The sequence below is a fragment of the Pituophis catenifer genome, unplaced genomic scaffold, assembly GCF_029215685.1.
Source record: "Pituophis catenifer annectens isolate HBS135680 unplaced genomic scaffold, rPitCat1.0.hap2 SCAF_3, whole genome shotgun sequence".
NCBI classification, from domain to species: domain Eukaryota; kingdom Metazoa; phylum Chordata; class Lepidosauria; order Squamata; family Colubridae; genus Pituophis; species Pituophis catenifer.
Window position 1 is genome coordinate 27,679,889 of NW_027256883.1, and position 144,179 is coordinate 27,824,067.

A 144,179-nucleotide genomic window follows, 5' to 3' on the forward strand; every position below is an offset into this window, starting at 1 on the left:
TTAATAATACAGTGTGTAAACCTTCTCACAGCCAGTCTCGCCATAGAACAAAGTAGGCTAAATAGAACAGGTTAAACAGCCTGACTGACATACCACCTAAAAGTAGTTTAAGAGTAAAACAACACCTAACTTGCTTATGGCTTGAGCTAGAGTCTTTTTGTGCTGTCCCACTCCCCCCCTTTTTTTTTTTGCCACATTGGTAAAAACCAGTGGCACTGATTTCCTGCCATTTAGAGGCAGGAAACACTTAAGCATCCTTGACATTGAACTGATTTAGAATGAATCACTTGAAATTTTGCATTCTCTTCCACAGTTAGAATAACCACACTTTGGAAGTGCTGAAACACACATACAGTTTGAAGGATTGAAGAAGAAGGCCTGTAAATACACATTTTGGAAGTTTGTATGGGGTTATTTTCCTCATCCCTTTTCTTCTATTTAGTTATCTATTATTCTTCCTGTTGTTTTCTGTATTTAATTTTATCTATGTCTGCCTGCCTCCCTGCCTCCCTGCCTGCCTACCTACCTACCTAACCTACCTACCTACCTATTATCATCTATCATCTATCATCTATCATCTATCTATCTATCTATCTATCTATCTATCTATCTATCTATCTATCTATCTATCATCTATCTATCTGACCACCTCTTCACCTCTCCATCTCTCCACCTATCTACCTATCTACTTATCATAGTCTAGATTGACTACAGGAAATTGTATAGCTCAATGTCACACACATGAACTGGCCAGATAGACCAAACAAGGGGGTGGCTGAGGAAAGCAAAGGTGTGGATCATGGATGCAATCCTCCTGGTTCGGACCAGATCGCTTGATCCGGTAGCGATGGCAGCGGGTGGTTCAGAGAACTGGTAGGAAAAATCCCTGCCCCCCCCCATGCCGCGTGATCATCAGGCTTTTTTTTTACTTTCAAAAGCATTTTTTTCTACAACCTCTTGTAGAATAGGTTGTAAAAAAATGCTTTTAAAAGTAGAAAAAAGGTTCTGACGATCGCGTGGCTCAGCTGTGATCATCAGAGCCTTTTTTTACCTTTTAAAAGCATTTTTTAAAAGAAGCGGCAAGTGGGCAAGCGGGCAACTGGGTGGGCATGGGTGGGGGAGGGGCAGGGATTTTTGCTACCGGTTCTCCAAACCACCCGCCGCCATCTCTACCGGATTGGCCAATCCGGTCTGAACCGGGAGCATTTCACCCCTGCCGAGCACTCAGGAGGTTTCAATTCCCAACTCCCCAAAACCTCACTCGCTGTTATGACTGCAGAAAAAGAAAGCAGGTGCAGTCCTAATGGGGAATGCATTTTGTTATAGAAAAGGGTGAAAGGTGCTTGAGAAGTCGAAGAAATAAAATGAGCCTCAGATATCGTAAACAAGCCTGTCTGCCTGTCTCCTGCATATAATCCTGTTTCAAAATCAGAAAGAAAATGTGTGGAAGTATGTCAGGGTTGAACTGATTAGCCAGACTGATCAGCCACCCAATGCCTCGATTACTGGCAACTCTCTCTGACCCCCTGACCCCTCCTTGGGTTGCAGGGTCCTGGCATTCAGCCCCAAAATCCAGTTTAATGGCACCACTGAGGACTCTCCCCAAGGCAGCAAGGCAAGTCAGAAGAGATCTTTCATAGGCAGCAAGCACTGGTAAAAAAAAACCAATCCACTTCTTTTTTGCCTTCTCCTCTGCATGACGTCACATTAGCCAGAGTTCAATCATCTTCATTTGGGTCACCCTTCAGAGGCTTCTCATCACGTCCTCTGCAACAGAAGCTGTCCTTTACGGGAGTAAAGATCTTCCTCAAAGTAGCCAGTGAAGTGGCTTTCAAGGTGATTTCATTATCCACAAGAGAACAACTGAGCAAAGCCACAACACATTAGCAGAAAAAGAACTTAATTGTCAAGTTTTCTTGACTTGGGCGCACTGATGGAACTCTAGAGAATTGAAGAAATCGGATCTAGGACAATTCGCCACTGTGGAGGTGGTGGCAATGAATTGTCCTATTCTGGAAGAAATCTACCGGAGATTCAACAGCCCATGTTTCCCAGAAGCACAAAAGCAGGAATAGGGATGTTATGTTTGCGGGTGGGTGGGAGGGTGGGGGGAATCCATTTCAAAGGCTACATCAGCAGATTCAGTCCAAAGTTATCTGGAATTTAGGTAATTATTTTATTGCTTCTCAGGTTCACCTCCACTGCCAAACCATTATTTCCCTAACAGCTTTTAGACGAGGGAAGAGAGAAATTATTTCGCTTGTGGTCAAGGGGAATCTGCTGATCCCAGCACATTTTGAAGGTGGTGAAACATACTAGACACCCAAAAATTAGTATGAACCTACCGCATTTCCCTCCTTGGGACTATTTGTGTTGGTGACATCTGTAGCTTTTTCGGCACATGGGCGGGGGGGGGGGGGGGGGGGGGGAGGAAAACAAACATTCAAACCAGAACACACAGTTAATACAGAACTGTTTCAAGCAGATCTCACTGCTTTCCTTCCACTAGTAGTATGTCACTTGAAGAAATTCCTGTTATAAAACAGATCCTGATTCCCCAAATTTCTGTCTGTACCCCCAAGCATAAGAATTCACTTATGCTCAGCTTATGGGGTTGAGAGGCAAGGGAACAAATATTACATGTGTCACAATGCAAACTCTACCTCTTATGCACTTGTGTGTGATGAAAGGATAGAACTTCTTTCATGATGTGAGGGGACACATTCTGTCATGGTGGCTTCATCAAGGCTACAGCAGATGTTCACAGCACTAAGACTTTTGCATTATATCCACCAAAATGTAGGAACTGTTCTAATTCATACCCCATTCTTGTGCCTTGCTAGGTAAGCATGGGATGATGGAAGAAAACTGAATCTAAGTGAGAGATGCTGTCAGAGTGCGCCCAGTGTGACTATTTTGAGATAACCCAGGAGCAAAATACAGTAAACAGAGGTTTGTCTTTCAAATAGCGGTTTATCTACCAGGAATATATACATACACATACTAGGCAAAGTCAGGCAATCAATATATCAACTATAGCACAGAAGCATACATGGAGAGACTCCCTCACAGGGCCTCTCTTATATATACAGTCTCTTAAAGTCGTATCAGCACAAAAACCTTGCTGACTCATTCCCTGCCTTATATCATTGTAACAGCTGGTCAGCTCTTAAAGTATTTCTCTGACAGATTTGTATTGATATAGAGATTTGTCTGAAGCCCACATTCAAATCTCAGTTTGTTGTTATTCAATCTTGTCTGTTTCACATGGCTGTTGTGGAGGTGGTACAACATTGTGAACAGGAGTGGTGCGTGTGGGCAAATGTGTAGGAATGTGTTGGAAAAAAGGTAAGCTAAAATAAATGAAGGAGTTAATAACAGGATATGCAAGAAACACAATGTGTGAACATTATTCAGGTTGGCTAACATTATTTTAGTAGTGTAAAATAGGTTTCCAACCAACAAAAATGGGCTTCACAAAACAATTAGCACATTCATATAGAAGCAAGACCAACGGGTTCAGGTTTCTACTTCATAAATGTGGAAGGGTTGCATCTCTATTCAGAATAGTTAGGTGTGCATAGGATTACAACTCACAGCCAAGCTGAACATTGTACACCTCCACAGATATTTGCTGATCCAAAGCACTATGCCACTCAAATCCAGAGTGATTCGGAACAATGAGTGTACATGAATTATTGCCCTCATATCCTATTTTGTGATGAACATTTTGTGGTTCAACTTACTGTGAGAACGTAAAGCATAATATTTTAGGATCTTGTGTGCACTCAAGCAACTTATGAAGTCACAATGTGGTTTCTTTGCTTAGACATGGCAGGCTATGTAAACATAATAGTGGTATTTTGTTGTGGTCGTCAGTATTTTGCACATTCTGTAAACGCATCTGCTGTTTTTACTCTTTAATCCGGCAGAGGTAGACGTGCCTTCCCAGGCAAATTTTCACTTAGCTTCTTTTAGCTTCATTACTTCCTACAAAGTCCCTGCCTCTCCTTATTTTTCTACAACTTGATTTTTACTTAGGCAGAGCTGCCAAGGAGGGTACAGTTTCTTTTCAAACCAGCTGGGCATAATGCCACATTGAGTCCTAAAGCATCAGCTATCCCTGGGACAGATAATTGGAAGGCGACTGCATGCTTACATTTTTGGACAATGTTTTGTTTGAACGAGTGATTAAAATCTACTGTCAATTATTGCATTGGTGTTCTGGGATTTGAAACCATAGTTTACCATTTATGTAGACGTCTGTGTAATTCGCTTGTGTCCACAAAGGAGACTTAATTCCTCCTTTTCAAATTGTTTGTTGGCATCTCTTGTGATATCATAGATCCTCCCACCACTTGCACTCACATTCTTGATGTCAAATAGAAACCATCCTGCAGCAGAACAAAATTTGTTAACTTACATTGTCAACAATAGCATTAAGAAAGGAATGAGGACTATATGTGATGTTCTCCATTCTAAATCGGGTTAAGTAAGGACCGTGGATTGGGCTGCAAAAATCTGAACCACTCATAATGGAAACTGTAGAAATAGTGGATCACTTGGTTAGCTGCTGCAAGATCACACAGACTGTGTTCAAACAATGGTATGACAAAGTAACAACAATGGTGCATTGGAAGATCTGCAAGAAAATACCTTTTGCCTGCAAGCAAGAAGTGGTGGGACCACAAAATAGCCAATAGAAAATGAAAAAGCTAAAATGCTCCGGACCTTTAGAATTCAAAGAGACAAGCATCTGCCATATAACCATCCAGACTTAAGAATTGTTTTTTTTTGAAAAAAATTTTTTAAAATAACAGAAGAAATTCCAGTTCAATCTCTTTTGTTTGGCTCCCCCCGCCCCAGTGTTTTTCCTCTATCAAATGTCTTCAGGCAGGCTGCCCAACTGCCAGTAAAGACTGAGCTTCTCATAAAGGGACTGAACCTACCTAGAAGTTCATTTTATTTCACACCACACGGCAAATTAGCTTTCTTGCTAATTAAGGTTCAGTTTTATATGTGCTAATTGCCCTAGGTGCGCTTTAAACTGCACTTTAAATCTTTGATTAAATGAAGGTAATATTCATAAATCATGCCATGGAAGATTCCCCTCTCCCCCCAAAATAGTGCTTTGACTTTCATTATGTATATCAATATATAAGAAAAAATGTGAATGTAAAAAGAAACAGCTTTAAGGCAAAGGATGTTGTGGCCAACTAACGAATTCTTGTTACTTAAAGCAAGCTTCTCTAACTGGAATCCTCCAGTTATGTCAGAAGAGCAATCCACCAACATTTCAATTTAACATGGTCAAAATGCCAGTTGTCAACTCCATCATCTCTTGAAACTGCCAAGGTTAGGATCATCTGGTAAGGTCAATTTGATGTCTCCAATTAAGCCTACAAAAATATATACCAAATCATAGGCAAGCCAATATCTTCTACCATTCTCTTTTTCTCAATGTCAAATAATGATTTACAGTAAGATTTAGTAGAATGTTTAATTTTTAAGCATTTGTCTATTGCTATTATTTGATAGGGGCCATTATAAATACACCAAGAAAGCAGTTTGGAACAAACCACTGCCTAAGTTCTATTGCATTTATGTGGTTCCCTGGAAATCATGGCATTTCAATAAAAAAAAAATCCCTTTTTATGTTGCAGAAGGACTACACTAAGAAACAAACACATTTGGTTTTTCAAAGCATGTACATTTAAAATCAGACTCATCCAAGGATGTGGGTTCATCTTTTTAAGCCTCATCATGCTCATTTTGCCTTAAAAGGCAACTTCATGTCAGGTAATTATATCTAATAGTCCTCAGCTAGCTCCTGCTACTCAATCTGTTTCAGATAGCACCACAAAATAAACTCTTATTAGGCTTTGGCAAGTTTGGCTCTAGCAGTGGTTGAGTGCCATCTAGAGAAGGAAAGATGAACTAAGTCATGCTAGAGAACAAGAGAAAGACAGCACTTGAGAATACAATGCTAGGAAAACAGAACTGAGCTATAATATAGAGCTACAACAATGAAACTGGTTGAATTTCTCAAATGTTAAAAAGTCAGTGGTGAACTATGTATCAAAACTTTGGAATTTGTTTATCAGGAATTATGGTTCTATCCAGGGTGAAGCCAGATGAAGGAAACATGCTGAGGAATTGGAATGTGGTACTGTTCCAAGCTGTCAAGGAATGGTTGTCAAAAATGGGTGATCTATCTCTTTTGGAAAAGGTAGTATGTTCTACAAATCAAAACAATGCAGCAATATGATACTGTGGCAGACGTGTTGATATTACACAATCATATTTTATTGCACTATAGTCATTTATAAACCAATAATGACCAATAGTCTGAAATGGCATTCTTTCAGAAATATTTCCTTACCAGATTCCTCAATACCTTCAAAAATGACAAAAATTCTAATGTACTGACTTTACTGGAAAAACTGAGATATAGTACCCATTTTGAAAATAGCCCATGTTGGAGAGCAGTCAAACATCCACGCAACATGTTTCATGACATTTTATATTATGTCATAAACTGTTTTATGATCATTTTTCTGTCATAAAATACTGTGTTTTATAAAATTTAAATTCCAGTGTCATGGGTCCCCAATTTTGGATCCATTGTGTAAGTTAGCTCATTTGAGGCAGTTTGGTTCAAACATTATTGCCTTATGATGCACCACTTCGCTCAGTTAATGGTTACAGAAATAAGTGTTTTAGTATTATATAGATAAGGTATGAGGTAATTTTTTTTTCTTTTTTAGTTTGTATTTTTAGCTTGTTTGGGGATTCTCTTTTCTAATTTTTAAAATTAGCTTTAGATTGTGTGTAAAACAAATTAAGTGGAAGAAAAGACAACTAATTGAATTTCACTTACTTTAAAAATAAACCTTTTTCAGAGGTGCAAATCATGTTAGACTGGAATTTATAGGAGATTGTTTTTGTAATGAACTATTTACCTTAATGAGCAGAAAATCAGTTTTAGATAGTAATTTGGGCATGGAAATTGATATTCTAGTTTATAAAACACGATGGGTTATTCAAGTATCATTCACACCGATAAGAAGCATAGACTACAGACCAGGGACAATGGCAATTTTCACAGCATCGTAACTTATTCCATGCTAATATCTTTGATCTAAAATGAAATGTTAATAAAAGAAACCAGAAAAGTAATCCCAGGCAGTCCAAAGTTTATTTCTCATAGGTGAGAAACAAAAGTATAATGGAAACCAAACTGCATGTATGGTATTGATTGTATATAATCTTTTTATGTGGTATTGCCTTCAACTTGGGTTGAATGTTGGCAGCAGCAAGGTTTGCTCATTCCTAGTCTATGTCCTTCTTAGCCTTCATTCTCTTTGTAGAAATCTCTTTGCACCAGACCTTTCTCCCCCCTCCCCAAAAAGCAATCCAATGTTCCCCCTCCAAAATGACAGGTAGAGCAGTATAGCAATGTCCACAGGAATAACACTTTTTTAAAACAAATAATTCCACATTTAAAAAGTCATTCAAAAACAATCACAACGAACTGGATCGTATACTAATCTAAAATCTTTTAAAATGGAATGAGGCAACAAGGAAGTCAGAAGGCAAGTCTAGAAATCTACAAATGGGAGCAATTCTGTGTCTTCCAGAATTCTCAGTATAAACATAATAGCAGTGCATCTCTTCAATTCAGCAGCAGTGAAGAAAACACTTGGATCTGACAGATCTGATTCAGAATACACAGCTTCCTTTATTTCTAGCAGCCTAAGTCTAATTGCCATGGAAAGTAAACCAGAAGTACATCATCCTTGCAGGCAAATGATGCTTTGAGGCAACATATTTCATTAAAGCTAACCAATACAGAAAAGGCCATGAACGAAGACTTTTTTTGGATTTCTGAAAAGTGGAACAAAACTAACATGAAAGTGTCAGATCACAGATGTCTTTCCTGTCCCTGAAAAAGAGTTAATTAAGGAGTGTTTATCTAGTCAGCTTAGTCATGCATCTTTTAACATGCCATATTTATATATTTTAAAAATATTTAGGCCAGAATCCAAGCCGCACGCTGAAGCATAACAAGAATGTGGAGATGCAATCACTGCTAGTGGTCTTCCAAAAGCATATCCCCAGATCCAACATTGCAGGAATTACCAAGAGATTGAAAAACATATCCCCATACATGGACCACTCCATCTCAGTGTTGGAGAATATTAACACAAACTCTAGTTTTGTAAGGTAGATATGGATGCCCATCCGGTGTACAATAAAGATACCCACATATGTCATCTATCAGAGGTGTGTCTGTATATTAAACTCTATTGTAAACCTAATGCCTAACTCTAGCAAGGTGAATAGGAATCGTGTTATTGAGTTTAGCAGAGCCATAATCCTGCATGTTCCAGTACCTGTAAAACAAGAAAGGCTCTTTGAAAAAGTGAAAATTATTAACCTCAAAATATTTTTTTGAAAAAGTTTCTAAGGACAGTAAAATTGACCAGCTTTGGGTCTTGAATATAAAGAGAGGAAACCAACTGGTCTGTCTTTCTGCAACTGACAAACAATAAAGAAATTGTGAGGGAACCGATGTTTGAGAATTATGTAAATATGTGTATGGAATGATCAGTTCACAATTTGCAAAATATGAATGAGAAACCAGCTTCAGTTGGATCCCCCTGCCCTGCCCCAACATGCACAAATTTAGCAGAGTTGCAGTAAATAGGTTAAAGCAGTTTTTAATGCAAGAGTCACACATTTATGAGGGGGGGGGAGGGAAGGCAGCTTTCCATAGCTTAGCAGCTGCAGTGTGACTTATTCAAAAAAGCAGATCTTATGTAGCACGTAAGGTGGTACGGATTGTGGTGGCCTTTTTCTATGTACAGTCCTTTGATTTGCATGCTGAAGCCTTTACAACAGATCAGACCTTGGGTGCATAGCCTGTGGCACTCTCAAAGCTAGCAATACCTCCCAGACAATGGCAAAGGTATGGGTTCTTGTTTAATTGATTACCTTGGACAAGACTCTTGCCATAATCTGCCCCACAGCCCACATGGGACACACAAAGGAAGCCAAGGCAAAGAAAATACAGAATTATTTCACTTCTGACATCTTAACATTTAATGCTTCATTTCTTTTTCAGGGAATGTCTAAGAATTGACATTAAAAGTTTATTCTATTATTATTTCCTAAGAAACAAAAAGGGGGGTGGGGGGGGTGGGGGGAATCCAGGAAGACTCTGTGTGAGTTTGTATATAGTGTTCCTTGTTTTCTTCTTTCTTTTTTTTTAAATAGCAATGCTGAATGGTGCTTTCCTGGAACAAGCACTTTATCAGGCCAAGGAGATTGTTGTAAAAGCATCAGCATGTATTTGGCTTTAAATCTATGGTCAAGTTTTACTATTATTGGTCAGGAGGCCAACATGATATACTTCAAAGAAGGAACAGTCTTATGTAAAATACTGTAGCCGCCAGAAAACGAAGGGCTATATGCTTACATAAATACCTGTTCCTATGTTAATAAGTACTGTATGGACACAATCCATACATAATAAGATTGTGAATTCAAGGCATTCAACAGAATTAAATATTATTTTAAAAACACTACAAAAATTTGGAATACGCTTTATAATACTCAGCAGTCTCAGACTCAAAAATGGAAGTGCTACTTGCTTAAAACTGAATATAGCACAGAAGGGCTTAGTTACCAAAAAAGCAAAGGCAGTATAGCAATCAAAAAGTTATGCTGAAGAACGCAAAAATGCAAAACAAAGGTAAAAACACACAGCCACGGGCATATAAACCAACTGGCTGACAGTTAACTTTGGATCATATTTCTCAACTAAACCAAAATCTTCATAAGGCCTTCTCACCCTACCACGGGGCTCCTCCAGAGCAAGCAACTGCTTTGCCTTTAAAACCTTTTCAACTGTCTTGAGTGTCGAATGCAGAGAGTCAAGCCAATTAATGGCAAGGGACAGGCAGCTAATGATTTGCAATACACAGATGAATTCCCTCTTAACAAAGTCCAAGGCCTCCGATGACTGAAGAGTTTGTTCCCTTCAATCTCCTCCTCGTATCTTGTTGACCTTCAAGTAGGGAATTCAGATCCAGACCCAGACTTTCTTCTTTGCTCTCAGGCACAATTCTGGGAGAAATCTAAAACTGACAGTCTCTCTTGCTCTCTTTCTCTGTCTCTTTCTTTATCTCTTGCCAACCCCATTCGTTACTTTTGTTTTTGAATGACGATTTCTCCTCCTGGATGAATGGCTGTCATTGTTGCTTGTGTGTTTGGGTGGACTGTCTTCCATTCCTAACAAGCAATCAGGCACATACAGAAAAGCACATAAGAGATAATCATTTAATTTACTGTTTGGTTTGGTTTTTCAGTCAAGGGAAATTCTGGATTATGAATGCATATTGAAAATTTAGTTGAAACCAACATGCCATCTAGTGGTTAAGCTGCCTTCTAACTAATTTTACAAGTCATTAAGTGAGCTGATTATTGTGGAATACTCATGCGGCTACCTTTTAAGCAACACCATGAAAGATCTGCTGAACCTTGAAAGGCCAAGCTCCTCCTGGACAGATGTACTTAGTGTAATTTTATATATTACCAAATTTTATATAATTTTAAATATCATGGTAATCCACATACATTTTAATTATATCACGTTTTTGTAATGTGTATGCAATAGTATATAACCTAGATATATTTTTCTCCTTTTAGACTTAACTCACAGTTCTAGACAGGTTTTTTTTATAGATGTATTTTAAATATCATGTTAGGAATATATCAGTCCCATCACATATACAGGAGAGCATCTTTGGAAAGACACCACTGGCATCCTTCAACTATCTAGAAAGGCTGAAACAAAAGGTGAATTCTGGTGCTCCCTTCCCTGCTCCTGTTAATGTAGGTATGGAAAATGCTTGAATGCTATGATGTTGAGAAACTACTTTAATCATTCAAAGAAAATTCTTTTTTCTCAGAGTTTTTCACACTGTTTTGGTGCAAAAACCTATTGCTGAACACGGATCCTTCTGCCTGTTGAACATGGGGCTACAGCAACTATTTAAATTATTAAGTATATTTCTAGCACCTTCGTTTATTATTGCATAAAAGGTTTGGGAGTCACAATAACTCCAAAGGCCATGGAATAAGGTTTCTATACAGATGATAGATCTGACTGACCAGGAGCCACAAATGTTTACATAATAATACATTAGCCTTTAAAATTCCTCAAAATCTTCTGGAACTGACCTGATCAGGATAGTCCTCTAGAATTTCTCAATAGATAAAATAATGCATAGTTAGATACAGCTCTTGTTAAATCCCTTTAATTCTTGAGATAATTACAATAGACCCTAAGAAGAATATAGAAATCATCAGGCAGCAAAGGGTATGAAAGCAGATAGTGTGAATTCACAAGTGATTCATGAAAGCTTGAACTAAATGGAATTTTGGTGTTATTGATATGACAAACAAATATACCAGAGCAAGTGACAGTACCTCTAGTGATTTTAGGGTTATGCCAGGAAACATCCGGGATGTACAAACTATCTTCACTTTCTGACAATGTCTGTTGAGATAAATATAATAAGATATGTTTGATAATACTTGTAGCAAAGATACACTATAAGTTTAATAATTGAGATAACTAAGTTAGTATTTGGAATTCACTTTATTTCTTCTTCAAATATATAAATTTAATCAATGTGAGAAAGGAACCCTTACTCTCATCTGTAACTGTATGCAGATGACGAGGTTGAGCCTGAGGGAGGAGTCAAGTATGTTATATGTCACAAGTCCCTGCACGCTCACAAGAGATCTAAATCCAGCCCAACTTGAATGTCTTAATTCCTGCTCATTTCCCTTGACTTCCCCTGAGTTAGTAGCTCAGCTTCATGTAGAGAGCTTAAGCTTGCAATAAATCTTTATACTCATTTGAACTGCCTAAATCTCCTCTTGACCACAATCCTGTTTGACATCCTTTTGCCCTTCTGTTCAAACACAGATCACTGATCATTTCCTCTCTAACTGTACTCTGCAAGAAAAAGTACATGGAATGCAGAAAAAGAAAACCAAGAGCAGATTTAGACCTAAGAATTCTGCCTCAATCACAGAAGAGAGCTCAGAAATGGTGAATTTGCATGTTTGCACATCAACCAAATAACCATTTTCCTCCATTCTTGTAGTGCTTGGAACCATAAGCCTTCAGGAAGTTAAAAGCAGAGAATGAGAGCAATAGCCCTCTGACTATTGCTCCTCTGTTGCATATTGTCGCTGAACATTTTTATTTAATGTATGTATAATCTAGTCTCCCTTCCCCAAAATAGTAATAAAAATAAATTAAATTTAGTATCAAATTATGTCTCTATATGAAAGTTCACCTAAATGTCGACAAGTTATGGCTAACATATTTTAACATGTTTACCCAGAGGGCAACAGTCTATAATGCAAGAAATCTCTTAAGCCAAGTTTAGCATTTCCATAGACATTACCTTTTCTCGTCCGTAATGGTCTCCATACCACACCATCCCATACAAACACAGAAAAGTAGTAACCGCCTATAACAGAAGAAAAAGAAGATGGCCTTGAGTTGTTCTTTTAATACTTATTTTTAAAGGAAATTTATGCCCAACCTCTGATCGTATGACATGGCTTGCTAAAAGAGACAATGATGGTATTAAAAATGGAGGTCCTTTTCTACAGCAGTCGGATAAACTGCTAATATTGCAACAGTTTTTTAAACTAATGTGCACTTTTCCTTGTCTGACCTTGCTTTTGCTAGGTAATAAGGCTTCTTATGTATGTGTAGAACTATGTTTGAATCTAAAGTCATTTAAAACACTGAAACAAATACAGGACACTGTACTGCAACCCTTTATACTGACTTCAATATTGTCAGATGTTTTATGAGCACTGATTTTTGTTCTCTGTGCCGTGCAAATATATTTGGACAGCTAGCTTTCTAAATAAGTTAGGTCAAAATCAAGACTGCCTGTTAGAACAGATTCAAGAGAGTAACACAGACTAGAGCTTTGAAGACTGGTTACAAATCTACTTTTTCAGGACAAAGCACTCATTAACAGAGGAGTATCTGGTTTCACAATGCTGGCAATTCTGTGCTTTGAATGCTCAACTGCTAAAATGAAGAATGCGACTGAGAGACTTCACAAGGGCAACAATATGACAGAAGCTTTCTATACAACTGCACCACTATGCAGATATTCAAGAAGGAAAGCTGCAGATTGTAAGGTCTGTACTGGAAACCAGAAGGAAAGATCTTATTTCCAGTGAAAGAAATCTCATTCTGATCTCCTGCTGGCTTTTGGTGCCAAATTTTGGAATGATGCTGTGAATGCTCTCATAAAATGGCTATCAGGATGGACTTAGTTTACCATGAGGAAACAATCTTTACAAAGCACAGATTTATCAGACTTCAATAGTACCAATTTATTTTACTCCTGCTTATGTTATTACCTGAAAAAAATATGAATAGGGCTATGATTACATTTTATAAATTGTGTTGATCATGACTTCGATCCAAATAATTGATTACCCCTTTCATTGTAAATGTTTGCATTTTGGCCTATAGACTGTTGTATTTTTAATTTTTATTCTTATTTATTGTTTTTTAAATAATAAGCCACTCAGAATCTGCTTTGTGGTAGGATGTAAACATATAAATAAATATTGAAGAAATAAAGAAAATCTTTGTATACATAAATTTCAAGAGCAAATATAAGCAGGTTTTTGCATTCTGGTTGTTTTGAATTCCCACAATTCCTATCCTGCCTGGAGCTGAACAAAGTTGAAGTATAAAATATCTGCAGGATTTATTGTCTTTCATCCTGTCGCATGGGTCTTTCCCTGTTATGTGAGAGAATGAATATCTGGTGACAGAATGTGCCATTGTAGGTGTTGGTCTATATTAAACATTACAATCTTATTATGAATTTGTCAGCATGTATTTAGTAAAAAAAATCTAGTTATTTTGCTATTTAGCCATCTTAATTAACGAAGGCAACTGAAAAAGGTGCTATTGAGACAAAAAAGTGTTTCAGTGGAACAACACACCTATCTAAAATAGGTTATTGCTATCCTAGCAAAATTTGATATAACATTTACCTATAGCAAGGGAATAAAAATAGCATTTTTCCTGGTTATAACAACTAAGGAGTTAAAAACAACTTGTCTTAAATAGGCATGTGATTTCTGGGAGGTATTATCCCAGTAACTCTGCAAGATGCCAAGTTAAGAAATTGGGTTAAAATATAAATGTGTGCAACCTAAATGAAAAAAGATGCACTTACCACACAAAGAAACCAAAATACAACATACAATATTTGTGTTTTGGAGAAGAGATCTTGACCAAATTTGATGCACACAATAGCCTCAAGGAAACCAATAACTCTAGAGGGATGACAAAAAAAAAAAAAAAATCAAAATATATTGAATTTCTGTTTGAGACTCTATTTACCCTAACAATCTCAACTTATTTTTGGCGTATTTTGAGGAACATTTCTCATCACTGTCATGTTATGAATTAGAAAGCAAGATTCAGGGATCAGCCAAAAAAATACATCACACAACTAATTGGATCACAGTGTTTTATACTGAGCTGGCACTGCTTTTTTTCTTTCCTTTTCCTTCCTCAGTATACTTTCTCATAAGTTTATGTTGGCCTCTTTCAGTGTTTTAATAATGTAATATTTTCTCGCTCTGTAATGAAGCTAAATTATCTATACTGACCAGAATATTCATACCCATTTTTAAAACCTCTCTTCTTGATTTTCAACAGATGCCAATATAAAGAATCTGCTTTTCTTCTTCTGATGAAGTCTGCCAGGACAATAAAATCAAAGGCAATAAAAACAAAAACAACCAGTCTTGAGTTCTGTAGGCCATTTGTCCAGGAATTCCAATGCCTAGCGCAGTCTTCTTGTTGTTGGCAAAGATCCCATCCAGTATGGGTTTCTGTAAATTATATCTCACCATACTGTTTATGGGAGAGACACTCTTTACCTGACTCCTCTGATGTGACCTGTCCAGTATGGTTGAGCCTCTGGCATAACTCTCATCTACTTTACAGCAAATAACCACGTGAAGATAGTATCTCACTGGGAGATTACTGTTGTTATTATTATTGATTGTTTTATCATATACTACGAGCTGCCAAGAGCCTGCTAACTAGACTGCCTCACCTGTCAAAACATTAATTTGGTCTAGCACCTCTCCATTCTACATCATTTTAAAATCATTGATACTATCTAACAAAGATTCACTCCAGAAAGCAAGAATATTCTTTGACGGTGAGTCTTTTTTTCTATCTTTTTTTGTCAGAAGAATGAGTAATAGCTATTCTGAATATACTGACACGAGGCCCTGAGGGTAGATCAGAACAAAGCAAGTGATGACAGAAAAATGTTCCCAATTACCTCACGCCAGCTGAAGAAATCAGCATGTTTCTACCATATCTAAGCTTTTCCAAAAGGCCAGAGCATGCTGATTTAAACCCTGCTATTTCTGTAACTTCATAATATGAAAATCTTTTGAAAGGGTAACGTATTTTAGATGGGTATTGTTTCCTTTCCTCTCTTGTATTTGCATGCAAGAAAGAGTATAATGGTTTCAAACAATAGTCTGAAATAGGTCTAGATATCACACAATTCAGCCCAAGATTTCACATCTTTCTCCAACAAATGAGAGGACAGTTGGAGCGTCCAACAAGCAGCAGAAACCTATCCAGGTTGCTGGGCTGCCCTCTTCTTTAGCAACTGAAGTGGTTCCAAAAAAGAGAACCAAATCACATACTCTTGAAGGATATTTGGGAAAGGAATTCTTCCTCAAAGCTCAAAGGGTGGGTTTTTATATTTTTGCTGAAATCAGAACTCTGTTACAGTCCTCCTTACAAATGAGTACAGTACATAAAAGTTAACAGCAGAAAAACTACAAGTGTGAGAACTACAAACAGAAGTTTGACAAGGGGGTTGGATCATCCTCTCCTTCTTGCAGCCACTTACAGACATGGAAAACCGTATCTGGAGAGTCAAATGACTCCTCAGCATGGTATCCAATGGGGAATAGTAGCATGGAAAAAGGAAATTGCTCAAGCTATATACGTATGCAAAAACACAAAGTGAGTGTTATCCTATCACCACAGGCCTTAGAATTCTTTTTTATGCCATTGTAGGTCATACGGACACTACAAAATACATACACAAGAAGTAAAGTGAAGTATAGTGTCGTAAAATATCTTATTCACAAGAAACTTTCCAACCATATGATTTGAGGGGAATTGTTTCCTCTTCTTAATTAAATAGATTCACAGATCGTGAATTATTTTTAATTATGGTATATTAAATAAACTACCATTAGTAGTTTATAAACTATGTTTTCCAAACTGGAATGACCAAGCTTATACAATACGCTAGGCCAAAATTATCTGGTGGCTTAAAACAATGCATGAACCCAGCCAGAAAGTCAGATAATCAGAATTTCAAGAATTCTATATTCAACAACTTACCCAAATACCCAGCACTGAGTTCCTACTCTTTTGCACTGTGTGTCTGTGAGATAAGCGTAGTACTGCCTGTAACAAAACAACAACAACAACAAAATAATGTTTTAGAGAAATAGACAATGGCATATTAACTGAAAATTATTTAACTGGTTGCCTGTAAATCCGTTTTACAGGTAAAATTACGACTATTTTTTCAATGACTGTTTGAAATTACAGCCATGCTGAACAAATGGCACTTATGCCTAGTCCTAAAGGTATGGCTTTTGCCGTGCCCCTGTGGTCACATGATCAAAATTTCGGGGCTTGGTGGTTCCCTGCAGGGACGCTTCAACTCTTCCACACATCTCCTCCCATCTCTGCCCTTTTGCCCTGTACTGCAGCCAGCCACAACAGTACTAAGTCCCTGCCGCTCTGCACTCCACAGGCCCTGCTATGCCCAACTGCCCTTAGCCATCTTTCTATCTCTGCTGATGAGAAGCATCCAGCTTGATCCTATGTGAGGCCATTGCTGGCCAGGCCAGGCCGTTTTCCTTCCTCCAACAACAACTTGTGTTGTTCTCCAAACAGCATACCCCACTATCTCACTTCAGAGAGTCTTTGGAATATATCTGAAGTCTTCTGAAGCATCACAAGAATGGGATGTGCTATGTGGAATGCTAGGCCGCATTTATTTATAGGATAAAATCAAAAACTTAAAAATAAAGAACTATTAATGTTAGCTGCCAAATTAATAACTGTACAACGCTGAAAATGTCTAGATAACATAACGATTGATTTGTGCATTAATAAGACCTCTTCAACTGCTACATTAGGAAAAGGTTTTAGAATGGGAATTTTAAATTCAGCCAAAATTGAATTATTTTAATATGGTTTTTAAATTTGTCTTGTATATTGTTTTATTATGGCTGTTCACCACCCTGAGTCCTTCGGGAGAAGGGTGGTATAAAAATATAATAAAATAAAAATAAATAAATAAATAAATAAAAGAATTTCAGACAAATTAATGAGACATTAGAGGCAAGAACCACAATTATATCAATCTTGGATGGTTTTTATGATTTATCTCAATAGCAGTAGACTATAATCTGGTATATGCCATACATACGGCAAATTTTCAATTGTATAATACCTGTCTCTTTATTTACATTGGAGTAGATCTCTTTGGCATTCTAGATATGTATGCTAAACCATCATTAATGGTTTTTTTTCTGTAGCAGGCTTCCATCTCTACATATGAAGGAACTAGGTAAAGATTTACAATGATGAACGTAAAACAGCCAAAAATTACCTCACAGTTGGCGCTGTAATAATTCCAATGAAGAGAATTCTACACCAGCTTAAAGGGTGACTTGCTTGAAAAACAAATATATGTTTCAAGAAAAAGGTGTTCAACTCAGTCAACTAACAAGAAAGGCAGAGAGAAAAATCAATATATTCATCTGGACAAACAAGACAAAAATAGAGCCATAGAACAAGTTTGACTTGTTCCAGAACAATAATATATACTTAGATAATAAATGCATAGCTATTTAGTTATATAGTGACTTGGTTAGCTAATATATGGTATAAATGAAATCAACATATACAGCACTTAAGTAGCAGCGAATGAAGAATTTGCATTTTATTTCTCTCCATTAGAAGAATGAGATTTTAAATCGTCCCATTTTACTGATAAAAGAAAACACTTTTACTAAGGAATTGTGAAATTATAGATGTTCTGAAACAATACAAAAATTGGCTGATATGGGAGGGGGATGTGCCCGAGACTGGAAGCCCCATCCAGGTGGGATGCAGGCAGCGCACGAAACCATGCCCCCTCCGGTACATGGAAAAATTAAGATTAAGAATATAAATCTTCAATTTTTGCATAATAAAAGTAGGAATAAATACACATTTGTGGAAAAAATAATAAACATTCAATCATTTTAGGAAAATGCTAAGTAGTTGCATGTATTATGTAAGTATAGTATTTAAGTACAGGTAGCATTGCTTCCTGTATGAATAATTTGTGTACTTAGCTGACCAAGTCAGCAAATTATCTCACAAGGATCTCATAATCTTATTATTTCTTTTGTAAATACATTTCCCTTTGTATTTATCTGAAGAGAATTCTCAGGATTAAATCATTCCTTATATGCACATCTATGGCACTCCTGCTTTTTAAGAAATATATGTATATCTAACAATTCCCTGGAATTCAGGCCAGCAAATGGTATTATTTCATTTGGTTATGCATTAACAAAACAAATATAATCTGCTCCCCCGCAAAACATCAGCTAAAATGCCCTAAGCCTTCATTTGTATTTTACCTGCCATATGATCATGAAAAGGTATATCCCAGCTACACGTTGAAAGGAGGACTTGGGATCAAACCAGCGAACGTAGGTCCAGCTTGCTGGAGTGAACTGTAAAACAGCTCTCTTGATTTTACCTGTGGTGGTGTGAATGTCCCTAAAAGCAGATAAGGAGGAGATCAATGTTGTATTTTTGCTTAACAATCATAATTCAAAATGGTGTTATATATTATATATATTATGATATTGTTATAGATTTAGGTCGTTTAATCCATTAAGCAAGCAAGCAGTTTTCTCAATAGAAATTTGCAATAAAATACTCATTCGCACAAAGGATTTCCTCCCTAAATATATCAAAGCCCAAAGAAAAATTCCCTACGTTACTCAAACACACACTTTTACTAAACAATACCACTTTTTAAAAATTGCTTTAGAAGAAAAGGATTTGAAAATTCTAGGCCTTCCCACACAGTTTTTATCATTTGACAGATGCTCTTAGAATTAAGAATTAGAATTAAGGATAAGTGAATAGAAAAGTCAGTGATTATATCAATGTGAATGTTAGCATTTGCAGAAATTTCTATTTGCTTTTTATGTACACAAACAGTTTCCAAGTACATTTCAAGAGCCATATGTGAGGTTCCATTTCTATTCTACAACAGCAACTTTCATTCTAGACTCTTTCAATTTTATAGGACTTTCCAGTCCTGCATTCATATTCCTGATCCTGAAGATCTGACATCCTCTGGAACAGCAACAGTGTGGCTGAAGGAAGTGAAATTTCCCCTAAATTACCAGGATAAGAAACTTGAAAATATTCCTTTTTAATGTCTTTCACTATACCTGGGGCACAAAAATAACTAAGGATATCCACTATTATTTTTGTACTTGTCACAATGGCATTCAGGGAAATTTCTCCCTCTTATTTCTAGCAGGACACAATCAATAATAAAACTTCAAACACTAATTTGAAAATCATCTTTCTGCATTCTAGCAACTACAACATGAAATCAATTTTACTTCAAACTCTATGGATTTACTGTTACATGGATAAATGATTGTATAGTTACATAGTTGAGAAGTACTTCAAGAAAGACAGATCTGTTCTTCTAATTCTATTGCCAGGATAAAATACAAGGATTGTAACCAGAAAGGAAAATAGATAAAACAAAGGATCATATAAAGGGAAACCATTTTTTTTTTCAGGCACAGCTCTCAGAAGATAAGTCATTTTTTTAAAAATGCTCTTACACCAAATTCAACATAGAAACAAACAGGAAACATGGGAAACCATTTCCTAATTTCACCCTTCAACGGTATACTTAACAATAAGCAATATGAAACAATTCATTTTCATGCTCCAAGTCCGATCCCACAGACTTAATCATACAGTAGAAAGGACTTCCTTGAGTCCACTTATTGTTTGCTATTACCACCTCCTGCAATAATTTTTAATTTCTCAATGTAGCCTATATTTCTAAGATCTTCTGGTTGTCTCCCATCCAAGTTATATTCAGGTTTCATGTCTATTTATCTTTTACCAGGACCAGCCTCAATCAGCTAAATCAGGGGTGTCAAACTCGCGCCATCACGTGACGTATTGGGACTTTTTTCCACTTTGTTAAATTGGGCGGGGCCAGCATGTGACGCATCTGGCCCGTGGGCCATAAGTTTGACACCCCTGAGCTAACTTCTAATAAATTAAAAACTAATAACAAAGGTTTTTTTTTCCAAAATTTCTTAAGATTACTCATGCAAATGAATCTGTAGGTAAGTCCATATCTCAACATCCACTGATAGATATAAGTGGAAAATCATTCCAAATTACAATTCCTAGCGCAAGTATATGTAGTATTTTCAATAATAGAAAGAACATAAACATGAGTTTGAACACATCTATTTAATGGCCTATAATTAAATTATCCCTATAATTGGCAACTTTCACTATACAGGTAGTCCTTGACTTACAACAGTTCGTTCAGTGACTGTTCGAAGTTACAATAGCATTGAAAAAAGTGACTTATGGCTGTTTTTCACACTTATGACCACTTCAGCATTCCCGTGGTCATGTGATCAAAATTCAGACATTTGGCAACTGGCTCATATTTATGACAGTTGTAGTGTCCTGGGGTCATGTGAACACTTTTTGCGACCTTGTGACAAGCAAAACCAATGGAGGAGCCAGAGTCACTTAACAATTATGTTGCTAATTTAACAACTGCAGTGATTCACTTAACAACTGTGGGAAGAAAAGTCGTAAAATGGGGTAAACCCACATAAGAAATGTTTGCTTAGCAACAGAAATTTTGGACTCCATTGTGGTCATAAGTCAAAGACTACCTGTATTCCTATGAAACTCTGCAATATAATATCTCATTAAAACAATGTGTATTAGCTAGTACTTGAGACCTACTTGAAGCTTGCCCAGTGATAAGTCCTCATCTCCAACCAACGGCAAACCACCATGCCCAACCAGATGCCACCTCCATTACATAATAGGATGTCCAAAATAACTTGATCCCACCAGCATTCAGCAAAATTCGGCAGCAGATGCATGAAGAACAGCTACAGAATACAACAGAAATTTTGATAAATTCATTCTTATTCCTTTTAACATAAAAAAACCCAGATTTTGAAAATATGGGAAAGATTTTAATACAATAAATGAATGTGACTAAAGGCCAGCCTATAATTTCAGAAATAAAGGAAATTTATTATATTTGAATTTTAAAGACCCACTGCGTTCAAAAAAGAAGACAACTATAATATATTGAGTTTTATACATACACACAAATGTATGTATGTAGGTATACCAGGAGTGAAATGCTACCGGTTCGGGTCAGTTTACCCGAACCGGTAGTAAAAAATGCTACTGGTTCGCTGAAACCAGTAGTAGTAAAAAATGTAAAAAAAAAATGTAAAAAAAAAGACATCACATGTCGCTCAGCTGATCGTCGGAACTTTTTTAAAAAACCTTTTTTAGCATTTTTTTACTACCGGTTCGGGCGAATAGGTAGTAAAAAAATGCTTTAAAAAAGTAAAAAGAAAAGGCTCCAATGATAGCTGTGCCACATGATCATCGGAGACTTTTTTTAACTTTTTAAAAGTTTTTTTTACTACCCGAGCCAGTAGTAAAAAATGCTTTTAAAAAGTTTTTTAAAAGGTTCCCACGATCACGTGCCACAGCTGATCACACACACCTCCAGCGCTGTTCTACTTACCTTCCCAAGCCTCTTTTTGGTGTGCACTGCGCATATGCAGCTCGTGTTTGGTGCGTACTGTGCATTTAAGCGCACAGCGTGCGTTTGGTGTGTGGCGCGCATGCGCGGCCTGAAAACCGGTACTAAACTGGTTCAGATTTCACCACTTATGTATACACACACACGTTTAGTCTTGCCATAAATTATCATATGGTAATGATAGTTTATTTATTTAATGCCCGAAAGACAAACGTATTGTATTTTCAACAGTGTTCTATCCTTTTATCCATGGTATACCAGTAATTCACTGATTACCGTGGAAAAGGTTTGAAGGCTAGCTTCTGTATAAACTTGGATTTAATTCAATTAATTTAATATGCAGATGGATAACACAGAATATACTACCGTAGTAGTTAATATTGCACTCCTGTTATAAGTCTCAATATGCTCTAGAAAATAAGATTTTAACAAGTATTCAGAAGAAAAGATTGGGCACTTGGGAAGGATGTGTCAGAAATTCTTATAATTTAAAGAGCCACAGATTTTTTGAGACCTCTGTTGGATAAAATCACTTGGAGCTAGACTGTTGAGTTCAGGAATGAACCTGCTGAGTTGGCTTTAATGTGATCTATTGGACTACACTAAGGCACTTTATGCGGGACGCGGTGGCTCAGTGGCTAAGACGCTGAGCTTGTCGATCGAAAGGTCGGCAGTTCAGCGGTTTGAATCCCTAGTGCCGCGTAATGAGGTGAGCTCCTGTTACTTGTCCCAGCTTCTGCCAACCTAGCAGTTCGAAAGCATGTAAAAAATGCAAGTAGAAAAATAGCGACCACCTTTGGTGGGAAGGTAACAGCATTCCGTGTGCCTTTGGCATTTAGTCATGCCGGCCATATGACTACGGAGACGTCATTGGACAGCGCTGGCTCTTCGGCTTTGAAACAGAGATGAGCACTGCCCCTAGAGTTGGGAACAACTAGCACATATGTGTGAGGAGAACCTTTACCTTTACCTAAGTAACTTTAGCACAGGGCTGTCCTTGAAGAATACTCAGATCTGCAGCTGTGCCAATTCTACAGAAAAGAATTATTTATTTGCCACATAAACTAGCCATAGGAACTTCACATTTACGTCACATATATGAGTAGGTATCATATATGAATTTCTTTCCTTTATAAATGAAAAGGTGGACACATTTTGCCACATCAGACTCAGGCTGCCAAATATCTGTTCCTCCTAAGAGACAGGATAGATAATAGAGATTTCACTCCAAAGAAACCCCTTTTATCCCAAAGGTGTTTTTTCATATCCCTTTTATTTCTGCAACTGGTCTAGTTGCAATGCAGCTCACAGGATTCTTTGGCACATCCAATCATCAAGTCATGGCAGGTGCCCTGTGCATTCATCTTTTTTTCACTGCCTATTACCCAACCTACCTCTGTCAGCTCCCAGGTGATGCTAATAGTCCAACACAGTCCATAGCTGCGAATCAACAAAGCCTTCATTGCCCAGCCCCAGAAATGTCCAAAAGCAAATATGTCAAAATGACTTAGGATTCGTTCCCAGGTAATAACATGGCAATTCACAGCATATTCCTGTTGATGATTACAGAGAAAGGATGTAGAGAAGAGAGACAAATAAGGCAACAGACACCAACATTTATTTTAGAATAATTTTAGATGCAATAGAATACACTATTAAAATACATTCTTTTCTGTAGCTCAGCCTTGTTCAGAAACTCAACTATGTAGTAGGATAACATCACGAACAATTAGACAAAATTGACGAAGATGCCTCTTTATACAATATTAACTGACACATTTGCTCATAAAATAGAAACATGGCTTTAAAAGAAAAAGTGTGAGGATTAATCTAAATAATTCTGGCTATGACTAACAAAATTCACACCAAGATAAACTAGAGTCTTGACCAAAAATAATTATTCTTATTCTTAGATAAGATTAGGTTGCAAGTCAACCCTGCCAAGGCTGGGAGATTTTCCATCTTTGGTCCTGGATGGATAATTCTGCCCTGTTCAGACTCAGTACACAATCTGAGGGTCCTCCTAGACTCACAGCTCCTGCTCACAGCTCTTTTGGGTGGGTGGGGGCTTTGCACAACTGTATCACATGCACCAGTTGTACCTATTCATGGCCTGCAAGGCCTTGCTTATGATCACTCTTGCCTAAGTCATCTCCTGATTGGACTATTACAATGCACCCCATATGGAGCTGCTCTTAAGGATCATCCAGAAGCTTCAGCTGGTCCTGAAGGCATCGGCACAGGTAGTAATGGGCACAGTTCTCTATATTCATGTGACACTGATACTCCATGAGCTGCACTGGCTCCCAAAAGGCTTCAGAGTGAAATTCAAGGTGTGATCACCTTTTCAGTCCTATATGGCAGAGCTGTCAAGCTCCTGGCCCGTGGGCTGGATGCACTACGTGCTGGCCACGCCCATGCCTGGTTTAGCGAAGGGGGGGAAGTCCCAATACGTCACGTGACACCGCTGTGATGACGTTTGATACCCCTGCTATATGGCATAGGACCAAATTACCAGCAGGATCACCTGCACCCAAGAACATCTGCCCAGCCTTATGCTCCCATAGGGAGGGCATGTTTCTCATGTGAGCATTGCTATTTAATAAGACCTAGGAAATGGGCTGTCTTAGTGGCTGCCCTTCTGCTCTGAAATTATATTTCTTCCTTGAGATATGATAGGCCCCAGCGATGTTCACCTTTAGAGAAGCTGTTAAGATCTGACTTTTTCCCAGGTGTTTGGTCAAATTCAGTGGAGTTCCCTGTTATATGGTTTGGATTTTTTTTTCTGTTTGTTAATAGTACACCATTTAGAGTAACATTGTTTTATGTTGGGCAGCCCTACAAATAAAATAAAATAAAAAACCCACCAAACCGGCTACAAATAAATGTCTTTTTTCCTGCTTTCAGGTCGGCAGTCTTTAAACAGAGAAAGGCACTAAAGCTGCCGGTATCAGAAATCTGGCATCCAGTGGAATACTGCTACTAAGGCTTAGCAAAGATATATAACAGATGCCTTCCAAATGTACTGCTTGAAGCACTAAGATGCTTGGTTCTCTTGAAGAGTGGGCATAGCTGCTTCAAAGGCCATCTCAAACATACACTGCATGTATAGTGCACAACTATACATGCAAGGAACACTGGCCACAGTGGAACTATGAGAGATGCAACACTTAAACACTTGCAGAAGTAGATTCATAAGGATGCTTCACTCAGCCCCTGTAGACTTAGTTGTTACTTTTATTAGACGCAACATGCTTTCAAGTCTACAATCCATCCATCAAAAAAATGCCAACCACATTTTGATTTTGAAAGCAGAGGATATATTTGACTTAGCTCACTGAATATGCTCCTAAGATATTATTCTTTGTCGTTCCTCTAATTTTAGTTATTCCTTCTATATCCCTTTACATGAAAACAATACCACTAAATGTCTAAACCAGGGGCGTCAAACTCAAGGCCCGGATTCGGCCTGTGGGGTGCTTAGATCTAGCCCTTAGAGCCAGCCTGGAAACAGCAAAGGATCGGCCTGTGGTGCCTCTGCCAGTGTAAATAGAGCTCAGGGGGCCATGCACGGCACCCGGGCTCCATTTTCATTGACAGAGGGCTGCAGGAGGCCGTCGTGGCTGAAAACGGAGTGCGGGGAGGCCATGCGCGGCCCCCTGGGTTCCGTTTTCGCTGGCAGAGGGCTATCAAAAGGAAGGAAGGAGATTATGAGAGTGAGGGACGGTCTCAGGAAAGCCCTGTTTTAGCATTTGGCCACCACAGGTGCCCCCAACACGAGTCCTGTGTCACGCCCACCCTGGCCACAGCCACCCCCAGCCCTCCGAGGTCAAACACAACCTTGATGCAGTCCTCAATGAAATTGAGTTTGACACCTCTGGTCTAGAGCCTCTAGACCTTCCACTACATTTTTGTTTTTTTTTAATCAAATGATCAAAAGTCAACGTGATATATGTTGTGAGGATTCTGAATTATTTCCTAATTCTTCCAAAAGATTCAGGCATATTTTGTTTCTTATACATCCATAGAATCATAGAGTTGGAAGAATTGGAAAGTCTTCTATCCAAAGACCTGCTGAATACAGGATTCACTCTTGCAGATGATCATACAACTTCTGTCTGAAGAGATTTCACCACTTTAGATGTGGCCTGACAGCTCATGCAGTCAGGAAGTTCCTCCTAATTCTAGCCTGATCTTGCTTCCTTGTAGTTTTAATCCATGGGTTCTGGCTGCCCTTTGGGGGAATTAAGAATAATTCCTTCTTCTGTGCAACAACATTTCAGATATTTCAAGACTGCTATAATTTCTCTTCCTTAGTCATTGTGGGTTTTTTTTGTAAACTAAGCAAACACAAAACCTCTAACCACTCCTCATAAGTCTTGGTTCCTAGCCCTCCTCTGAATGTGATCCAATTTGTGACTGTCCTGTTTGAATGGTGATGCTTCCAATGGAGTTTCACCAGGGCAGAGCAGAGTAGAATAGAATACTTACTTTCTGTAATTGGGACTCCGTGTTCTTTTTAATTATCCCCAAATAGTATTTGTCTATTTAGCAGCAACTTCAAACTGCTGGGTCATGTTTGTCTACTGCTGCTAACTCACATCGTACTACGAAGATCAAGATACCAAAATGTTCACTACACACTAGCAGTGTACCCACCATAATGTCTGCTTCTCTTGTTGCATATCGTAGGTTGGGATCCAACCAATACATCACTGATTTCACTTGTTCAAAGTTAAGGAAGAGCAGGAATACCAGAAACAGAAAATAAAGTACACTCAAACCTAAAAGACAATAATACTTTTGGTGAATGGCTATTTAATGTACCACATGCAAAGGTAATATGCAAGCATACACAAGCAAAGTTCATCAGGAAAAAAAAAGATTAAAATATTTCACTGTCTTAAGGCTCTTAAATTAAGCTTCTATATTTTTATACCAACTCACAAGGTCACAGATTTTCTTTTCAGTCTATATGCAATGTGAAAAGAGAATAAGAAAGAAAAGGGAGCTTAGCAAAACATACAGAAGTATGAATACTAAGAGAAGAAAAAAGAAAGGGGGAAAGAAAATATGAGGTAATAAGGGAAGAAAGAAAAAGTCATTGACTTCCGACTCTTCTTAGCACAGTATAAGATAACAACATTACAACCTCAACTTAGTTTTACAAGTTAGTTGTAAACTAAATAACTTAGTTATTTAGTTAGTAAATAACTTGCCATTTCTATAACAACAGATCTATCTAATCGGCAAAATCAAAGTCAAAGTTTCATTTTTTTTCATCACAGACATAAAATCCAAAAGTGATATCCAAATAAAAAAAACATAAATATATTTTTCTCTTTGAATAGAACAATCAATTTAATCATTACTCCTATTTTTATTTTTATCTGTATTTTAAACATAGATAAAACAATAAAAGTTATATAAGGAAAAGAAGTATGAGCACTACTCTAATTATTTGTATAGCTTACTCATAGTCCTCAATCACATGACAATTCTGCTAGGTTGCTACCCAACTAATTACCAAGGAGAAACTGGACAAGGTGAGAAGGATCAGATACAAATAGAAAGGCAAACATTTGGAAAGAAAGAAGTCAAGAGCTATAATCCAGCTATAGCTGTTTCATTTGCCTGAAGATTATGTTCTTTCAAAAGGAACTTGACACTCAGCAGGTCAAGTTCTATTTTCCAATGTCCATTGCAAAATTCTCACTAAAGTGACAATACATAAAAGCCTTCCTCTGCCATCTCTCCGTCTAACACTAATCCGGTATCATGTCCATTCTCTTATTATTTCATGCCCAATGTTCCTTTTTAAGAAATCCAACATGCTCACGGTCGGTGAGGCTTAAAAGTTTGTGACTCCTTCTGAATTTGAATTTGACAAAATTGAAAGGACTAAAAGCCTATAATGTTTAAGGAGGATCTTAATTTATAAAAATACCAATTATAATAAAAAAACATCCAAGTATAAATTAATCTCCATTTTTTTAACCCTTGCTACTCTTGGAGCTGAGTTTTTATTTTAAATATCAGCTGTATTGTGAACCACTTTTAAACATTTTTTACACTTAGACTTTCAGAAATTATGTTATGTTTCAATGATTATATTGCATGCCATTCAGTGAACTTTTAGAAGAACCGGGTACAAGTAAATTATTATTGTAATCTATAAAAATATTCAATAGAAATTAATGTGTGAATATGTTATGTAAGTACCATCACAGTTGGAGCCTGCAAATTGTCTTATATGATGAATTATTCTAAAGCTGATTCCAAAAATTCTAATTGGTTTTATTTATTTATTAAACAAATTTATATGGCCACCCAACTCACAAATTGGTGACTTCTTTTCTTAAGAATATTAAGATTTTAAAAAGGAAAAACTTTCTCACAATACCTGAATATTATAACATACCTCTGCAGTAACAGAGAGGATAAAACATATTCTACTACAAAATGGATTGTTGAAAGAAGATACACAGAGATCTGTAACAATTGAAAGTTATACCTTGAAAATGACTTACCAAATACCATGCGCCATAATGCAGGGTGTGGACGGGTGAAAGGGCCTATAAAAAGAGAGTGTGATTACTGAAAATGGTCTGATGGTTAAGCATTGAAATAATATATCTAGCATTAAGGCTTATCCTCACAGCTTGATTGTCTTGATGCAAAGACACATTACTAACCATTTTGCAGAGATGTATGCTCATGACATCATTTCAATCTCATTTTCAGCCCATTGCTGAGGTACCCTAAGGTTATTGATTATATTTATATAGCTGCCCATATCACCAAAGGTGACTCTTGATGATGCACAATAGATAACACAGAAAATATTAAAAATAACAATTATAAATATAATAAGCATAGTAATAAGGATCCTAAGAATAAACACCATAAGAGGAGGAGAATAAGAAATCCACCCCCCCCCCCCAAACAATGGAGACAAATCCATTGTCCAATGGAGACAAATCTCTAGTTGTCTCCAAGATTACATGGCAACAATCTAAGATGCCTAGGAGAGGAATCTATAGATGATAGAGCCATGAATCTGTTCACCTACATCTGGCCAAACAATTGCTGTGGGATCACGGCTTTCCTATCTTACTCAATTTCTGGTCACTGAATTCCTATTGCCATTTTGTCTTAGTTGCACAAATGTTGGATAGTAAAATCCCACCATATTTAGTGTTTCCAATCAGCTGTCATTTCTCACCCCTCACCCCCTTTTTTTCTTTTGATATGGGGACAGGAGAAAATATATCAAGCATAGGAGTGGGGAAATAGCAGCCAAGATAATCAGGAACAGTTTTATAGGGAGAAAACCTCAAATCTGAAGTTAGGAAGCTCAGGTCTGGGCTCCAAATCTTTTTGGATTTTCAAATATCTAGACAAATACACCGATGGTTCCAATTATGGGATGAAAAATTGGTATATCTACCTTATACCTTAATGTGGTGCATTCCCCTTGAAGATGTTTCTATTGACTCCTGGCAGAAACCCATGCTGATTTTGAATGACTTAATATTTGACCTTGATCTTCATCTCTGAAAACTCTTTATCACTCAAACTTTCATATCTTCTAGAAGACTGGGAATTTGATATTCCAACAGGAAGAAAGTATACAAATGGGTAGTTTCCCAGCATCAGCTCACTGCATTTCATAGATAGAAATTGGTGGGGGTAGGGGATTCTGCCAACAGTTAACACTAGGAATAGACCACTTACCACCAATTGCTTTCAGTGTCGTGCACTAAAACTTTATGGATAATAATAGTGCCCAGCCTATTCCTGAGAATTAATAAAGACAGTGGCAGCAACACAATTTATGGTGATACTCCTTCCTCATGACTCAAGGATAGGAAGAAATTATTATCAAAGCATATTAAAGCAGCTGCTTGGACAAGCCCTTAGTTTGAAACTAGGGCAAACCTTAATAGCATATAAGATTCTCACTAAACTCATTAAAAAAATTCTATGGTTGCTAGCATGTTATTAGAATTTGTCAAAGACCTCTCCGAATTATTATGGTAACTAAATCCAAGACTTTTAGATCTTCAGAATAATCATTAACAAGTTAAGAGATGTTGAGCAATGTCCATTGTTTTACTTTTAAAACTAATCAAATATTTTTTTAAAAAAACAGCAAGTTAAGATCTCATTCTCTTCCACAAATAAGGCCATAATCTGCGAAGAAGTGAATATTCATTGGAGAAGATTGGAATGCAGAAGAGATAATTGTAATAATACATTTAATGGTTGATCAGGCTAAACCATTAAAAAAAAAACCTTACTAATGAAGCATGCATAATTATACTGATATTGGTTGAGGTAAGACATACACTAAAAGAATTCTGCATATATATGCGAGCACCTAAATATATCTACTATACATCTCTGCATATTTCATAGAAAAAATGCATTTACAAATCTATATATAATCCCTAGCCAAGATTGCCATTGGTGTGTGTGTGTGTGTGTGTGTGTGTGTGTGTGTGTGTGTGTGTTTTATTGGTTCATTTTTTCTTTAAAAACATAAAAAATTCCATGTCTATCTGAACAGTGTGTTTTGGGACATAATTTATTTTGAATAAATGTACAACAATAATCATAATCACACTATGATTATTGTTGTACATTTACTCAAAATTAATTATGTCCCAAAACACACTGTTCAGATAGACGTGGAATTTTTTATGTTTTTAAAGAAAAAATGAACCAATAAATATTAATCATAAAATAATAAAATTAGTTTGTTCATCTTACAATATTTTCAATATAATTTTTTATTATCTCCGTTTCCGTTGTTAAAGCGATATGGTCAAGTTTATCAATCTTATACTTGTCTCTATGAATGGCACAGTAATAGTTTTACTATTAATGGTTTTACAACCATTGTAAACCAATGGTTTTACAACCTGTTACTTTCCATATATGTTGGAATTCTACTTAGATAAAATTTTTGAGAATTGCAATCCCAATCCATTTGGAGAATGCTAGGATAAAAAAGGCTGTGCCATATTTCCTTTTGCCACAGTCATTCACTCACATGCTTTTTTTTTTTATTAAAAAAGTTTTACAAATACAAATTTTCCCATTTCCCCCCCCCTTTCCCTCCCTAACCCTCCCCTCCCCCCATGACTTCCCCAAGATGAAATCCAAATCCAAATCATATTGTATAATACTTTACCGCCCATCTATTCTACCCCGTGTACTATACATTTCTACATGACATTCAACTATTCTACCCCCTGTATACTATACATTTCTACAAACATTCAGCTAAAAGCTATCTGGTACTTCCTAGTTTGATATTTATTCTGCACATAATCTATCCATTTCTTCCACTCCCATGCATAGGTCTCTTGAGTCCGGTCTTTTAAATATGCTGATATCTTCGCCATTTCTGCAAAACTGCCCACCTTCAAAGTCCATTCTTCAATAGTAGGCATAACATCCCTTTTCCAATATTGACCAATCAGTAACCTAGCTGCTGTCACCATATACAATATCAATTTTGTTTCACCCAGTGAAAAGTCTACAGTTGGGTATATTTATTGGGTTTATTGGGTATACAGTTTAACTATACCCAATAAAAACAATTGAGGAGAAAATTGGAGTTTTTTCTTCAGAACATTTTGCATAACCCACCAAATTTTTATCCAGAAAGCCTTCACTTTCTTGCAAGTCCACCATATATGATAGCATCTAAACAATCACATCTCCAACATTTTGGTTGAACATTAGGATACATGCACGACAATTTCTTAGGATCTAAATGCCACCTATAAAACATTTTGTAAAAATTTTCCCTCAAATTCTGTGACTGCGTAAATTTAACATTCTGGACCCATATTTTTTCCCACGTTTCCATCATAACTGGTTCTGCAAAGTTTTGCGCCCATTTTATCATGCAGTCTTTAACCAATTCATTTTCTGAGTCTCTTTCTAGCAAAACGTTATAGACCCTCTTAATATGCATTGGGCCTTTCTCTTTTATCTGTCTTACCAATTCTTCTTCATGCAACATTAAACCAGTTTTTTGATCTTCTTTCCATCTCAATTGAAGTTGACTACACTGTAACCAAGTTAAATTAATCCCTTCTTCCAACAGTGTATTTAATGTCTTTAGTTGCCATCTGCCTCCATCCTTAAAAAGTATTTCTTTGTATAAACCCCCCCGAGTGACTTTATATTTATATTCCGTATGATATGACCAAGATCCAACCACAACGGTATTTTATAATCCCATTTAAGACGGTGCTTCTTCCATACTCTCATCAAGGAGTTTCTAAGTATATGGCTGTTGAATACTTTATCCACTTTATTTTCGTAAAATAAATATGCATGCCAACCAAATTCAAGGTCATAACTTTCTATATTCAATATTCCAGTCTTTGTCCTTCCAAACCAATCACTTGCTTGTGTCAATGCTGCTGCTTCATAGTACAGTCGTAGGTTTGGAAGTTTAAGGCCACCCCTTTCACGAACATCTTGCATAATTTTCAGTTTAACTCTCGGCTTTTTCTCATTCCAAACAAACTCACATGCTTGTCGAAGTGATACTTTGGTGTATCAAGGCTATAACTTGACTAGTCTACTAATTTTGTCCTAGGGAACTTCTTTAACACTCCGCTTATCCCTTGTACATTTAGTCAGCATGATCAAAGTTAAGGAATGTCAGAAATAAAATTTCTGTGACATCTGTAGGACATAGATTCTCTACTCATACTCCAAACATTCTCTTTCTTTGTATGAAGATAGGTTATTTCTACTGTATACTACAGTGGTTCTTATCAATTTGTGAATCCTTTGAATTTCAATACTTATGCATAAATATGATTTACATCTTGCCCTACCTTTAAGAATACCAAACAACATACATAGCAATCACTCCCTTTTTTCCCCACAGCAATCATATAGACATAGGTTGGGCTGAGTGAAATTGGCCCAAAGTCACCCAGCAAGCTTCTATAACTGAGAGTGGATGTGTTTCTGAGTTTTCCTAATGCTAGTTACAAAATTAGAGCTCTACCCAAGATCTAAAACTATACTTTCTAAGCAGATTAGAACCTGCTAAGAACTAGGGAGAAAGAACAAACAACTACAAAGCAAAAACAATGAGGGCAGTTCTTTGCAAATTACTGAGCTATGACTCTCAGCAGGACCCAGAGAGCCTTTTGATGTGATCATAGCATTATATACTAGCTGAAGATTGAAATCCTGAACATAATTTACTTAATGAACAAACAAACCTCTCAGACACATTGGGGCTAAACTGTGAGAAAACATAGGATTGCGTAGTAAAGGAAACAGCAATTTCATACCAGGCTAATTTCATTATTACTTGTTCCCTTGAGTTTAGATGTCTATTTTCAAGTCATTTTTGGAGGTTTATTTCTCCTTAATTTGCTTTGTTCCAGTGATAGGAAAAGAACCAAGATATTGGTGCTATTGACTGAAGGGCAAGAGAGTCAAATGGACCAGGTAAACTCTCAATAAACTGGACATCAGATATCCAACAGGCTATCAAATAGCATGCACGTAGGCTGAATTTATGTGGAAAACAATTCCTCTTGGCTGCAGAACTGAAATCAATACCTTTTAGACATACCACCAAGATCAGACAAATCTAGATTATATGGCTCAAAGTAGATTAATTTAAATTCTGAAAGAGTTCCTGACCTACAAATACCCTGAACTGTTAAAAGAACACATCTACTTAGCTTTATAGTCTTTCCTTTAGTTTTATTTATGTCTGCCATAATCAGGCATCTAGTTTTGCAACATATACTTCCGAGGTCTCCTGTAAAAAGAAATAGTGTACAATTCCAACTGACATGATTTAATGACCAATAATTTGAATAACAGCTAATGCTTCTCTAAACCACAGCTCTATCCTGAGGAAGTATTGCAAAGTGCTTATGCTGCAACTTAATTACCAAAGCCAAGAATCAGTAAAGTACCAACTATCATAGCAAGGGAACCCAGCCAATTTCAGAGGAATTGGAACAAGGGCACTTAACAGCAACCACATCTTCCACGGGAAACATCATCTGGAATTCAGTCCCTTCCTAAGAACAAGCAGCTATAGCTTTTAGTCAGAAAAAAACAATATAAACTGCTTTTTTTGGAAAAGAGCAATAACCATCCACCATAGATAATAATGGCTGAAAAGCTACCCATTCCCATACTAAACACAATGAGATCATATTTGTGAGTCAAAGAAGGACTGGAATTTTAAAATACTGAACAGCAAGTTAAGCAAGATTTATTGATTGTATGTTCCTTCCAAATCTGAGCTCATTTATTTATTTATTTATTTATTTTTGAATTTCTATACCGCCCTACTCCCGAAGGACTCAGGGCGGTGCACAGCCATGAAATAAAACACATAAATATACAAAATTTAAAATAGAATAAAATGGATTAAATAAATTTGGCTGAATTAATACCCATAATTTAAAAATACCCATATTTTAAAATCCATTAAAATTTAGAATTTACACTTAAAAGGGAGAAGATTTAGGCGAGGCCAGCTTGATAAAATAAAAGCGTCTTCAACTCGCGGCGGAAGGTGCGCAGATCCGGAATCCTCCGTATCTCTGGGGGGAGCTCATTCCAGATCGTCGGTGCCCCCACAGAGAAGGCTCTCCCCCTAGGGGCCGACAGCCGACATTGTTTGGCCGACGGCACCTGGAGGAGCCCCTCTCTGTGGGAGCGTACTGGTCGGTGGGAGGCTGATGATGGTAGTAGGCGGTCCCGTAAGTAACCAGGTCCCAAGCCATGGAGCGCTTTAAAGGTGGTAACCAGAACCTTGAAGCGCACCCGGAAGACCACCGGGAGCCAGTGCAGCTCGCGCAGGAGAGGTGTTACATGGGAGCTCCATGTTGCTCCCATAACCACCCGCGCGGCCGCACTCTGCGCCAGTTGGAGCCTCCGGGTACACCTCAAGGGGAGCCCCATGTAGAGAGCATTACAATAGTCCAGACGAGAGGTGACGAGGGCATGAGTGACTGTGTGTAACGAGTCCCGATCCAGAAAGGGACGCAACTGGCGAATCAGGCGAACCTGATGAAAAATCCTCCCGGTCACGGCCGTCAAGTGCTCTTCTAAAGACAGCCGTGAGTCCAGGAGGACGCCCAAGTTACGAGCCCTTTCCGTGGGGGCCAATGATTCGCCCCCAATAGCCAGCGATGGCACCAGCTGACTATATCGGGACGTCGGAAACCACAGCCACTCGGTCTTGGATGGGTTGAACCTGAGCCCGTTTCTCCCCATCCAGATCCGTACGGCCTCCAGGCACTGGGACATCACTTCAAGGGCATCGTTGGGGTGGTCCGGGGTGGAGATGTACAGCTGGGTGTCATCAGCGTACAGATGGTACTTCACCCCGAAACCACGGATGATCTCGCCCAGCGGCTTTACATAAATGTTGAACAGAAGGGGCGAGAGAACCGATCCCTGCGGCACCCCACATATAAGGGGCTTCGGGGTCGATCTCTGCCCCCCTGTCAACACAGACTGCGACCGGTCAGAGAGAAAGGAGGAGAACCACCGTAAAACGGTGCCTCCCACCCCCAACCCTTCCAGCCGGTGCAGCATGATACCATGGTCGATGGTATCAAAAGCCGCTGAGAGGTCTAACAGGACCAGGACAGAGGAACAACCCCTGTCCCGAGCCCTCCAGAGATCATCAACCAACGCGACCAATGCCGTTTCCGTGCTGTACCCAGGCCTGAAGCCCGACTGGAACGGATCTAGATACGACGCTTCATCCAGGTACTGGGGTAGCTGTCGCGCAACCACACTCTCAACAACCTTCGCAACGAAGCAAAGGTTGGAGACTGGACGATAATTAGCCAATACTGCCGGGTCCAGGGAAGGCTTCTTGAGGAAAGGCCTTACCACCGCCTCTTTCAAGGCGGCGGGAAAGACACCCTCACCCAACGAAGCATTTATAATCCCCTGGAGCCAGCCTCGCGTCACCTCCCAGGAAGCCAGCACTAACCAGGAGGGACACGGGTCCAACAAACATGTGGTCGCGTTCAATCTACCCAGAATCCTGTCCACGTCATCTGGGGTCACAGGATCAAACTCATCCCAGATAACAGTCTCAAGACCTGTCTCCGTCACCCTCGCTGGATCTATCCCGTCGGAGTCCAGACCTGCCCGAATCTGAGTGATTTTGTCATACAGATACTGAACAAAATCCTCGGCTCTTCCCTCCAAGGGGTCCTCCCGCGCTTCCTGGTGGAGCAGGGAGCGGGTCACCCTAAACAGGGTGGCCGGGCGATTATCTGATGACGCAATAAGAGCAGTAAAATGAGTACATTTTGCTGCTTTTATCGCCACTAGGTAACTCCTAATATGAGATCTTACCAGTGTTCGGTGCTCATGACCACAAAACACTCTCTACATATGCTAAATTATTTTTCAGGCACTATCCCAAACATGTAAGGGCTACAATTAGGGTCAAGTCTCCAATCACATAAAATCATATGGGCATTAAAGCATATGTCACTTGGGAGTTGGGCAGCATAGAAATGCGACAAAATAAATAAATAAATAAATAAATAAATAAATAAATAAATAAATAAATAAATAAATAAATAAATAAATAAATAAATAAATAAATAAATAAATAAATAAATAAATAAATAAATAAATAAATAAATAAATAAATAAATAAATAAATAAATAAATAAATAAATAAATAAATAAATAAATAAATAAATAAATAAATAAATAAATAAATAAATAAATAAATAAATAAATAAATAAATAAATAAATAAATAAATAAATAAATAAATAAATAAATAAATAAATAAATAAATAAATAAATAAATAAATGGACAAACAGTGCTTCTACCCAGGGTGGAAGGCAATTGGTATGCTTGCCTCCATCCTGTGTTTTGAGGACAGTTCATTCAGGAGACCACATGAACAGGATTTTTATTTAGTGATAATAAGTAAAAGCCAAAAAATATTAACCTCCAAAGAAGAAAACATCTTTAAAGAAAATCATTTTCTTTGGGAGATACTGGGAGATTGGGAGTACTAATTGATCAATGAAATTACTGTATAATAAAAGAAAGTAAAACAAAATATAAAAAACATTTTAAATTTAATTCCTTTGAAATAGTAAGATTCATGCCCAAGTAAATATTTGTAAAATCAATCTGTTTTTCCAAGATTACAGTATTAGGAACTTAGCCTAAGTCTCAATTATAACCAAAAAACTGCTACAGTTCGAAAGCATTACATATGCTTGTATGTAAAGTGACAATTGCTTAATCCTTGGAGTTTTCAATATAGGCAAGAACTCTGCTACATATTTTAACAATTTAGCACATGCAGAAAGTGTTTTTGTCATACACAAACACTGAAGAATAAATAACTAGAATCCTAAAAATCTTTTCTTGCAGTAATTGCCATAAATTTCAAAAGATTTCCTTTAAGTATACATGCTGAACTAAACATTTAATTTCCTTTGATTAAAGGACTTCACTCTCTTTTTCAACTATGTTAATGTGTGTGCATGTCTGTGTCTATTCTATTTTGGGGGGGATGGGGAGTCTGGAAATGAAAATCTTATATAAACCTTCAGTTCAGTGTAATTCTTAAAAGAACAATGTGAAACACAGTACACAGAACATCAATATAAAAATACAGTGAATCAATATTCATGGAAGTCACATACAGTGATGGTACTTACCATTGGGAAAAGCTAGAACACTGATGATTAGAAAGAAAAATATCACACAGAGGATGCCTTTCCAAATGTTATCTTCAGGGGTTGAATCATCTCTTTAAAAAAAAAAAAAGGCAAAGTAAAACATACAATTAAAGCACTGTTATTCATTTAAATTATTTTCAAGCTCAGTAACTTGTTTTGCCTTTTTGTACAAAAGCTAATTCATACTATCAATATATAAGTATTTTCCTAGTTCCTCAAAATTTACCTCTATAAAAATTCTCAATCATCCAGTTCACAGTTGTCCTACAGGTCAAAAAGCAACTGGCCTTCTTTTATTTATTTATTTTGTCGCATTTCTATGCCGCCCAACTCCCAAGGGACTTAAGGATTAAGTCCTTAAGGGAGTTAAGGATTACACTGGAACTTGGGAACTACTAAGATTGAGTTTGGAGAATAGTTTAATAGAGGTATATTTCCCAACCTTGTTTCTTTGGAAGCTCAGTTCAGACATTTAAACTCATTCCTGTTAAATCCCTTTTGTTTTTCCTACAAAAGTTCAAGTGAAAAGGCAAACCAACAAAGTCCAGTTGCCTTTTGAAAAGCACTTTGGGATGACCATACTTGCTACTTAATTAATGTGTAGAGAAGTAAAGAATTGCTGACCAAAATAAAGTTACTGACTGTAGTATCTAATCTGAAAAACAGGGAACCATTTTAGGAACAGTAGTGAGTTTCACTTACTTTGCTACTGGTTTGGAACTGTGAGCGCGCGTGTGAGCTCGCTTTGCTCACGCACGGTGCTTCTGCGCATGCAAAGAACCTTCTGCGCATGCGCAGAGCATCCATGATAATGTCCAAGTGGGTGGGCGGGGCCTCCCACTACCACCGCTACACCCGAACCGGGGAAAACCGGTAGAAACCCACCACTGCTTAGGAACAGCATGATCCGCTAACCTTGTTTAAAAAAAGTTCTTTACATTGCCCTTCTCTTATTTCAGACAAATGAAAACTGAAGTTTTCTACTAAATAAAAAGTTAGGTTTAATATAGATGTCTGTGAGAAAGGATGGATTAGCTTTTTTAATGATTTCATTGTAGATAAAAGGATGCTCTTTCTTTCTGCCTCAATTCTTCTGTTCTTTCTGTACACCGTGTAATTACCGTGTAATTATCAACGATGCAATGACTGCATTCTGGTACCTTGAATCATTGTGCTAGTAGACATGAGTGAAAGCAACAATAATTAATTTAAGTAATTCTATGCCAGAGTATGTGTAAGAACAAGCAACAATATTTAAATGAGGAAAATCCAGTGAAATAATTATGATACACAAGCTAGAATTAAGAGTAGTGTGTCTTTGAGTTGATGCATTATGGTTGAAGCAAATGGAACTTATATTCCTTAAGGCCAATGGCAGAAAAATCCAAAAGCCAGCTCCTGTACACTAGACGAATCTTTCTCTAGACATAAGAGTCTTCATATGTACAATTCTGTACATTTAAAAGTAATTTTTTCTTACATATTGGATTGTATGTATTTACTTATCCAAAAGATTGATCACACTATTGTAAGAATCAGCACTTCCGCACATGGAATTTGACTTTGCATCTTCTGCTAATTATTTTGGGATATTTGTTTGTAATATTATTTAACTGTTCTATTTTGTTTAGTTAGCATTTCTATAGAAATAAAGCAGACCACTGTGATTTAGTTTCTTCCAATTCGCCTATAAAGATTTACCAATGATACATTAAAGGAATTAGCATAAATGACATGCATAGATGATGTGCATTTATGGATATGTACATCATAATGCATTAGTGAAAATTTATGCAAGACTGTAACAATCTACGATACAATCTCTCCGGAGAAGGGCGGCATATAAATCAAATTAAAAAAAAAAACAAAAAAAAAACATGCACATCTGTAAACACACATGCATAATTGTGTAAATTATCAATTAAATACAATTCATGCTAGTATGGAAGGTATTTTTACATAAGAACTTGTAAAATTGTAAGGGCAATGATAATATTCTTAAATTAAAACAATTTTAAGGCAAAGGTTTCCCCTGTCCAGTCATGTTCAACCCTAGAAGGCGGTGTTTATCTCCATTTCCTAGTTGAGGGAGCCAGTGTTGTCCGTCCTTGTGACCAGCATAACTATACAGCTGAGGGCACATGGAACATTGTTACCTTCCCACCAAAGTGGTACCTATTTATCTACTTGCATTTGCATGCTTTGAAACTGCTAGGTTGGCAGGAAAATTAAAATAACAAAGAATAAGTATTAATTCAGCAAGTGCATTGAATTACAAGAGATCTACTTGTGTGCATAATTATAGGAAAACTGACCAGTATGTTTGTTGGATGCTGTCAGCTATCTTGTTCCTTTTTTTCCATCAATAATGAGGTTATCTTTATTTTAGCTGCCTCATACTTTTCCCCTCCAAATGGATTAAGGTTATTGATCAATAGTTGACAGTTATCTCTATAAATTTGCCATCACAACAAGGATATTGCACCAAATGATTACAACTGCAGCAGACAAAACTTTTGGAAGATGAGATTTTCACATTACTGGCAACCAAAATAGGAATAAGAGCTGCTATCAGAAGAACTGTTCCACAACATATGGAAACTGGTGTTGCCAAGATTTTTAAAACAAAAACGTATTTACGAACCCAGGAAAGGCTAATTGTTAACAGAAATTGTTGATAAGAAAAGAGTAGGAAGAAAAATTCCAGACAGCTCTTTCTTTACTATTTTTTTAATCTTACAGTATTATCTGAGCGATATATATTAACCAACTAGGCCTTCACACTCACTCATTTTCTTTTTCATTTCTCTCTTCCAAACTCCCTTTATTATCTCTTCTCATTGATTTTAAAGCTATCAAAAAAGCTATCTTGATAGCTCCACCCTATCTAGTCCACTAGAGAACAGAACTCATTCTTTTTGTTTGACAGTAGAATGAGTCACAAAAATTAAATATGCACATCTTGATTTCCCACAAAAAAAAGCAAAGCATAAGTCTCTGTCTCTCTACTCTGTAGTAAATGGATAGCCAAATATTGTTTGATGTACTGTTCTTGCACCTAAGGAATTTAAGGCCTATAAACATTAACAAAGATGCTACTTACTCAGGATGATGCTTTTAGAGAAAGCACTTCAGTTTTTACTACTGTTGCACCCTTCTTCTCTGATGAAGCTCAAGGCAACTAATAGTGGCCAGTCTCCTCAGCTGGCATTAGCCAGATCTAAAGTGCATCACTTCTGCAAGGCTGAAACACCGCATTTTTTAAAACTTTTTGCTCTCACCTTCCCACTTTTAAAAATTAGGGAAGTTATCTTTATCGGTATTTACCATATTCAAAATTAAAACTGACCCATTTACAAAATATTTATTTAACGAACCATGTAAAAGCAACAATATAAACTCATTAAATATGAATTAATATTTTTTTATGAAAAATACCTGTATTTTTCAACAATTTTTTTAAAAAAAAGACATTATTTTATTTTATTTTTTGCACATTTCTTCAGCAGATGGCAAATAATTTTGATTTTTTTTTTTTTTGCAGAGCCCTGAGAGGGTATTAGGGGTTTTCCCTCAGGGTTCCTGGGACCACACGTTAGGAAACCCTGCATTAAAGCATATATTCGGAAAGCTGCAACCCCCCTAACGTTACAGGACGATGTTCCCCGCAGCAGCGGACCGGTGCAGAGCCCTTGCACTCATGCGGTCTCTTCTCCAGCATCCAAGCCGGGCTGGGGGGAAAAAACACACACCCTGCCACACAACTGTGACGGTTTAGGGTCGCCCATCCTGTGCCGAAAAGACCAGCAGATGGGTCTCTGCGGCGGCTCGCCCTCGCAACGACAGCCGGGCTGCCACCGCGCCCTGCCCCTGCCTGAACGGTGCCGCCGATACCTGGTGAAGGCGAAGGCCATGAGGCTGAGGATGGTGAAGCTGAGCAGGGTGATGGTGTGGGGCCGGTAGAAGAACTCCAGGGTGATGTCCTCCACTTGCTGCTCGTTGATCATGCGGAAGTGCAGCCGGTAGTTCACATCGTCCTTGCTCAAAGTGCGACTCCCCACATACGACGCCATGGTAGCAGCGCCTTCCTTCCCTCCTTCCCTCCTTCCTTCCTCCTCGGCGGCGATAGCAGGGCCGCTCCCGGGCCTCTCCCAACCCTCGCGGCTCAGAAGCAGAAGGAGGCGCGCCAGCGGGCAGCGAGGAGGACGTAGCCGGGATGGGAGAAGGGGCGGCGCGTCGCTTTAGACGTAGCCGGCAGCTGCCGCCGCTGCCGCCACGAGGAAGAGCCGTTCGGGGCCTCGCCTCCTCCTGCTCTTTGCGTCAGGAGGAGCGGCTTGCGTGCCGGGGAAGGCGACCCTCGTGAAGGCGAGGAGGGCCTCGCTGCAGCCGGGCAGGCGTTGGATTCCACCCCTCCCCTCCACACACACACACACGCACCCTCCCCCCGCTTCCTTCAGGCGCAGCTCCGAGCTGCGGGTCCAGCGGGTCTTCGAAGGACAAAAAAAAACCTCCCGGGGGATCGAGAGCTGCAGCTTTCCCTGGTGCAGCCGGGTGAGTTGGTCGCTTCTGGTTGGGTCCTTCCTCGGAAGTAAGCGAGAGCCCCGGTTTTCTTCTGTGCTTATGCCTTATTTTGCCACCAGGCTTGAAATTTTCATAACCATCGTAATCATAAATTTTATTTGTCAAGCATCTATAAGATAACAGGTAAAAGTATAAACATAATTTGAATACATGAAAAGAGTTAAGAGTAAAAAGGAATATTAGGACAGGGACGGTAGGCACGCTGGTGCACTGATGCACGCCCCTTACAGACCTCTTAGGAATGGGGTGAGGTCAACAGTAGACAGTCTAAGGTTAAAGTTTTGGGGGTTTGGGGAAGAAGTTTTGGGATTAGACAATTTAGAACTACGCCGCCTTCGGTCTGACCTGAGCATAGTACACAAAATTATCTGCTACAATGTCCTACCTGTCAATGACTACTTCAGCTTCAACCACAACAATACACGAGCACACAATAGATACAAATTTAAGGTAAACCGCTCTAAACTCGATTGCAGAAAATACGACTTCAGCAACAGAGTGGTCAATGCCTGGAATGCACTACCTGACTCTGTGGTTTCTTCCCCAAACCTTGTTTTATTTAAATTGGACTTTTTTTTATTTAAATTGGATTTTTTTATTTTTATAAAATTAATTTTAATAAAATGCTTTTGGAGTAACTATCTAAAGATAGTTTTCTATTTAAGATATATTAATAATTTAGTTTATTCAGCATGAAATTGAGTGTAGTTATATACCGTGAGGCTGTATATTCTGCAATATTGGGATTGTCGGTGAGTCAACAGCAGGTCAGAGGACGAGCTGCTGCGGGACCGAGATGACAGTTGCTCTTCAAAAATTATGATTTAAATTTGACTTGAATTAAATCAAATCCACCTTGCTTGATTGGTTGATTGACTGAGCATATGACTCTGAGTAGCATACAAAATTAAAACAAAAGCTAAACAATCAATTCTACTATTAAAACCAATGAAAAACAGTTAAAAAGCTATAGTAAGAGGGGAAAAACAAAGAGTGCAGTCTAAATTTACACCAGTTTTTGACAGGCTCCACAGTTCCATGGGATCTCTATCTCCATGGCAAAATCAGGTTTTGAGAGCTTTCAAGGTTTCCTACCTTTAACACAATAACAGTTAAGAAGCGCAGGAAATCAGAAATCCAGGCAGTTCAAATGAATATAGGTTTATTGTATGTTAATGCTCGATACAAGAACCTGAACTACTAAAAGCAAATTTGTGGTAGATAAGAGTCAAAGGAATTTAAAGTGGGCTGAACTTAGATCGCTTGTGGACATGAAGGGATCAGAACTGATTACATGTTTGATCCCTCCCTCGAGCTCAGCCTGGTCATCTCCTACATTGACACTGCAAACCAGCATTACAAATCCTTATTCTGTCTAACAAATAAATGTAAATGTTCCTTTGGTCTTTTCTTACAGATCTTAATCAGTAAGATGCCTTTGTGGAGTAGACAGTTATCCAGATGCTGCTCTTTGTTAAATACATACAATATTATAAAGAGTGCAGAGCTGAGAAAGCAATCAGTAAAAATGTGGACATGTTTTCTTGAACCATCAGAGTTGCAGTGCTTTTGTCCTTATGGATATTATTGCCACATGCTGTTAAAGAACTTTAGAACTTTGCATCTGGAGAATCACAGGCAGTTCTGCAGCTCAAGTACTGAACCCCATCAGACTTCACTTTCTTTGATTGACAAGCCGAAACCTGAGATAGTACCTACTTTAAATACCGAAGAATTGCTTCAAGGTAAGTAACAAATTACATTTATATGATGTTGAACATGATATATCGCAGCATTACGTCTAAAATTTTTCAATTTTATTTCCTCTGCCTTCTCTATTAAAAAATCATTTAGAATTTATTATTTGCTATAGTATTTAAATCACACTTTTTAACTGAGCCTAAAAAAATTATTTGGTAGAGTTGAGGGTGAATCTTATACAGGTAGTTCCCAGTTAATAACAGTAATTGAGACCGGAAAAGTAAGTCATCACATGAGACATTACTTAGCAATAGCATTGCCCCTTGCCATTGTTAACCGAATCCCACCAACTGTTAGGTAAAGACCTACTCTGATCCAAGCTACTCCTGGATTGGTCCTTCTCAGCTCTGAACCTCAGCAAGGTAAGGGACTAACTCCAATGTATCATACCCCTTACCTCCTTTCGTATCTCTGCCCTAAACAGTCATGCATTGTCATCCTCAAAGATTCCATATATTGTTTTTTTTAAACAAGTTTTATTGGTTCCCCCCCGCACATTTACCCACATCTTTTTTAAACAGAGCATTGGCCATATCTTATGTGCAAAAAAAAAAAAAAAAAAAAAGATTCCATATATTGTTATTGTTTTTGGGTTTCTTGTTTTTAAAAAATAATAGTTTTCAATAGACTATTTAAAAGGCAGAATCTCCCTTCCCCTATATTTTGAAAACAAATACTGTAATGAATTTGAAGGAATAATAATCAATTTAATTTAGAATAATAAAAGAATTCTTATTAGGGTTATTTATTGGTAGCTAAGATAGTTCAGCTCTGTTCACCATATAAAATTCTATATTCACCATATAGAATACCATGTTTGGTATTCTATCACTTCCTTAATTTCAGTTGTTTTTTTCACTTTCATAAATTTAAGATTTGGACGACGACTTGCCTATATCTCCCTTGGAGAAAATTTCAGAAGACGAGTCTCTTCAAATCAAAGCTGCACCACCACCTCCATTAGAATCTTTCTCACTTAGAGATTATGTTGACCATTCAGAAACATTGCGCAAATTGGTGCTTCTCGGTAAGTATAGCTCCACTTGCTAGACGTGATATGCTGGAACTTTGTGATAACCATTCTTACTATATAACAACCAGTTGTGTTTGTGGAATATATTTCTATCATAAAATGGTAGGTGGAAGGTATATTCTATTGCAGAAATACAATTCAGGGCAGAAACCACTTTCTTTTGCACAGTTTTTTTGTGATAGAAGGGTTCTTAAATACAAAAAATTCATGAAGAATTTGGAAAACAACTTCTTTAGAACTATTATTTATCTACATGTACCTCAGGATGTATACAGTATTACTTATTACCTTTACAATCAATATCATATTAACATTTCTGTATCTGTATCATATTAAATTATTTGGTGCCAGTAATCAATATTCTTCCGAGACCTTTAAAGAATGGAGCTGATCTGTTGATTTTACCAGAATGATAGGAATCAATGAGCCTTAAGCTCTTTCTACCACAATCCTTCATGATTTAGAGTTGCTATCTATGTTTACTCAATCACATTAAAAATGACTATAAATGAAAGACTGCAGTGGAACTCAAAATTGTTAAACATCAGGGGTAGATTCAGACATGATCAGACTTAAAATAATCCTGTTGCTGTCAATGTGACTTAAGATAGTAAATTTGTACCTTAAAGCTGATTGATTTCGGTGGGGTTGTTCCAAGTACAATATTTATATCTAAAGTAGAACACATAGCTTTTTTTGTTTGCATGTACAAAATTGGGCACACAACAGGACAAATATTTTATTTTCACTGAACGGCTATATAATCGGTTTTTGAATTTCCTGCAGGAGTCAACTTGTCCATGTTGGAAAAACATCCAAATGCAGGCCAGCTTCTTGTAAAACTCGATTTTGAAACTGATATAAAAAAAATCCTTCTATTTCTTAATGATATTGGTTTGGAAGATACACAATTTGGGGCATTTCTCACTAAAAATCCTTATATTCTCAACGAAGAAGTGGAAGATCTAAAAACAAGGTAAGGACATCTGGGCATTCCAACTCCCTCTTCCTCTAAACCTCAAATATTTAAACCTGCATTGGGTTGGAAGTCCTTGGATTTCTTGTTTGCTCCAGTGACACCACTTTAAAATGGTAGGTTCGGTATGTAACAGGATCAAAGACGTTCTAAACAGCACTGCTAGCATGAAGAATAAAAGCTGATGGGAAAGGGAAGAATACATGAATTCTTAAGTCTGTATTGGACAGTAGATGATTCAGAGTATAGTCTTTTGGGTTGGTAGATTACTAAGCTTGCTATTTTCCAAATGGATTTTGTGTAACTGGCCGAAGTTTTTCCAGTCACAAATTGAACATACCGATAATCCTCATTTAGCAACTGCCTCATTTAGCAATCATTCACAGCTGCAGTGGTGATGAAAAAGTAATTTTGTGACCAACCCTCGCATTTACAACCTTCACAGGTCTGGAAAGCAAAGGAAAGCTGAACACAAACACAATCATGGTTTCACTTAGCAACCAATTCACTTAACAACCAAGTCGCCAGTCCCAATTGTGGTTGCTCAATAAGGGCTATTTATAATTTCAACTGAATGGCTTAAACAAGTACAGCAGCTACTATTTAGAAAGAATGCCAAATTCTGTTCATTATTACACACGATTCTTTCCCAAATAGAGTCCCAATAAAATGCATGCATTGAATTTTCATGGAGGTTTTCCTGAAGTTGGAAAAAAGAGGTTTTTGTTTATTTTCAGTAAAATTTGTAATGCATTCTGAATTGTAGGGACAGAATTTGATTGTTGAGACTTGACTAAATACAGACATGTGTTTTTCATTATGGGGCAAAATTAAAATTCCTTGTCAGTAGATAGAAATGAAAAAATAGAGGGTTGATTAGAGATTCAATTCATTTTACTTGCCATTTTCTTAAAGGCTTATTATTAATCACATATTCTGGTTGAAGGGAAAATCTAGCCTTTTATCAACATAGGAAATATTTCAGCAGTTACATCTTGAGTATAATATTAAAATAGCATGAAAAGAGATTTATATACAATAACATTATTGAAGTTGCTAAAAGTTATATTTATGATCAACTAAGGAATTCTGTATACCTCATGCAGTCATTTTGGATAACCTGCTCAAGGGAAATGATTACCTCTAACAGCAGATGTGAAAAATATTTTTTAAAAAACATGGAGTCTGAAGTAGGAGTGCCATAACAGCCCATTAAAGATGGATAATTCTTAATAGGGCTGCAATGCTGGTTGGCATTAGTGGCAGAGAAATTGAAACACTTTCTAGAAGCTTAACTTCACACTACAATCTTTATGCATCTTATTAATGGAAGAAGTAAAAATGACCTGGATTTTAAATCGATTCAAGTGCAAGATCAGTATCTCTTAAGTTTCCAGAAGGCTTTATATAGCAGTGTTTTAAAAAGGCACCCATGGTAGAAAAATTTACAGTCACCTCAGATGCTGCTGAATTATGACTGTAAGCCCTAAATCACTTGCTAGTGTGCAAAGAATCCATAATTAAAAACCTAATTTCCTGGATTTCTCAGCATTACAAGGGAATGTTAATATCAAAGGAAACATTGTTTTTTTCCCCTTGTAGCACACAAAAGAAAAGAAAGATTAAGCGTCACTGCAATTGCTAAAAACATGGTTTCTGTTATATCTGAATGGAATCAGATTGTGAATACTATTAAAGTAGGTTCTGGTGAAATGGTAGATTCAGAAATGGGATAAAAGTTAAGTAATTATAAGACTCTTTTAACATAACGTTAGTTTAAAAAAATGGGAGAATGGAAGGAAATGAAATGAAATAAAATAAATAACAATTCTCTTATATAATCTTCTTTCTCCCAATCTTCCAAATTTTGATGAGCATGAAAAGCCTGTAGATTATTTCTGTGTAATATTTGAAGAATACGCTACATACATTTGGGGGAGGTTAATTAAAACAAAAAGACAAGAACATTACAGTTGGTTCTTTATGGGTCAGTTGGCAATGCCAAGAACATGTTAATTTTGGGATCCTTTTCAAGTTAATTCATTTCACTGTCTCTTTTGTAACTACAACATTACAGTGGAAATGTTTATCCAAGTCTGTTAGGCCAGTTTACCCTCAGTGCTTTCTGAGATTCACAATTGACCTTCTGTCCAGAAAGCCTGCCTCCCCCACAAACAGGTTTTCATGAACTGAATAGTATTAAGGCTTCTATTTTAAGAAATAGGCTAGAGGAACAATGAATGTCCAAGATGAATTCCCAGCACTTTTTCCATGGTTATGTCTTTTGGGCAGAGAAAGAATGTAAATCTTTAGACCCACTGTTTGATAACCTTTCTTGATTTAGTTAACCATGCCATTTAAGTTCATTAAGAGCTTTTCCTTAAAATCAAAATGTATTTGCATTCAGTTGCAAAAATATATTTTTGCATGCTTGTTTTAGTATAAGCCATATGGGATACTAAGATCACATTGCAAAACTCAGCTAGTATTGACAGAACTTTTATTTAAATGCAGCTGGAAATTGTTAACTAATTCTTTTTTACATTATGGTTTTATTCTCATTAATTGAGAATTGTGGTATTTTCTGCTCTGCTTGTTAATATTATTGAAATATCTGCTACTTTGATAGATAGGTCATTTGGATAAATGGTTGCCACTTTGCTTTCTTTCATTATAAATGAATGTATTTTTCCCTATTTTCCAGGGTCGACTATCTAATATCAAAAAAATTTCCCAAAGAAGCAGTTACACAAATGGTCTTAAGAGCTCCATGTTTACTCCATCTTTCTGTGGAAAATCTGGATGATAGATTGGGTTTCTTCCAAAATGTACTTGGACTAAATCCAAGAAAGGTACTTTTTGCTTTTCTTTACAGACCACTTTAGATTGAAATGAGCACTGTGTAGCATTCCATTTGTTTGGAATTCAGCAACAACTAGAGAGATATTGATAATTTCTATTTTGATTACAGTATATATTTGAAAATATAATTGAAAAAAATCATCAAAAATCATAAACAGATAGTAAGAATCTTTTTCATTACATGAATTTAAAACTTCCTATTAGATAGACATTTATCTAGATGGCAGAGAATAGCCATTGTACCCAGTTTTCTGAAAAAGAATGTAAATGGTATAATATTGTCATAGGCTAGCCAAAAAAATCCATTGCCATGAAAGTTGAAGTAATTGAGTCATGATGTTCAACATATGTGTATAAATTGTTGAACCTGAAATCCTGTTAAGATTTTACCTATGTTATAAAATACATTCCTATATTATTCCCATTCTGGGTTGCATATCTGGCAGATTTTTCCTCACATAACCATAACATCCAAATAAGAAAATCTGTGCCTATAATACCATAGCTGAGGCACAATAGCTTCCCATGAATATGGCTGCCACTCTAAACACAAGCATGAGCAAAAATAGAAGATATATCACTGCTTGCTTTTAAAATTACATGTGTGTGGAAACTGCCTATATATTAAAGTAAATTGTCTTCCAATGTGATTTTACTATACTATGCGTTCATATTTTTTTTCAACTAGAATCATGTTGCCTATATATAAATACAATATATTCTGCCAATGAAATACAAATGTTTATCTTAACCTAAATATATATTATTTAATATATATTTATTTGTTTTTGAATGTAGACTAGAAATCTGGTAACCCGTCTTCCAAGATTGCTGACTGGCAAACTTGAACCAATCGAAGAAAATCTTGCAGTAAGTCTCCTTCTTTTAGCAATTATTGTAAAATCATTATTTCAACTCATAAAAGTTGTTAAGAATCATGCAGGATAGCAACTGGACCAATTTTCACAGGTTCCAGTTCTGCTTCTTACTTAAGATATAACAGGAAAAATACCCTAGTATATGTAATGTGTTTTGCACAAGCCCTATGACTTTGAAACTAATGTTTTAAGTTCTTTATAAATACAGAAATATGGAAAGCTAGTGTGAGGTAGTGCTTTGTATAATAAGTTGTGCCTTGTTGCTCACAAACCACAGATAGAGGGGGCTGTATGTTTAATGAGGGGTGTGAACATCATTATGGGTTAGGACAGGTTTATATGAAATAGGCTAAAATTTTTACTTTTTTTAACATGACATTGTATTATGTGTAAACTCCAGCAGTATTATACCTTATACAGTATTCAAGTGCAATCAATGAATGTTAGAAAATTTTTGAATGCTCAATAACAATAATTAACATTGTGTGTCTGTTGAAAGCTGGGACTTTATTTTCTGTTTCAGTATTCTAAAGATACTGAGAATACAAATCACACAAGGATTTTGGAAAGATATTATAACTTGTTTTATTTTGGCCAATCCACAGAACTGTGTTGAACATGTAATATTTTTTAAAAATGAAAAAAAAATGCTTCATTTTCCCCCTGAAAATATTGTCCAGTATCATCTGTTTCTCTGACTTCTTTCAAATTTCAAAATTGCTCTCTTTTTCAGGTGTATGAGGAAGAACTTGGATTTAGTAAGAATGAAATCCGCCATATTGCACACACAGTCCCTAAAAACCTAAGTATAGGCAAAAAGAAGTTAACACAGGTTTTTGATTATGTGCATAATGTAATGGGCATTTCCCACAAACTTATGGTACATTTTCCTCAGGTAAGAATCTTGAAATGTATGTAATTACTAGTCATTGGAGCACAAAATGTAAAAACTAGCTTAAGGGGAACTCATGCAGATTGTATATCAACATAATAGATTTAATAGATTTATATGGCCACCATCTCATATATGTTTCTCTGGGTAGCTAACAATCAAAAACAATAAAAACAGTAAAAAGACAATAACATAAAATAGCATAGCAGCCAAAACCACTCAGTTAGCATAACCACTACCAAGAAACAGGCTCACCCAATTCTCAAGATGCAAAGATATTGATTAATGTATTTTTAAAAATAAATGAAATTGTCTTGCACATGTCACTAATTTTAATGACCTGTTGTTTAATGCCATATTGAACCAAAGACAAATTCCTTGTGTGTCCAATCACACTTGGCCAATAAAGAATTCTTTTTTATTCTATTTGCTCAGAACTGTATGCCACTGATTTCAGTATGACTTGTTCCCAAATAAGATACATTTCATTTTTTTTTCTATTTTAGATTTTTAATGCAAAGTTATTACGAATCAAAGAAAGACATCTATTTCTTAAGTTCCTGGGAAGGGCCCAATATGATCCGGAGCAACCAAGCTACATCTCCTTGGAAAAACTGATAGCCATGCCAGATGATGTGTTTTGTGCTGAAGTTGCTAAAGCAGAAGTAACAGACTTTGAAAATTTTTTGAAAACGCTGTAAAGAGGAACTTTAAAAAAATAAAATAAACACATTTGGTAGTAGGCCTTCTAACTGCAAATGTTGACAAAACTTTGTCAATAAGTAAAATGACTTCTAAATATGCAAACAAATTTAGAAATAAGATACAACTTATATCCAAGTGTGCTGATAAATGTTAAATAAGAAAACCAAACATCATAAACCAAATATAAGGATGTTTGAGCATTTATAGTCATGAGTGCAGCCACTAGTGTTTCCCACCAGTGACCTAGATGTAATGTTTACCTAACAATATCTGGTTTTAGATTTATTCCATAGTGAATAAATCAATATTATTACATAAAATAGAGAAGTCTGGTAGCATCTTTTCAGAATAACATAAATGTGAGATACAGCTCACTTCATCAGTTGCAGCAGTTACTAGACTAATGCAAGATTTAAACTGGGAAGAGGTGGAGGAAGGAAAAGTTGTTATGCAAGTGCAGGTTACATTCAAGACAAATTAAAATTTCCCTATTAAATATTCTGTGTATATTTAATGATAATTAAATATACTATAATTAAACGCATAATAATTATAAATCACCTCAAAGCAAAAGTCTTTGTTTTTCATCCATTTTAAAGGCTGTATTCATCTCAGGTCTATTTATGTTTTGCATAACTGCATTCTACAATTGCATAATTTTGTGGCATATTAAAGCCCTACCGCAGAAACTTTTTTAAGGGGAAAAAAGGCTTACTTGATGATTGAGAGTTCTTCATTGCAGTGAATATAAGTGAGATATTCTCCTTAACATTTAAGCATTTAACAAATGAAAATTAAATGTATGTAGAGATAAGAGTATGTCACCAAAAACGACATGGTGTGTCACCTGTGGCACGCATCTCATAGGTCTATCATCAACGGTCTAGAGACAATGGATTTCTTTATGCACTTTCATCTCACTCTCAACTCTTGCATTGCATGGAATTGTAGTGATTTACTGAACTTGGTTTTTATGCAAGTGAATTTTGTATCTACAGCTCTATTCTAGGTCATATTTGATATGATTTTAGGATCACAACGGAACCAGTGGAGAATAAAGCTGCATGTCCAATGTAGAAATTATAACTGCAGCTGGATTGCTTCCTAGGATATCCATGGTGTACAAAGTCACCATCTGTATTTTAAATGGAAAAGCAGAACTTTCAAGACTTTTTTCCTTAATTCTTATACCCCCTACTTCTTCCCAATTGAGTAGTCAAATTTCCTGAAGTTCTCAGCATTATTATTAGTCTGAGAGGAGCCAAGCAAATGTATTTTCTGAAGCTGATGTACATCTTTTTTTGCTGGTGGATAAATGACAGTAAACGTTAAGTGTCTTGTGGCAATGGTCTTGCTGCTTCCTTTTGCTGTGTGATTGGATTGGTTCCCTAAAGAAGCGTGGATGCAAAATGGAGAAATGATTTCCATATTTAAGAAATCAAGTACAACTAGAGAACTTGGGTTGTTATTGTGTGAGCTACACCATGGTTCTGCGCCTTACAGGCAATCTGATTTGACTTGTAATTCCAAAATACATTTTCTCATTAAACTATTCTAATAAATAGTAATCCAAATGATTGTGGAGGTTAACTCAGAAGAAAATGGAAAGATAATATTTGGATACGGTACTTTCTAAAATATAACATGATGTTATAATTTAGTTTATTTGTATACCACCCAGAATCCCTCTGTGAGGGAGATGGGCAGTTTCTATATTTGATAAGTAAATAAATAAAAATTTTATGAACAGTTGTGGATTTTTTTGGTTTTTCATATTGCTATTGATACTGATTCATAGTACAAAGAGGCACAAAGGAATGTGTTTTGTTCAGTTTGTTCATTTATTCTGTGGGAATTCAGTACTTTGCCAGCATTCAACCTGATTATAATCTGGATCATTTGTAACCACTCTTACTTGGTACTTATTCTCTGATTGTGGGATATTTTATTCATGTATTAGATTTTTATCCCACCTTTAATCACTTTATAAAAAACTCTCTACATACAGTATATGCATGGGTATATAATACAACAGCGAGGATCTAAAAGCAGAAAGCAACTTGAATTTGATCTCAAATGATATTCAAGATATAGCGTGAGATGTATATATTGCTGAATTAATTTGAAACATCTGCTCTTGATAAAAATATAAATCTAGAATGACAAAAGCTGGCTCCTGGAGAATTAAGTCCTGCCTTGCAAAACATTCTTCATGGTTGCTTTGGAGTTAGATTTCAGACAGTTGACTTGCTGAAATATTCAGCCTTTTATCAGTTTTCATAGTCTTCACAGCATGGCAGAATCTTTTCCAGCTTTCACAACCTGAGATTGAACGGAGATTCATCAAAAGATAACACTGGAAATTTTCTCAATGTTTAAACATCCTCAAGAGCTGTAATGCATATCGCTCTGTTGACAAAATATTTAAAGGCTTTTTTTGCTGTGTGCCAGGAAAAATAATATATCGCACAAAGGAATAATCTTGGCTTTCATTTTAGAGCTGTTCGAAGCTACTCTCTTAAACCATTCTTAGGAGAGACCTCCATTACTCCATCTGCCAAATTTAATAGACACAAATTTTTAAAAGTCGTCTTGACTACTCATTTCCCACTGTCGGCAGCAGCCTTGTTCACTGTCCATTGTCAGGAAACAACGAAGTGCAATTCCTTTTGCAACACAACTTACTAATTAAAAAAAAAACACCACCCGTATTTCTTGTATAAAAGGACATTTGCCCTTCAAGCTTCGATTGTACGCGGCAGGGGAAAAAAACACATCGCTGAGGACCGTCTCCCACCGTTAACATTTGAACCAGGCAGAATAACGTGCCGTGGACGCCATCAGCGTCACGTGACCATGCGGCGGTGGGTGGGGGCCTGTGAGCACGTGGTTTAAAGACGCCGCTCCTTTTTCCCGAGAGGCATTGCGGTTTTTGTAGAGGTGAAAATGGCCGGCAGGGCACCCGGTACGTAAGTAAAAAAATGGGATCGTTTTAATCCGGGCAGTTTAAACCGTCGAAGAAGGCGGCGTATTTGAGGTTGTGTCGTTTTTTGTGACCCAGACGAGCCTGGTTTAATCGGTAGAGATGGTAAGAGGACGTAGACGCGATAAGGGGCTTTAGGATAAGGGTTATAGGAAGGTTCTCGACCACTCAGGGGTGTGTGTGTGTGTAGAGCATTGCTTTTGTACGTGGCTGCTTTGAAGAAAAAAAACCCTTTGAATTTAGCTGTGCTTTGAACTCTGGAAGGAGAGTATATAGGAAAGGACAGGCACGCTGCCTCCCCCTGTCCTCAGTCGGAGTTCTCCAACCTTGACAACTTGAAGACTTGTGGACTTCAACTCCCAGAATTCCTCACCCAGCTTTGCTTTTTTGCTTTGCTGGCTGAGGAATTCTGGGAGTTGAAGTCCATACATCTTCAAGTTGCCATGGTTGGAGACCCCAGCTCCAGATGTTAGTATCTGTCCCCGGATTAGGGGAGGCCGCTGTATATTGGTTATTTTTCTTGGTTTTTTTATTTATTTATGCCTAATTGTTTTTGACAGTCGTTTATATTTATTTTTTTTGAACTGTTTATTTTGTTTCTACGCAGCCCAGAGTCAACTTTATGAGATGGAGGGATTATGGGCTGTATAAATTTGCTTAAATAGACAATTTCGCCAGCCGGTTCTAGTCGTTGATGGAGAAGTTTGTTCTTTTATGTCTCCTTTCTCCTGCCAGCTTCTAAATAAGGTTGTTGGTTTTACTGCAAGGGCCTATGTACCAGTAGGTTCTGACTCCAAAAGATTCTTCTGTCAAGCAATTTTTTTAAAAAAGGTTTTGATGAAAAAAAAATAATTTTGGGGCTTTGTTGGGATTATCCTCCTCTTCTGAAACACTTGGATGTGAAAAGGAACTCTAAAAAGATCTTTAGGACAGCAACTAATAGCACATATTTCTGCCCTGTCCTTTTTGACTTTCAAGTCTTTGTCTTCTCCTCTGGTCAGAATATATGCCGGTATTGCTAGTCATCTATAAAGTTTTTAGTGGTTTCTGAAGGCTATATGGCTGCTTAGATGCGGGGTAGTTTGAAAAAAATATAGACTACCCTGTATCCTATCCTAGAGGAAGAGGCACAGGTTAGAAATATATGATTTGTTTCAGTTCTCTTGAACGTGATATTGGTGTTAGTAGCCACAGGAGTTTTCTTAGTAGGGGAAGAAGTAGATAACTCATCAATTTTATCAGTATGTAATCAAAGGGGCTTTTTTCCCATCACTGTTTCATATCTGTTTCCTATATTTGAGAATACAAAAATGCTGCAAGATTTATTTGGTTCCCAAAGTTTTCCCCTTTTCTAATTCCAACTTTATCCTGTACAGTTTTAAAATAAATATTCTGCAGTATTGCCAGTGTGGTTAGTGTTTTGTATAGGCACAAAAATATAATACCTAAGTTATATGGGGAATTATATAAAGGAAGTCTGATAAGAGAATATGCATTATTCTATGTACTTGTATACATTAGTTAGGGTATATATGTACTTCAAAATAAGTATTCAGTACTTTTATTTAGTTCAGAATCAAGCATGTGTACTTCACAGTTTTTAGAAGTGTTGATCTTAGCTCATTGTAAATCTGGACGATTCACACATTTTAATTTCAGCATAAAGAAGGAAGTAGAAGAACAATATTTAGATTGGAATACAGTAAAAGCATTACAGGAGGTGTTACTAGGGGTTTTTTTTATACTGCAGTAAGTGGAGTATTTATGGTACTTCTCATATTATTCTTGCAGTTGTATTATTTTAAGGTTTCTAAATTATCACTACACATCCTTAATGCACTCCAATCCTTTGAATTATTAGTCTTCAGCTGTAATCACTAATACATTTGAAATTATATGGCACAAAGTGGAAGAAAATATTTTCATCTATAAAATGTGTTAACTAGCAGTTGTCTGATGAAGCCAACAGTTTTATTCTTCTGAATACAGTTAAAACTATGCATACATTAAAGGTAATGGTCATAAATGTAACAAAGTTTATTAATAGTATTCTGTCTGAATTTGTATATTGAAAAGTCTTTTTTACTTACACCCAATTTGCATACAATTTGTATCCAAATTCTTCTTTCTCAGAAATATTGTACTCTTTGATTTACTGTTGAATTTTTCTGGGCTGGCAATCCTATTTTCTAGGATTGAAAGTGTTGCAGCCCTATAACTGCATTTTACTGTATTTGTAGTTCTGACAGTGTTGGGGTCTGGATAGGGAACAGGTACCATCTTAAGTTAACTGATTCCTACTTCTAGTTTCAGCTGGCAGTCGTCTGTTTGAGGGATTTCGCAAATGGTATTACAATGCACAAGGATTCAACAAATACGGTGGGCATTTTAATATTTTTAAACTATAAATTTTATTTGCTAATGTGTTACTGGTGTATAAGTTCTTTATTGAATTGAAACAGAATATTTTCAATTAGATCAACATGTACACCATAAAAATACAGAAAATTGCCATTCATTGTATTAGCCACAAAATAGATGATAAAAATTAAAATATGTTACTCTGAATTATTTAGTTTTATTTTGTGACTAAAAAAAAGCAAATACTATAGTTATAATTTACATGTTAGTCAGTTTGGCCACATTGTCAATTGTTTGTGTATATTTGGCTAATGTAAAATAGCAAATTGCTCCAGCTATATGGGCATTAACTTATATTTTTTCATTATGGCATCAATTTGGATAGGTTGTAAGGCTGCCGACTTCCAAGCAATCAGATAAAAATGTGTTACTGCCAACTATAGCTATAGGCATCACTGAAGATAAACAGTATGATAAACTGTCTACTTGTGCATGTTTATCCAGAAATTAATTCTGTTACAATTAAAGGTTAAGATGCCTGTGCTCACACAATAACTAAAGTCATCAGTAACAAGATAAATGATTGTCTATTCCTTGCTGCAGTTATTTATTTATTTAGCGTATGGCTGGTCACACACAGTATTAAAACAGTTCATTTTTACAGGTTAAAAACAATTAAAACAATAAAAAAGCAGTAAGAAAACCTACAAGGAAAACAGAAATAACATTTCAAAGTTTAATGTCGAGTTTGGAGATCCAGTCAGTAGCTGCCGTTGTTATGCAGAGGAAGTCCCTAGAATCTCCTGGATACCTTCTGTTAGGGCATTCCCTCACTATGTGCTGGATAGTCTGTCGAGGGGCCCCGCAATCACATTGTGCTGAAGGTGTCTTTCCCCATTTATACAGGGAGTCAACACACACCCCATGAGTTGTTCTAATTCTATTATATGTCACCCATATGTGTCGGGGTAGGCTAAATCCTGGAGGTATACTACTAGGACTGACTTGCTGCAGTAATGGTATCCTCTTCTTCATGAATTTACGTACTTTGCAACTGCCTATGCAGAAATTGATTCAGGCTATTGACATTTCTCATAATTTCTGCTAGATCAAAGATTAATGCACAGTATAGATTTATACACATCTTTTCAGAATAAGTCCCATTAGGGTCAGTAAGATAGACTACCCTATAAGTATATTCAAAATCATTGCTTTGCTTTTTATTCAACTCATTGAAAAGATAAGAGTGGCACATTAAAAACAGCTAGTGAAGTATTAATATATTTTTAATTTTAGTAGTTTTGTTTTAATGTTATTCCAAGAGGAGTGGTTCAAAAACTCCAGGTAAGGGGCTTTTGGATGGTGGTGCCATGCAACCATCATGAAAACATTTTAAAAAGTATTTTGGTTATGCTGGAGTTGGAGGTAGAATGCTGGAGTGACTCATCTATGATCCATTGTCCAGACATTTTTAACAAAACTACAAAAATTAATTTCTTGATATTCTATCCAGCAGTTTTGCACAGTGAGTTGCCAAACTCAAGCTTCAAGACATTAGTATGCTTTAAATGCTAAATACTTTTTTGCATCTAATTTATTGACTGGTATTTTAGCTAATGTGAGAAATATTTTTCTATTGCAGGATTAAGGCGTGATGATGTACTAAATGAAACTGATGTTGTCAAAGAAGCAATAAAGAGACTTCCGGAAGATGTATATTATGAGAGAATATTTCGCATCAAGAGAGCAGTCCAGTTGAGTCTGACACATGATATCCTTCCTAAAGATCAGTGGACAAAATATGAAGAGGTATGAATTTTTGCATGCATATTAATAAAAGGAATCCATTGTATGGGGAAGATTGGTTCAAAGCAGGCAGGAATATTGGTGTCCTTATAGAAATTAAATGTTTAAGATATTTAAAACCTTCATTTTATAGTAAAAAAAAATCCTCCCCCAAAAATTTATGCTAATCTGAAAAGAATGAATGTGTGTGAGAGATTATAAATAAGTACATCTAATTTAATAATTATCCAATGCAGTGCATGAGACCCTAGTACAGTGTTTCTCAATCTTGGCAACTTTAAGTTGTATGGACCATCTCCCATGCTGTCTAGGCTATTCTGGAAAATGAAGTCCACATATCTTAAAATTGCCAAGGTTGAGAAACACTGCTGTAGTACATGAGGTCTCTCCATTCTACTTACTGGTTAACGTTCCTCATTTCTAAGAAGTTTCATCCCTCTTAGGGAAGACTTTGAAGTAAAGGCCTTCTTTACTCTCAATAGTCATGGCTGTACCTAGCTGTTTTGAATTCTGCCAGTAATCAATAAATCAAGATCAAGACAAGCTATGGTGTAATGCAGTGTGTGAAGCCAGTCACAGAATGGTTTGGCCCCAGAAATATGTTGGGGGGAAAAGGTTCCACCATTAGCATCATCAGAAGCTGACAGTTTCAATAAGCTCGCCTGGTGTAGAATTAACTTAGATATTACATATAGAATAACACTGTCCTGCTTAAAACAAGTGAACTGCAGAATGCTGATATAAAGCTGGGTGGATAAAAGCAAAATTTGTTCACTTTGCTTTTCATTTTGTGAACTAAACAATCTTGTTCTCAGATGTAGGAACAAAAGATCTACTTTATATCTTGGAGCTGCTGGAGATGAAAAGCAAAGCTGGCTTTAAACAGCATCCCCTATACCAAAAATCTAGTGATGAGATCTTTCGCCCACCTTAGCTGTGTAACAGAAAGTGACATAGGATACCAATATAATGCAATCCAACCTTCAATACATATTCTCTCAGATTAGAGAAAGATAGTATGCCCTGTGCATAGATCTGCAGGTCAGTAAATAAAGTACAAGAGGAGAACCATGAAAAAGAGTCTTTTGCTAGCTGATAAGTGCTTAGTGAAATATCTACCATAAATTTAATAGATTTAATATTTTATGATACCCTAAAAGACAAATAGATGTATTGCATATCCTCTATTAAGTCATCCTAGTCGTGCATTAATTTGGAAGATTTTAAAGGATAAAGTACAAAGGTAAAGTATTTAGACTTTTCTTTGGGAACTAATTTGACAAGCAATTTGAAAAAGTCATTTTTTCATATATGACAACTACAGCAAAACTATTATAACCACAAAAGTGGAAAGGTTTGGCACTTCAATGATTTGATTAGAGATAAACCAGTATCTAACATTTATCGTTGTTTGGAAACTCCTTATAGACTTTTTGCATGAAATTTAAAAAGTGCACTTATGACTTGTGATTTTATGATTTAAAAAAATTGGATAATAGAAAAAAGTGAGGATTTTTTTCTAATCCTAGAGTAAGAGCTTTGTAAATGTATTTATATGTGCTACAAAGGAAATTAGAATCAGAAGCTTCTATTTTTTTTCTTTCTGCATTTTTCCTTTTTTCTTTCTTTACTGCTTCTGCTATTCATTAGCTTGTATTATTTTTTATGTGTTTTCTAAAACTTTAATAAAAATATCTTCTGTCTTAATTTTTTAGGATAAGCCTTATCTTTGGCCACATGTGGTGGAAGTCATGCGTGAAAAACGTGAAAAAAAAGAATTCAGAGATAAATAATTTTCCGTCATTTATTTAAGCAAATATTTTCTTTAGAATGTAATTTGTTTGGGCAGAGATTTTGAATATTTCGAATGCTGAGCAAGAATTCATTGGTTAGTAATACTTGGTCATCCAGTTCAAATAAACTTTACCAAATCTTTTTGGAATCCTGTTTCCTAAGGTGCAAAGAACTGCTTACAACCTTTTCAGCCACATTAAATGTTAACATGATGATCTGCAATCTTCATTCCAGTTGTTTGAGTAATTCTTTTTGTCATAATACAGATGTTTCCTGCAGTTGGGAGAATAGATAAGCAACTATCCCTTTCAGTTTGTTTCTGCTATTCAACTCTTTTTAAAAAAAGAGGTATTTGTGTGTATACTGACTGTAGATATTTAGCTCCTGGAGATGGAAATAGAGTCATAAAAATTATGTCAGGGATGCAAAATCAGGATCACATACTTTTCCATCGTATCATCCCAGAAAGATGGAATGTTCTATTGATATGTTTTTGAAATCTGTAGTTCCTGCCAAATTTTAAATCCAATCATATCACATAATCTGAATTAGTCATTTGATGAATTTACTAAATAGTTGAATGTAACTTCAGTCTTGACAGATCACTTAAACATACCATCTTGGGTTAATTTTGAGGAAAGATCCCATTAAACTCATTCCATGTTGGGATTGAAAAAATTCAAAATTTGTTTATTAAAGTTGAAACTTGTACTGTATAAAAGATTGGTCTCTCGCAGTATGTTATTGTTTGCATTGGGGTAAACTCTAAACATGAATGAAAATATTTGTTTTCTGTTCAGATTCCTTGTAAATGGGAGAAAAACAGGAATGCATTTCCCCACTTTTTCTAATGCCTTCATTATGATTAGCAAACTCCAATGGAATTTGGCATTTACATATCTGTTGAACATTCCTTCAACTGACTCAATAAAAATTGTCAAAGTAGAAGTGCAAATTAAGTATGTGCTCCCTGGTTAAATATGAATTTATTATGCAAAAAGCCATTTCAAATAGCTCCTTTTGTTTTTTTTTTTAAAATAGTGTTCTGTCAAATTAGGGCCTAGTTCTATGATAAACAAGGTATAGATTTTCATCCAGTGGGTATACATAAATCCATCAGAATCAATGTCTGAACTACAAAATAGCTTGTTTAAAAGTGAGAATTAGGTATTGCAATATGCTTCCAAGGGTTGCCTGGGTTATGAAATCTTTATTTTTTGGAGAAATATATGATACTGCTTAGTTATAAAAATTAAGTATTGTTATTTTAAGCTTATATAAAGTGGATTTTATTTGTCTAAGTAAAGGATTTGCTTGTTAATGTGTTGTATTAGTATAACTCAACATAGCTTTAATAATAATTGACTGGAATTTAATAATTATGGAATGTAATAATTATTGACCAGAAGTTCCAAAGTTATTGTTGCTTCAAATATTTATTCAGTTCTGTTACATCTAGTTTAGTATAGGTTTTGCTGCACTATAACCACTTATTCAGAGAGTTTCTTGGCAAGAAAAAGGCGGAAAAATTTTGTTAAGTGATGTCAGTGGGAAAGTAAATCCAGAGAATATAGGTGTTACTGATTTCCTTAGTAGGGGTCATTCACCAAACATGAACATAACCTCATCCTGAAATACCCTGCTGGTTTTTAATATTGCTAATATGGATATCAACTTTGTGTTTCTTTATTTTATTTTTTTTGACACCTAATTCTTTATCCTATGAAAAGAGGGATTGCAGGATTAGATCCTGCAGTAGTATTACTAGAGTACACATGAAGGTATATTTATTCTATTGAATCAGATAACAAAACATCAGCTCAAATCTTCAAAAATAGGATCATCCTCACAACAGCTTTTGCATTTCAAGTTCATGGCCTTCAAAGCACAATTGCCCTAATGCCCTGGTACAAAGAAGTCACCTAAGATTTTTCTTTTCAAATGCCCAAGATAACACAATTAATCACAAAATTATCTGTATGTTAGAAGATACTTCCATGATGGGTGCATTGCTGGAACATTTGAATGGCCAGGTAATTGATATTGATTTGATGGCCTCTAATTAAAATCTGTTAATGCAATCAAAAACTGTACTTGCCTTTTCTACAGCCATGTCAACTTCCTGCTTATAGTTTGTGAACAATCACAATTTTAAGATTATATCATCTAGATACCCCCATTCTATAGCTGTGCATTTCTTTTACCAGAGAAGGAACTTTATATTTGTCATAGATTTGTTAGATTTCTTCTTGTTGTTTTGCTTTGAGTTGTTTTCTGTAAGATATCAAGAACATTTTCAAACTTTGTTTCTGTCTTTTAGGAGCTTAGCCTAAATTGTTACCCATCCAGAATTCTATTGAGAAAGTCCCTGTATCCAGAGAGCAATTTGAGTGGGGAAAGCTATTCTTCGTATATGAAATCTGCCACCAAATTAAGTTATCTGTAAATTTGATCAGTATTTCCTCTGCCTTGATGCCAAAGGATGCATTATATATTGGAGAGTGGCAGTGTAGAATTTGTACTTAATAGGGTGAGCTTCAAATTCAGTGAAGCTCAGGCCCTGAGGGAAAGCAGTATCATTCGTAAATAGCAATAGCACTTAGACTTATACACTGCTTCATAGTGCTTTACAGCAGAGTTCCCCAACCTTTCTGGCTTTGCAAACCAGTGGTGGGGAGGGGATGGTTCTGTGCAAGTGGGAGCAAGCGCGCCCACCACTCAGAGTGCACGCACATGCACAAGTGGGAATGCGCCCATGCGCTTGCCCGCCACTTCCACAGCACAGTTCCAAATGGCTGAAGACCCGGTAATGGTCCACAACCCAGGGGTTGGGGATCCCTGCTTTACAGCACTCTGAGCAGTTTACAATGTCAGCAATCAGGCTCCTCATTTTATTGACCTTGGATGGAAGACTGAGTCAATAAGCTGTTTAGGATTGAACTGGCTGTGGGCAGAGTTAGCCTGCAATACTGCATTCTAACCACTGCGCCACCATGGCTCCTGAAAAAACGACTATTTGTATTTTTCCCTCACTAAACAGAGTAGAACATTTTTTTTTCTGATCTTGCATCATTTTGGATTGAACTATCTCCAAAGCAACTTGGACAGCTTAGCTTAGCTTAGCTTATCCAGAACACATAGTATCTGTGCTCTCCGCACTAAAATGCTTTTTTTACATTGAAAGAAAAAACATTTCTGGTTTTCATACACTAGTTCCTAGAGATGATTTGGTTGGAGTCTTGGCTATGAAAGAAAGTATGTTGACAGCAACAGAATGAAATGTTTAAATATATCTGCAGTTTTGCACCAATCACCTTTAATTTGTATAAGTGGTGTTTTAAGTACCTTTGTAAACTATCCTGAATGTGTACTTTTTATGTAGAAAGTTCTAGGTTGATTTTCAAACATTTCCAGATAGCTCTGAGGAGTGGGGATTTTAAAACCATAAGAAACTGCTGTGTGTAACCAGTATTCAGCTAATTGGAGAGATGCAGAGGTACCCAGGTCAGTGAAGTCAAAATGGCGTGTGAATCAGGTGGTCAAAGTCCCACTCCTTTTTGCATGCAGACAACCCTTGTTAAAAGGGTGTGGAGCTATTGAGATTATTAACACACACCCTTGGATATCCCAGATGATATAATTTGATATATCATGGTTCCAACAATATTTTAATTAATGTGTCTTCAAAGTTCTGTTTTAAAATGCCTCAGAGTTGATTAGTGAATAAGGCCATGCAGCAGTTTGGATTCAGAAGCAAAAGGATATTAAAAACTGGCATAACACTCCCATCATACAATCCCAGGAAAGAATGCAGCTTTTTAAAGAAAGTGCAGATAGGTGTTATATATATTTCCACACCTGCCCAGAAACATCCTTGAATCCAAAACATTGCACAGTCTTAATATTTCTTTAGCTATTTTAAATATAGCTATTAGCTATGTTTAACTATTAGCCATTTTAAAATGTGTGGATTTCATGCTGGCTGGGGAATTCTGGAAGTTGAAGTCCAGATGTCTTAACGTTGTGAAACACTGAGCTAGAGAGACATCAATTAAAGAAAAACAAGATTGTGGAAATTCTGTATTTTTCAATAACAATTAACACATTTGTAATAAAGATAATGAGGTGAATGATATGGCTTCCAGGTGTCATGGCTTATTATCTATCATGAGACTTAATATGAATAAGAGATTACATATTAAATGCATAACAAGCAGCTTCTTACTGTATATACACATTCTTAATTCTGATATTAGCCAGAAGTATACTTTGAATCAACAAAGCAGTCCATCAGCTACTATGAGTTTAAACACACACATGTTCTGCAAGATGACAGTACCCTCAGAGTTTATGACCCACAGGTGAATTTACAACTAAGTTGTATATTGATGTAAAGAAATCTCATACAAAATGAATTATGGGATACTGTTTCCTTCCGGGACCTTTTTTCTTTAATAACTAGTATTTTTTTTTCTTTTATTGCTTAGCCTTTAAGTAAATCAGATTGCTAACAAAGTAAAATCTGGAACTGTTAAGACATGGGTATTATTTTAGATACTTAGTATAATTTTTAAACTAAAACCACATTCTCATTACAGTGTTACTGATTTGTGAAGTTGTAAAAGTTAAAATATATAAATAACACATTGTCTCCAATGAGAATTATCTTTGTAAGTCTTGTCTGAGTATTAAGAGTTACAAATACTTAATGGGGGATTCTACAGGAGTAGTTTAATATATATTTTTCATGCAGATGTTTGCCATGTCTAATTTATCTTTGAAATAGGATATCATTATTGATTCTGGCCTATTGAAGAAAGCCAAGGCAAAGTTGGGATAGGTTAAGCTTTGGAGATATGTTAAGGGAATGTTGACTGTTATAACAGCTATGTTATCACCAGCGTTGCTTAGCTCACATAAGATCTAAGAGGACTATCTAACAGTACATTTGAACAATTGCATTGTTATGGTGAAAGATTATCATAGGATGCATTTCATTTTGGAAGAACATGAGAAAGACCATATCAACCACATATCAACCACTGCTGGCATTATTCTTGAAAGCATCATGTATGACACTGTATTACAGCCAAGGGGCCTTCATATGCAAAAGGCAATAAAGGTCCAGAGTAAGAGAAGAGGCAGTGACATTCTAAGGCAGTTGGGACGCAATGACTTAGTGGTTCGGCTGCTTAGACCAATAAAGATCTACAGTTTGGCAGTTTGAAACTAGAGTGCCACAAGACAGGGTGAGCCTCCATCACTTGTCCCAGATCCTGCCAATCTAGCAGTTCAAAATGCTGACTCTTTGGCTTAAGAAACAGAGATGAGCACCACCCCCTTAAAATCAGGCATGTCTATCAGGATAAAACCCGTGGAGACGCCTTTACTTTATTTTTTATTAATCTTCTAAGGCTGAGTGACCTCAAATTTTTGATGCAACAGAGTAAATTATGGGTTTGGGAGTGTATTCTACCCAAACAGAACTAAGCCTTCCTATTTAAAGGTCAAGCAGGAAATAATCACCTCAGGGATTTTATTGAATTTTTGTGCCAATAAGTCTGCCTCAAAGAAGCTGTAGTTTGAAACAATTTAAAGAGCCAAGGTCTACAAAGGTAAGGCAGAATTCGATCTGATCTTAACTTTTCCAGAACCGATTCCTCTCTCACATAAAGTGCACTCTGTAGTCAGATCATCTTTCAGTCATGCCAGGAAGGGAATAGAATTTGGCCTCAAGATTAGCATTACAACGGAAATGATTTACACACCCTGAGCTGCATAGACATGGGTGTAGTCCAGCCAAAGCAATTGCTGTTGCTATCACTGGCATGAATTCCACTAATTATTGGCTACAGTTATTTCACATATTTTCAAGGAAGGGAGTCCTTGTGGATGTCATAATAGCTTTTCTACTGAAAATTTATACTGCAAATATATTTTCCATTAGCAGACTTCCTTTGCATTTATATCGTGCTCATAGAAATTTAAAGCACTTAAAAACCACAATAATAATAAATCTTGATTTCATCCCAAAGCTTTGAGTAGTGACCACTTAAAAGTGAAGATCAAGCAATAATTATTTTGAATATATAAAAGTGAATATATTCAAGTTTGAAAGGGACTGTTGGACACAATAGACTACATAATTTCTCAACTGTTAAAACATTTAATCTGCTTTTAAAATATGCTCCCCTTGTGGAAACATGTCAAGACAAACTTCCTCAGACTCTTCAAAACTGGGAGAAGAGCTCAATTAATGAATAGACCAAATTTCTATACTAATTATACAATCTCTGCTATAATCCAAGCACTGAAGTCTCTAGTTGGCAAAGCGGATGGACCCTGCTTTTACATGTTTAACGTTTAGGTGGGTTTCATATTTCACATGAACACCAATAAGGAGAGGGGATCCATGGGAGACATTTCAGTCAAAATATTTCACCTTGTGAAATTAGGATGGAGAATTAACAGAGTTAACCCTTTCTTCTTGCTCCTGGCACAAAAATCTGGAAGAGTAGAATATCCATCATTTGTTTTCCTTAATTTTTCCCATATCAAAATTGAAAGGACTCTTCTACCCACTGACCTTTTTACTAAAGGAGTTTATAGCCCAACCATTATAGAAGTTACATGTCAGGATTTTAATTTAATTGGATTCTTCAGTGCAAGGGATATCTTTACTGTTGCAAGTTTCTTGTAACAGAATTTGAAAGCCTATCAGAGAAATTCCCCAGTGCTCCAGACCAGGGATGCTGGCTAAGGAATTTTGGAAGCTGAAGTCCACAAATTGCTAAGGTTGAACACTCCTGATCCAAAAAGTTGAAACATGGGCTCACCAAAGGAAAGAAAGAAGTCTGATAATTTTTTAAAATTTATTTCAAAATTATGAGTAACCTGAGTTATGCTCTAAAACAGACTGTGCTGTTCCTTCTTCCTTTTTTTAAAAGCAAGGAACTTGTTTCATTTTTACATAAGTGTTTCATTTATCTTCTGTCCACAAGATGGAGATATAATTCCACCAATCTCTAATAATTCCTTCAAACTAAAAAAGCTAGATGTTGCATAGTTGCTATTGAAAAATAAAATCTGTGTCCAGATGAGACACACTTTACACAATCCCTCCGAACTTTGGGAATCGGTGATGAAACAAACCCATATAACATTTCTAACTTGTAAAATAATTATGAATCACTGTGCTTGTGCTATCTGTAAAAAGAGCAGCTGATCACATGATCCCCACATAGATGAGCCAGTGAATATTTTTCCAGCTCTTTTTCCTCAGTGTTGGACTTTTAAAATATATTCTTCATGGAGGACCTTAGTAGATGAAATTTGATACTATAGAACTACTTATTTTATTAAAAAATCCTATAAAAAAAGAATGTTCTTCTTGAGCCAACTCAGAAAGCTCAGACTGCCCAAGGACCTGCTGATACAGTTCTACAAAGAGATTATTGAGTCTGTCATCTGCACCTCTAGCTGTCTGATTTGGCTCTGCAACCCAACAAGACAGACACAGACTTTAATTGATAGTTAGGACTGCAGAAAAAGCAATTGCAACCAGCCTGCCTTTCATTGAGGACCTGTATACTGTACGAGCTAGAAAGAGGGCTGTGAAATGAAAATATGTATAGACCCCACACATCCTAGACATATTCTGTTTCAACTTCTTCCCTCAAAAAGATGCTATAGGGAATTGCACATTAAAACAACTAGATACAAGGACAGTTTTTTCCCCATACCATCACTCTGCTAAATAACTAATTCCCACAACACTGTCTTATGCCCCTGGGATGTCAAACCACCTAGTAGGGCTGTGTTACTATTATCCTCATCTTTCCTATTAGCTATTAGGTTAGCTTCTTATGACTATAACTTTGTTGTTTATATCTTATGATTTATGTTGTTTTTATTTAGTATATTATGATTTGTTGATTGCTTATTTATATCCTATGACTGTCATTGAGTGTTTATTATTATTTATGATGATTGTATTTTATGATTATGATCATGATTTATCACTTGTTGCTTGTATGTACACTGAGAGCTTATGTGCCGGAGACAAATTCCCTGTGTGTCCAATCACACTTGGCCAATAAAGAATTCTATTCTATTCTACTGTACTTAAATTACTTTTGGAATGCAGTTCTGGATATGATGCACAAAACTTGATATGGCCTTCAACTTAATCTGTGTTACACACTTCTTACATAGATCACAAGAAGCTAATCATATCAGGTTACTGTTCATTTCTTGCTCAATTATTTTTTTTTCTGTTTTTGAAGATAGCCTTGAAAATAACTCTCTTGAAAATAAAGATGATCCTGGCGGCTCGGTAGTGACCAAAACAAGTTCTATGGATATATTGAAGCTTCTGGGCACCATGCTGACTAGTCTTCAATAGGTCATCATTGTCTCGGCAAACATATTCTCAGCAAAGGTTTGTCAGGTGACATATTTCTTGATTCTTTGAACTGGAGATGCAAGAGATTGATAGATCCAGGAGTTTTCTTCATGGAAGAAGAGATAGCTCACTTCCATTTCCCCAGAGAAAAATCTGGTAAGCAATTTGCTGGACTTTTTAACTTCCATTAACTCTTTATTCTCTGTCACAATTTATCAGAAATATTCAGCTGGAGGTTGGGGCAAGATGTTGGTGTTATCATCCAGAATATATCCAGATATACCCTTGAACACAGTGGAGGTCACTGCCATTGAATTTATGGATCAATTTTACTCATAAACCAACTTGGTATCCTCCAGTTGTGTTATGACTACAACTTGTAGATTTCCCAGCCATTGGCCATTTTATGGTGGAATTCTGGGCAGTATGGTAACAATCCATCTGGATGACATCAGTCTGGAGGAAGCTATCAGGAATTTTCCAGACTGTGCGTGCATCTTACATTCTATTAAAGCCAAGAAACTCAAATGGATAGCTTTAAAACATTACTTCTTGTTCTATTTATGGGTGGGAAGAAAAACAAATCCATCATGTTTCAGAAGACAGTCAACCAATTTCTGCTGGATCATCTGACAATTTCTGTCACTGGGAACTGTAAAAAGAATGCTGGTCCTAATTTTTATTTTTTATTTTTTTTTACTGAGCATGGACTTTTAAACAAGTCTATGATCTCAGAAGGATCATTTAATCAACAGTTGAAAAGTAAGATTAAATGTGTTTTTAAAACCGTGCACTTCTTTTGCTAATTTAACAGAACCTTTTTTTAAAATTGAAAAGTGCAAGAAACAAGAAGCCATTCTTGCTGTATGACATGATGAAGTCACTGTTATCAAATAATATAATGTAATTATTAAACCTGAGAGCCAGGTGTGATGGTTAAGGTGCCAGGCTAGAAACTGGAAGACTGAATTCTAGTCTTGGTTTAGGCTTGAACCCAGCTGGCCAATCACTCTCTTTCAGCCCTAGGAAGAAGGCAATGACAAAACCCCTCCAAAAAACCTTAATTATTTTTATTTACTTATTCATTTTTTTTAATAACTGCCCATTTCAATCCAATTGACTTTGGGCAGAACCCATCCAAGAAAACTTCACGGGCTAGTCCAGGCAGTCAATAGGAGTCAACGCTGACTCAAAGCCTCACAAACATACACAAGCAGAAACAAATTATTAAATCTAGAGCTCAAATACTATTAGCAAAAGATCAGTTTATTTTAACTCTTGGATTATATTCAACTATCAATGACATTTAACTGAAGCATTAGATCAGAATTTTGTACCTTACTGAAAATCAAAGTTCAGTGACATCTCTTCTTCTTTCTCCTTCATTTATTCATTTAATTAACTGCTGCATGCAATATATTTTGCATTACTAAACAGTTTTAGAAGAGAGAAGAACAGTAAACTGTTCCTTTCAATAGTAGGCACATAGTACTTGTAACGTCTGACCTTGTACTAAAGGTGCTTTTTCAAAAGGCAACTGGACTTTCTTTGTATTTCCTTGAAGATGTTTCGCTTCTCATCCAAGAAGCTCCTTCAGTTCTGACCGAATGGTGGGGAATGGTAGGATTTATATTCCTTCAAGGAAAAACCAAGGAAGTCTAGTTGCCTTTTGAAAAAGCACCTTTGGGACAACCATGACCTGGATGACTGAGAATCTTCATAGACATCTGACCTTGTATTAACCTCTAGTTTCCCCAGAGCAGTAGAACCAACTCCAGACTTTATTTATTTGTTTATATTTCATGTTTCTAGACTGCCCATTTCTCTCAAGAAGGCCTCTGGGTTTATGGTTTTGGCAGCTAGACAACAAGGTGACAAGCCACCTGCATTTGAATGCAAAACTAGAAACTAAACTCTAGTTCATATTACTTTTAATATTTGAATTATCACTCTCCCTCTGTGTAGGTATGTGTATTATGATTTGAAATGAAAATTTCAGCCTCAAGCTTCAGTTTTAAGATTATAGTTTTAAACACTGAGCTAGACTCTGAGCTCATACATTTGGATTTTGAATATTCAAATCAAGATGTCTTTTTATCTCTCTTTAAATTGTGTTTTTGGAGAATGGCTCATCAGAGGCCCTACATTTGAAAACATAATTTTATTTGAAAATTGGAGCTAATTTGAAAAAAAAACATTAGAAAACTTAATGATCCATGAATTCAGAAGAATTGTCATCTTTGTTTTGCAAATAAAATAATTTTTAAAAATCATGGGTTAGATTAGACCGAAGGCATAGTTTATACATTGGATTTGAAGCTTGTTTGTAGCTATTCATCAGAGGAAGTAGATCTTTGGATCTGACCTAATAGTTGGGTTGGCTGCATTAATATTTCACTAGGCAACAAAATCTGTTCATTTTTCTGGAGTTTTGAATGATAATCTGCCAGAGTTCAGACATAACAATAACCTTTCAGTCAACCATCAGTACAGAGTTTCCAAGCCCGAGTTTCTAGTTGTTGTTGGATTACAGGTTGGGAATTATGTGAGCTACAGTCCAACAATATATAAAGATCAAAGTTTGGGAAAGGATACACTGAATTATGCTTTGTATGTCTCATACCAATTCAAAAGAGGAGAATAATGTTCAGGTTATTTATTGCAAGAAGCTTTATAAAAACAGAAAATGGCTCTTATCTTGCAATTTCTGCTTGTTCCCAAACAATTATGGGTTCTTGTTGGCCATCCAAGTCCACCTCCACTATGATCTTCTAATAAACATCTATAAAATGTTATATTCATAAAAACATAAAAGTATCTATAAAATGTTTTATTGAAACATAATAAGCATCTATAAACTGATTTATCTCCAAAAATGTAATTTAGAAGTCTTTTTTTACAAATGTCAATGCTAAGTACTTCAAAGTTAACCCAAGCATATAAATATTTTTGTTCTATTTTTAGAAGGCTCATTTTGCTCCAACTGTTTTATCTATCTGAAGCTGCTATTAAAGGAAATGATGTTTTCAAAACCAATTTTTAAGATTATTAAAATTCCAACAATTATATCTCTGCAGTATTTAACCTGGTACCTAGTATGTTAAATATTGGCTCTAAACATGCATTTAAAATAGGGAGATAGTTTACCAGAAAAGCAGGATTTTTTAAAATGTAAGCAGGTAAGTATAGATGAACCTAAGATGATATTTCAGCAATGAAAAGTTTAAGAACATTAGGAGATAAAAGCAGAATGTCTGCTAAACTTTATTAAATATTTGGGCACAAGGATATTAAAATAATTATTAAATGTTCAGAATAAACTCTTTAGAAATATGGCAATATTGAGATGTTTCAAGGTTTTGGAAAGAAAAGAGTCTACTATGAATTAATATAGCTGTACATTAAATGATATATGTTTATTGGACTTATTGGATTTTTATCATTTATTTGGGATTGAATCACTTCTTTACCAATGCTGAATCATTTTGTCCAAGTGCACATTAATTATAATTTATTCTGACTCATTGTAATACAAGATTTATGTCAATAAATATATTAGTAGAGAATTCAGTACACGCAGATCTAAATTTCTCCCACTTCTTTTATTTTCTGGAATGTGTTTTTTGTAAATAACTTAATCTGTTCCAGATATAATAAAGTATGATGTCACAAACTTTGGGAACTTTAAGTGGCCAGCATGTCACATGTCACATTTGTTTAGAAATGGTTACTGTTTTAAAAAAAATGTAGTTGTCAGTGTGTTGTTTTGTTGGATCACTTATTCACCCAGTGGGCAATTTATCATCCATGGTTGAGAAATATACTTGCAATATATGCAGATGTATTCATTCAGTAACATATATGCAAAATTAGAGCCAATTTTAATGGCTCTAAGTGATCAATAAAATATTAAATATAATATTTTAAAAATTTACTAAAACAAAATGAAAAACTGTAAATGGCCTTGGTGAAGTTTATTCCCTCTTATACTGCAAGGATAATTTATTCCACATTATAGATCCCAGTGTCAGCCAATTTGGTTAAAGGTAATGAATACCTCGATATTTTTTAATGTTTGGAGACCATGAGTTATGAAGAAAATATTGGCAATCCAATTCTGAAAAATGTTGCTAAGAAAACGGTATGGACTCATGGTATGTTCCTGCAATCACAAAATCAAGGTTGACTCAATGAATCCTAACAGCCTAAGTCTTGTTGCAGAAAATGTCAAAATCTTTATCAATTTCAAAAGGATCTATGATGAACCTGTTTTGTAACCTATCCCAAAAGCGTTTTTTCTTGAATTAAAGTTCTCTGAACAATGACCATGATGTCATGGCCATTGAATCTTTTTCACAGAGTCTCATCAATTGCTCGATACACCTATTGAATCTGGGTGGATGGATATTAGCACCTTCCTAAGCATATTGATGTCGTAAAATAAGAAACCATGTGCTTCCTCATCTAGGCACCTTATTGCCTCAGAACAGGCTAGTAGCATATGTCATCTCCTCCATCATGTTAAACAGTCAGTGTCTTGCAATGGAGAACTTGCATCATTATTTGTGGACAATATTGATGGGATCTCTTTGACTTAACTCATAGCAATATAACCTCAGCAATTGCTTTTTGTCTAGTTTTCCGGGTTTTGAATTTTTGTTTAGTTTATAGAGTGTGGAGAGGTTAAGTACAGAGGCAACTTCTAGCCTTCATCCATTCAGATTACTAACTCTCAAATGGGACTGATTTTATATAGCACCTTCTTGTGGGTGAGATGCATTTCTCCCTGTCTAAAACAGGCAATTATATGACCACTACTGAAGAAAATCTTCCTTTACCTGGAACATTTATACAGTCTCAGTTATTCTATTCCAGAAAAAAGTGATCAAGAAGATAGTATAAAAGCTAGTTCTTGGATGGTCAAAAGCTTGATACCAGATCAGTCTGTTAATCGGAGATGCTACTCCTGGCAGAAGGAGGTTGGTTTCTAGCCTTTTTTTTTTTTTAAATCACACAAGAAGAATAAGAATCATAACCTTGATTTAAATAGAGCTTGTATTTTATTCACAGAAACCATAGAATTTTTAAAATAATGACTTATTTAAGTTTCCTACAGTAAAGCAACTTATAGAAGCTTTCATGTCCTTCAAAACCTTTTTTCCCCCTATTTCTTATCTAGAAATCTGATAGGTAGAGCCTCACTATACCAGATACATCTGGATTGCATTGCTTATCTAGGCCTATTTCAATTATACTTTTTGGCTTGGATATTGCAAGAAAACTTCAGTTCTGGACCCAGCTTGGGAAAAAACTGCACTGAAACTGCTTTGATCATATTGGTGAATGGTCTATATTGGAAATTAGATGAAGGAAGTGCAACCCTCTGGACTTCTGAGCTGCTTTCAAACATCAAGCTTATGATTCTTCTAGCTTGCCTGCGACTTGGGGCTTAAGAGGCATTGCATTAACATGCTTCCAGCAATTTTTCCCAGGCTGTGACCAGAACATGATGGTGAAGAATTGTATTATATTTAGATCTCTGATTATGGAGTTCTGCAGGGATCCCCCTCCCCTTACTGTTCATAACTATATTATATTGCTAAGAGAAGCTTTCCAGAGTTTTGAACAATGTTTTACAGCAGGATACATACATACAAAGCTGTCACCTTTCTTTGTTAAGCTGAGACTTTAAACAAAGGTCACCCAGTCACTGACCTGCCCTCATTTCCCTGCACCAGCCAGATTGCATCTTCTCACCATTCCTTCTTCCGTGACCTTCAATGTTCCTAGGGTTGTGTTTCTTTGAAGTCTTAGAGCCATGATGCTGATACAGTTCTGGACAGATAGCTGTTTCCAGAAGCAGACATTCAAAGGCCTGGTCTGCAAATAAGTGCTTTACTACGGAAAGTAGCCAGGCAGGAAGCCTATGCAGCACACTTCCCTGCTACCAAAGGAAGTGTGGTTTTCTACCAATTGGTGGATTTCAATGCAGTCTCCACTCATGGGAGCGAGGTGGTTGTGCTGATAGAAACAGAGCTGCAAGGTAGCATTATTTTTCATCTCCACGGTGGTGTAAGGCTAAGCAGATAGTCACCACTAGGAATGCCTCGTAAAAGGTTGATCCTCTATGGAAAAAGTTTTCTACAGGTAAAATTTTTTAATTTTAATTTAATTTTTTAATTTTAATTTTTTAAATTTGATTTATATGCCGCCCTTCTCCGGAGACTCAGGGTGGCTTACAATGCATTAAGCAATAGCCTTCATACTTTTGTATATTTATACAAAGTCAGCTTATTGCCCCCACAAACCGGGTCCTCATTTTACCTACCTTAGAAAGGATGGAAGGCTGAGTCAACCTTGAGCTTGGTGAGATTCGAATTTAACAGTAATTGCAGACAGCTTGTGTTAATCACAATGCTTTTAGTCTGCTGAGCCACCAGCATTTGTTCCTGCACACTCGAATAAACATCATTAGTGAGCCTTCTGCTCAACATGAAAAGCTTAGAAAGTAAAGAGGCAGAACCAGTATTGCAGGGACACAATGGAAAGCTAGGTCCTGTTTCAGCATAGAGTTTGAATACTGTATATCTATAAAGCTTTTAGTCTTATCATAGCCACAGTTACCTGTCAATATGTTCTGTGGGACTCGCTCCTTTATAAGTGCATACAGAAAAGATAAGGAATATGTAGTTCCCCAAATGTTGCTAAATTACAGATCTCAAAGGGTCTAGCCATGAAAACCACTGGCAGTACAGTAGTCATTTTGGATAGCTGAAAGACCAGAGATTGCCATATTTGGTGCCTAGAATTACAGTGAGAATCTAGTTTATGCTATTATCGTTAATGGTATGTGGCTCAATAGAGTCTGGATAATCATTTCCTAGGGATACTGGATTTTCTGCAGCAAGTAGAGGGTTACAAATTTATTACTTTGGAACTAACTTCCAAGTCTATACATTTTGATAAGACCATACAATAGAGAGAGAAAGTAGAGGAGGGAGGGGCATGGCAGTCTAAATTGATGAACCATACTTCAGCAGCACAGCAAGGGGACCCCTTAGAATAGATGACCATTGATAAAAACAGTAACAAAATTGTGTTTCAGACATAGAGTCTTTCTTCCTTCCTTCCTTCCTTCCTTCCTTCCTTCCTTCCTTCCTTCCTTCCTTCCTTCCTTCCTTCTTTCTTTCTTTCTTTCTTTCTTTCTTTCTTTCTTTCTTTCCATAGAAGTGTGTAGGTAATTGTAAATCAAGGCCCAAAGCCAGGATCCCCAATGAATTAAGAAGTTATGGCCTCAGAAACAAATTCAAGAGAAGAGATTACACCATATTTTTACAGATAATGCCTTATTTGGGGAATTGAATACAGAACAAGCACACTGCTTATAGAGTTAGCTGAACAGCTGGGTAAGTTAAAAATGATAATAAAACCAAGGATTGAATTTACGTAACTATTATGTATTTCTCTAAGCAGAAATATGAATTATGACAAATTAATGGAGACTTTTTCTGCTCTTGTAAATCAGCTTTGAATCTGAAAAGCTCTCTTTCCCCAAAGTACTAATAAATAAGAGTATACAGGAGATCTGGTGCAATCTGCTTATAATTTTCCAGTTTGTAAATCCACTGTGTAACATTTCCTGTTTATATTGTTTCTTTAAAGTTTGCAAAGTAGATAACCTTCCAATTCTACTGATTAACTGATGGAGGTTTGTTTTTTTTAATAAAATGATATTTCTATTTTAGGTTTCATAGAAAATTATAGTTCCAAAACTTCTTCCCCAAGTATATGATATAGTTACAATGTATAAAAGTAAGTAAGTAAGTAAGTAAGTAAGTAAGTAAGTAAGTAAGTAAGTAAGTAAATGAATAATGCATAGTAGATCCAGATAATAAGGATCCATAAATAGGGATTGTTTTTCAATCCAAGTCACTGAACTGTACCAATCTGTAGCCAATAATAATAATAATAATAATAATAATAATAATAATAATAATAATAATAATAATAATAATAATAATAATAATAATTTTATTTCTATACCACCCTTCTCCTGAAGGACTCAGGGCAGTGTACAGCCTATTAAAAACACAAAAATATACAGACGTCAATTAAAAAATAATTAAAATTATTAAATAATTTCGGCCAAATTAAAACCCAAAAATTTAAAACTCCCAATTTAAAATCATTTACATTGATAGCCCGGCCTGGCGGAACAGCAGGGTCTTGAGGGCACAGCTAAATACACGGAGGTCGGAGATCTTGCGCAATTCTGGGGGCAGTTCATTCCACAGGGCAGGAATGAATAGATTGGCCCTGTCTAAACCAACATGAGCAGAATTAACTGCCATGTTGAAAAATGGCCTTCAAAAATTGTTCCAGCTATTTTACTATCCTATGATGGGGCTCTTTGGGAAATAAAGAGCTGATAAATCCAGACAATGAAATCCTGAGAATCAGGTAAGAAGCTGATTCTAATTTGCTAGGCGGAGTCCATGGACGTTATTAGCTCATATGACGAAAGGACCCTGCTGGTGAAAATTCTTGTAATTGTTTGCTATCTCTGCAGCTTTCCATAACAATCTTCTGAGTTAACTGAAAGAAATATGCGGAACACAAATATTTGGAATCTTCCTCATTGATAACACATACATGTTCATGTGAAAGGGAGGCATAATGTGGGGCTGGGGAGTAGAGGTGGACTTAATGTCTCCCCTTCTCAATTTACCAGGAAGAAAACTATTGGTGGTATAAAAGGGCCTCATTTCAACATACTCCCCCCACCTCCGGTATCATTCATTCAATAAATCTGCTTTAATATTCCCCCTCCCCACTTAGCCATGCAATGCAGTGCAGAAAGTGTAGCCAAGTAAACTTTCTCCTTCAAAAAGTAGTTTGTACCTTTTTAGGGTCAGACTACCTTTTCTTTAAAAAGTAATACAAAATAAAACTGTTCCAGATATATACAAATGTTGGTTAAAGTATAGTCTTTAGTTTTTTTTAAAGATAGAACTCAGTACTACTTCTTTCAATTGGAAAAGGTTTTTTTTTGTTCTGCCAAATGTTAAAAGGGGCTGTTCTAGGATCCGTCTATATAGAAAAGACCAATTTTAGCCGATTGCAATGTTCTCCTTACAATCAAAGGACTGTAATATTCATTTGTTTTGACTCTGAAGTCAAAAAAAGTGGTAGTGATGAGCAACAGAATAATTTCTTCATCTCCAGTTCAATTATGCAAATATCCTTCTTGTTTACTATCATTTACTGACATTCTTTCCAGGATTCTCCTTTGCTTTCATTTCAGGTGCACAGATACATTCTGGATTGTTTCTTTTTAGAAATAACAAAAGGTGCAATAAATCAGGGATCATATCAAAACGGGATGTTACAGGGCTGAGTGATCATTTGACATCACTGGTGTGTGACTGACGTCATTAATAGCAGTAGCAGTAGCAATAGAACTTAGACTTATATACTGCTTCACAGTGCTTTACTATCAGATATATATTGATGGTCATGCTCATTTGGTTCTATGAGGAAGTTATTTGGTCAATACAGCTTCAGGTTCAAAAGGTTGTTTTTATTATTTACAAATATGTACGTGCATACGATATTGAACAGGGTGTCCTACTACATTTTTTTTACCCTAACTGTATGACTCAGATGTTGAGAGGAGAGAGAAGTTCACGTGTTGTCTCGCTGAGAGATAGATGAGAGAGAGAGAAAAAAAGGGAAAGATATCCAAGTGGTTTCTAGATAAGAGTCCAATAAGAGAGTTCATTGGCTGATATAGTCACATGTGATGTCTGTAAAGACTTAACCCCTTCTAGTCTCTGGTGCATCATATGCAGGCAATATCTGACATTTACAGTCCTCTCTAAGCCGTTTACAGAGTCAGCATATTGCCCCCAAAAATCTGGGTCCTCATTTTTACCGACCTCGGAAGGAGGGAAGGCTGAGTCAACCTTGAGCCTGGTGAGACTTGAACTGCCAAATTGCAGTCAGCTGGCAGTCAGCAGAAGTAGCCTGCAGTACTGCACTCTAACCACTGCGCCATCACAGCTAACAAGTAACACAAGTCTGACATCACTACTTGCAAGCAAAGCAATTTTTATCAGCACTTCCCTGGAATAAGTTCTTCTGTCAAAAAGTGGGGTCAAAAAAGATTCCCAACCAAAACCAGCTTCTCCTTTCAGCTCAGCATTAGAGAACAAAAATGATCCTATCAGATACAGTTTGATTTCAATATTGATATCAAATCTGAAGTAGAAGTAGTTCTCATCAACAATTGGGACTAAGCAAGGCAGTTGTTAAGTAAGTTGCAACCTTTTTTTTTTGCCATGTGTTAATTGATTCACTACAGTTGTTAAGTGAAACATGTGGTCGTTAAGCAAATCTGGCTACTCCCATTAACTTTGCTGGTTAGAAGTTCCCTTGGAAGGTTGCAAATGACAACCCCAAGACCCCAGGACACTGCAATCACTGTGAATACATGATGGTTGCCAGGCTCCTGAAGTTTGATCATGTGACTGTGGGGATGCTGCCACAGGATCAAAATTCAGAAACTTGGCAACTGGCATGTACAGTATTTGTGACGGTTGCAGTGTGCTGGATCTGTTGTGGCCCGCCAGCGGCTTGCGCAGATCGTGGCTGATCCCGACGACGAGGAGGCTGGTGTGGGATCGCGCCAGCAGCCTGCGCAGCCAGCGCTTGCGTCGGACAGTGAGGAGGCTGAAGAGGATGTGGTGCCAGAGGCAGAGACTCAGCCAGGGCCTTCAGAACCTCCAGGGGCTCCTTCAAGTGGAGAGAGCGAAATGGAGGAGCCTCTCCTCAATGCTTGAGCACGCAGGGCTGCCAAAAGGCAGGAGTGGCTACTCAGGAGGAGGAGGTCTCCTCGAGAGTAAGGTTTGAGGATAATTGGCCACTCCCTTAGTTGCACGCAGTTAGTAATTTCTTGCTGGAAACAACGTGTAATTATTACAGAGCATTTTTGAAGAGTGAGTGTCTTATCGTATCTTGTTTTCTGGGCTGGTTGCCAACCTTTGCCGGACTTTGTTTATTCTTGGTAGGTTATAACTTTGATAAGGACTGTTGGTGTGTGTCACAATCCTTGGGAATCCGGAGCTGGGGCAGAACAGGATCATGCAATCACCTTTTGAGACTTTCTAAAAAGCCAAGTCAATGGGGCAACCAGATTCACTTAACACCCATGTTACTAACAACTGCAGTGATTCACTTAACAACTGTGACAAGAAAGGTTGTAAAATGGGGCCAAGCTCAGTTAACAACTGGCTTGCTTAGAAATGGAAATTTTGGGCTCAATTGTGGTTGTAAGTCAACAACAACCTGTAAAGGGCTACAACAAATTAAACAGATTTTTTTTTAGAAGGCCTGAGGGGTTCCTGGCTTGTTCTCAGTTTCAAATAAGAAAACTCAGGCCCATTCTCAGAGCTGACTCACCCGTCTGTTGTGTCCCTACAACCAAATGTGTTGGCAGTGCTCATCTGGCTTGTGCAATGGGATGTAATTCTGGCTTTCGCAAGAGAATGGGTGGGTTAAGAGTTTGAAAAGGGTAGGAGCAGAGGTGGGTTTCAGCAGTTCTGGAGAACCGGTAGAGGAAATTTTGAGTAGTTCGGAGAAACCGGTAAATACCACCTCTGACTGGCCCCGCCCCCATCTATTCTCTGCTTCTCAAGTTCCAGCTGATAAGAAAGAAATGGGGCTTTTGCAGTATCCTTCCCCTAGAGTGGGGTGGGAATGGAGATTTTACAGTATCCTTCCCCTGCCATGCCCACCAAGCCACGCCCACAGAACCGGTAGTAAAAAAAATTGAAAGCCACCTCTGGTAGGGAGGATTTTCTCTACCCTGCCGGTTGGCACTGTTGCTGGAGCCCCCAGTTGGGTTTGGAGACCCAGCATCCAGCTCTGCCTAACACCAACTCGCCAACAGGTGGCTCAGCCTGGCTAGGTGGCTCAGTGGCTAAGACGCTGAGCTTGTCCGAATCCCTAGTAGAGGTCTCCTGCGTGTGGCTGTTTGTTGGGCCCTCTGCTGTGGCTCCCTGTCAGGTGATCCCACCACTGGCTGGTCCCACCCCTCGTCCTCCCCAACCAATCACTCCTCTCCTGGCCTGAGAAGGTAAGGGCAACGGTGGGGGATGGAGAAGCGGCCAGGACAGAGACAGGGAGATACAGAGAGAGGGGGGGAAGACAGAGAAATGTCAAAAGGATTTTGTGGTTCCCGGTGTTTTTTAACAACTGGTTCTCTGCCCTAATGACAGGCGGGGTAGGCGTGGCTGGGGAGGGTCATGTGACTGGTGGAAGTAAGTGACATCGAGTTGGCCACGCCCACCCAGGTTTTGTGGCTCCCGGTGTTTTCTTTTCTGTGGAGAAAAGGGTCCAAATGGCTCTTTGAGTATTTAAGGTTGCAGACCCCTGGACTAAATGACGTCCAAGGTCCCTCCCAACTCTCTTACTGTTAAATACTGTTAAAAAACTACATTATTCCCCCTCCTGGGCAGGAGGCGTGACCGCAACCAAGGAAGGGGCGCGGCGAGGAGCGGGGGGCGTGTCCCATTCCGGGCTCTGGTTTCTGGCGCTGGGGACGCTGCGCCTCAGACGGCCGGAGGGAGCTTCGCCGGGGCTGGGTTGAGCTCTACGCGCTGGTGCTGGCCGTGGGCGCCGAGCGAGGAGGCTGGGCGGGCGAGCGGGCGCTTTGCTCTGAGGCAGCCGCTCGCTCGCTATGAATGCGGCCCGGGCTCTGCTCTCCGCCGTGTTCCTCGCGGGTTTCTTCTGGGGGGACCTTCCCTGTTGCCAGCAGGCCACCATCCCCGCCGCCGCCGCCGCCGCCGCGCCGTCTCTCCGGGAGTCCGGCAAGGGCAAACTGAGCTGCCGGGAAAGCCGTGGAGACTCGGCTAAAAAGGGAGCCGCTGCAAGCCAGGCGCGAGTGGAGCCCCACGAGTACATGCTCTCCCTCTACCGGACCTATTCCATCGCCGAGAAACTGGGCATCAACGCCAGCTTCTTCCAGTCCTCCAAAGCGGCCAACACCATCACCAGCTTTGTGGACAGGGGGCGAGGTAAGAGGCTCAGCACCGCGGGCCGGGAGTCTTCTCGCCTGGACACCCCCCACCACCACCTCCCACCCCCAACCCCTGCCCATCCCGGGCCGGTCGGCCAGCGGTTGATCCACGATCTCTCCCCCACCACCATCACCCTTCCCGCCGATCTACTTATACCAGGGATCTCCAACCTTGGCAACTTAATTAGAAGCTGTGAAAAGAGCTACTGGGGAGGTTTAGAGGGGGTCTCCAACCTTGGCAAGTTTAAGCCTGGGGGACTTCAACTCCCAGAATTCTGGGAGTTGAAGTCCCCCAGGCTTAAACTTGCCAAAGTTGGAGACCCCGGTTAGTTGGGCGCGCTCCAGTGCGCTTCCAGGCATCGCTTGCAAAGAACAGGCAGGTCGCAGGCTTTTACGCACCGCCACCCGGCAGGTTCTTTTCCTTATCCGGGCTTGGCCGTCGGGTAACATCAACTCACGGCTGCTCTCTGACCGCTTTGGGATGGGGTAGAGGGGTACAACAGCACCCCATACGTCTTCTTAGCCCACAGTGGCTAAGCTGGCTGAGAGCGATGGGAGTCCTGGCGTAACGTGAATTTATTTATTTATTTATTTATTTATTTATTTATTTATATTATTTATTATTTATTATTTATTTATTTGTCAAGCATCTATAAGATAAAGGGTAAAAGTATAAACATAATGTGAATACATGAAAAGAGTAAGTAAAAAAGGAATATTAGGACAGGGACGGTAAGGCACGCTGGAATGTTAGCCTCTGTTCGGGGCGCGTTTGTGTGTAAGGATTCCTATTAGCGGGGGTCTCCCGGTTTGGGAGTAAGCTTTAGGATTGCTTTGGAAGCAACTGTGCGCCAGAAATGGCGGGGAGGTGGTGGGGGGGCTCCCTGAGTAAATAGCAGATTCGTTTGGGAATAAGCACACAGGTGATGGACTCTGGCGCTCGGTCCTAAAAAGAGCAGCGCCTTCTTGGGTGAATTGTTCAGGATGGGGGGCAAAAAAAAACCCAGCGCTGGGGTGTGTTTTTTTACACGTGGAAACTTAATCTGGCTCGAGTGCGCACTTTCCTGCCCTGTTTCCTTTTTGTCATTAAGCCTGGGGGCACATTCACTTAGTAACAGCAGGAGTAGTAATGGTGGTGGTAGTAGTAATGCAACTCTTTCGACTGGCGTGCTTGGTCTAGAGCGGGAGTCGGAGAAGGTGCTTCTTCGGGTTAGCCGCGGAAGGGTCCCCGGGTCCCGACCTGCTTTCTTCGCTCTCTAGCCCCAATCCTGACGCCCATCCCTTTCTTCCTTATTCGCTTCGGTAAGAGACAAGCCTCTCTTTGCACCCCGGGGGCTGAATTCGACTTCGGCCCTTCCGACTTCGAAGGTTACGCCCAAGCAGGAAGAAGGAGTTGAAAAGCGCTTCGTTTTGCGCGTCCCGGAATTTTTTCGGGATGGAGAAGATGGATGAGGAAATTTTCTTTCTTTCTTTCTTTCTTTCTTTCTTTCTTTCTTTCTTTCTTTCTTTCTTTCTTTCTTTCTTTCTTTCTTTCTTTCTTTCTTTCTTTCTTTCTTTCTCTTTCTTTCTTTCTTTCTTTCTCTCTTTCCTTCCTTCCTTCCTCTCCTCTCCTCTCCTCTCCTCTCCTCTCCTCTCCTCTCCCTTCCCTTCCCTGAATTACGGAGATCAGGCGCAGTTTCCGAGGTGAAGGCGGGAAGTCTTCGCAGACCAAACCAAATCTTGGGGTCGAGTGTAGAGCGCTTGACTTGCGTCTTCCCCTTACTTTTTCGTGCTTCACCGTTTGACTTCTCCTTTGTAGGGAAAATAGAGATTTCTGCTCACAAACCTCTGGCAATCTTTGGGGCTCCACTCCGCGTCGCTTAGCTGCGCCAACTATCAATTATCGGTTAATTAAACGGCTCTCCCACGGAGTTGCGATTTCCGGAATCCTTCCCCCCACCACACACACACACACACCTTTTCTAGTCTCACCCATCTCCCGGTTCTGATTTATGTCCTCCAGACCTAAGCGACATCCATGAGCTGTCCCGGAGGCTGAGGTTCAGAATAAATAAAAGGAAACCCAGCGCTCTAGTTCCAAAATATCAATTCTTTTAGGTTTCTGTGAATCATTGGGTCTCCGCCTTAAAAAAGAAGGTGGTATCTTATAATGGGGGGAGGCGGAGGTGGCTTTGAAACAACTCCTAAACCATGGAGCGGGGAGACGAGACGAACCCCTCTTCCTTTGAGACGAGGCATGGATACTCTTATTTGCCGCTTGCTTCTTCGTGTCATTTATGGGGTCAACCAGTAATCGTTGCTACTACTTCCCCATAGCATTAATTTTACACAACCTCGCAATGTCCATAATGCTTACCATGCAACTCCAAAATTTAATCCGGGAAATTTTTGAGGAAGAATCAATGAAATTAGTTTGTCCACCGGAGGCCTCGATGTACCGCAAAAGGATTTGGGCGAGGGGATTTGAATTTCATTTCCTTGAAGATCCGTAAGAAAACTTTGTTCGGGGTGGGGGGTGGGGGAAATGGAGTTGATTTTGTCCTCCTTCTGGGGAAGAGTTAAGCCCCCTCCTGGGGGTGCCAGCATTTTTTCTGTCAAACCTGGAATTTGGCGGTGGTGCCCATCAGTGGCATTTTAAGTATGGATTTAGCATGGGCATATTTTTGCAGGACTTCATAGGAAGGCCTTTAAAGCCGAGATGCTGCGCTCATAGCTTCCCTCAGCTGGAATGAACCGAGAAAGAAAGGTGCCAGCTTCTCTAGATTTGCAAGGGGCCTAGCCCGGGAGCTCTCTTGCTTTTAATGGCTGATAATTTCATTTCAAAGGGTTAAGCTTCTCAGGAAAAACAAAACAAGAATACCACCGTTTCTTTGCCTCTCCCTCTAAGACATGCAAACGTCTTTCATTTTTGTACGCTTGTTTTCATTCTTGTTTGCCCAAATCGCGCCGTTCCCAGTGCCCCTTCTTGTGAGCAAAACAAGATGGTACCCTGGGATCTTCAGGACTAGGAAACTTTGGGGGGGGGGGTGAGTAGGGAAAGGGAGGGAGGAAGGGAGGGAGGGAAGGCGTCGCGCCCAAGCCTCCTGGTTGGACGGAGAGAAAGGCCTCCTCCCGCCCCCTGATTTTGATTTGATGTGTCAAGGCTGTGACCTGGCGCTGGAACTTCTGAGCATTAAGTCCCTGATTGGAGTGGTTCAGCAACGCGATCTAATTGAGCGCTGCTGTCATAACAGATCAAATAGTGTCTGGTCTCTCCTAATGAAGCGGGAGCTGCCGACAGCTCCGGATCAGTCCGACCAAGACTCCAGTGTCCCTCCGAAGGGGAAGACGCCCTCGGACGCCCCTCCCCCCAACGCTTCCTCCTCTTGTCCGTTTTTAAAGTCCAGCTCCCTCCAGCCGTCTTAGTTCTTCCGTTCGCCTGTTAATTGCTGAGACCGCTTAGCTCGTGCTATTTCTTTTTTCTTTTAAATTAAAGTCCTTAAAAGTCCCCTTCTTGCAGCCTGTCCGCTCTTCCGGGCTTCCTGCAAATTCTCCAACATGCCTCCCTTGAAGCTGCGGGAAAACCAGTGCGGGGAATGGCCGAAGTGCCACTTCAAGAGACGAAGAAAAAGGCAAACTCGAGATCCGATGTCCGGTCCTGCTTTTGGGTAGTTTCTCGCGGGAGAGACAGCAACACAAACAGCAACCAGAATGGTCGGTCTTATTTTTTTTTCCCCAAAAAAAGCGCCTTTCCTCGCTTCCCCAAAGTTTTCGAGTGTAAAAGCGGCTTTGTGATTAACAATATTGGTTAAATGACGCCGCCGCGATGAAAAGCATAGCGCTTATTGATTGCCTCAGCAGGTGGCAGCACCTGGCTGGCACTGTCTGCGCTGGGAAGCTAAACGGGGGCAGGTTTAGTTAGCAGTTGGATAGGAGACCACTAAGCAATCCCGGGGGTTCCGGCTAAAGTGGGAAGGCTGCGCACCACACTAGACAAAGACCTCGGCAAAGAAAACCAGCCAGATTTGCCAGCTCCACCCAAATAAGCCTTTATTTTTTCAACACTTCTCTTTATGTCCTTTATGTTCAGCAAAAACAGCAGAAGCTCCCTGGCTTGTCAGTCCGTTGCCTCCCTGCTTTTCGTCTCCGCTGGGGGACTCCCAAGGACTGGGCAGAAGTGCAGCGCCGCAGGTCGGTGGGCCGGTTACTTCCTCAGTTGCCCTCCAGTGTGGGCAGACCCATCCCGATAAAGGCTCTGCAGGACAGGAGGCGATTGGGAGCCGCGTTGGGTCATATTTCGTCTCTCTACCCCCCCCACCCGGCTGACGGTTGAAAATTCACTTCAAATTAGGGGGCTTAGGGTCAGGGGAAAAACTGTGCTAGTCTAGATCTCCTCAAAGGCCTTTGGAGAAAATCCCAGGAATCTTGGATTGCCCCTACTTGGCGCCGGAGGCTTGGTCGCTTGCAAAGAAACGAAGCTAAGGGCGTAGCTTTGGGGTGCCCCGAAGATCGAATCCCCCTTCATCACTGTAGTTCCCTCATCGACACCCTGCCTTAGTCTTGGCTTGCTTGAAGCCATGGTGGGGGGGAGGGATTCTCATCGAGTTCTTACTACTAAAATCGGCTTGAAGGACCGCACTCTCCAGATTCTCTAATCCCGCTCAGTCCAAAGGGATCTTTGGAGATCCCTTTGGACTAGGAGCCTGGTGGCGCAGTGGACTAAGTGCTTTAAAGTAGCACTTAGTTGCCAGCTGCCTGCAATTACTGCAAGTTCAATTCTCATCAGGCTCAAGGTTGACTCAGCCTTCCATCCTTCCGAGGTAGGTAAAATGAGGACCCAGATTGTGGGGGCAATAAACTGACTTTGTATAAAATAAGAACACCGCTTGGGGGGGGGGGGGCGAAAGCCCTACTAAGCAGGTATATACAAAAGTATGAAGGCTATTGCTTAAAAGCATTGTAAGCCGCCCTGAGTCTCCGGAGAAGGGCGGCATATAAATCGAACTAATAAATAAATAAAATCTGCTTCTTAGTAGGCGCCGGATGGCAGGCTGCCTCCTTGGCTGAAACTGCCTTAGCTGCCAAGGTCTTCAACCCGCCTCACCCGTTAGTCAAAATAGTCTAAGGCGGAAGGGTTCAGCGGTGCCTTTAAAGATAGCAGGTGTATGTGTGTGTGTATGGGGGGGGATCTGTGTGGAATCGGGGAAAGATTTGAACACAGATGCTAAACTTCAGAAATTGGGGTACGGGGCTGTAAACGGTAAGCTTCCAGTTTACCTCCGGGCAGTTGGGTAAGTCTAGTCTCAGAAGGAGAGGCCTCTTTTTGCTCTGCCCTCCTAAAATCTTATGGGATGCCCCTATTCTCCTGGATATCTTCCTGGCGCAAGAAACCTACAGCCCTGCCTTCTTTTCCTCCGCGAGTCGGGGTTATTTGAAAGTAAAGTGCTTGGCTTCCCCACACCCTCCTCCGTGGAAGTGAGCACAGAGTTTCTAGAGTCCAGGGTTGCTGATGTCTGAAGAAATCCGGGGCTGGTTTGGGGTTCTCTATGAGAAAAGCAGGTTGGCGCATTTGCTAGGATGGAATAAACCAGCCTTTTCCAACAGTCTATCCATTGGCTGGATTGGATGTCAATCCCATTATTCCCAGGGTTGAGAGAAGTCTGTCTAGATCAGTGTTTCTCAACCGTGGAAGCTTGAAGATGGGGGGACTTCAACTCCCAGAAACCCCCCCCCCCCATCTTCAAGCTTCCAAGGTTGAGAAACACTGATCTAGATCCATCCTGAACTAAAGGGATCCGGACTGGGAGGCGTTTTCCTGCAGCTGTTCTTGGTCGTGGCTGGCGGGGGAGAGGCCAGGCGACTCCCGCTTTGAAATTCTGAAACTCGGCGGGTTTCTAAGCGGATCCTCGGACTGGCCGGTGGCCAGCGCCTTCTCTCCAGTGATAGTTGCGCGCAGTTCTTGAGTGACCTTGAGATCTGTTGGAGGGGGTCTTTTGGGGAAAACGCAGCGGAGATCAGAGGGCCGGAGTGGGGCAGAAGAGTCGACACCCGAAATAGAGCAAGGAAGTAGAAAATCGGGGAGAGGAGAAAATAATAGAAGAGTCCTCCTTCTCTCCCCGCCCCCCATTACCCCATGGATCGCTTCTGGACCCAAGATTAGGAACCTTCTCAAGCAGCTGACCGGTCTGTAACGTGGGCATTGTTGAGCCGAATTTAAGCTTGCTTATTTGAGCGTAAGCCTCCTTCAGGTCGGTAGAACTTATTCCTGAGAAACGAAATCCTGTTTGTACTTTGATATAAAAGCGGTTGAACTCGGGAGGCCTCGTATCCGTCTCGGGGTCGCGCTGCGGGCAATTGTCCTTGGGAGTAAGTGCGTGTGACTCTCCGCCTACATTTTTGGGCAGGGAGGAGGGCAAAAAGAATTTGCTATCTGATCAGCATGCTCAGACTTGCCTGGAATTAGGGTTGGGGGTGCCTGGGCTCGTTCCCGGGTGGTGTCTCCAGGAGTGGGGTTTTGGGAGCGGTGAGTGGACCGATTTGCGCCAACCAATCTCTTCCTCTTTCTTTCTTTTTCACTTCCTTTTTTTTTTTCCTTTTCTTTTTTTGTTTCTCCTGCGCCTTCTCGAAATGTTGAGCTCAGGCGTCTAAGGCGGTGTTTTTCAAACGTGGCAACTTTTAAGATGTGTGGACTTTAACTGCCAGAATTCCCCAGTCAGCATTTAAATGAAAAATCTTAAAAGTTGCCTCCTTTGAAAAACACTGGCGGGATGTGATGCGCCCGCCTATGCCCAGAATCAGTCCTGGAAAACGTGTTTCATTCCGATCAATATTGTGGCCTCGGAACCTACTAATGTCAGAAAAGTCACCCCATAAATTTAGGCTTGCACAGCGATCGGCTAAAATGTGGTTGGCTCGTTTGTTGGGGTCCTCTGCGGGGAGGACTGAAACACCTGCTCCCCCCCAAAGCCCAGCTCTTGGGGCAACGTGCACTATTGTCGCGTGTCGATTTCCTGGCCTGGCCTTCGCCCTCGAGAGTTGGGGAGGCCTCGTTGACCCACGAAGTCCGTTCAGAAGGCTGCGAAGGTCTCCAAGGAAGCCAGCGCGTTGTACCCAAAGCCCCTTCGTAGTCCGATCCTCTCTCTTGCCTTCCACGGGCGCTTCCTTCTAAGCTCTTGGGCCGTAGAGATGCAGGGCTTTGAGAAGAGGCCGTTTCGCGGGCTTGAAGGTGGATTCTTTGCAGGCGGGGATTTCCTTCGCAATGACCCCAGTTCTGTTAAGAGGGAAAAAAGGCGGTTAGGGCAGGTTGGAGACCTTCTCCGCTATTCGATTACCTCTTCGACCAGCGATTGTACCCCCAACTATTCTGAAGGAGCTTCGTAGCTGAGAAAAATACTTTCGTCATAATAATCCTTTCGCCATAGCCCTTTACCCAATGTTATTCAAGCAGGTGTTAGTACAACTCCCATCAGATCCAACCAACAGCCTCCAAACTGAAGGGAGAGAAGGACAAAGGGAGAGAGAGAGAGAGAGAGAAGTTGGTTTTCCTTTTTAGACTTTGGCAAGCCAGGTTGTTTCAATTCCATTCTTAAATTGTGAGCCCAACGTTGTGAAGCCATATATCACCCTGGCGCCAGGTATACCTAAAAAAAAGCAACTGCGCCGTTTTCAACCACCCTGGAGAATGGTGTGTGTGTGTGTGTGTGTGTGTGAGGGGGGAGGGAATTCCCTCCGGGCAGAGCAACCCCACCTCATCGCTCCCAACTAGGCGCTCTTCTCTTCTGGGATTCCCTCCCGCCTCTCTTTCTCTTAAATGCGGGGCCAGGGGTAGTAGCTATGCCGTAGGAAGAGAGATCTTTAGCGGCGTCGACCGGCACCGCTCGTCTCCGGGAACCGCCGATCGCACATACAAGAAAAGATCCTTTTGTTATACTGTATTTGGAAACAGAAACGAGTTTAAACAACGAAGGAACGGATTGTGGGTTTTTTTGTTTTATTTTACCAAATAGGCTACGACAATCAGGTCTGTTAAAACTATAATATTAATATAAATATAATATAATATAATATAATATAATATAATATAATATAATATAATATAATATAATATAATATAATATAATATAATACAATACAATACAATACAATACAATACAATACAATACAATACAATATATAAAATAAAATAAAATAAAATAAAATCTTAGTTGAAAAAGAAAGCAATGGCGCCAGAAAAATTTGGGGAGCGGGGAAGCGGTGTTGGTGAACGGCGAAGCACCTGCTCCCACCAAACGCTCGGCTTTAGAGTCACACTCCATCCCGCAAACTTCCCTTTCAGGCAAAATTGCACCCGAGGCTGTTTTCCTGGGGTACCGGGCCTTTCTTTGAAAGGACGAAGAAGGCCTCTCTGAGGCTGGAGGGCGACAGGCCAAGAACAACCATCCATCTTCTCAACGCCGCGGCCCCGCTCGATCCCTAAAGCACGTTGCCTCCGCCTGAAGCCGCCTTGAGTTTCAAGGCTGTGTTAAACTCTTGGATTACCGTTTTGTGGGCTGCCGTTTCCCGACGCAGTCTTGCTCTTCTTTCCCATAGGAAGCGCGCCCGAAGTCGATGGGGTTTCTTTCTAAAATACCTGCTTTGCAAACTGCTTGTGTGAACTGCTTAGGCAATTGCTTCCTCGTCTTGACTGATGCCGAATTCAGATTTATAATTCCTCCGCCTTCCTCCCTTTTCTTACGCTCCGCCAGCTTTTCTTTTCCTTTTCCAAAGGTGTTGAGATCAATGTGGAGCTGCTCCAATTTGGCTTCTCTCCTGTTTGCAGTGTTTCTCAACCTTGGAAGCTTGAAGATGGGTGGACTTCAACTCCCAGAATCCCCCAGCCAGCAGCGCTGGCTGGGGGATTCTGGGAATTGAAGTCCACCCATCTTTAAGCTACCAAGGTTGAGAAACACTGTGTTAGGGAAACTGAATTCGTTGGACACCGCCTGTCCTCCTTTGGTTGCATCGCAGTGGTTGAGCCCCCGGGGATTTGAGAGGCTTTGGCTCAGGCTGGTCTTTGAAGTTTTTCCTTCTCAAACGACCCAACCAGCCAGGATTTACTATTTGATGCCTCTAATGGTCTTGCTTGGGCGTTTCTCGTATCTTTTAGGAGACAGTATGTTGTGATTAGCGGGAAGGTATCAATAAAGATTCTCTTAATCAAAGAAGCGACGCCTTTCATTCCCCCACCAGCTTCAGTTCCTGAAACACACACCCCTATTAAAGGAAGATACAATTTAACGATGTGGAAACTTGGGGAGAGTGTTTTAGATATATTTAATTCATCCTTAAACCTTCAGTTCCTCTATTGCGGGCACAAGATGAAGAAGAGGAAGGAAGGAAGGAAGGAAGGAAGGAAGGAAGGAAGGAATAAAACAGACTGCAATGAAGAAACGCTGCATGTTTTTCTGTTGGCACTTCAGCTATGGAAAGATGAATGAATTTATCAAGCCTCCTTTTTTTTTTTAAATTAATGGAGATCCTTTAGGTTAAGTCTTGCGTGATCCACCCCTCATTTTTGTTTATTTGTTTCCTGCTTTGGCAAGTGACAATGGTCTGGGAGAAGGAAGAACCAGAGAGAGCGATTACAGAGGCGGACTTTGCTTCCCTGGAGAAGGGCCCCGGCAGCCTGTTATCTTTGTCCACCTTCCTGCTTTTTCTCTTCGTGGGGGAAGTTCCCCAGCCGTCCTGCTCCAAAGGCCCACCAGAGGAGACTGGGACCAATCAGCTCCTGGTGCTGGTGTGTCCCCTTGTTTTGAGATTTCTGTCCGGAGAGAGGTCAGTCCAGAAGCTGGCCAGAAGCCTAGAGTTTGGCGTCTTCAGGGGACTAGAGCTGTGGGAAAAAAGAGAAGACTTTCTATCAGGCGACCTCCGGTACTAGAAAGGATTCCTGAATCACCTTCGTACACCACGAGTGGAATGTTTTCTTTTTCTACATATTGTCTCATATGACTTATCAACCCACGGCAGTAACCCTAAGCCTGTGAGACTAACGTTGACATAACTGTATAGTTGATATGCTGGTCTTCTACACTCGGGGAATAGGGTCTTGGCTCTGAAAAATCCGATTTCCCCAAGTTTACAGCTGCCTAGTTCGGCGATCCTCCTCCTCCAAATATTCAATATACCTCCTAAGCTTTTCTTCCATTGAAGCTCCGCCAAGACTTACTGGCAGGAAGGGCGTGAATTGGGGGAAAGGGAAGGAAGGTGGAGAAGATTCCTTTCCATCAAGCCGGAGAAATTGCATTGGTGATAGCAACAGGCAGCCTTCCCTCCGAATCTAGGAAAAGCCCCAAAATAGTGGAGGTCTTTCTTTCTTCTCTGAACAACTGGACAAGGTAGGATCTGGGGAGGCTAAGAGAAAAACAGTGCTGACCATTGTTATCTCGAGAGATTGTTAGAAAGAGGAAAGGAGACATTTGAGAGGGACGTAGCCTCCTATTCACAGGGATTCTCTCCCTCTCCCTCCCTCCCTCCCTCCCTCCCTCCCTCCCTCTCTCTCTCTCTCTCTCCCTCCCTCCCTCCCTCTCTCTATCCCATCCATCCATCCATCCATCTCATCCATCTCATCTGTCATCATTTATGTATGGTTGGACTGGGGAAGGTATTTCTAAGCTTTTCTTCCATTGAACTCTCTTCATTCGTTTCAAATATTCTGCAGCTTTACCAGAGATGATAAAATACACTTCGTGGTTCCGTTAGAAGATATTCTGTGTGTCTCGTGAAAAATAAATGCCCTGCTTTCCTTCGCTCGGTCGCTCTCTCACCCCCGAGGCCTGTCTGCTTCTGCGCCATCCCAGAAAGGGCCGTTTGATGTCTCTCCGCCATCCCTCGGAATACCTGCTTTCCAGGCCATCTTCCCCTTTGCCTTGTACCAGCCTCCTAATGGCAACTTTCAAGGTGGCATTTTAAATCACATGGTTTTTGGGGACCGGGGAGATTTCCGCTAGCGGGAAATCTATCTGTGACCGGAGGCAGATTTACAGCCGCTTCGGAACAGGGAGGAAATAAAGCGCTTTCCTTGACGTGTCTTTTATTTGCCAGATAAATATAGCACTGCTTTAAAAGAAAGAAATCCAATAGCAATATTAATAGTCCACTTTTCCTTGGGGAGGCCAGTATCATCCAAGGTGGAAAGCCGGGCGCTCTCGGGCGCAGCAGTTGGGTGGGTGGGTGGGAAGTTAGAACAATTAATCAGTGGAACAACTTGCCTCCAGAAGTTGTAAATGCTCCAACACTGGAAGTTTCTAAGAAGAGGCTGGATAACCATTTGTCTGAAGTGGTGTAGGGTTTCCTGCTTAAGCAGAGGGTTGGACTAGAAGACCTCTAAGGTCCCTTCCAACTTTGTTATTCTGAAAACCCTCCGAACCCTCCGAAAACTTTTTCCTGTCGCGGCTGTTCCTGTAGAAGGCCGCGGTGTTTCTTTCTGCTAGTCACTAAGAAGACCCCCGACGGGACTTTTGGGGCGCTTATGGGAAGCGACGCTTGAAACGGCCCTTCTCCAGAGGCGGCCCAGTTCTTTTCGCCGTTTTTTGAGCTTGGAGGAAAGGGGAGCCAAGAACTCCAAGCGCAAGGCATTCTCCACTCCTGGGGGCGTCGTGAAAGGGAAAGGCCGTCGAAGAGAAAGAAAACTTCGAGGTTTGGGCATCTGGCACGTAGTGCTGCCATCTCCAGAGGAAGTGGGGCCCGAGTGCCTTTGATTAGAACGAAGTCGGCGGAGGGAAGGAGCGAGCGAGGCAGGAACCTTTAACGCTCGAACTTGGCCATCCCGTGATTTGAGGGTAAAGTGATGCCAAGTCTTGCTTTCGTTGAGAAAAGCAAGCAAGCGTCGGGAATGAGATGGCTTGCCAACTAGGCTCTCAGCCAGTTGTGGTGAGGCCCCTCAGGGTACAAGGAAACCCTTGCAAATTAACTCAAAGAGAAATGCAGCTAATATATTTTAAATGGTTTAATTCTAGTAGTGGAGTAAAAATACCGCCTGCAGGTACGTTCTCGGTAAAGAAAAAAAAACAGACCAGAAACTAGCAGTGGAATCCACGTATTTTTCTACACTGAAAAAAATAGATGAAGTTCAATAAGGCTTATTCTCAGTGTATAGAAGACTACAACCTTTTCTTCTTTCTTCCTTTTTAGTAGTTGCAAATACAGGGGCGGACTGGAACATCTCAGAGAAAAGACAGTTTGGAGAAGTTTTGCTGAGGATTAATTTCTTCAGGAAGTACTGTTATAGAAATATGATTTTTATCCTCATCCTTCCATTAACCATAAACTTGCCTTGATTGGAAAGCAGAAACAATTATGGAAGGAGACAAAAGGGATTCCAGTAGGGAATTGAAAAACATTCCAGCATCACCCTTGAGATGTTCAAGATGTTCAAGGAATGAAGATATTTGCCCACAGTTAATATATCCATGGAGCAACTTCAGTTGTAATTGATGCTGCTATCTCAACTGGTATTAAAGGCTCTATTCTATGATCTATTGAAAAATGAAGGCAGGAGTTCACTCTTCATTGAGTTTATGTAGAATTAAGTTTCATCCAACAAAGCATGATTGACTTTCTCTGTTCTCACAATGTGTAGGGGGGAAAGTTGTTAGCAGGTCATTGCTTATGGTATCTGCCTGAAGAGTTTTTGGAGAGAGAGAGGAGGGGAAAAAAAGAAGGGAGACATTAGGTTGGAAATGTATCTCATGAAAAATTAAATGTCTAGGGCTTGTTTAAAACATTTCTCCCCAAATTCTCCAAGGATGGGCCACAAATATAAATACAAATTGTCCCAAACATACTTCCTTGAAATTAAGTTTCATTGCCATCACTGAATTGTCTTAAATTGAAACTCTGCTTAGTTTACAGATTTGTATCTCAATTATTACTGGCTGGAAGATGGTGGGTATGGTGGGTATGCAGCAAAATGAAATGCTGTCATAAAACTGCTTCAGTGTAGAAACCGTGCATCTTCACTCTTAGAATTAAGGAGTATACTTAGGAATATATTCCTACTCAGAAGGAAGCAATGTTGGCTTTCTTTGTGACAGTATGAAACCTTAGTTAGGCTTTGAAAAAACAGGATAGAAAGTATTGATGCTTTTGAACCTTAGTATTAAAGAAGATTCCTGGGAATACTATGAATGGCAAGAAAGAAAGAAAGAAAGAAAGAAAGAAAGAAAGAAAGAAAGAAAGAAAGAAAGAAAGAAAGAAAGAAAGAAAGAAAGAAAGAAAGAAAGAAAAAAGAAAGAAAGAAAAAAGAAAGAAAGAAAGAAAGAAGAAAGAAAAAGAGAAAGACATCACAGAACTAATCAGAGTTCTTACTTGAAGCTTCAACTATATTATTTTGTGAAGATCTCTGGACAGATCTGTAATGCTGGGAGAGGTAGAAGGAAACAGAAGAAAAGGAGAACCAAAAACAAGGCAGCTAGGCTTGATTACAGCAAAAATTGGTGCACTGTTAGAAGATTTGAAGAGCCAGGTTGGAGACAAATCACCCCAGGGAAAACCTATCTACATGGTCAACCTCAACTTGATGGCACATATTCCATCAGCAATCAATCAATCAATTGCAATGCTGAGTTCAGGGACTGACTGCTGATTCAATCTTGAGTAGGATCAGATTACAAAACTGACAGGGTGGAAGAGCTGCACTGAATTCAGGAGGAATTACTTCAGACTAAACCTATAAAGGGTGAAAAGAAACCAGCATCCTTCAATTCCCCTGTGGGCAGCAGGCCATTCTAAATTTACCAGAATGAAGTGTTTCACAACTTCAGAAAAATCCAGGGTATCCAAAGAAGTTGAACTAAGGAGGGTGGGAGTGCAGTGGGGAGCAAGGCAGGGTGCGGAGGGAGAGTCTCGCCAAGGCGAGAATTATGGTATGATGTCATTTCAACATGTTAACTAGGATTCCACCAAATAAATCATATGTATTTCCAGCCGCCCTTAAGCTACTTTCTTGCAAGCAGGGTCAACTGAAGTAAATGGAATGTAATTCTGCCTTAGTGGATTTAGAAATAAAGGAGTAGAGATCTCTGTTACACACACACACACACACACACACACACACACACACACACCACTTTTAAAGGAGGAGCCACAGTGATATTATAGCCAAGGGCTGAGTTTTAGATCCATGTATGAATAATCACGGTAATTGGCCTGAGCGAAAGCAGAGGCCAGATCAGCCTGCTTTCAAGTTGATGCCCTCCAGATGTGTTGGGACTACATGTACCAGAATGACCAACACTGGGATTTTCTGGCTGAGAATTCTGGGATTTGCAGTCTCAACCAGGCCCCTTTTAGGTTTCTGACCTTAAGAAAACCAGAAACAGAATGTCCACCATGCCTTCCTCATCTTATTATTTTTGCACGCTACCCCATTTTGTTTCTCTGTTGTCTTTACTGTTTCCACAAATTCTATAGGCTGTACATACATTTTCAAAAATTGCAATTTATGCAAGATGTTTGTTTGGTTCAGTGGTGGGATTCAAATTTTTTTACTACTACCGGTTCTGTGGGCGTGGCTTGGTGGGTGTGGCATGGCTTGGTGGGTGTGGCTTGGTGGGCATGGCAGGGGAAGGATACTGTAAAATCTCCATTCCTGTCTCACTCCAGGGGAAGGTTACTGCAAAATCTCCATTTCCTCCCAATCAGCTGGGACTTGGGAGGCAGAGGATAGATGGGGGCGGGGCCAGTCAAAGGTGGTATTTATTGGTTCTCCGAACTACTCAAAATTTCCGCTACCGGTTCTCCAGAACTGGTCAGAACCTGCTGAATACCACCTCTGGTATGGTTGCTAACCAAGATCATATGATGTCTCTTATTTTTTTTACTCATCAGAAAACAAAGTGTTGGTGTTGGGGTGGTTAGAGGTCTGACTGAGGGACAAGCAGTTTTGTTATGGACTATCCTGACAATGCAACAGGAGAGACCTGTTTGAAGATTTCTCCCAATTCCTCCATTGGAGGCTCAATTATTAGGCATGAGGGGGAGGGGCCCTTCTCCTGCATTGGGTTCAAGCGTTGATATCTCATGCTTTTTGGCTTTCTGGGTATTTACAGAATCACACACAAATTTCCCCAGGCTTTTAAGTATCCATGTTTTTAGCATGCTTTTTACATTTGTAATAGTTTGCATTGAGTTAAGTGCAGGAATGGGTTCTACTTACCTTTACTACTGGTTCGCAGCAGGAGCGCGCACAGATCCATGTGGTGGGAGGGTGGAGCCTCCCGATGGTTTTACTACCGGTTCTATAGAACTGGAATGAACTGGGAGCAACCTACCACTGGTTAAGTGCTTGTTTGAGCAGAAGGGCAGAGAATAAATGAAAATAAATAAAAGGCTACATGAGATTTATCCACTGAATACAATAATTTAATAAAAAAGGGAGTTTGAAGGGATTTTCACAAGACTGAAATTGCTCCAGTGAGCCTGTTTTAACTCATTGCTTTTCTTGCCCTGAATGAAAATTTTAAATTCATTGGATCATTTCAAATATAGAACCCAAATTTAGATTATCCTTTCTAGGGCGAAGTCTGGGGCCTGAGCCATTGGTCCCTCTATAAATACAAAATCTAAGAAAATCTAAATCCATCTTCTGAGAATAGCAATAATCCAGACCAATCATAGCATTTTTCTCTGGTGATATATATTGGCATTCCTTTTAGTGTTGTTCCTTAACTTCTTTATTTATTTTTTTTAAAAAAACTCTTATTATTTTGGGTGGGGTTTATTCTGAGATAATGTGATGAGATTACAGCTTCAGATGTACAAGGGAGCTACCTAGGAGCAGTAAGTTTTTGAAGTAAGCCTAGCAAAAGTCCCTGTCTTAAGATATAGAGCTATTTTACTCATGTCATGTGGCCATATGGTAGGAACCACATTTCCAAAGTTTTAAGAGACTGGTGTTCCCCTTTCTCTTTATCCATCTTATCATCAAACTATGTCAAAAAAAAACCCAGCAAAAAGTGAAATTATTACCAAAGCTTTTGCTCTATATCTTTAAACATCTTGTTTCATTTATGGATTTAGCTATGAATCTTAGCACATGAGAGAACAAAACTCAAATTAGTCCAGCTGGATGCAAAACAGGTTATCTGAAACATTACTGGAATTTGATACAGACTAAAAAATTCAGTGTTTCTTTTTAGTGAATGTTATGTTGTTTTAATCTATCTGCCTACTTAACCACTGATACAACGGAAATAGTCTCAGCCCTGGGCAGCCACAGGGTGGGGCAAAGTGACAGAAAATGGTAGGACCCTGCATCTTGACCTAACCTTGGTTCACTACAGATGCCAATGGTCTCGGCCTTTATAATCTGCTGTAAAAATATTGAATTTCCTTAAGCCCTGTTTGGGTCAGCCAAAAGAATGAATTAATGAGGATAGAAGAGGCCAACCAAAGGCAATTCAAGAGTTAGGCCCTTGCTTCATTTTTAGTTTACATTGGCATCAAATTGTCCTGGCAACCCTTCACATGACTCCAGCTTTATTTTGCTCTGAGCCAACAATTAAAGCAGTTTTGTGCCATTTCTCCACATTCTCAATTTAACTAGTTTTTCCTGCTCGAGCTGGCAGAGTCTCACTGCAGTTACAAGCTGTGCAAAATCCGCAAAACACCACTCCTTTCTGGGAAGTGAGGTCAGATGACCTGCTCCTGGGAGTTGCCACAAATATACCTTTTCCATGTGAGGAAATGTGGTCATGTTCTCTAACCTCTGGCTGTCAGGCTTCCACAACTCAGCATTTGGCCTGGATCTAATTGGGGATTTGGCTAATACCTCCCTTTTCTAGGGTTCTCCCCACCATTTGGGTATTATTGATTGACCCATTTCTACAATGGGCCTTCCAGTAGATTTGCTCGAAGGCAGGGGTCTCCAACCTTGGCAACTTTAAGACTTGTGGACTTCAACTCCCAGAATTCCTCAGCTGGGAATTCTGGGAGTTGAAGTCCACAAGTCTTAAAAGTTGCCAAGGTTGAAAACCCCTGCTCTAAGGTGAATTGTGTGGGCAACCTGACAATTATGTGTTACTGCATAATCATCTGTGATTTTGAACCACATTTATAAACAGCTGTTGCTTTCCAAGCATCTTAGGCTGTAACTCCCATCACTCTATCACTACCTCTGTCTGGGGATGATGGGACATAAGGAATGCATATAGAGGATATGAAGTTCTGAAATCTGAGAGGCTTAAAAACAGAACAGCAGAGAAAAAAACACCATTGCTTCTGCTGTTCATATAGGGGAATGGAAGAACTGTAAAATGGCATCAGGACAGATGCATTGTCCTGCCATTCCTTGTTGTAAGATCCTGATTTGTGCATGTTTTCATGCCAACAGATAACTTCATCTAAGGGGAAGAGTGGCAACATTGGAGGGAGATTAATATATACTATCAGGATACTGATGAGCTATTCTCCAATGTCAGCCGTGAAGTATTGTTACACATGCTAATGAGGACAGCACAGTTAGGCACTGAGCTGTTACAGGTGTTACAGATAGAATTAATCCATCTTTGTCAAACCATCAGAGGTGTGTAATGTATGATGTCCATCATTCACAGGCACCAAAACCAGACTGCTCTAAATATGAGGGAGCCAGTATACCTTATACTTACATAATTGTACATATTTTGCATTTTTACATTGATAATTAGATACATGCAGTGAGCAGTCTATGAATTCTTCAAAACCAGGCCACATAAGACTTTCCAATTTGTATAACAACTATTACTACCTGTCCCTCCCTAATATATTGTTTGTAAATCCCTCAGAGTCTCTTAGGTGAAAACGGCAGTGTAGAAATTGAGAAATACATAGATACGTACGTACGTAAGTACGTACATACTTACTGTACATACATACATTTAGTCTGACTCAGTTTGTTCTCGGGGCTGAAGTAGTAATGGGTGAAGGAGTTCGTCTTCCAGCCATGTCATTTGGAATGATGGGTGTTTTAGTCAGAATCCATCAGCAAGGTGTCATTTTTGAGAATGTTATTCTAATTTTCTATTTCTGTTAGAAGGATGAGGAATATGTATTATTAATGAAGTGTGCTGATAATTCTTAGCATGTGCAAATCCACTTCCAGATCTTTGTATATAGCTTGCACTTTTTCACTTGCTGTAGCTGGTGGTACAGGTAATCCTTGATTTGCAACTATTTGTTTAATGACTGTTCAAAGTTACAAATGGTGCTGAAAAAAACATGAGTTATGACCAATTCTGTAATTATAATCATCCCAACATCCCAACAGTTATGTGATCAAAATTTGGTGCAACTTGCTTAATGACCACATTGATTAGTGATGGAAGTTCTGGTCTACTTGTGATTATAATTTGAGGACTACCTGTATCTGACATCTAATGTCTACTTCAAAACCAAACCTGCCCTTTCAGGATTAGAGGTTATCTGCTTCAAGCCAGCTAACAGATAAGGCTACTACCCATTTTTTCCCAGCAGGCTGATACTGCTGGGAATACATATTTTAGCAACTGAACAGAAGGCACATACCCAACAGTGATGGGGTTCTTTCTTCAGAGGGCAGAATTATGAAAACAAGAACCACACATTGGTTCCAAGCACTGGTTTAGATTCAACAGCAGCAAGGGTTGGGAGTCTATATTAATCTATATTAAATGCCAGGGATAATGGGAGTTGCAATCCAACACATCTGGAAAGCCTCAGTTTGGAAAAAGAATGAGCTAGCAAAGTGAGGTTTAGAACAGGAATAAAGGGGTTTTTATTGGATGGCTTTGGGCCAATAACTCTCTCTTAACCCAGAAGAGTTACTCGCCTTTGGCAATCTCCAGGTGTGTGAACTTCTACTCCCAGAATTCTCAGTAACCACTCTGCTGGCTGGCTGTGAGTTGGCCCACCCATCGGAAAGTTGCAAAGATTGGGGAAATACTAACCTAACAAACACCTTAATTTTGTTCAGTTAAAACCTGATAATGACATTATCTGGAGCTTTTTACGGAGTATGGAATACTTTAAAAAGGATAAGAAACACTGCAGGATTCTGTCTTGTCTTCCCCTAGTTTACACAGACTAAAACTTACTTTGCAAATATGACATTGCTCAGTATCCAAAATAAAATTCTTCTTTGGTAGTATTTTTAAAAACATAATATTAGGGGTGACAAGAGGTGCTATTACTGGTGTTACTTCTTGTGCATATCTTTGTAATTCTGAAACTTCCATGGTTCTAAGTCAGAAAAAAGCCCCTTGGGAGAGCTTACTCATGCCATTCTTTGGAAATGAATTGAAGTGTGAGAAGCTAGAGAAACTGCAGACAGCTGTAAAGAAGACTATGTAAAGGAACATGATTCTCTTGGCCATCTCTGAGCATTTTTTAAAAAACAGTCTTGTCCTTGGAAAGAATTTCTAAAGCGAACTGTCTTTCATCGCTGAAGATACAAAAAAATGCAAAGGAGATTCCCTGCCCAGCATTAAGCAGACTAGTTTGAACCATAATTTCATATAAGAAATGTGGTGCTCAGACCTGAAAAGACATCAATATTTTATACACTAATTTCTTTGTTACCACAATGGCCAGTATTGAGCACTTAATAGAACCCATTAAGAATCTTGGATACATGTTTACTCAGAAATCAGCTTCACTGAGATCAATGATGTTTTTTGACAATATTTAAAAGCATAACTGCATTCTAAACTTCTTTCAAAATGTTCTTTATTTATATTTTTAATACAGTTTAAGTGCAGTTATTGATTTCAAATATGATTTAGCAATAATTTCATATTTACACAGTGAAATAGGTATCCAGCAATCTGGACTGAGCAATCCCTACTCATTTCAGCACTATGCTACATAAGTGTAGTGACTATATTTTCTTGGAAAAAATAAAGAACAAACCAGAAAAGGGGACAAGTCTGAAACAGGTTCATAAGGATAAAAAAAATTACTTTCCTTTATAAAGACAATTCAAGAGCAAAACCAAGAAAAACTGTTCAAAAATGTATAAAAAGGTATCTAAAATTAAACAGCATGTGTAAATTTATTTTTTAAAAGACAGTTCAATTTCTGTATTTTTCACATAAATGTAAAATACTGTGCATCAAGTGATTAAATGACCAAAATAAAAGGGAAAAGTGAATTTAAAAAAAACCTGACAGCTTTCTGAAATAACGGACTGTCCTTTATATAATAAGGGAGAAAGCCACAGTTTTTTAAAAAAATCTAGGACTGAGATCATAATATGAACATTATATTGACGTTTGGGCCCAGTTACTTTTCAGGGTTCTTCTGAAACTATCTTGGAGGAATCATAAAGGATCAACCTAAGAATACTACACATCTCAGTTTATTTATTCCAAAGTACATTTGCAGGGAAACAAGTACAGAGTTGCAATCAAAATGTGTTAGAAAAGAACTGGCAATCAATATCTACCTTTATCCTACTAAAAGATATGGAACAGGCCCTCAAGTTTCCATGGGGATAATTCCCGCTAGAATTCACAGTGGAGTTCAAAGAAAGTCTGCAAAGCACTTTGCACCAGTTGGAAGTAAGTCCCATGTAATTTGATAAGATACTTATAGGATCGCAAATGCTGCACTGCCATTTATGCATACATAACCTGGGCTTTTATTAACTTGTCTGTTAAACATGCAAGACTTTCTAAGACATTTAAAACACCCCATCAACCACTAACTCTCAAGGATTAAAAGGACGACATTGCCATCCAACCATTAGGTATCTCCTTGCCTAATAGACATGACAGATTTAATCACTCCAACAACTTAAAGGTAATACCTTTCCCTTAGCTTTGCCTCAGTGTTGGTAAAGTGGCCCTTTGTTCAGCACAATGCAACAGTCCTCAGTGCCACTGAAACTGCCATTGGCCCCTTTAATTATGTACTGAGGGATCAGTATGGCAGCCAAAACTCTAGTCTGCAAATACTTACAGGCAGAGTCTATTTCTTAATAAAAGACATAGCATCAAGCACGTAAAGCACACAATCTTAGGAGAGGCTTCAAGGCCTATTTCAAAGGTGCCGATTGTGGAATTCAAAACAAAGCATCAAATTGCAGGGATGGATAAAATCCACAAGCCAAAGAAACAAGCCGCAGAACACTTTTCTATCCTTAAAAGAGGAGAATTATTATTCCCACCATGTTTTTAAACAGGAAGTACTATTAGGTGACCAACATATTTGCTACTGGCAACGTGGTTGAATTTGTACATGGCATTAAAGTCACAATCTGCTGATGAAGCCAAACACAACAAATGTGTTTGGGTTCACATTTGCAAAGTCAGAACCGAGTAAAATAAATGACGGATTAACACAGTGTGTGAAAGCAACCTTTCTCTTGCTAGCTTACCTGAAGATATCCCGGTTCCCATCATAAGCATCCTTTTGATACTCTATTCCCATTTTTCCAAGTCGTCTGATTCAGAGCTTTTAGTTTAAATATATATATTGACTACAAATATTACTGGTGACCCTTGTAATCAATAAATGATCAGGACTATTGCAGCTGCATCTCAGCTGGAGACTCTTGGTTGCAATATTTGTTGGTGATATTACTCCCAAAAGACATACAAGTTTTACTACTGGTAGCTCTTGAGGAAAAACTTGAAGAAAGGGAGAAATTCTGTATTTGCCAACTTATAAAGCTTTGTATTGGCAAGTAGAAAAATAGAGGTGACCTGATTTGCTTTTCATAGCCTGCATTTTACACACAGATGTTTTAAAACAATAAAAGAAATATTCCAATGTGATTACAGTACCTTCCTGTAAGCCACAAATAGGAACTCAGATTTTTAAGCAATGAAAAGTGAACATACATTGCCCAAAAGATGCTGTCATTATGTGTTTCTTTTAACTCTCCATTATTCCAATTTGGGAAAGGGGTGTGCTTCATCTTTGAAAACACACTACAATGAAGAAATGGATTCATCCCTTAATATCCTATCTGCCTGGTAACTGTGAAAATATACAGTAATCCAATTTGAACGCCAAACGTAAACAGATTGAGTCCCCAACATTCTAGGCAAAAGCAGTAATGCCAGATAAACTTAACTTTTACAGAGCCAAAGGAGTACAGCATAAATGCATTCTGTACTTTGCACTAAAAAGGCATTAGATATAAAGCCCTCCATTTGGAAACCTGTGGATTGCTTGCTACTGTATTCTAGGAAGTTCCCGGGCTTTTGATAGGCTCCCTGTTTCAGTAACATAAATTATGTACATAAATTGTACATAAATGGTGAGGAGGTGGAGAGGGTTGGTAGTTTTAAATTTCTGAGCATTTATATCTCGAAGGACCTCTCATGGACTATGAATGTTAACATGCTTGTGAAGAAGACACAGAAGAGATAGTACTTCCTGAGAATGTTCAGGAAGATGAATCTATCTCAACATCTACTTCTGTCTTACTATCACAGCACTATTGAGAGTGTCCTGACATACGGCATTCTTGCATGGTATTGGAGCAGCTCTGTAGCAGACAAAAAGGCTCTACAGAGAATCATTAAAACTGCCCAGAATATCATCAGACTCGAGCTACCAGCTCTGGATGACATCTTCAAATCTTGCTGTTTGGGAAAGTTGCATAACATTTTCAGAGACTCTTTCCATCCTGCTTACAATCTTTTTGGACTCTTGCCTTCTGGCAGAAGACACAGAACAATTAAAACTCGGACCACACGTTTTCTGAATAGTTTTTATCCCAGAGCTATAATTGCACTCAACAATGAACTAAAGGGCCACCATCAGTGAGCTGTTGGACAGTATTACTTGGTCTGTTGTGTGGATGTTTGGGTGGTTTAGGGGTGGGGAATTGTGGTGGGTGGGAGTGTGTCTGAGGATTGTTGTGTGTGTTGAACCTGGTCTTTTGAGTGTTGTGAATTTCTTTGTATGGGTATACTGTGTATACACATACAATGACAATAAAATTATTATTATTATTATTATTATTATTATTATTATTATTATTATTATATTACTACTACTACTACTACTACTACTACTACTACTACTACTACTACTACTTATTACTTATTATAATTATATATGACAGTATACACAGCAAACAAAATGACCATGCTGGATTTCGTATCCCAAATCACTAGTTGAACACTTCCCAAGCGTTTAGGACTGCGTGATGTATCGGCGGATTATGCGAGCAGATCCCAGTAAGGTGGCCTTCTGAAGCTGACCAATGGTGATCTTGTCAGCACCAATTGTTTTTAAGTGCTTGCCTAGGTCTTTAGGCACAGCACCCAGTGTGCCGAGTACCACTGGAACCACCTGCACTGGTTTATGCCAGTCTCTGCAGTTCGATTCTCAAGTCCTCAAGCTATTATTATTATTATTATTATTATTATTATTATTATTATTATTTAATCTTTGGTGAGATTCACAGCCTTTGAGGCTGGTTAATAACTCAGCAGCTCGAGTCCTAACCAAGGACCTAGGAACTGTTAAGGTATCCTTGGAGGATGTAAGCTGTTCTGAGTAAAGTGGTTTTTTGTAGTGTCAAGTTGTTCAAGTCCGGTAAATTTAGAATTTCTAAATAGCGAGGTAGCCCTTTGGGTATTGCTCCAAGCGCTCCATTATATTATTATTATTATTATTATTATTATTATTATTATTATTATTATTATTATTATTATTATTATTATTATTATTATTATTTTGTTGGAGAAGAGCCTTCAGTTTCTGGAGTCCCTTCCCTGTCCCCTCTTGCACAAGGGGACCAGAAAGTGTCCTCCACACCTGGACAAGCCTCCCCCCCCTCACGTCGGCCGTTGAAATTCTCCCTTAAGAGGTATCTAACTGACTGCAATTATGTCTTTTTTTTTTTTTATCTTGCAGACGATCTTTCGCCCAGCGTTTTAAGGAGACAAAAATATTTGTTTGATGTATCGACCCTCTCAGACAAAGAGGAGCTGGTGGGGGCCGAGCTCCGTCTCTTTCGGAAAGCCCCCGGCGATCCTTTCTCCAAGGCTCAGACAGGCTTGGCCCGCCTGCAGGTCTCGCCCTGCCTTTCGGGCCGCCGCCTGGACTCCCGGACTCTGGACTTGCAGGAGGCGGCGCCCGTCCGGCCCGGTGGCGGCAACAGCGGCAGAAGCAGCAGCGGCGGCGACTGGGAGGTGTTTGATGTGGGGCAAGCTTTACCGCCCCTCCGCGGGCCCTGGAAGAAGCGGCAGCAACTTTGCCTGGAGCTGCGGGCCGTCGGGGGGACTCGCTCTCAGCCCCACCCGCAGCTGCTGGACCTGCGCCCCTTAGGCCTGGGCCGAGGCGCCCGCGCCCAGCAGGAGAAGGCGCTGCTGGTGGTCTTCAGCAAGTCGAGGCGGAAGAACCTCTTCGCCGAGTTGAGGCAGGAACCGGGAGGCCGGTCTCCTCTTCCTCCTCCTCCTCCTCCGCCGCCGCCACACGCGGCCGCGCTACCTTGGGAAGCGCCGGCTCCCGTCCAGCTCCGCTTGCAGGCCCGCCGCATGAAGCGCGCCGCTTATAACAACCGGCACGGCAAGCGGCACGGCAAGAAGGCGCGGCTCCGGTGCACCAAAAAGGCGCTGCACGTGAACTTCAAGGATCTGGGCTGGGACGACTGGATCATCGCCCCGCTCGAGTACGAGGCGTACCACTGCGAGGGCGTGTGCGACTTCCCGCTGCGCTCGCACCTGGAGCCCACCAACCACGCCATCATCCAGACCCTCATGAACTCCATGGACCCGGGCGCCACGCCGCCCAGCTGTTGCGTGCCGGCGAAGCTGACGCCCATCAGCATCCTCTACACCGACGCCGGGAACAACGTGGTGTACAAACAGTACGAGGACATGGTGGTCGAGTCCTGCGGGTGCAGGTAGCGGCGCGCCTCCGTCCCCGGCTGCCCGCCCCCCCCCCCCCTGCCCTCGGAGCGGAAGGACGGACGAGGAAAGCCTCGGGGAGCTTACACGGCGGAGCGCGAGAGTGTGTCGGAAAGACGCGCGAGGGAAAGACGGACGGAACTCGCGCCACGTGCGAGCCCCTCGCCCCGCACTGGGGAAAGGATTGGGCGGTCCGGACTGCGCCTGCGCAATGTCTGCTTCGGGTGTTCGAGTTCCTGCTTCTAAAGCAGGGGTCTCCAACCTTGTCGACTTTAAGCCTGGTGGACTTCAACTCCCAGAATTCCCCAGCCAGCTTTGCTGGCTGGGGAATTCTGGGAGTTGAAGTCCACCAGGCTTAAAGTCGACAAGGTTGGAGTCCCCTGTCCTAAAGAGCCGGGAGAGAGAGAGAGAAAGTACAATACCTGACGCCGTTTTGGGAACAGCCTCCATGTCTCCGCGTCCAGGCCAAGTCGCCTCCCCTAGGATGGGAGATTTTGCTCCGAAAACACGTGGCCAAAGTTGCTCTTGAAGGCTTGCTCGATCGATGTCTCTCCTCGACTGGAACTACCCAAGCGAGTAGTGCGACTCGTTTTGCAGAAATTAAGCCTTTGATTTTTGGATCCGGAAACACAACATGTTCTGGGATAATTCCCTGCCCCACTTTCCTTGTAATAGATATCCTTGCAGTTCCTGGAAGAATTTTTTTTTTCCCTAAAAAAAATATAAAAAAAAAAATATGGAGAATCAGGGAGGTTACCCAAGTCTCTTAAGAGAGGCAACGTGGGGAGTGGTGGTCAGAAATTGACTCGTGGAAACTAGGCAGAGACACGTGTCGTCGGTCACTTTCGTAACTGGTGCTAGCCTCGTGCACTCCTCTCGTTGGCGGACCTTAGCTTTTACATTCAGGTTTTAAAACGGACTTCTTTTACTTTTTCTCCCTGCTCCCGTGTCGTTCACCTGTGCTGTTGCGGACGATCTGCGTTGAAGCGGCAATCGGTGGTTTCTAATTTGTGACTTGAAGGCAAGGGAAGAAATAGACGAGGCAAAACTGCACCGCTTCCAATGCAGGATTCCGTTCCAAGAATGTAATCCTGGTATTCTCTTCTAGGCTCTACTTTTAAAGAGAAAAAAGTATTAGGAAAAGCAAGTGTGGAGAAAGTTCAATTTGACAATCCTTGAGTCCAGAATTGTTTCTGTGCTTCCCTTAAAAAATATTTCCATCCTGAAACAGATTAAATACTTCCTTCTTCCTCTAAATAAATGCATAAATAGAAAATCGGTTCCACTCTATAATTATTAGTTAGGTGGCTGATCTTTTAAATGTATTAATTAGAAGCTGTGGAAAGAGCTACAGGAGGGACATACTGGGAAGGTTTAGAGCAGGGGTCTCCAACCTTGGCAACTTTAAACCTGAAGGACTTCAACTCCCAGAATTCCCTAGCCAGCTTTGCTGGCTGGGGAATTCTGGGAGTTGAAGTCCCCCAGGCTTAAAGTTGCCAAGGTTGGAGACCCCTGGTTTAGAGGGTTATGAAAGAGCTCCTTAATTTCAAAATGTTCAAAATTCAAAAGTTCCAGGAAAGGCAGGTAGGGAGGTTGGCCAGTTGCAGTGGTGCTTTATAGTTAATACAGCTATGAAGCTGAGAAAGACAATAAGTAAACACTGCTCCACAATTCAGACTCTGCATCTCACAAGACTTGGAAATATTCCTGAGGCATTTCCTTCTCTTGTGGATTCAGGATTTCATAGAACTTCAGAAGGGTGGGGAGAGTGGATGAAAGACGTATTAGTGTATAAATAAATAGATATAAATAATATAAAATGCTAATAAAGGAAAGCCTTCATCAGGAGCGATAATTTAAAAGAAAGTGCACACTTTGGTTTGGATACAGTGTTGTTCATATTGAAGCTGTAAATATTTATTTAAAACAGACTGCAAAGTACAAAAATGGAGGTGAGCAATGTACATTTCCCCTTTTCCCTTAATGCCCAGAGCATTATATGCACTCAAGTGTCTAATATTTTTTTAAAATAAATTTGAGCTGTACAGATTTAAGCATTAACCAAATGTTTCATTTGTATGTTTGCAATGTTACCATTTTTTCCCACTCTTTAAAATGTTCCTGCAAGATTTTAAATTACTTGCTAATGAAGAGTTTCTACTGTCTACCTCACTGTGTTGCGAAGGCTTGATCTTCTGGGAAGACTCACCAATCAGGCCTGGTTCCCATTCATTTCAGTGATGCTCTGAGCAGGACATCTTGCTGGGTTGTATTACAAATGTTTACAGCATAGCAATCCTCTGCGCGCTCACCCGGGAATAAATGCCGTTAAGTAGTTAGAGCTTATCTCTGAGTTAGAATGGATGGGATTGCTGTGTAATGTCCTCTAAGATCAATTTATGCCTAGAACATTTTTACGGTATACTTTTACTGGATGGTATTAAAACTATGACTGTATTATTAAACTTTTTGCATAAAAATGTTGCTTTTTTGTTATGGTTAAACAGTCTCATATATTTATTATACCAGAATGTTGGCTATAAATTCTAAAAATGCTCTCAGAAGGTTTGAAACAACCGACACCTCAAAATACTTCAGTCTGTATTTTATAAAACTTTTTGAAATACTTATGGATTGTCTTTTATTAAGAGTAGTGTAACATTTCTAAGTTTAGACTGCTTTGATCTATTTAAGAGATGCCACTATTCAGAAAAATTTAAAGATGCATTAGACCTGGTTTTGTACAAAAATTCTTTTATGGGAAAGAAAAGTTGTAATCAGTATTGATACCCAATACTGTTTCAGGGTTGGTTGCCCATGGCAGTGATGTTTTGTGAAAATGAACAAGCGCTCATATTTGAAACACAGATGCCTTGATTGCATAGTCTTGTACTCGAACATGGAACTCTTATACATAAATGTTGTGCTAGAATAAAGTGGACATCTTTGAAATGAGGCAGTATCTCCCCACACACACACAAACCCATTTTTTCAGTGTTTTGATAATGGAAAGATGAGTTTGGCTCAGTCATTTAAAAGAGGCCAGAGTAGAAAACTAATGCCATGTAGATCAGTGCTACTTTTATTATAAAGCTATAGAAATAGAAGCTTCCAATTTTGAGCATGCTTCCTTCCGTCTCCCTTTATCCTCCTGTGAACTTAGGTAAGAGCTTGTCTGAGACATTTACTCACATTACATTCTTGGCCAGGGCTGATCATTGCCTTGATAGAGAATCTCTGTTCCTCAAGGTCAGTCCTTCTTCACACTACAGTTTGTGACATCCCTGGTAAGCAGGAGTGGCTTTTTTCTGTGATTTGTGGGGGGAAGCTTCTGTAACAGAGCTATGTTGATTTGGCAACAAGCAAATTTTAGTGGCACAGTCTTGGAGACTTTGAGGAATTGTACAAGAGGGGAAGTTTGTACGTTACTGGGTACTTATCTTTGGAGTAGATCTTTGAAGAAACGTGTTTATGGAATCAAGTGGAGAACCCTTGGATTTGGGTTAGCACTGACCCACAGCAAAGCCTGCATATGTTTTGATGGTGTACAATATGAGGATGGCTAAATATGCCGATATCCTGTGAAAATAGAATAGGTTAAGCAGATATGTAAAACATGCGGCCTGTAGGCCGGATCTGGCTCACAATAGGCCCAGGGTTGTCCCATGGGGCCATCCTGGAGACAGCGAGGGACTGGCTCATACTTCCCCGGCCATGCCCACCCAGTCGGCTGTGATGACCAGGCCATGCCCACCTGGCCCCCCAAGGTCAAACAAAATGCTGATAAAGCCCGCAATGGGGTTGAGTTTTACACCTCTAGGTTAATACTACAAAGCAGAAGACTGTGAATTCAAATCTCACCTTCACCTTGAGATCCAGTTGGGTAATTTGTGGCCACTCACTCGCAGCCCAACCCTCCTCGCAGGTTTGTTGTTGTGGGGAAAATAGGAGGAGGAAGATGTTCTGTGTATGTTTGCCACTTGGATTGTTTGTAAAAATAATAAAGGCGGGATGCAAATAAGTAAGTAAATATTATTTACATCAGTGGCATTTAGGCATCTTTAATATACCCAGTATGTAGAAGAAATTAAAAGTGATAAGATGTAGTTCATAAAAATATAAGAATTAGAGCATCATTCATTTCTTGTGGCAAGAATAGATGTTGGGCAATACACCTCTTGGAAAAGAATGGCGGTGAGCAATGTGTATTCATATGTTTAGATCAGGGAGCAATAAATGTATTCCATTTATTCCCAGGAAATCCTTGCCATTATTCTCTACTAATACATGCCATGTCCTCCCTTCCTTATGAAGACATTTTAATGCCTTCGCAAAATATATTTCCCTCTATTAGCTGTTTGGGACATTGAGCTGATTTTCATATTAGCTGTATGGTGCAAATCCAGGGGGAATCCAGAACAAGAAACGCCTAAGACCATGATGGCGAACCTATGGCACGCGTGCCACAGGTGCACGTGGAGCCATATTGGTGGGCATGCGAGCGTTGCCCTAGCACAGCTCCAGGATGCATGCGTATGCTGGCCAGCTGATTTTTGGCCTTCTGGGCCCACCAGAAGTCGGCAAACAGGCTGTTTCCGGCCTCCAGAGGGCCTCCGGTGGGATGGGGTGGGGAAGGCTGTTTCCGCCCTCCCCAGGCTCCTAGAAAGCCTCTGGAGCCTGGGCAGGGCAAAAAACAGGCCTACCATGCCCACCGTGCCATCACATGCCAAAAGTGGGGAGAGTATGGGGGGTTGCACGCGCATATGTGGGGGAGCAGGGCACATAGAATTATGGGTGTGGGCCCGTGCACGCGCAACTACCCTGCACTCCCCCAGCTTTTTGCACACGATGGCAAAAAGGTTAGCCATCACTGGCCTAGGAGCTGACTACATCAAGCACTTCTATACCGACTTCCCTGGCAGTTTAAAAATGTGCTTGAAATGTAAGTTAAGCATAAATAAAAGTTTAACCAGATTTTTTATGTCTCTATTCAGAAGTAGGCCATAGGATTAACCTGTTCTTTTACATTGTTTTTGTAATAGATGATTCATGAGGACAAAGTTTCTAGCCTAAGCGTGCGTTAAATATTCTGTATACTGTATTTGCATAGATAAAAGACTATTCCACAAAGACGAGCACTGCATAATGTTCCAATATCGGTCCTCTCTGCAGCTGCACCTGGTAAAATTATGTGGAAGATCTTTCTCCAATTAAAGCAAACAGTGGTAGGCTAGATGAATGAATCACCTGATACAATAATAAAAAGCAGCTTATGTAGCACAGCATGAATCAACCCAAGTCAAAATGATGATAGCTAGAAGGAACTATCCATGCTCAGTGCTAAATACTGATCCCATACACCAGAATTCCCCAGCTCAAACACTTCCCAGATGTAGGAGGCTCATGTCAGCCTTATATTCTGGAAGCTGAAATCCACTTATCTACAGTGCACCCTGGCTGGGGAATGGTTGCCATATGCTAATAAGAAACAGTCATAGACTTAGGTGCTGGTTCTTAATGCAAAGGTCCAGTCAAAATTAAATATTTTTAAGGCCAACTGATTCCTATGAAAAAAAAAAAAACTTTAATCAAGAAAGTAAACTTGCCTACAAGGCTTTACATGGGTTGGATTGTGTCTTTTTTCTTTTCTTTTAAAGAAATGAAGTATATCAATTTACCTAGGAAAATTGGAGGAAAAAGAGATGCCAAGGTAAAAATCAATTCTTCTAGGACCTTTTGTTAAGGATAAATGCAGGATAAATTAGAAGTGGCTTCCAGGTTTTGCTCTAAAAAAAAACAAGTAATGTCTCGTATGTGTATAGAAAATTTTATAAAAAAAATATATTAAGAAGTTTATACTGAATGTGAGAATTCTGAAATGAGATTGTCACCTCTGTTTGATCTTCTGATCAGTACACTTTTCATCTTAGATTTTTCATCCAACTTTTGGAATATACTCAAACTGAAAAATAAAATCTTTATACAGTAGGCATTCATATTTCCTCACTACCAGAAGAGGGAGCAAGACCTGAGCATTGAAAACCAATTTTAGGATGTCCGGAGGGCTCTGGGAAGGGCTTGAAAGCTACAAGTTTCTTACCTGTGTTCTATAGGAAGTGTATTGCTAAACATAATACCACATTTTTAACAGTAACAGAGTTGGAAGGGACCTTGGAGGTCATCTAGTCCAACCCCCTGTGTTTGGATACTTTTTTGCACTTTGGATTTTTTTTTTTTTACAGAATTGCTGTAAAAGATTTCATTTAACAGGAAACATTGCTATTGTCCTTAACTTACTGATCCCAAGGAATCCTGATAATCTATTTTGACCAATAATTTCCAGTCTAGATTTTCCAGGATCCACAGTCATTTACTTTCCTCCTCTTTTAGATATGGCCAATTTCTAATACCAACTCATCCTTTTCTACACTTCTGCTGGGTTTGCCTCTTAAACCCTGAAGTATTTATGAAGGTATATCAAGATAGGATGTGTGGCTTCAAGCGTCCATTCAACAAATTAAGTTTTGTGCTAAGCTAACTATATTTAGTATAGTTTATTTAAATATAGTTTTTTTTTCTTTAAAAAACCCCCCTTGTTTTGGTAATAACAAAGATAAGATAAGAAGTCTCATTCCGTGATTGTTTAAAAGTTTGTTTTGTTTTTTAGATGCAATGTATGGAGACCACCCTAATTTCAATATATTAGCACAGTCAATAGATTTACAATAGAAATTTCCTTAAAGGGCACAAAAGCAAGATTCTTGTTCTGTATTTGATCTAATTTTTCGCAATTCATCTGGAATGTGCATGCAGACATTTGATTGAATTTTGCAGAATTAGATAATAAAGCAAAAGTTGCCAAGCTCTAAACTTCTAAAAAACACACAAGGGGGAGAAGAGATGATGCTATTTAATTATTTCACTCAAGATAAGATTGATCTTCCTTTAGGCAGTGACACATTCCTTGCAGTTAGACTTTTGTATGATAAAGAGGCTGAGGTTATAGAATGATTCAGAAGCAATGTTATTTTTCTGCCTATCTCTAAATTGGATGTCTGTTTTTGATTTGAAAAGCAGCTCCCTCTGTTAAAAATTCTGATAAAGTAATAAGATGGTATGAGGGTTGAATTATTTCTAAAATTTAAGGATCATGTTCCATTGAAACCAAATGTAATATTGGAGGCACACCTAGAAAACATTCAGCTGTTGATTCTGGACGCTCAGATATGAGCCTATGAGTCAGTGTGCATTGACATGCATAAGATATAACAAATGCATGTGGTGGTCATAATGTTCTACTTGGCACCTTGGAGGCTGAAACCAAATAATTTGATTGTTACAATAGAAGTAGGTAAAGTTAGTACAGGGTGTTTTTTTTTAATGGATTTAAAATGCCTTCCAAGATTAAATGAAATGGAATATACTGTATAGGTTGAGAAACCAGAAATTATATCTTATCAAATTCACCATTTGGGTAGACAATTCACATTTTGTAATCCCAATCTAGAATAGACCATTCAAAATTCAGCAGGGCTAATCTTTGCCTCTTATACAGATTTCTAATGAAATGGAGATTATAGATTTTTTAGCTATGTCCTGATCCTATAGATGAGCTTCTCTAAGAAGATGACAGATCATTCTTGTATTGAATCTAAGGACTATTCCTTTCTTATATATTATGAGGGATGCCTGAACTCTGTTGGAGAGCTTGTGGCATATTCAGTAATGCTAGAAAGAACATAGATGAAATCCTCCTGTGCAGCTTATTAAAATAAAACTCACTAAAGAGCACAGCGTTCAGTATGCATAAAACATACCTATCATGGCTGCCATTCTGCTAAGCTACATATCCCAAGCTGACAGCCTGATATCAGTAACACAGGGAGGGAGCAGTGAGGGGTAGGGACCAGGGAGGGATCTCAGAGGAATTGAAACCAAGAAGTACCATCCTATGAGAAGCACCATTCATCTCAAGATCACACCAAAAGAATGCAGAGCCAGCGAGTGCACAAAGACAGGGACTGTTTCCCAAAACAATTTGTTGCCACCTGATTGGACATTGATTGATAACCATGGGGTTGGCTGGAAACAAGGGAAAGTTAATTGCATCTTTTGTGCGTGAAAATCTCAGATCCAGCTTTGTGTCTTCTGTAACCACCTGGGCTTTCGTAAAGTATACTTTTGGCTAATCATGAGCCAGGAATCTTTCTTTCCTAACTGATCAAGTTGGGACGGTTGACAATACCTATGAGTCTGGCCCCACCATTAAGTTAGAATGGTGTCATGCTGTAGTTATTTAATTTATTGTTATTACAATTACTGCTGACATATGTTTACTTTCAGAGAGAAAAATTTGGAATCTTCTATCTCATCATTCCAGAATTATTTGCTCAGTTTTGAACATTATGTATGTTCTTCAGGGTGGGAGAAATGGGTCGGATGGATTGGAGGGAGCTAAACTGCTATGGTTGTTCCTTCTTAGGCAGCCAAATTGCTTGGCCACGCTCTGTGAGGAAATGATGTAGACAAACCACTTTACTTGCCAGTCATATTAATGCATTCATTCTGAGTGCCAAGACTTCAAGAAAGAGGTTTAATTTACCCTAGAATTATTATGCATTGCAATGTTTCAGTAATACTGTATGTGCTCTTGAATTATTCCCAGAAATGAAGAATACTTCTTTCTCTATGTGAATCATACCTTCTTTGATGAAAATTTGCAGAAAAATCCTCAACTATTCCAGAAAAGCAACTCTACTTTCTTACTATACTTGCACCTCCAAACTGAATACTTCCGGAATTACGGAGCTATATTCAGGAACGAAGTAATATCCAAAATTCTTGAAAACTGGGATGGTTGTATTTGAGGTTTTAAAGAAGTAGATAATAGAGTATTATTTCCTGAGGTTGGCCAAAGAGATGGAGCAGTGTATTGAACTAAGAGGTTTTCAGACATACCAGAAGGGCTATTATCTGACCTAGCTTGACACAGCATGCAGAACATAATTGTCCACCGGTCCTCTTTTCTCCAAATCAAAGAGATTCTCCCTTTTAAGGCAGTCAAAAGCAATGGTTTCAGAAATATGTGTGTAACCTGAGGGAAGAGACAGGTGGCCCCACACTGTATGATCTCTGGCATGTCTCTATGGGTGTGACAGAATGCCATGTAGTCCAGAGAAAACAAGGCAACCGAATTTTTGAGAAGCTTTCATCCTCACATAAATACTATCTATATTAATTGCAAAACAGGAAACCCCCTTTGATGCAAAGTTTGTTAGAAATAATATTTTAAAAAACTGTGTTTAATGTCCAGTAAGCTTCTAGTCCTTACTTTGGCAAATATAGACTGTGTGAGATATGCTACCTGAATGTAAGAAACTGAAAAGATTCCAGTATGTTTTACAGAAACCCTTTTTCCATTCTTTTCTTTTCACTCTCACATAAAGACAGATGACTTGGAAACGTTGCTCCCACTTAGAGTGCCATTAAATGGGAAATTGATTTTTAATCCTATATCCAGTGATAAAAGAAAACTCACTGCCATTTTAGCTGTGTGGAATTTTAAAACAGTACATTTCAGTCTGGGAAGAACAGAACACTCTCTCTGGTCTTGGTGATTGATAATTCAATGCATTTTCAGAAAATTGTTTCTATCTTTTTCAATAAGCCCCCCAAATTTGAAAAATGAGGTAGAATATCAGCACAGATATTTTTAAAAACATACTTAAAAGTCCACCCACTGCTTTAGAATTGCTGAACTCTAAAGAAATTAAAAGAAAATTAAGCTATAAAATGCAAATATGAATTCTCCATGAAAGATACTTTAGTTGGTTTCTTTAGTTGAACTCAGTATTTGAATGTGTTAATAAAAATGTTTCTTTTCTTTTTTCTTTTCCTTTCTAAGTAAAATTCCCTTAGATTTGAGTATCTCTAAACTTTAAAATCTATGGGAATTGTTTTGTCCATTATTACAGATGCTGACAAGTTAAGTGAAAGTAGTTACTCCAAATGATAGTATTTGAAATTCTTTTTAACTGATAACACCTTGGTTTTTGTTGACAGATTGTACTGTCACAATTAAGATTTTATTTGTATTTTGATTAATGTGCTGTCTCAATCCACCTATTATAATTTATGATGTATACCTTAAGATGGTGACCCATCCAGTTGTGACTTGTTCAACTAATAGTAGTTTAATATAAGGTGTGAACCTAGTTAGTGGCCTCTAGTAGCTTGTTCTACTCAAATAACTTACTTATGGGATGGCAGCACAGTCCTCTATTCATAAATATTTGATAACAAAGTTTAGGATAAATTATTTGCACATTTTTCCTGTGATAATATTTTCCTGTTAATATTTTCAAGAACTGTGGTGGTGCAATGGTTAGAATGCAGTATTGCAGACTAATTCTGCTGACTGCCAGAGTTCAATTCTCACTGGCTTAAGGTTGACTCAGCCGTCCATCCTTCCAAGGTCGGTAAAATGAGGACCCAGATTGTTGGGGGCAGTATGCTGACTCTGTACACCACTTAGAGAGGGCTGTAAAGCACTGTGAAGTGGTATATAAGTGCTATTGCTATTAATTCTACTTGGATATAATCCATAGGAAGTACAAAATTCGAGCAAAATTTATGGAATAGTTTCTTCCAAAGAAACATTACAGTTTTTAGCCTTTACTTGGTCCTTTAATCAATTAATACACATCTCCATTGATCAAGAGATAGGTTCTAAATTTAGTATTTATTTTATTTATTACAGGTAAATTTATGAAACCTTGTGATCCTCAGTGGCAAAAAAGTGAAATATGTAATGTAATAAATAATATGATACTATGCTAATTTCCACTTTCATTTCCATAACATCATAATATATAATAGTGCCATCTATTGTACATCCTAAATATCTAATTATCACTTCCTTAATCCCCAAATGCCTGCTTAAAAACATTTTTACCAACTTTCTCAATATTAATTGTGAGGATGTACTTCTCTGTAAATTTGCCCTGACAGAAAATTCTCTGTATAATTAGTGGTACATTTTAATTGGAAGATTTAAGTCACTCTTTATGATTTCAAAAACATTTATTCAGATATAATCATTTGGTTAACTGATTATAATTAAAAGATCATGTTATGCAGTCAACCCAAAGAAACTTGTTGCAGCTTTGAGTTCAGCCTTTTTGTATTTGATACAGAAGGAAGGGTTTTGTGTAGGTTTCTATTTTTTGCTTCCTCTTTTGCTCCTCCAGAAGGTATACAGGAATTTTGTGTTTAATTTTGAAGTATTATCTCTGGTGAATTCTCCGCCACTATCCTTCTTTCTGCTCTCTTTTATGTATCACCGTTGACTTGATCCAATAAAAGTATCATACCTCATACATCACGCTCTGTAAGACAGAGCAAGCACACATCTCACCAGCTTCTCCTGGTACCAAATAGCTCTTTTATCAGCTTCGCAAAATTGCCATGCCCACTTCAGAGCTTTTTCGAGGCAGGATCACACTGACGTTTTTGCCTGGTGACAGAAGTCAAATGCTTCCTGCTTTAATGTTTATTCAGTTAAACATTTTGCATTCCTGAAGAGATACCAGGCTGTCATTAATGGATTGTTGGCTTTCTGCCAGCAGCTAATAGTTTTTGGGGGTTGGATTGATGGTGTGTGATGGATTTTTTTTTTTTTTGTATGGGGGGAGAGGATCCTTGCAACACAGCTGCTGCATTTATGTAGTCATTTGGAGGTTTCCTTCCCTGGTTATTTGTCAGAACAGTTGAGATACCCTGGGACATTACCCCAGTGTTTAAAACAAGCCTCTGCAACTTAAAACTGTCTTGCTCTACTATAACTATAACTCTACTATAACTATAATTCCTAAAATTTGTATCCAGCGGCCTGGGAGATAAAATTGAATATTCTAGAGATTATTCTTTTGGAACAACCTGCTTTAGAACAATCTCCATTGTTTTCCCTAAAAAGTTAGAGTTGGGATAAGTAGCCTTTATTGACTAAGGCCATGATGGCGAACCTATAGCACGCGTGCCCAAGGTGGCACACAGAGCCATCTTTCCGGGCATGTGAGCTGTTGCCCAATTTATCTGCAGCTGCGCATGGGCGCGCGCCCCTGCTGGTGTTTGGGCATCTGGTGTGTATGCGCACAATTCAGGGGACCCAACTGGTTTTCGGAGTTCTCCTGCGCATGTGCACGTGTTTGTGCATGCACTCAAGAGTACTTGCGCGCAGCATGCGCATGCATAGACACTGTTTGCGCTTGTGCATTGCATGCACAAAACCCACATGCACGTGCAGATGGTGCAATTGCATGCACAGCGCACAGGGGGAGCTGTGCGAAACCTGCATGCATGTGCAGATAGTCCAGTTGCATACGCACTACATGGTGGAGGAGCCGCACGTTAGCGTTGTAGCACACACGTGTGCAAAGCATGCAAAGCGCATAACTGTTTGGCAGGCGGTGAGTAAAAGGTTCCTCACCACTGGATTAAGGCCTGCATTTAATACAGGGAATCCTCAGTTTACAACAGTTCATTTAGTGACCATTCAAAGTTACAACAGCACTGAAAAAAGTGACTTATGACCATTATTCACACTTAAGAACATTGCAACATCTCTATGGTCAAGATTAAAATGCTTGGCAACTGACTCGTATTTATGACGGTGGCAGTGTCCCAGGGTCATGTGATCACCTTTTGCAACCTTCTGACAAGCAAAGTCAATGGGAAACTAGATTCACTTAAAAACAGTGTTACTAACTTAAGAACTGCAGGGATTCACTTAAAAACTGTGGCAAGAAAGGTCATAAAATGGGACAAAACTCAGTTAAACAAGGAACAGAAATTTTGGGCTCAATTGTGGTCGTAAGTTGAGGACTACCTGTATTGGTTGTATGTACTTGAGGGCTGTAGAGAGAGAAGAGAAGATGAAAAGTAACTTAAAACATGTAGACAGGCTTCAGTTTTCTATTTTTCTTGCTTCTGGGGTGGAATTGTGGATTGTTGTTGTTTGGTTTGGTTTTATCGTTTTACCTATCCTACCAAATCTTCTCCAACTGGGTTCCCTGCAGATATATGGATGTCAGCTGCCAGAATTCCCCAGCCAGCATGGACATTACTAAGAATTCTAGGATTTGAAATCTCAGGAGTGTAAGAAAAGATAAAAAGTTACTCTTTTATAGAATGTATTAATTGCATAAAAGAAACTATAAAGGCTCTATTGCAAAGCCTCAGTAACAAGGCAAAAGAAAAGCCACAAACAGAAAAAGATTAATTATTATGTGTCAGCTTGACCAAAATGTTCAAGAAAGCTCACCCACAAAGGTTGAGAGAAATAAGATTTATCCTGTTGTAAAACAGCGAAAGCAATCATTGCAAAACACCGGAAATTGCAAATCAGTAAATAAAAGAAGCTATAACCAAAAGGAATCATGTTAGACACGTACGCAGGATGTAAACAGGCAGGAACTGGGAGGAAGGAGGTATAAACTGGGGGGAAAGGTATAAAAGTATTGTTTGAAACTTTGAAAAGCGCGCTGCACGATCTCAATCCAATTTGGGAAGTGACGTGGAGGCCTGCCTTTGCAAACACATTCCAGTAAATTCTCTTTGTTTGTACATCAGACTTGTCTCCCGAATTAGTGAGTATAATTTTTTTTTGAGTGTTTAAATCTCACAGGAGGGTTGCTTTATACTATATTTGTGTCTTAAAATATGGGGGAATTATGTTTTCAGCAATCGTAGCCAGACACGACTCTGTGGGCTAAAAAGTCACTGACTTAGTCATTTGACTAAATGCAGTCTTAGTTTGGTTTTTCTATAAAGCTGCATGCCCATGTATCAATTTTAGGTCAGCTAGAAATTTTGCTTTTGCTCTTCTCTGTGGGCAAACATTCCAACACTTTTAAGCATTAGTCCTGCAGTCATGAATTCATATTAGAATTTGAGGTATTTCTATGAAGTCAAACAGACTGTTGGAAGAAATATCCTTCTGGATTCTGCTCCAAGTGGGGAAAAAGACACTGGAAACATGGAGACTGCTTGAAAAGATGGTTTAATGGTGGACAGGATCACATGGTTTGAGTTCCTGAACAGAAAAGGGGCGAGATACAATGAGTCCCCGGGTTTTATGCTTTCTCTGGCTTTGAACTTCCTGGGGCCCCGAAAGAGTATCCTGATTGGTTGCCAGACTCCCAGGGGGTGGGAGTCTTAGCTAGCCTTGCTGGCTGATGTAATCTTCCCAGGTGCCATGTGGTGAGTTTCTGTCCTAGATGGGTCACATTGTGTTAGTTTCTGTTGCTATTGAGTTGCAGATGGGTCCTATTGTAAAAGATTAAGTTTCTGCCTCTGGCCCATTAACGAAGAGGGGGGGAGGCAGGAAGGTGGGAGTTGCTTTGTCTTTAAAACATGTTTCTCCATTTCTCAACCAGGGAAACATAATATTCTGCCTTTTTAATATTTCCTAAAATATTTCATTCTTCCAGGAAAGGGGTGGGTGCTAACTTCCTACAAGATGATGTATTATTTCCTACTACTAAGGGGTTAATAAATACTTTAAAATGACAAAAGCAAAATAAAAGAGTAAAAACAGTGATTTTTCAGGGCTGTAGGCCAGAAAATAGGAGTTGGTTACAGATAGTTGGAGCACTTGTACTTCTGGAGCTGAGATTTAGATTCCTCTTCCCAGATAACGATCACCATGGTTTCAAACTTGCATCCAGTTCTCATTTCTTCAAGGCAAGTACAACGGTACTTCTTGCTATTTCAATTTTGGCTTTGAGAGGCAAAGCTGAATGGCCTAATTATTTTTAAAATCCTCTGCATTTGGTTTTTAGTGAGGAATGGGATATACATCTTTGAACACACAGACTGTACACACCTATGCATTTGTTGAGATACGACTGAACAAAAGGGGAATAAAAAAATGAATGCTTTCATGCCTTGGGTCACGTTTATTTAACCCTGCAGCATTTTAAAAAACAGGATGATACCATTTTAGTGAAATGTTCCAGAATAATGCTTTGTGGGTGTTTTGTTTTTTTTTTTAAAGTATTCAGAGCAACTGCTACAAATCAAACTGAACAAGTGCTGGGAAAAAATGTGTTAGAAAAACGAAGGTGAGGGATATGATTAGAAAGGAAGCAGCAATATCCTTTTCTTCTTGGCCAAATTTTCAAATGTGTGACAGCATACTTTTAAAAGAAATCTGCAGTTACAGACCAATCCATTTTCCTTTTGAAATATTAGTTCTTGTATGTCTTGGAGCGAGTGCCGGATATCCAAACAATGAAACAAGAAAAAGACCAAGAACGACTAAAGTGTTTGCAGAGAGGGAGGGAGGGAGGGAGGGGGAGGGGGAGAGAGGGGACAGAGAATGAGAGAGAGAGAGAGAGAGAACAAATTTGAAATTTCCTCCTTTTCAGGTCTGATCATTCTTCTTATGTTTGTTTTTTCACCATCCCTTTTGGGACTGGGTTGATGCCATTCCTGGGACATTAGGCAGCACCTCTGAATAGATAATCCTCCAAAACAATGAAAAATTTTAAGGCAAAATTGACCTGAAGGTTCTGCTGTGCGAATATCTCTTTTAAAAAAAACTAGGAGAACATTCAGCTCATCCTTATTTAGCAACTGCTTTGTACAGCAAACATTCATAGTAACAACAGTGATAAAACAGCAGCCCTGCAACCAATCTTTGCATTTATGACCTTTGGAGCGTGATGAAATCTACTTACCTTCCCTACTGGTTCGGAAGTGCACACTGGCTCCCCTTTCTTCCCTTCCCTGCCCTTCCCTTCCCTTCCTTATCCTTCCCTTCTTCCTTTCCAGCTAACCTAATAGAAAAGGGACAGACAGTCTTGCACTTTTAAAGAATGCTTTATTATAAGCGGGATGCGGTGGCTCAGAGGCTAAGATGCTGAGCTTGTCGATCGAAAGTTTGGCAGTTCAGCAGTTTGAATCCCTAGTGCTGCATAACGGGGTGAACTCCCGTTACTTGTCCCAGCTTCTGCCAACCTAGCAGTTCGAAAGCACATAAAAAATGCAAGTAGAAAAAGAGGGACCACCTTTGGTGGGAAGGTAGCAGTGTTCCATGTGCCTTTGGCATTTAATCATGCTGGCCACATGACCACGGAGACGTCTTTGGATAGTGCTGGCTCTTCAGCTTTGGAACGGAGATGAGCACCGCCCCCTGGATTTGGGAACTACTAGCACATATGTGCGAGGGGAACCTTTACCTTTATAAAAAAATCCTTATTATAAGCATTTATTATAGTTTCATGTGCTAAATCAACCATATCTAGTAAGGTTTTACATGAAAAAGACTTTGAGATCTATTTCAACTTATGAAAAAAAGAGCCACAAACATGTAAGGAATGGTATGCACAGTTTCACTGTAATACTTGCATGGTTTTAGCGACTGGTTTTTTCCTGATATACTTATGGTTTTTTTTTAAAAAAATGCACTTTTATTAGACAAACTTACACAAAGTGTTTGAAGGACGAACAGATCGCTTTGCTTCATTTAGAGCAATTCAGTTATTTTGCTGTAGGTTTGTGCCGGAGTTGATGGAATTGGTTGGTGATCTTCATAAATTCTGCATTTTCCATTTGCTTATTTTAACACCTGGCATCTGTTCTGCTCTTCCACATGACTTCTGAACTACTCTGTCGCTCCTGTGGCTCCTGTCAAAGACAAACCAATTTGGGACTTCATTAAATGAGCAAATGTGTTTCCCGTTATGGCAGGATACAAATAAAACCATGATCTTGCTGATCACTGTGCATATTTCCCTAAGGCTGGAAATTAATGACCAGTAAGTGAAGAGAAAAGAAATGCTTGGAACCATTTCTCTCACTCAGCATGGAATCAATCCTAGGAATGTTGCTAACTAGAAGAGGCCACTGAGTCAAAGCAGGGTGTGAAAAAATTTACAACAATTCATCCTCTCCGGAGCTGCTGTGCAATTAAGATGGATGCTGTTAAAAACACTGTTCTTCCTATTGTTTGGTTGTGATTTGATGTTGTTTTTCATTTCTTGTCTCAGCTAGATCATTACCGTAATTTTGTTATTCTTGGACTGGCCCTTCCCTTCCCTTCTCTTCCCAGTTTTATGGACTTCTCAAGGGAAATGGGTCTTTGCATAATACACTCAAAATAGGATAATTTGAACCTGATCATTTCTATCTTGAGTGATATAAAGGAATTTAGAACTTCCTTGGGCAATATATGAAAGATGAAAGGATGACTTTAGGCCAGTCACTCTTTTTCCATCAAACTTACCTCACAGGGTTCTTGCTGTGGGGAAAATAGGAGGAGGGAGTTTTAGGTATGTTTGCCGCCTAAAGTTATTTATAAAAAAAAAAAAATAATAATCAAGGTGAGATAAAAAAGGGGTATTAAGGAGGGACTTGGAAAATATATTACACAGTCCAGAGATTGAAAGAAATGGGAGAAATAAACATAACCCTTCCTTGATTTTATTTAGTAGTGAACCTCGGAGAGGCTTTCAGGATTGTTATTATTCCTTATATCAATAACTCTCCTGGAATCCATTCTGTTTCTTGTTCTGGCCTACCTCAAATGGCTGACAAATGAGAACTCTGGATTGATTTGTTCTATGACCCTTTTGTTTGTTTTCTTGGCTACCATGACATTCTCAAGAGTCATCCCCAACGCTGAAGTTCAAAAGCATTAATATTCTTTCTAGCCTGCTTGTTCAACATCTAACTTTCACATCCAAAGAGTATCACAGGGAAAACCCATTGACTACATCAGGGGTCTCCAACCTTGGCAACTTTAAGCTTGGAGGACTTCAACTCCCAGAATGCCCCAGCCAGCAAAGTTAAAGTCCTCCAAGCTTAAAGTTGCCAAGGTTGGAGACCCCCTGGACTACATGATTCTATTTCCTTCTGAGATACATTCCATATATACTTTTCCAAGACTTTCATAGCTACTCTGTCAAGTGCTTGCCTGATATGTATTTCTTGAATGCTGGTTCCTAAAAGTCCAAAACTTTTCATTATGCCCTGATGCTTGCTGATATTTACTGATACTTTATTTAAACTAAATTTATGTAGCAGTAATTGCATGATCTCTGTAGATGCCATACAGAAAATAAATACATTTTCTTAAGGACATTCCACAATTTGACAGCCTATACCAAAGGTGTCAAACTGGCAGCCCGTGGGCCGGATGCGTCACACACAGGCCACGCCCATCCCAGCTCTGCAAATGGGGAAAATGCCATGAAATGTTACATGATGGCAACATGATGCTGCAAGTTTGACACCCATGTCCTATACAATCAAAAGTGTTTCTAAATTCAGTGAAATACATATTGGTTTAGAGCAACAATGCTTTTGGGAGGTTTTTTTGGCCTTTTCTAAAACAAGCAGGAACATCTGGCATCTCCCTTTCCATGCAAGGCTCTAATCTGGGTTGGATAATCCTAAACATTATTTTGCTAGCATGTCTGTACACTCTGTTAAGTCTTCTTTCTTTGATACTGATAAGTAGATTGAGCTCTTCCAATCTGTTGTCCATTATGTCATACTCCAGATTTCCTGTAATAGTTTGGTTAGAACTTTTGCTGATTCTTCTGTTGTTTACCATACATCTGTCAATAATTCATCAATTCCTGCATATCTATGGAAATTCTCAATTATCCACTCATGGTTTTCTCAAAGGTGCCTTTTTCAAAGGGCAACTGGACTTCCTTGGTTTCTGTTTTTGTTTTTCCTTTGAAAATGTTTGACTTCTCATTCATGAAACGTCTTCAGTTCTAACTAGTGGGGAATGGAAGGTTTTATATTCTTCCCAGTCATTTGGTTGTTAGTACTCTGAAGGTCAGTCAACTCTGAGGGTTGTCATTAGCACTTTGAGAGTCATTGTGGCCACTTGGGGGTTTATATCAGTGGTGGGTTGCTCCTGGTTCTGTCCGGTTCTTGAGAACCGGTAGTAAAAGTGGCAGGAGACTCCGCCCACCTGCCTAGACATCATAAGGTACGATCTGCGCATGCACAGAAGCGCGCAAGTGCTCGCTCTTGTTGCGAACCAGTAGTAAAGGTAAGTAGAACCCACCCCTGGTTTATATGCAGGGGTGAAATGTAAAATTTGTTACTACCAGTTCTGTGGGCCTGGCTTGGGGGGGTAATGTGACTGGGTGAGCGTGGCCAACTTTTTTAAAAAAAAAACTTTTCAAAGCATTTTTTCTAATGCTTTGAAAAGCCTCTGCCGATCAGGCAACTCAGCTGGGATCGTCAGAGAGGCTTTTTAAAAAATACCTCTCTGCTGATCAGGCAACTCAGCTGGGATCGTCAGAGACTTTTCAAAGCATTTTTTTTACCACGTCTTTGGCCAAGAGGTTGCAGAAAAAAATGCTTTGAAAAGCCTCTGACGATCCCAGCTGAGCCGCGCGATCATCAGAGGCTTTTTTTTTTCTTTTAAAAGCATTTTTTCATTGGAAGAGGTTGTAGAAAAAATGCTTTTAAAAGTAAAAAAAAATTTAAAAGCCTCTGATGATCGTGCGGCTCAGCTGGCCATGGGGGGGGGGAGGCGGGCGCAGGGATTTTTGCTACCGGTTCTCTGAACCACCCACCGCCATCGCTACCGGATCAGGCAATCCAGTCCAAACCGGGAGCATTTCACCCCTGTTTATATGTATCTTCAAAGTCACCTGAATCAGAGTGCAAATGTGTGTGGAACATACTTGGGACTACTGAGAGGACTATGTTTTAACAGGAGATAGGTGGTGTCATATCCTCCCTTTCTATTGAGGGAAGGCTTTTCAAATTTAATATAGATAGTCTCTTTGGTCCATCTGCATCTGAGAGAAGGGTCCCTCTTCTGAAGGCAGCAAGGTTCACATTCTGAACAGAGAGGACCACAGGTTTGAAAGAGGAGTCGAAGATGTCTATGGAGAGTCGAAGAGGCTATCTATATTAAAATTGAACTTTAATGTAGTGGTGTCCTAAATACCAGTAATAGCATGAAAGATTCTTAGGTCCTTTTCAGTAACATTTGAACGCCATCCAACCTGAAGGGCCCATCATTGGACAGAATATCATTTATCTTGTTTATCCATGTGGTTTTCTTGGTAAAAAGGTAGGAGTCGTTTACCACTGCTTTTTCCCCCCCACAGAAATAATGGCTAATTATCACTAAGGTGATTATGCCACCTTTAGCATCTTCGCATATTGCTGCTGCCCAATATAATAAGTGCTTGCTTATTTTAGCTATGTAGCTGGGCTGACCTTCATGCCTTAGATGCCCGTGGTAGGAATATATATTCTTGTCATACCCTTCCAGAATGAACTATTCTTTCTTTGACCTTCCCAGGAAGGGCCATAGTGAACTGTTTGTTTAAGTTTATTGGTCTCCCAATTCCAGTGGACTTTGGATAGTATAGCAAGATTGGGGGGAAGAGTAGTTTACATTTGGATTTCATTTCCTTGAGGTCTGTCATGCCATCAGCCTTTCCATTTGTTATTCATTCCCCACAAGTTATAAAATGAAGGCATGGTCTCTCCATTGTTTTCACCATCTGTAGCTCTTCAATGTTTTCAGTGTGATACTGTCTATATGCTGTGAATCTGAGCTTTCAGAGAGCTTTTTCAGCCATTTGCTTAATCCAAGTCATCTGATAGGTGATCTTAGCGAGTATCGGTCATTCCATTTCAAATGGGCCAACACTATAAGAGCTTTCACTGCTTTGTGAATTTGTAAAAAAAAAGAAGGACATTGGTTTCTATGCATTTGTCTACTTTAGGAATAAGTATTTGTTTAGTGGTCTACATAAACATCCCACCTGATAAACTACTATGGAGAGAAGACTGATCTCTGAAATGTTTTTTTAAAAAAATGCACTAGAAATTCAAAACTCTTCTGTTCAACATGTTATCAGATGAGCATTGTAGAATGAATCCTGTGACAGTGACATTCTGATGAGCTGTGAAAACTCCTCACGGCTTTCTCATTAACTGGGCTAAATGAAGCACTAAGAGCTAGACAGCCTTTGTGGGTGGTATGGCAGACAGTCTGCATGGCAATACAAACACAGGATGAACTTGTTGGGATCTGAACTTCATCCATTTGAAATAAGAGGAAAAATGCCAGTAGATTTTTTGAGGGTGGCAATGAAACAAATTTTGGATATGTTCATCATACTGATGCTGGTTTTCGTTGCCATGGGTTTTGGGTTTTTTTACATCAGATACATTGGCATCTGAATATATATCATTTTAACATTCATATTTTACTGTGTTTTCAATTTAAGTGAAATATATGTTATGTTTGTAAGTCCGTGTATGTTATGCCATACACTAAATAAATAAATTGGAGGTAGTTTTTGGACTATGGGATCAAGAGGAATATTTATACCTCCAAAGCAGGGATGAGTTCTACTTACCTTTACTACCACTTCGCTCACGCACGCGCCTTACTTCAGATCACTGATGACATCATCCGGGGTGGTGGGCGGAGCCTCCCGCTGGTTTTATTACCGGTTCTTGCGAACCGGTCTGAACCGGGGGCAACCCACCACTGCTCCAAAGGCAATGGAGCCAAATGAAAACAATTCATATGTGGTGGTGGAGATAATCACAAATATGAATTTAGAGAAGGAATGTAATTGTTAGCAAAATATGATGTAGGCACAAAAAAAAGGAAGATGCCATTAGGAAGAAACTTAAACCAATTCCTCCTTATTCTCTTTAGTAATAGAAGGAAGGAAAAGAGTGGCAGGCGTTCTAGATTCTGTATTATTGCAGTAAAGTGAAACTTTATTTCTTGTAGAATTTGTTTCTTGACTTGGTTTACCTGGGAGGGTGCTCCTTGGAACAGGTAACACTGTAAAGATTTATACTAATTTTTAATGTGTATTTCATTTACAGATCTATGCATAGAAAATAAGAAAAGTAAATAGCAGAAAGAGTACCTTCTACCCACAAAATACGCTGGATTTTTACTATACTGAGAGTTTGTTATTTGTTTTTGCCTCTTCCAAACTTTACTCCCACTGCATCCTACTCATTTACCAAATGTAGGAAAGTAGAGATAAGCTAACACCACCACCTATTTTCTGCTTCGAAGACCTCCTGATCTGACTTTTCACAAAAGGAAAAACTAAAGGGAATTTACACATCCTACATAAATAAGGTAAAGGAATGAATGAAAAATCAAAAACTGTGATTGATTTTGATGGTTCATGATGACAGAAAATTAGTAAAAAAAATTCAAAGGTAGTTCTGAATGTGGGACACATTGGTTCTGTTAAGAGCAAATCTTGGGAACAAAGTGTAAATGGAAAGAAAAGAAAAATAAGTGAAGGCCCTTTGAATGAAATTAGAACCATAACAGCACCAGACAAGCAGATATGAGTCGTTTATGGGAAGCTAAAATGGAATGAAAAATTGGCAAAATGAGCATACATGTCTCTAGTTCCTTTGTTGTAATGAAGAAGGCAGTGTTGTGACATTATGCTATACATTTTACCCCTTTTGAACAGACATGGGGTGATGCATGAACAAAAAGGGAAGAACTGACATTGCTTTCATAAGATTGGCCAGTTTGATTTCCCCCAAAGATGCCATTGGGAAAGAGGTTGTAGAAACTGCTTTGAGGAGAGTGAAAAAAACTGAGCTAGAGAGTGTCACAGATGTGTGGAGTTATGCTCAAAGAAGTATAGGAAAGGATGCATAGTGGAACACTGAAGTGAAAGAGGGTATCGATAAAGAGGGTAAAAATACATAGAATAAAATTATTGTTGGAAAAAAATGAATGATGGATGAAATATATTATATAATGTATATTGGGGGGGAAAAATCCAAATAGAGTCAAGAATAGTAAGGAGCTTGAAATGTGTTTGAATATTAGTAGCTTGGGTTGGTAGTTAGGCTGTTGGTTTGAGCTCCAAGTTTGGCAATTTGGTTGCAAATCTTTCAACACCATTCAAGGAGACATTGTCAATTCAAAATGCATCAATTCAAAACGCACTGACTATGTCTCCTCGAATGGTGACAAAATATTTGCAACCAAATTGCCAAGCTCGGAGCTCAAACCAACAGCCTAAGAGTAAGGAGCAGTTAAAATAAAAAAGAGGCAGACACTGATAGAATAAAAGAATATTATGCTGAGAGGACAATTTTAAAGTTTTGTATAAAAATGATAGTGATACATCATTCAAATTCATGTCCGAACTGTTCATGTCCAAGAAAAATTGGTAAAAAAGAAATGCTTTGACAATGTTGCAAAATGATAAGGCTACAGATTAAATTGATGTTATAACTGAAGAAATATTGGTGTTGCTTATGCAATAGATTTATGATTTATTTAATTTGTGGGTAAAACTGCCTATCCATGCACAGACATATCAAGATCAAACAGAAAAAAAATAGAATATGACATTAATATATTAATTGTACCAGGAAAGGTGTTTAGCAGAATTCTGACTAAAAGGACATGAGAGATGAGGATGAGTAAAATTTAGAAAGTATACTATAGCTTTACCCCAAGGAGAAGGTGAGCTGAGCAGATATTTTTTTGCAAAAGGGAAGTCCAATTCTCTTTTGAAAAAGAACTTTTGGGCAGTGGTGGAATTCAAATTTTTTTACTACCAGTTCTGTGGGCGTGGCTTAGTGGGCATGGTGTGGCTTGATGGGCGTGGCTGGTGGGTGTGGCAGGGGAAGGATACTGCAAAATCTCCATTCCCTCCCTACTCTTGGGGGAAGGATATTGCAAAATCTCCATTCTCACCCCACTCTGGGCAGCCAGAGGTAGTATTTCCCGGTTCTCCGAACTACTCAAAATTTCCACTACTGGTTCTCCAGAACCTGTCAGAACCTGCTGAATTTCACCCCTGCTTTTGGGTCTTCTGCAAATCATTAAGAATTGTATCTCTGTGAAAAAGAATGTTTATTGTACATTTGTTGACTTAGAGAAAGTACTTAGCATAATGAATAAGTCTGAATTAAAGAGTGAGTAGAGTTCAAAATACTTCACCTATCTATCGTCTATCTGTCTATCCACATTCCGCAGTGCTTCCATGGTGTAGCTTAGATTTAAAATTTCACATTTATTTTCCATTTTCTTTCATAAAGAGATCACATAGAAAAAGTGCTAGTTCCTTTGTAGATCTCTCTAGTCTACTTTTTGGTTTGCTGCCTCATTTACTGCTTCTGGTTATAGCAGTTCCTTAAACTCCTCCGTCTCTCAGACATACACCCAAACTTTGAGAAAGGATTGTGAGATGCCATAGATAATGAAATAAAGACATGCATGAATGATGAATGTCATTCATATTATGATAATAAAGCTCTACATAGATTCAGTTCTTTGGATCTATGTATATCTTTAAATTCTGCTTAATCCTTCACTCTCTGCCCTAGTCGTTTAAAAAATAAAACAAAACAAAACTGTAACTATTTTCTTCTCAGCCAGACATCTTAACGGTTAAGATAATCTATGTACTGGAGTCTCTGGGGAGACATTGATCATCTCTCATTAATCAATCATCATGAAGGACTCTAGCTGGAGCAGTTCTTCACTGGAATTGTGAGTAGTGCAGTCTCTGGGGTCACTTATAAAGAGACGTTGTCCATGTTGCATCTTCTGTCCTCTGGATTTGCCAGAAGCTCTCTCTGAGCTCTGTGATTCATCTTGCGTTCTAGAGTACCCGTTCCTCTGAACAGTGATCAAAAGACTTTTGATATGGGTCATGGTCTACAGGGGAAAACTAAGTGACAGAATCAGTATCTCCTTGTTCTGCTGGTGATGGTTCACCTTTGCCAGTGATGTGCTGCTTCATTTTAACTTCTTTACATGAAGAACCAAAATTACAAAATACGTTTTTCTTCTTTTCTCCTATCGTGTTGCCTATGTTGAAATGAAATGAGCATCTCCATATGAGCTGTGGAATAGTTTTAAAATATGTCCATTTCAGTAGTGGGTTTCAAAAATTTTTACTACCAGTTCTGTGGGTGTGGCTTGGTGGGTATGGCATGGCTTGGTGGGCATAGCAGGGGAAGGACACTGTAAAATCTCCATTCCCACCCTACTCCAGGGGAAGGTTACTGCAAAATTCCCATTTCCTCCCCATCAGCTGAGAATTGGGAGGCAGAGAATAGATGGGGACAGGGCCAGTCAGAATTTTTACTACCGGTTCTCCGAACTACTCAAAAATCCGCTACCGGTTCTCCAGAACTGGTCAGAACCTGCTGAAACCCACCTCTGGACCATTTCCCCAATATATATTTGCAGACAGAATCAGTTGGTTCAAATTTGTTCTCTCTCCCTCTCCCTCTCTCTCTCTGTTTTTGTCTCTCAGATGCCTGTGGCACAGGAATGTTGCATCACCTCCACTCGGTGTTACTTGACTGAGAGGGGCTCATTTCCCACAAATTCTGAGGTTATGTCTCTAGAACCAGTTCCTTTGGTTTATAGAATGCCCTCATAGCAAATGTTGGAAATGAGGAGAGGTCATCTTCAGTCATATCTCCATTCCAAATTCTTTAAAGTAGCTTTTGAAGGGGATGGGAGCCATAAAAATCTCTACAACCTCATTGTACTGAACACATTCCTTGGGTAGAGATGCCTCCAGAATTCCAAGGAATTCTATTATCCTTGTTGTTTTTATTGAACCTACCTGATACTATTTCCCCCCCGGATTCTCAGGCATTTGGGTATACAAATGAAAAACAGCTTTATGTTCAAAGGCGTGAAATGTGCAGTGAGCATTTACTAAGGTAACCTTAGGCAAAGTTCAGTCTACTTGCAATATGGGAATAATTGTTGTAAGGCTATTGTGATGCTGTACATGAGTCTCTTTAACAATGAGGCATTCCGTAAAGGTGCTTAAATAATTCTTTATGTGATTACACATTTGATATCATGTTCTTCTGAGTGTGCCATAGAACATATAAAGACTTGCATATCTTGTGTTTAAAAGAGCCTGTGGTTCTTCCACTTGTCACTTCTAGAGTGACAGTCCCAAATCAGTTGATAAATTTCTGTTGGTTTTGAGACAGCTGACCTCCATTTCCTGATACTGAATTCCTTCATGTTTCTGTTGGGATCACCAATGACTGATACATTCCTCCAGGGTACTACCAAATTCAATCATGGTCCATGCAATTTTTACCATACAGACTTCAGTGTCACTGGACAATACTTGCTTATGAAACAAGGCAGTCTAATGGAAGGCTTGCTCCATCAGCCCAGATCTGGCTGCACCAAGGGCGTCCATTGAGCAAGAAAAGAAGCTGTTCTGGCAAGTAATTGCTGTTTCAAGGCACTCCAAACTTCTTGAGGTGTTGACTCCTGATTAACCTAATGGTTGGCAGAGCTTTTGGGATCTATTGTTGTAAGAAACTTCATTGCAACATGGAATAAATGGAGCTCAAATGAACCATATTATAAATGATTGCACTAAGCAGGATATGATTTCCTCAGTTGTACTGAAGGGCCATCTCCCATTATGATGAACCAACTAAAGAGCAAATCTAGGTTCCATACCTAGGTATTATGTTATGCTCTAATTACAGCAGGGGAAGTACTAGGTCTATTTCTATAAAGCAGTAGAATTTTACTGAGACTGAAAACGTAAAGGACCAGAAATACTCATTCATTGATTTCCCTGCAGGTTTCCTGGATCGGGGAGCAAGAAATATTATTTTATTTTTGGTGATGATGTAACCACATTTTCCTGCTCAAATGAGTGTAAAATTCAGTAGGTGTTAATGGGGTTAATTCACAATGTGCTAATGTGACAGTAATTATAGCCATATTTCAAAAGCTTGTTTTTGCTTACAGAAATATACTGTTTAACAGTTAATCATTCTGTGGCTGCATAGACTTGTATCACTCAGTTAAAGAACAAGTTTGGCATATTTTTGAGTCAGACCACAAAAAGATACTATTCTCCTTTATTTTTAAATAATGGGTTTTAATTCCTGTATGTGGCAATTATTATTTTAATAGGCAACTTAAATTTTCTAATTCTTTTATAATGCCCTAAACATACCTTTGGAATATACTCTTCAAAAAAACTTATTGCCGCATTTCTTCTATATTCTGATGCATATAGGTTTAAAAACCAGTGCTTTATGTATACAGTATATACATATACTGTATACATAAATACATTGATGGGCTCTTAGCTGTCTGTTACAAACTGCAAAAAAGATCTTGGAATTGTACAGGTAGTCCTCATTTAACGACAGCAATTGGAACAGGAATTTCCATCGCTGTCAATCTATGTAAAGTGCAATGCCACATGACTGCACCACTTAGTGATAGCAGTGCTGGCATATCAGATTGTCATTGTTAAACGGATCCTTCCATGTTGTGAAGTGCAATGTCACATAATACCATTTGCCACCAGCAGCTGGCTTCTCTAGTACCTTCGCTTGTTGGAAGCAGGCAGGAAAATAGTGATCATGTGACTGTAGGATGTTGCTGGGTCATAATTACAAGCCACCTGGATCACAGGCACATGATCATGGGGATGCTGCAATGGCTGGAACATCAAGAACTGGTTATAAGGACCACTCAACCAGAATGTCCGGCTGTTGAAGGGTTGTTGAATGAGTATTGTTAAGGAAGGATTACCTGTACTAGAGACCTCAATGAATATGTTTGTAATATAACATATTATTATAACTATGAAGGCTGAAATAATCTAGATATATTAGATTTCAGTTCCCATCATCTCTCAGACTGTATGGCTATTAATAGCAATAGCAATAGCACTTAGACTTATATACTGTTCCTTAGTGCTTTACAGCAGTGGTCCCCAACCCCCGGTCCGCGGACCGGTGCCGGGCCGTGGAGTACCTGGCACCGGGCCGCGCAGCGGCCGGGGGACATGAACGCTGCAGCACAAAGGCTCCTGGGCCGTGCGCAATGGGCCGTGCGCAAAAGCTCCTGGGCCGTGCCCCCACCCCTGCGCGCGCTCAGCGGGCCGTGGCGATAAAAAGGTTGGGGACCACTGCTTTACAGTACTCTCTGGGGAGTTTACAACATTAGGACATTGCCCCCAACAATTTGGGTCCCCATTTCACCACCTTTGGAAGGATGGAAGGCTGAGTCAACCTTGAGCCTGTCAGGAATGAACTCCAGACCTTGGGCAGAGTTAGCCTGCAATAGTGCATTCTAACTACTGCACCACCAGGGCTCTTAATCTTAGTGATGGACACTTACTGAATGCTGTAATTCATCCTACCTTCAAGGCAGAACATTGTATCGTTGCAACAGCAGAAGAATATCTGCAATGTTGAGTATGAAAAGCAATCAGTAAATCATTTGATTGTCCCATGTGGAAATTATGATTTACATGTGTATTAGAACTTCCATCATTACGAAAGTGGAGAGTGAGCAGAACTCCCTTCATAGATGCTTATGTTTTCTGAATCTCTCTTAATATAGTAGTGATTATTGAGCTATAAGTGTGGGCAATCCCTGACATTTATCATGCTGTTGAGACTGCAGGAATTTGTAGCTCACTAACATTTAGAGGTTCCCATTTACCTGTTGTATTGCACATGGGTCTGGCATAAATGGAATTCTACTATTCTTCTTTAGGAGAAACTCTTCCATACTTCCACCTCTTAAATTACTAGACAACACAGTATCAACAGTAGAGACCTTCAAATTTCTAGGTTCTACCATATTGCAAGATCTAAAATGGACAGCTAACATCAAAAACATCATCAAAAAAGCATAACAAAGAATGTTCTTTCTGCGCCAGCTCATATTCTCATCGTTCCCATCACCCTCTCCTTCCACTTATGACTTTGTTACTTGTATTCTTACGATTGATATTGATATTGATTGTTTCCTAATTGCTTATTTGTACCCTATGACTATCATTAAGTGTTGTGCCTTATGATTATTGATGAACGTATCTTCATCAATACTGAGAGGATATGCACCAAGACAAATTTCTTGTGTGTTCAATCACACTTGGCCAATAAAAAATTCTATTCTATTCTATTCTATTCTATTCTATTCTATTCTATTCTATTCTATTCTATTCTATTCTATTCTATTCTATTCTATTCTATTCTATTCTATTCCATTCCATTCCATTCCATTCCATTCCATTCCATTCCATTCCATTCTACTATATCTACTATTATTAAATCTACAATCCTAGTTCTTTTTTGTCTTGGGTCCTTATGAATATATTTATTTATTTCTTCAAGCATGCAGAATACAAAAGAGGAAGAGAGACAGAAAGGGATGCTCAAGAATCCAAATTTGGTTCAAAAACCAAAGACAAAGTCTTTAAACGATTAAAACTTTCTAGATGTACCTGGAAGTAAGCCCACTGATCTTGGTGGGGTATATTTCTGAGCAGATATTTGTGTTGCTGTTTCCAAAGGAGTCTTTTTTTCTTCAAGCTGTAACATAACTCTGGATAGGATCCAGTCCATCAAACTCCAGTAAGTCACAAGGCTTAGTGTAATTTTAAAAACATGGAGGCAGACATTGCTTAGCAGCTGTTTCAAATAGCAACCCAATAGCAGCTTGACTTTCAATGTCTCCATTTTTAATGGATTGAATTATGAGAAGGGCTCACATTATCATTTGGATGGAATTCAGTTATTTGCAGATGGAATGATATCCAGAGTCCTTCCTGTATTTCAGGGTTTCCCCCCTTCCTCTTAAGTAGACCTGATGTTGATTTGTAAAAGGCACAGTCCTCTCTTCCCGCTATCTGACACACTGCATAAGGGTGATTCACAACTGCTAATTAAAAAAAGAATCCAGAATGACAAGCAGAAAGGTTTGCCTGTAACTATTTTGTACACAAGCAGGGTACTATCTGAGTTCATGAATGGTTCATTGATAGTGCACTTTAACTTATCTGCATTTCTTGACTGCTCCCAGTTGGTGAAAAAATGCTGGATACATTTGCATCGGATACTCGCCAGACTGCACCTCAAATTGATTATCAGCATCAGATCCCAAAATAGCTTGATTCCGTGAAAGGTTAGCTGTTGTTTTCTATTACACTGTACAGTACTCTATTGTCTCTCCTTTTTTTTTTTGCCTGTGGTTTGGAGGACTGGACCTAAAGTGCATAAGGTCACTTGGAGCTTTCTGATGGGATGACAAGGGATTTAAACACTTCCTGTGTGGTGCGTTTTCCAAACAATCAGACTCAATAGAAAATACACTTAAACAAGGTAGATGCAAGTAAAATTTGGAAACCACATTTTTACCAGTTACAAATGGAAGATGTTCGTATTAAGCCTGTTAGAAATCTGGCCCAGTGTATACAGATGGAAGGAAAGCAAGCATCGTCTTGTGGAATGCCTGAGTTGAGGGCAGAATTTAAACTTATTTTATTTGTTTTACTGATTCATAGCCCATGAATCAGTAAAATGAATTTTAAGGTGGCTTACAAATTGGCTTAAAATTTGCTAATAAAAACACAGCAATAACAATAAATAACATAAGAGGCCAGATTAAAACCAGAGCTTTATATTCACATGAAGCAGCAAGTAGTCCTAGATTTCGATTGCTCCTTCAACCTAAATATTAAATGTTGCATGTATCTCCCCTGAAATGTCAATATAACTATGCCATGTTGAGCACTTTCAGTCTCCTCTGATTTCAGAACGTAGCCACAGGTTTCTAACCTGAAGGGAAATCTTTAGTTTCTTCTAAGTGACAGCTATACCCCATTGCTTGTTTGGTATCTCCTGTTCTTCTAATTCATCAAATAACCATAAGAAAAAAGTAGAAAAGTATGTCTCCCCATACATGCATGATTTTGTAAAATGTTGTCTAGTTCCCTTTGCTTTGCATATTTTTCTTCACCAAAAAACCACAAATGTTGCCTTTGTGTGTGTGTGTGTGTGTGTGAAACAGTTGTTCTATTCATTTGATCTTCTTCATTAACTCTTTCTGGTATTTTTCCTCCTTATTATATAATAACACTTTAAGACATTATTTCCACGTTTTTTTTGTTCCCTTCATTGACATTTTATTTTTTCCCCCAAATATCTTGCATAGATCCATTTATTATTCATTTTGTTTATATTCTACATTTTTTATACATAACTCAAGGTGGCAAATGTACCTAATATTCCTTCTTCTTGTTGTTTTTGTCTCACAACAATCCTGTGAGATGAGTTGGTTTGAGAGAAAGATAGTGACTGGCTCAAAGATAACAGCAAACATTTTTTTTATGTTTTTCTAAAAATGTTTTACATTAAAGAAGTTTTTGAAACTCTTGAAAAAGTATTCTGAAAAGGAGATGCATTGTGATACAAATACAAGGACTGCTGATCAACCAACTACTAGTTGGTGCTGCCTGAAAGCATTTGGATTGCTCTTTCAATCCACTGGATATGCTGGGAAATATAGGACTTGCTGTCCCAATACCTCTAAGGTGCTATAGGTTAGGAAATCTTGTATAAATTAAACCTGGGAAATCTGAAGTGTTTGGTTTTCTCCAGAGTTGGGCTGCTGCTGGTTCGCACCAGTTCAGGCAAACCAGTAGTTAAGATTCTGTGTAGTTCGGTGAACTGGCAAATCCCAACACTTGCTGGGCCCACCCCACTTGTTTTTCAGCCTATTTTCCGGGCCATTTTTCAGGCCAAAACCAGTCTGAAAACGGCCTGAAAAATGGCCCGAAAATGGCCTGAAAAACAGCCTGAAAACGGCGCCCAAAACAGCCGAAAAACAGGCCGAAAAACAGGCGAGTGCTGGGAGGCGAGTGGCCGGGAGGCGGGGCTGGGTGTGATGAGTGATGTCACCCACCCAGTCACATGACCAACCGGCCATGGCTACCCAGCCAGAGAACCGGTTGTTAAGTTATTCAAGTCCTACCACTGGTTTTCTTCTGCAAATCACAAGAAAAATCTTTCTTTTTTGATAATTCTAGGAACTATTATGGTTATACATGCTTGGGGAATTTTTCTGATTTTCTGAAAGTTTATGATAGTTTAAGTTTAAGGTAGTGCACATACAATCTCATATGGCTTACCTGTACACCTTATAAATCAGTTTCCATCTGAATCATATGAGATAATTCTGAGTGCATCTATCAGTTTTAGTCTTTCTTATTTCTTATCTTTCGCTCTCTTATAATTTTATGCACATTGTGAACATTTCTTCAAGTATACACATTTTCGATGACAATCTTTCCTAACAGGCACAGGTTTAGAGCTCCTATAAAGAAATGTCCCCAATACGCCTGATTTTTTTTTTAAACTGGCAAAATGCAATGCACTTAAATAAGTTTGGGAGACTACCTGATTTGCACTTTGTATATGCTTTGAAAACACAGCATTTAATAGGTTTGCATGCAAGCATGAATTTCCCAGCCATGACTATATTTTATTGGAGATAGTCTTTTATTGGATGGATAGCCAAATTCATTTGTAAATATAAAGTTCAACAAGAAATGATAGATAGGGTCTTGAACATGACTGTTACTTGTTATCTGCTATCCAGGCAACTTAGTCACTTTGTCTGTATAGATTTTCAGTCATCCAGGTCATGGTTGTCCCAAAGGTGCTTTTTCATGAGGCAACTGGACTTTCTTGTTTTTTTCTTTGAGGACATTTCACTTCTCATCCAAGAAGCTTCTTCAGCTCTGGCAGGATATTGAGGAATGGAAGGATTTATATTCCTTGCAGACAGCTGGTCATTTGCATCCTTTTTGAGGGTCGTTGAAGCACTTGGATGTTTATTTGTGTCCTCAGGGTCACCTCAGTAGTGCTAATGGTTCCTGTAGTCTGCATTTTTCCCCTGGAAATCCATTCATACTCCTGTACCATTCGAAGGATGTTCATCCCAAATTGAACAGCTAAAAATTTGTATAGATTCTCAGTCATTCAGGTTATGGTTGTCCCAAAGATGCTTTTTCAGGAGGTAACTGGACTTCCTTGTTTTTTCTTTGGACAACATTAATCACTTTGTGTTACATACAATCGCAAATTGTTGGCTTGTTTTCTAAAAGTCCATCCATGTTCTTGAATAAACAGATGGTAATCCCCATTCTATTTTGCACTGCACCAAGCTGGAATTCAGTTTTTGAAACTTCTACCTATTCAAACCCCATCTCTCTCCCTCTCTCTCTCTCTCTCTCTCTCTCCCCCTCTCTCCCTCTCTCTCCCCTCTCCCCCTCCCTCCCTCTCCCTCTCCCTCTCCCTCCCCCTCTCTCTTTCTTTCTCTCCCTCCCTCCCTCCCCCTCTCTCTGTTCCCAGAAATTCTAATACTCAAAATAGCACAAACTCAGAGTCTTCTCTCCATCCACAATTCAGAATTAAAGAAATGACTAGACAATTAATATTGATGAATCCAAACAGTTATCTATGCAAGGTAATCCAAATCCCTTTATAAAATACAAGCATTTTAGATGGCTGCATTGGAGGACTGTTTTTGTTTGTGTAAGCAGTGAATAGAACCTCACCCTGGTTGCTAGTCGGCAGCTGTTCATTTTGAGTTTTCTTTTCAGGAACAGTATGCAGGTTCACACCCAATGCCTGCACAAAAATCCCATGAAGATGGCACACCCTCATATATCACATTTTATTTAACCAGTGCCCAGAAAGATTTTGTTTATTGTATCAGTCTTGTTAGACTTGTGGCTCCTCTGTGCCCAGGGAAGTTAAACAGAGCTTGCACAGCTGCAGTAATTCTTAAAATAAGGCCATCGATGATGGGGTGGGAGCAGGAGTGAAATGCTCCTGGTTCAGACTGGATCGCCTGATCTGGTAGCGATGGAGGCTGGTGGTTTGGAGAACCGGTAGCAAAAATCCCTGGCCCCCTCCCATGCCCAGCTGAGCTACGTGATCATCAGAGGCTTTTTTGCTTTTAAATGCCTCTGACAATCCAAGCTGAGTTGCCTGATTGGCAGAGGCTTTTTTAAAAATGCCTCGTCAGAGGCATTTAAAAGAAAAAAAGCCTCTGATGAGTTGCCTGATTGTCAAGCTGAGTTTGACAATCCAAGCTGAAATCCAAGATGATGCCTGACAATCCAAGCTGAGTTGCCTGATCGGCAGAGGCATTTAAAAGAAAAAAAGTCTCTGACAGTCAGGCAACTCAGCTGGGATCATCAGAAATCTTTTGAAAGCATTTTTTTACAACCTCTTCACCAAAGAGGTTGTAGAAAAAATAGTTTTAAAAGTTTAAAAAAAAAATGACCACGTCCACCCAGTCACATTAACCACCCCCCCACTAAGCCACGCCCACAGAACCGGTAGTAACAAATTTTAGATTTCACCACTGGGTGGGAGCAAGGGAGAGTCATAGCTTTAACTAAGTACAGGTAGTCCTCTATTTACAACATTTTATTTAGTGAGTGTTCAAAATTACAACAGCACTGAAAAAAGTGACTTGTGACCATTTTTCACAGTTACAACCTTTGCAGCATTACCATAATCATGTGATCAAATTTCAGATGTTTGGCAACTGGTTCATACTTTAGGACCGTTGCTGCGACCCAAGGCCATGTTTGCAACCTTTTGACGGGCAAAGTCAAGGGGGAAGCTAGATTCACTTAACAATCGGGTTACTAACTTATCAACTGCAGTGATTCAGTTAACAACTGTGGCAAGAAAGGTCATAAAACAGGGCAAAACCAACTTAACAAATGTCTCATTTAACAACAGAAATTTTGGGCTCAATTGTGGTTGGAAGTCAAAGACTACCTGTATTTAGCAACTTCCTGAAATATATGCAAAACATCTTAATCGGTTGAGAGTTATTTCATCAAAGAAAGAGATGGAAAGACTGTATATTGAAAAGTAAGGGGCTCTGGAATAAGGGGAGGAAGGAATTTTTGAAAGTAAAAATCCAGCCCCTTCCACTTTAGAACTGAGATAAACAGATTCCTATAACTTAGTTCAGTATTAATTGGCAACCGACTTGCTAATAATTCAGTTCCTATTAGTTATGTCACTGCTAGTCACATTCTTTTTCATTTGGAGTGCCTTCATGGGAACCCAAGGCCTACCAGAAGTTATGGACTCAGAGATGACTAAAGAGGAACCCAGTTTGATACAGGAGGAAAATTCATAATGTAAGATGAGAAGATGATTCTTCTGGTCCCTCCATGTTTCTTCCATGGATTCCCTTTTGCATGCTCTTTCCTTGCTGACAGCCTGGTTAACCAGCAGCCAGTGTAAGCATTTGTGAGGGAAATCTCAGAGCAATGCCTTGGAAGACAGCTGTGCAGATTAATGCTGCAACTGCTCACATTCTGTGGCTGAATACAGACCTGACCTCATGGCCAGCCAGGCGGGCAAGCTGTTTAGAAAACTAGGCCACAGGCAGAATGAGATAATAATTCCAATTGATGGAACAGTAGGTGAGGACTTGCCTTCAGTTTGCTGCTGGACCTAGTTTCTTTTTTCTTCCCCCCCCCCCCAAGTTTTTTATTTTTTATTTTTCTACAAACATATCGTTGTGTGAACAGCGAGGAACCAGAATTCCATTTTAGTACAAATAAAACAATATTCTTCATATTTAATACAATTAACAATCTTATAGTCTTTTAGTAATGATACACATATTTTGTTAAATTATAATCTTTCCTTAATTATTCAATATTTCAATATATTATTTTTATGCCAATCTCCATATTCTTGATATCGTTCATTTTACTATAAGAAGAATACCAATAATCATATTAGTTGTCGTTAACAAACTTATATACAGTAATTCTAATAGTAATACACAGATTTTAATAGAATTATAGTCTTCCATTGTTCCCCTTTCTAATTTTTAGTTTTGCCACTGTTCCATTTAAGAAACATCTTTCTAATCTTTCGTGACTTTCTAATCACGTTTTAAAACAATTAAAACAGTATTCATCTTAGTTATGTTTAGCACGTTATATAATTCTAATAATAATAATGCACATTTTGTTAAATTATAATCTTTCATTATTTTGTTCAATAATTCAATATGTTGTTTTCATGCCAATCAAATTGTGAATATTGTTCCTTTTACCACAAATAAAATATTAATAATCATATTTACTACACTTTAACAGACTTATATAGTTTGTTAGCTGCTGGACCTAGTTTCAGGCTAGTCACATTATCTTTCAGTCTGAGGGAGAGCTACAGAGAACATTAATCCTACACTGAAGACACATTAAAAGAAGGGAAAAAAACTGAAAAATAAGATTCTTCAAATGCTTGGTTTGGTTGTAGTATATTTAAATGATTACATTCCTAGAATCACGAGTTGGAGGAGACCATCAAGTCACTGTAAGAATCCAAATGAAAGAAACTCAAACAAATGGTTGTCTACCCTCTGCATGAACATATCCAATGAAGGGAAACCTGCTACCCCACTGGGTAATTGTTTCCACTGTTCCACTTCTCTTACTGTTATTGTTTTCCCCCCTAATGTTCAAGTAGAAGCTGCTTCCTGAATCTTAAATTCATTATTTCATATCTTTCACTCAGGAAAGATGAAAAACACATTATGACCTATTTCTATGTGACATATATTCAAGTATCTGAAGAAAGATATCCTATCTCCTTTCCTTTCCTTTCCTTTCCTTTCCTTTCCTTTCCTTTCCTTTCCTTTCCTTTCCTTTCCTTTCCTTTCCTTTCCTTTCCTTGATATATACTAAAATTTCAACACCCTTAGTTTCTAGTCCCCCGATCATCCTTGTTTCCTGAACATTTTTCCAGTTTTAAAAAATCCTTCTTAAAGTATACTACTCAAAATTGTACACTTTTCAAGGCGGGGGGGTTTTATGTTTTATGATAAAACATTGTTTTATCATCTTAAAAACTATCGCTGATAAAGTAAATTAGTTTTAATAAAGTACAATTTTCTATGGATGTCTGCAAAAAGTCTCATTGAATACACAATACCAAATCTCTTCCCTGCTCTGTACTGCTGATCACAAAATGTTTGAAGACCTACGACTTCATTGCATGAATTGCTGGGCTCCATTTTCAAAAATATAAACAACTTCTTAAAAATATTCTTTCGCATCTCTAGTACAGCACATATGATGTCACCTTTGATTTATTCATTTAACTTGCTTAATTTATGACTTTGTTTAGGCAATGTAGATTTTGAAAGATTACATGTTTGTACTTATGACCTATGAGTAGCGTGTGGAAAGATATATCTGTTGCATTGGAACTCTTAAATTAGTATGTTTCACTTGCCACTTGGAATTCAGGGGTCAGGCCTTTTTTGGTATGAAAACTGGAAGCTAGTAGAGTTTTTGCTCCACAGTCTTTTGAAACAAAAAGGCCAAAGTTTGCTATATAAAATTCATGTCCCCAAACATAGTCAAAGATAGAAAGCTTTATAATACCATTATTGAACTAACTGGCTGAAAATCCTATCAAATTCCCTGGAAAATGTACCCTACAGAACATAGATGTCAATATTTTTGAAATTGATTATTTCTAGTAGTCTTAGGCTTACATGTC

General features: G+C 38.8%; 4 protein-coding genes across 5 annotated transcripts; 3 read left to right on the forward strand and 1 right to left on the reverse strand.

Annotated features, from left to right (window-relative positions):
* Positions 1-8,707: 8,707 nt before the first annotated feature.
* Positions 8,708-41,974, reverse strand: PTDSS1 (phosphatidylserine synthase 1). 2 transcript variants are annotated; one of them, XM_070940443.1, is made up of 13 exons: positions 41,690-41,974; positions 37,775-37,866; positions 28,577-28,621; positions 26,706-26,830; positions 23,441-23,599; positions 21,221-21,372; positions 18,823-18,964; positions 17,802-17,914; positions 16,517-16,582; positions 14,304-14,403; positions 12,489-12,554; positions 11,497-11,566; positions 8,708-10,296 (listed from the first exon to the last, which is right to left on the reverse strand). In XM_070940443.1, the coding sequence occupies exons 1-13, from the start codon at positions 41,866-41,868 to the stop codon at positions 10,187-10,189; spliced, it is 1,419 nt and encodes a 472-aa protein (XP_070796544.1). In that variant the 5' UTR covers positions 41,869-41,974; the 3' UTR covers positions 8,708-10,186. The 2 variants fall into 2 exon arrangements, with proteins under 2 accessions (XP_070796544.1, XP_070796545.1); XM_070940444.1 differs by lacking the exon at positions 14,304-14,403.
* Positions 41,975-42,299: 325 nt separating this feature from the next.
* MTERF3 (mitochondrial transcription termination factor 3) lies at positions 42,300-53,196 on the forward strand. Its single transcript, XM_070942107.1, has 8 exons — positions 42,300-42,346; positions 43,794-44,121; positions 45,012-45,164; positions 45,957-46,146; positions 48,851-48,998; positions 49,807-49,878; positions 50,620-50,781; positions 51,285-53,196. Exons 2-8 carry the CDS (start codon positions 43,809-43,811, stop codon positions 51,477-51,479), a joined length of 1,233 nt encoding a protein of 410 aa, XP_070798208.1. The 5' UTR covers positions 42,300-42,346; positions 43,794-43,808; the 3' UTR covers positions 51,480-53,196.
* A 1,175-nt stretch (positions 53,197-54,371) lies between these two features.
* UQCRB (ubiquinol-cytochrome c reductase binding protein) lies at positions 54,372-60,568 on the forward strand. Its single transcript, XM_070940445.1, has 4 exons — positions 54,372-54,448; positions 56,774-56,845; positions 58,470-58,636; positions 60,349-60,568. Exons 1-4 carry the CDS (start codon positions 54,430-54,432, stop codon positions 60,424-60,426), a joined length of 336 nt encoding a protein of 111 aa, XP_070796546.1. The 5' UTR covers positions 54,372-54,429; the 3' UTR covers positions 60,427-60,568.
* Positions 60,569-81,570: 21,002 nt separating this feature from the next.
* On the forward strand, positions 81,571-106,751 carry GDF6 (growth differentiation factor 6). Its single transcript, XM_070942109.1, has 2 exons — positions 81,571-81,907; positions 105,757-106,751. The coding sequence occupies exons 1-2, from the start codon at positions 81,571-81,573 to the stop codon at positions 106,749-106,751; spliced, it is 1,332 nt and encodes a 443-aa protein (XP_070798210.1).
* The last annotated feature ends 37,428 nt before the right edge of the window (positions 106,752-144,179 follow it).

What these genes read in the sequence shown, in the direction of transcription:
- MTERF3 (XM_070942107.1), top strand. Translation starts at nt 43,809, where the DNA reads ATGCCTTTGTGGAGTAGACAGTTATCCAGATGCTGCTCTTTGTTAAAT. An exon ending in GTGGAAGATCTAAAAACAAG is followed by an intron (nt 46,147 to 48,850) that starts GTAAGGACATCT and finishes CCTATTTTCCAG; the next exon opens with GGTCGACTATCTAATATCAA. An exon ending in TTATGGTACATTTTCCTCAG is followed by an intron (nt 50,782 to 51,284) that starts GTAAGAATCTTG and finishes TTTCTATTTTAG; the next exon opens with ATTTTTAATGCAAAGTTATT.
- PTDSS1 (XM_070940443.1), bottom strand. Translation starts at nt 41,868, where the DNA reads ATGGCGTCGTATGTGGGGAGTCGCACTTTGAGCAAGGACGATGTGAAC. An exon ending in TTTTCATGATCATATGGCAG is followed by an intron (nt 17,915 to 18,822) that starts GTAAAATACAAA and finishes CTTTCTTGTTAG; the next exon opens with TTGACTGAGTTGAACACCTT. An exon ending in ACCATTACGGACGAGAAAAG is followed by an intron (nt 11,567 to 12,488) that starts GTAATGTCTATG and finishes TTATCTCAACAG; the next exon opens with ACATTGTCAGAAAGTGAAGA.
- GDF6 (XM_070942109.1), top strand. Translation starts at nt 81,571, where the DNA reads ATGAATGCGGCCCGGGCTCTGCTCTCCGCCGTGTTCCTCGCGGGTTTC. An exon ending in CTTTGTGGACAGGGGGCGAG is followed by an intron (nt 81,908 to 105,756) that starts GTAAGAGGCTCA and finishes TTTATCTTGCAG; the next exon opens with ACGATCTTTCGCCCAGCGTT.
- UQCRB (XM_070940445.1), top strand. An exon ending in ACAAGGATTCAACAAATACG is followed by an intron (nt 56,846 to 58,469) that starts GTGGGCATTTTA and finishes TTTCTATTGCAG; the next exon opens with GATTAAGGCGTGATGATGTA. An exon ending in AGTGGACAAAATATGAAGAG is followed by an intron (nt 58,637 to 60,348) that starts GTATGAATTTTT and finishes TTAATTTTTTAG; the next exon opens with GATAAGCCTTATCTTTGGCC.